We start from the raw sequence: 144,179 nt of genomic DNA, 5'->3' as shown, positions 1-144,179 counted from the left end.
CTGGCACAAGGACATAGAAGATACATCAATTTTTGGAAGAACCTTTCCTTCTTCCACTGTCCCCTGAGTCTGATCACCAAGGCAAGGGCATGACCATGTGGCACCAGGCTCAATGTCCCCAGCAGTGGCACTGTGTCCCCTTCCCCTTCCCCTCTGCGCTCCAGTAAGGCTGCAGGGTCCCTGGGTGGCCCTCCCCCTCACTATACCTCCAAAGCGCAGAGACCCACGAGATGTCTCAGCTCACAGAAGTGCCTCTAACCACTCGCCCAAGATTCTCTCCATCCCCAGGATACCCCGACTCGAGAAGAAAGAGCACCCTGAGCCAGACAGTGCCATCTGAGCCAGCTCCATTTCCTGCAGTTGTTATAGAGCCCTGCGTGTGGGAGGCGGCACTTATTTACTCAGAGGATGAGTGCTGGTGGCTTAGTCTCTAGGGCTGAGAGAATACTCAATCAGGCTCTGACATCTTATTCTCTCTGTGTTTCTACTCTATCAGGGTTCACAAGACATTGGTGAGCTTCGGAATTACTGGTGTGGTGAGAAGATAGACTCCCCCTAGAGTCCATGGGTCAGCAGGTCTGGAAGGAGGCCTGATGGGGTGCTCTACTCATTAGCTGCCAGGAGGTGAGGGGCTATAGGCCTCACACACTGAGCACAGAGAGACACACATTTGATGGCCTCTGCCCTTTCTTTATTCCCCTTGGGGTAGATGTTAGATGTAGTCTTTCCCAACCACATCACAGGAGAGTTTGGGCACCAACCAGGAAGAGAAGGACCTGGTGTTCAGGACATTTGTAAAGGGCTCCAGGGATCCTTTAGTTCCTCCCACTTTTGAGCACAGATCTGTTCATAGGTCCTGCTGGAGACTGGTAACTGTGCTAGGCACAGCATCACCCTCCTGCCCTGTGTTCTGGGAGCTGCCACCCAGCTTCAAGAGAACCCCAGACTGGTATCTCTGGACCTCAGTTTCCTCACTCTGAAATAATGAAATTGGGTTTGACCATCCCTGGTGTTTCTCCCAGCTCCTGAGTTACAGAAAATGACCCTCTGTCCATGTCTAGTATTCCATTACTACAAGGTTCCCCAAAACTTAGCGGCTAAAACAAACTTGTGTTATTATTATGGCTTTTGATTCCATGGGGCAGAAATTTAGACAGGCACATCTGAAATGCCTCATCTTGGCTCCATGTCTGAGGTCTTAACAGGAATAATGCAAACTAGAAATCTCTTTTTCTTGGTCTCTTCCCACAGTCCTTCCATGGGGTTGCTTGGGCTTCCTCACAGCATGGCAGTCTCCAGATCATCAAACCCATCTGTAGCTGCTTGAGGCTGAGAGCAGGTACTCCAAGAGGTCTGGGGAGAAACTGTGAGTCTTCTTAAGATTTAGGCTCAGAAGTCCCAGAACATTACCTTCCATCACATTTTATAGCCTAAGGAATTCAGGAAGTAGGTAACCGCGTTCCACTTCTCAATGGAGACGTAGCAGAGAACATAGGGTCATATTGAATCTATCAAAACCACCTCTGAGCCAACTTGCAGCCTGAGCAGATGGCTCCTTGTGTCCCGTGGGCACCTGTAGTTGGCTCTGCCTCATTGCTCAGGTGCTTTCTCTGGTACCTCCGGGCTTCCTCAGTGTATTTGCAGGGCCACCTGGACCTGCTAGGTATCTGTAACCTCAACTCATCGGTAATGGGGATGAGTAAATGACTCCAGAGTGGCTTCCTACGGCGAGATGGTTGGGAGGAAAGTTCTGATTCCTCTCTCAGAGGGTCCCAGGGACTGAGCCTGGTTTCCCAGCAGTGACTTCCTCATTGCACGGTCTGTGGATTCTTTTCCATCTCTGCCTCACCTTCCCTCTCACACTTGGGCTTCTCTAACCTTGCCCTGGTAGACTGTCTGCTCTTGAGCTCTTTCAGCACCCACTGTAAGAGGTGTCTAAGCTGAGACACTGGCTTGCCTGGGGCCCTGGAGAAGACATCAAGTTAGTGCTCAGTAAGTGGGCCCAATCATTCATTGCCATCTAGAAAACCTACACTGTAGTAAGTTTAGTTTCACAATCCACGTGTAGAAAACTCCATAGAAATGTAATGGCCTGATTCCTGATTAAGGTGCACTGGAACCTGTATAATTCTTAGCCTTCCAAGACCCGAGAGCTCTCTCTTTCCTTGCCCCTGCTGCCTTGAGTCACCTCCCAGGGCTCCTGTGGCCATGGATGATGTGGAGGCACATCTCGGGGAGACTCAGCAGACACACCTTTGAGATGAAGCCATGCAGGCCTCAGGGTCAGTACGAAGCCTTCCCCATCTGGCCTCATTGTCTTTCCACGTTCATTCTGTGGAAAGGTACATGGTGGTGCTTTTCATCATGCATCAGACTTAGCTTTTCTTCAGTGCTTACCAGACAGCAAAGTTCCAAATCCTCCAAGGAGATGAACACCTGGAATTCTTACAGCCTCCATCTTGGTGTTCAGTGGGGAGCAAGACAGGGAAAAGCCAAATAGATGGGTCACTTCTTTTCTCATAACCTTTGATCCCTGATGGCACAACCCATCCGCAAGCACATGCACAAGTAGACAAGCACGCACAGAACTCTGCCGTCTCTGTCTGGCGTGTAATGCCCTCCCCTGTGCATGCTGCACACCACGCCTCCAGGGGAAGCCCCGCCAGTCCTCCGTGGGGAGTCGATGACAGGGAGAAGTCCGTCTCTGAGGAAATGACTGTGGGTTACAGCGGTGACCTTGAGCAGCTGATGGGTTCAGCCCCTTTGGGTTAGAACTGCCTTCCCTGCAGCTTCCAGCCTCCACCCATGTTCTGGATGAAATGCCTTCACCTCCACAGCATCTTCTCTGACTTCGGCAGGAATTCAGTGCTCATCTTTGACCGTCTGAAGTCTGTCGTCCCACTGGACTGACGGTGTCTTGGGTGGGAAGCATGTCTAGCTGTCCTCCACCCCTCGCGGGGCCTCAGCCTTTCCAGAGGCAATGCTTTCCGAAAGGACGTGGCATTAGAGAACTAAAAGGGGATCAGAAAGAGCAATAGTCTGTGCAGTGTCTGAGATGCCAATGAGAGGGGCATCCCTGACAGCGGAGGTACCAAATGGCACGTGTCCTAAACGCCACTTATCACATTCCCTTCATTAGCCACACAGCAAAATCTCTGAACCAAAATTACCTACTAACTGAACAGTGACAATCTTGGTCGATAGAAAGTCTCCATCCACTGAAATGCAGCTGCTGTTCTCTGGGACACAGTTTTCTCAGTACCATAAGCTCGACATTGATATCAAATGTTCCTCACAGTCTCCTCTGCAGGCTTGTGCACTGAAAAAAATGTAAATATTCTGGGGTCCCCAAATCCTGATGATTGCTACTAAAGATATGGCACAGGGACCATTAATATCAGCCCTACTGAGCTTCCGTGATAACACTGGTAAAGCTACTGTTATTTTAGCAGCTCTGTACATGCTGAAGGGCGGCTTACCACCCCCTGATCTCTGCAGAGATGGGAGCTTGGGGAGGTTGAGTCCTGTGGGTGCCTCACTAGGTGCTTCCCACAGAGCAGCAGCATCTAGCTGCCCCTTCCTACAGCCCAAGGGCTTCCCATGTCATGCTGACCCTGAATTATTTATCCTGAATTATTTCAGATCATTCATTTACTTAAAAATTGCTTGTACATTGATCACCTGTCCTAAAACCGTCTGTTACATGGACTCATTTTAGACTTGGTATCAACAAAGCCACTTCTATCTCAGATCTCAGATCTCTGGCAGGTTAAATGAGATGAAGGATGTCCATCGGCATAGGTCTACATGTGAATTAGCAGGGCTGCTTTCTCACTGCCTTGTGATGGGGGCAACCTCTTGTTCTAGCCCCTAATGTTCACTGGCAGATCCTGTTCTTACCCATTATCAAAGATGTTTCTGAGAGTAATGATTCTTCCTTGACCTCATTGTTCTCCTTCATAAAACCCATGGCATAGGCTACTACTGCTGGGTATCAGAGAGGGATGCTCTTGCAAAAGGGAGAGACAGGTGTGGTCCCACGAGACTCAGAATGTGTACAGACTACCTCACATCCAATCAACAGTAATTTTGATCCTTTTTTTTGAAATCAGTGCATCTGCACCCTGAGTTGTTAGGTTCTGGCAAATGAGAATCCTATATGCTTTCTGTTCTCTCAGTGTGCAGAAGCTGGGAAGCTAAGAATGTTATTCCCCAAATTGCCTTGCAACTAGATTCTGCTCATCATTTAATTTCGGGTCTGTAAGGTGCATGTACTTATGGTTTGCAGGGCAGAGGCTAGTAGGGCCTGTGTTTTGCTGTGCTTACTCTTTCCACTAGGAAGCCTGGTGGGAGGCCCTGGTGTTCTGCAACAGCATTAGCTCTGTGGCAGTGGTTGCATGGGACCAAGAACTGGAGTTGGAGTAGCTATTTTTCGGCTGAGTAAGTAGCAGGTGGGCACTCACAGTGACGGGATCTCTGCTCTCCCTAGCTCTCAGTTGAGATTAGATATTCCTGAAGTACCCTATGCACATGGGACAAAATCTTCTGAGCATGAACAATGCACCCTGCAGAAAACTCTTGTCAGAGAGGTGCGTATCACATGAGCTGCCAAGTCTTTATGTACAACAGAACCCAATAAATGGGACGCTCCAGAGATAAATGTTAAGAACATTCTTAATGATGGGGAGTTTCTTCATTGGCCTAAAAGAAAAAAAAAATCTTGAGGAAAGTGAACATTAGTCAAAATCAGATTTGTTGTTCTACTCCTGAAATGCAGCCTTCCTGTTATGCTTTGCATCTGAAATGTCCTTAAAAGCTCTTGTTTTGAAAGCATGATCCCCGACATAGCAAGATTCAGAGGTGGGGGTCTTAGGCAATGATCAGGGCTCTGAACTCATCAGTGGATTCATCCACTGCTGAGATAATACATTGATAACTGAATGAACTTCTAGGTAGTAACTGTATGCAAATAGGGTGTGGCTAGAGGAAGTAGGGACTTACTAGAGGAAGTAGATATGCCCTTGGGAGTATATTCTGTCCCTGGTTTCTTTCTCTCTCTCTCTCTCTCTCTCTCTCTCTCTCTCTCCCCCTCCTTCCCAGCTGCCATGAGATGAACAGCTATGGTCAGCCATGCCCTTCTGCCATGATGGTTCTGCCTTGGAGCCCTCCAACCTTGGAATGAAACCATGAGCCAAAATAATTTTTTTCCTTCTCTTAGTTGTTCCCATCAGGAATTTTGGTCTCAGTGCTGCAAAGCTGACTGACACATTCCTTTCTCCTCTCCCCCACGTTAAATTATTTCCTTCCTGGAGACCAAAGGCAGCCCACAGACTTTTTTGCTTTATTGCCTTCTTTCCTTTTGTTAAAGGACCTACTTTGAGTGCTAAACGAGTTTCTCATTCAGCCACAACAATTGTCTATGTTCCCCAAACTTATGGCAATAAATGCTATTATTTTTACGTTTTAAAATGTGAAAAGCTAACATAAACTCCCTTTGCCCCAGACCAATTCCCCTATTGACCAAGGGGTATCCATCCAGGATTCATGTTTTTACATTTAAAAACTGTGTTTAATTGAGACATAATAATTATATACATTTGTGGAAAACATTGTGATTATTTCTATACATGTGTACAATGTGAAGTCATCAATCAAGGTAATTAGGATTTTTGTCATCCCAAACATTTATCATTTATTTCTTCATTCTGGGAACATTCAAATCCCCTCTTCAAGCCATTTTGAAATATCTAATACAATTATTATTAATTGTAGTTACTCTATTGTGCCATAGACCACTATAATGTATTCCTTTTATCCAACTGTATTTTGCCTCTGTTTAAACCCCCTTCTGCCTACTCTCCCTAAGCCTCCTATCTACTATTCTACACTCTACTTCTATGGGATCAGATAATTTTTAACTTCCACATATGAGTGAGAAGAACATGTGGTATTTGTCTTTCTGAGCTAGCTTATTTCACCCAACACAGTTTCCTGGGTTTATCCACAGTTCTGCAAATAACAGGATTTCACTCTTTTTCATGGATAAATAATATCCCATAGTGTATGCATCCCACATTCTACTTATCCAACCAACTGTTGCTGGACACGTAGGTTGATTTCATATCTTGTCTTTTCCAATAGTGCTGCATTCAACACAAACACTCAGGCATCTCCTTGACATACTGCTCAAGAAATATTTTTGCACATACAGTTACAAACATACTTTTTTTTTTTATCTTTGCACAAATGACATCTTAGAGAGCACACCACTCTGCAGCTTACCCTTAGCATTTTATGTGTTTGGACAGCCCTGCCTAGTAGGACATGTATGACAAGACCTGACAATAGCAAGCAGGTATTGAGCATTTCCTGTGGGTTGTGCGTTGAACTACAGCTTTCAAGTAGATCAATATATTTAATCTTCACAGTGGCACAGGGTGTAGGTGCTCTTAGAATTTGGAGAAGGGGGATCACATGAGCCTGTGTTGCGCTTCCCTTCACCCACCCAGTCCCTCGCCGGCTTCCCTCCCAGCAGCCAGACAGACTGGTTCAGGGACACTTCTGGTCATGTTGCTGGCCCCTTTAAGTACTTTGCAAGGTTTGGGGGACAAAGACAAATTCCTACCTCTGTGCCCAGGACCTGCCCTGCGTCTAACTTATGTCATCAAGTATAGACACAAAGCCCTTCAGTTTCTTGAACAGGGAAGCCCCACACCACCCTCAGTCCAGGAGCAAACTGCTCTCTGGGACGCTTTCACCTTCTGCCAAGTGACTCCTTCAGACGTCCTTGCAAATACCCCTGGATTTCAGGGGTACCGTCAATTCATCAGAAAGCCTTCACTGGTATATGCCAGGTATCCCCATTTTTTTGGTCATTTTGATAAAGGAAAAAAACATATTTGCAATTTGATCTTTCTTTCTTTAATTGTACCCAAGATCAGACCCATTCCTTGGTCATCTTTGCTCCATCACTGTGTGTTAGATTATTGTCTATTGGGAAACTCTCTTCATTTGTAGAAGCTCATTGCATATTAAAGAAATTATTGTCTTAAACATTCTGAATATCTTTTCTGTTTGGATAACAGGTGGTTATCTGTGTAGTTAAGAAGAGACTTCCCCCTCCAAAGTTGGGAGTAGAGCAGGAATCATCTCTGTACATGGGTACAATGTGCAATCATTAATCAATTTGTTTTTCTGCTCCTTAGGGATTTCTAGGCGAGTCCAAAGCAGACATGGCTACTTCATGCTTCCCTGGGGATTTGGAATGGCAGTCAGCCAAGGCCCCTGCCTGCCTCGATCCTGCTCCTTTCTGTACCACCTTTAGTCATGTACATTCCTTTAGTCATGTCTAACTCTGTCCCTTCATCAAATGGCCATAAAGGAAGATGCTCTTTCCAGAAAGGAGAGAGAGTGAGTATCTTAGGCTTTAAGTGCCACGCTGGACCATATAAAAAAAAATTTTTAAATGCTCCACAATTGTAGAACCCGTACTCCGCCCGTGGGACATGCTATAGGCCACCTGCCACACTGCCCACTCTGTGGTAGATCTGGTACCTATTTGATAAGTGCTTTCCCATTGTTTTCTTGTTCAGACTTTCCTTAATTCCATTTACAAGCACATATTTCTAGATTTTTATTAGTGCTCTGTTTCAGATTTAGGGAATATGGGAAGAATTGCCAATTTTGCAATAGTATGCCTTTCGTTGGAGAAAAATAGCTTTTTATATAATCAAATATTCTTTTCTGTCCACACTGGGGATTTAATGTTTTTTCTTATCGTATGTTCATATTTATTGTTAAATTTATTCCTAGGACTTTGCCTTTTTAGAGGTATCGTGATTTTTTTCTTTCATTTTATTTTAATTTACTTCATATTTGACCCTGGTTAATTCTTGATGGTGGGTTGTTATCAAAGAACAAGATCAACCCTTCACTTTCTCTGGCTTCGCATCTCATCATGTGACCTCTTCTCCTTATATAGTCTTCACCATCATGCCCTAGCCACGCTGTGACTCAGCCCCATGCTGTTTGAAGTTTCAGTCTTCAAAACTATGAGCTAAATAGAACTTTTTCCTTTATAACAGTCTCAGTCTGAGGTATTTTGTTATAGTAATAGAAAATGGAATAATACTTTAGGTTAGAAGGAAAGGGATTTCTCTGCACTTTCTTCAATATTGCCATCTTTCCTTAGATATCTGTTTTGGTGTGGAAATCAGGAAAAAAAAGTCAAATTTCCTTCTCTCTCTCTCTCTCTCACATAGTCCTGGGAGATGGCATCTCCAGGAACCCAGACAGGACCTGACAGTGGGAACCACGGGGCCTCATCCTGGGGAAGTCTGTGCTGTGGGGACTGCAAGGCAGTTTCCCTTCAGAGGTGGGAGTGGCTTGTGTCTTGAAATTCAATCAGGTTTCCTCCTGGGGTCCAGGTGAATCTGGGAACATAACCCACCTCCCTCATTCAACAAATTTATTTACTTTTATACTTAGTTAATTCATTCACCAACCATGCTCTCTTTAGGAAAGGTTTGCTCTGGAGCTTGCAGATACTAGATAATACCATGGAGTTCATACATGTTCAATAAGAGCAGTAATGTCGTGGTTTTATCAACCCAAAGCAAAAAATGCAAACCTCAAGGGCTTTGAATTGCCAGGTCCTGAAGGTCTCTGTGGTTTAGTCATTCAGGTTTGGTGTGGATAAGGAAATCTGGTCTCTGGTCAGAGGCTTTGGGCAGCATGTTCCTGTTCTCCCTCCAGTGGTTCCAAGTCTCTGAGGTTCCTGGCGTTACTTTGTTCCCAGGGCCGACTCCCACCTCCCTCAATCCAAGGGGACTTTTTAGAAGACAGAATGAAACCAACTCTGACTTTTTGTTCAAGGACAAGTTGGAGTGGTCTGGTGTGCCTTCCAGAATCTTCTCGATGGGAGAAACACCGTGGAAACCACGGCCAGGTGTTCCAGAAAACTGCTCTGTGTGACTGGGGTCACCCGCCCTCCTCTCTCCTTCTGCCCACCCTTCTCATCTAAGATCTTCCCACAAACCCAGGGTGGGGACGAGCCAGTGGCTCCCACGCACAGCCGGCTGTCCGTGTTTCAACGTCTTTGGGAACTCTGTCCACACCGCGCCCCCCAGAGAAAGGGAAAGAGCCATCACCCTGGGTCTAGAAATGGCTCGCCCCTGCCCCTCGGCTGCAGGGGGGACCCAGGCGAGCTGTACGCGGGGTGGGGCTGGGTTTGTCTTGTTTCTTTTCTTTTTTCTTTTTCTAGTGTAAAGTTTTACTGTCATTTTAAAATTTCATTAATTGACTAATAACGATTGTGTAGATCTGTGGGATACAGTGTGATGTTTTAATGTATGTACACATTGTGGTATGATTAAATCAAATTAATGAGCACGTCCATCACATGCTTATCATCTGTTTGTGGGGAGAATATTTAGTCAACTTAAAAAATAACGCTTTGAAACATACGACCATCAGTCACACCTCCATGCTGTGTAGGAGCTCACGGGAGCACTCTTGTCTGACGGAAACTGTCTATTCTTGAACAACATTTCCCCTTCCCCATCCTTCCCAAAGGTTCAGGCCACACCATCTGTTTTAACCCAGCAGCAACCTTTAAAGCACGGAAGCCTCTGACCAGCTGTGGGAATGAGCACAGAGAACCAGAGGTCGGCCATCAGCCGTGGGACCAAAACAAAATTGGGATCTATTCCCACCAGGATGAATGCAGTGAGTGGACCCGAGAGCACATGACTCACTGTTCCCTGACAAAATGTGCGAGTCCCTTGCATACGTTCTTTGAATGAAAGTTTCTAGATAGAAGAGTACAAACTGTAATTCCATTTACACAAAATAGAGAATGTAGCAGAACGTGTTGTATGCATTAGAAGTCTTATGTGCATTTGTGTTGATGTGTGTGGGCATGTGTGTATGTAGGTATATGGGTGCAAATGTGTCTGTTTGCATGTATGCTCATGCATGTGTATATGTATGAATATTGTTGTGTATAAGGTGTGTATGTATGCATATGTACATATGAGTGAATGCATATGTGTATATGTATATATATAGTGTATGTGCTGTGTACAATATGGATATGTTTCTGTATTTGTATGCTAGTATGTGTGTGCAAATATATGTGTATGTATGTGTGTCAGCTTTCCGTTACTATAACAAATACCTGAAATACCGGCTTATGAAGAGAAAAAGGTTGTTTTGGTTCACAGTTTTTGATGTTTTTGTCCCGATTGGCTGGGTCCCATTGCTTTTTGGGTCTAGCAAGGCTTCATGGAAGGAGAGCATGGTGGAGCAAAGCTGTTCACCTCCTAACTGGAATTGAAAGGGCAAGAGGAGGAGAGAAGGGATGGCCTCCCACTGTCTCCTTCAAGGCTCCTCCATGATTCCCTAAAACCTCCTGCTGGGTCCCGTCTCCTGACATTTCCACCATCTCCTAATAGTGCCCTTCTGGGGCACAAGCCTTTGATACATGAGTCTTTAAGGGACATTTTAGATCCAAACTGTAGTATATGTGTTCATGTGTATGTGTATGTGCATGTGTTGTGCTGTGTGTGTGTGTGTGTGTGGGTGTGTGTCTATATATCTTATGTTTTAAAATAACAGCACAAAAGCAACTGTGCTGTGGGGTGGGCCTCACGAAGGCAGAGGCCACCTGCAGACTCTCTGTCCTCCATCCTTGGCCTTCCTCTCTCTGCTCTCTGCTCTGGCCCGTGCTGCCTTCCCTGGGCCTGTAAGGACTGTGCAGTGATTGGAGGCAGGAGCCTTGGATGGAGGCCACCAGCAAGCATTAGAGGGGACCACCAAGCAGTTGCCAGCACGGGCCCTGGTCGTCAGGATGCAGCAGGAGGGAAAACAGGAGCCGCTTGGTGGTGGCGCCTGTCAAGACAAAGGTGCAGACTATCCCAGACAGTGAAGCATGTTCGCACTGGGCACCAGGGGTCCAGGCGCTCTTCCAGAGTGCACTCAAAAGGACAGAGGGGCCAGAGTGTGGTGGTGGACCAGGCAGGGCATCCCCTCCTCCCAGGCTGGAGGAGGGGTGGAGCCTCCCAGAGCCAGGCAGCAGCAGGTTACCATCTTGCTGAACGTGGTGAGTGCAGCATCTTAAAATCATTTTTATTTGTTTGATTCAGACAAAAACTGTCTTCCTCAAAAGAAGGAATTCAATTAGCCTGGCAAAAACACTGAAGCAGATAGTAATCTCCCCAGATAAAAGAGGACAAACCAATTCAAAACTCCTACTTCCTCCTTTCTTTGCTGAATCTCAAGCACACTTAAGGAAACACACACACACACACACACACACACACACACACACACACCTATTTTTAAAACAACAGGTATTTTCCCACTGGTGCGCTGACCTATTTCTGGATCAGAAACTGTCCTCCCTGTCACAAAGCCATCTGCCCACCTGATGTTTGCTCTGCCCGTGGTTGGGAAAGAGCAGTCTTGAGGTCTAACAGAAAATGTATTTTTCCTCTTTTTATGATGGGCAGAATGCCATGAATTTATAGCATCTACTTTTATATTATACACAGAGGCCAACAATGGATCTCAGCCCAGTCTTTTCTGGAAATGGCTCCTTTGAAATCAGTAGGTCCACTTAAATAAAATAAATGTAATCCTGCACTTGCTCATGACTTGCAACACGATTTTTGTGTGTATAAGTTTTCTTTTTTAAGACTATCTGGAAACTGTTAATGAGGGTTCTGTTCCTATTGATGAGTGGGATGGCAAGTGAGTCACCATGAGTCTTTCGGCCATGAAGGCCCCTCCATTTCTAGAACCATGCCAAAATAAATATTTAGGAGGAGAGATCTCACAGTATGAATTTTCATTTGACAATATTCACCAAAACTCAAAAGAATTGAAAACCACTGATCTATTTGGATCCCTTATTTTACAAATGAGAAAACTAGGGCAGAGAGAAACATGGCTGATCAGGGATTTCCAAATGAAAGATAACAGCAGATAGGCAAAAGCTGCCAACGTTTGAGCAAAATGAATGCTGTGGAACACGGCATTCAAATTCAGCAAACCTAATGCTTCTTGATCAAGGGAAGAGCTAATATGTGGATTATAGCTTCAGAGGTGATTATGAGAAACATAATCAAGAAAACTAACGACGACAAACTATGAAATAAAAAGAGGCTGTTTCAAAAAATAACTGTAGAACTTTTAAATTTAGAAGATAATTGTTAATAAAAGCTCAACCAATGAGCTCTCTAGCAAAATAGATACGATTGAAGAAAGAATCAGTGAACTGAAAAACCGAGAGGTTTTTGTAGAATGTTATTCCTAAGAATGAAGAAGTCAGTAAGGTAGAGAGGCAACATGTAAAAGGTAGAACCAGATGTTTTCCTATGTATCCTACTGATTTCTTGTCAAATGAAAATTTATTTGTAGGAACACAATATGTGCAAGTCAAAGTGGGCCGCTCAAATGGGAGTCGAGGTACCCTTCCACTCTAGACGTGCCAACTTGAACCCTGGGAGCTTCCTCCTGCCATGCAGTGGGCTCACCTGTGGTTGTGAGACTGGGTGACCAGGCTCCCCACAGTCCAAGCCTCAGAGCCTGGCCCACTGGGTAAGGAACCAGGAGGTGCCCACAGGTAAGCTCCTGTGTTATATTGTCCCTTGTGTGGATGTCCAAAACCAAAGAAAAATTTAATTATTGTGTCTGTGTGTCTGTGTATATGTCCACGAGCCTGTTTGTGTGTCTGTGTCTCTATGTAGGCGTGTGTCTGTGTGTCCATGTGTCTGTGTGTCTGCGTGTGTCTGGAGTGTTGTGTACCAGCCTGGCCTCTCCAGCCTCTTCGGTGCCGCAGTCTCTGGCTGGGCACAAATCACGAGCCTCCACACAGCTTGTAGATTCAAACAGCAATTCTTTATTCCTGATCTCACACCGGCAGTCTACAAACACGCTCTGGGGAAATCCACGTTCTCTGCCCAAATCCACACCTCCACTGGGCTTCTGTCTCCCAAATATATTGTCTGACCCTAAGCACTCAAGAGGAACTCAGGCAGCAGGATACGCCCTATTCTAAACGGGGAACACCCTAATCTCCTATTATGCTAAACCGGGAACACCCTAAACACGGATCCGCCCTGGTCCTTGAGCAAGGTCACCTTTCAGGAGTCCTTCCACTAGACAGCATGGGAGTAGCTGGCAAGGAGATTGTCATACCTGCTTGGCTGATGGCTCCCAGCACTTCGGCCTCCTGGACTTCCTGTGTGGCTGCAGAGCCCAGGCCCGGGGCAGTGCTGTCACAGGGACACTGTGTTCCAGCACGTCTTTGCACACTGCTGCCCACCAGCCTGCAGCGCAGGCCCAGCCAGGCTGTGTCTCAGAAAGTTCCAGGAAGCAGGCGGGGCTCCAGGGCCAGCTCTGCAGAGACACCTGGGAGGGTCACAAGGAGCCCTGTGTGCCCAGGTCCCAGCCACTGTCCCTTCCCTCTCCTTTGGTTTCTAGGCCACATGGAGATATGACGTGAGCTTGGGCTGCTTCACTAGCTCAGGCCCACACCACCACCACCAGAGAGGACCTCACAAGTCCCCCTCAGTGCCCAGCAGCTAAAGGGGCACAGCGCTCCTGACCTGACTCCACCAGTTCTTGTCCTGGTCACTTCATTTCCTGCAAATTGAATCTTCTTTCTCTCTCTAGAAACTTCATGAATTCCACTTTACCTTTGAAGTCTCAAATAAGTATCTCAAAATAATATTCTGCTATGAGTTTGATGGGCCTTTCAGACAAAACCCTTCTCTGTATTCACAAAACCTAGTGCAGAGTTAAAATGTAGGGCCCTGGTTCCAAAGGCAGGAAAAAAGTAAAATAATATGAAATTATATGAAAGATGAAGTTTTCCTTTCATCCACAGCCTCTTTACTGACTCGCTGTGCTGCTTTTCAGTTCTTTCGTGTGAGTCCAAGTAAAATTGAACTTTTAAGTGATGAGCATGAGTTGTACTGTATGTGCAGTGAGTTTCAACTACACAAGAGCATTTAGCTCACGTGAGGGATCGTGGAAGTTACATTTTGATTTTGTAGCTCATATGTGCACGTGTGTTTTGTCCTCACAAGAACAGTAGAAACGCTTTAGGGAACTAACTGGCCCATTTTTATTTCACTTGCTGATAAGTGAACATGCTCCCAGCACCCTCTGCCTTTGGCTGACTGATAAGCAAGAAGCATCAGAGGACTGGAAACCATGACTGCGCGATCCTTCCCTTTCCCTCTGAGTCCTCATCTTCACGGTGTGTGCTCAGCAAATGTGGGAAAGTGACTCAGATGACAAGGGAAATCCAGGCGCCGTAGCTGTCCTCTTTCTTAGAGAGCCACTGCCTTCTTTCTGCACTTGGAGTGAGTTCTGGTTCCACAGAAAGTTTCCTGGGCTGTCTGGGTCCCTCTTACACCTGGAGACGCCACATGCTGACCTAGTACTCACTGCGTGTCTCTGAAACCCATGCACCCGGCAGCCACACAGATGCTGTGCCCATGCTGTGCTGGCATTGGGAAGGTAAGTTGGGCAAATAGATATTGGGACACACAGACTGCATGCATTTTTCTCTGATCTTGCACACTGTCCGTGGCCCCATTAGACTTCAATTCCAAAACTAAAAAGGTTCTGATGGGTTTTCTTCTCTCCTTATTTGAATATTTCTCTCCTTTGTGTCTGTCTGCTCTCTCCTACCCCAGACATACACAAGCACACAGTATTCACCCATGGAGTGCTTTCTTTTTTGCTAAGCAGAAAAGACTAATTTGTGACAATGGTAGAGTCAGGGATGGTCATAGGGTGGTGCAGGCCACAGCCTGAGAGCCAGGACCACTGGATTTTGAGCCTAATATACGGCAGATTCATTCTTGCAGAGGAATCTATCGATGGTGAGTTGAAGCTGAAAGCCACTGAATTGGTTGCAAAGAATGAAACTCAAGGTGGAGCTTTCTCCTGGTCTCTTTCGTTGATGTAGCTTCTCCAGTAGTGAGCATGTGGTCGGTGTAGGTCCTCAGCCATGTGCAGGAGCCTCAGCAGGGCCTAGCCAGGGTGAGGCCAGCAAGCCTCCTGCCCCGAGCCTCCCATACATCTCCACCGTCTCACCCTGGTCTTGTACCTGCTGCAGGAGTCCACGTGGTACTCAGTCCAAGTGGTGCTCAGTACTCAGTCAGCTTTCCACTACTCTAACAAATACCTGAGATAATAAACTTATAAAGAGAATTTGGGCCAGCAGTTCTAGAGACTCCAGTCCATGATTAGGTGGACGCATTGCCTTTAGAACTCTGGTGGAGTTTCCAGATGGCAACTGCAGAGAGGGCACAGTGGAGCAAAACTGCTCACCAAGTGGCCAGGAAGCAAGAGAAAGAGGAAGAGACCAGGATTCCATTATCTCCTCTGAGGGGACACCCCCAGTGACCTAAGGGACCCACCTCTTAGAGTCCCCGTCAGAGTGGACATGAATTCACCACAACTTCCTCCGGGTGGAGGTGAGGGTTCTCCATCCACATGGGATCCCGAGACACTGCAGGGTAGGCGACGTGGGCTGGGCCATGTGACCACAGAGCCTGCTGAATCCCAGGCCAGGCCCAGGCCGGGTGATGACGACTGTGGATGACGCCAGGCGACTATGTCGTAGGCCCAGGGCAGTGTCTGCTGCAGAACCTAAGCCCTGCTGATGCTGGTGGGCCTGGAGGAGCCTTGACTGGGTGCTCAGCAAATACTTGGTGTCTCTGAATGAATGAACTTGGAGATTTACTGTGGGGGTTCTCCCAACCACATGAAGAACTATTGGACTTATTCCTTATCTCCTCAGTGTTACGGTTGGGATCTGGAATGTCCCCAAAGGCCCACGTGTGGAGGGCTTGGTCCTCGGGGTGGTGCTACAAGGAGGTGGTGGAACTTTAAATGGTGGAGGCCTAGTGAAGGTCCTTGGGGGTAGTGCCTTCAAAGGTCACCCAGCTTTCTCTCCCTCTCTTTACTTCCTGGACAAGAGGTGAAACCTTTGCGATACCACCCGCTCACCATGTGACATGCCAACACAGTCCCAAAGCAACAGAGCTAACACCCCTAAAACAGGGTGCCACAATAAACCTTTTGTCTTCGCAAGTTTATTGTCTCAGGTAACTGCTACAGCAATGAGAAGCTGACTAATACACCTTCTCTTCCTGCCCTTTTCCTGTCATCCCTTGATGATTCTGTGTTTCTGCTGTTTTCTCCTGACACAAGTCCCTTTCCATGACAAATACAAAATATGACCAGAACAAGTCAACTTTGTGAAACCATCGCTGAGGACTTGGGGTGTAACTCAGTAGAAAAGTGTGTGCTTAGCCCGTGCAAGGTCCTGGGTTTAATCTCTAGCACTGCAAAAAAAAAAAAAAAAAGTCATCAATGATGGCCACCACTGGCCCCCCTTCTCACATGGATACTGACCCTTCAAAAGTTTTGCTGTGCTAGAAAGGTCAGACTTCCTGAAGCAATTTGTCTTTCACTCCAAAGGGAGGCTGAGTGGACGCCCCCTCTATCTCACATCTCCCTGGGCTGCAAGGTGAGCCAATAGGAATCAATGAGCTGGGTTTGAGGTGCTCACTTCCAGCAGGGGACTTTTGAGGCCTTCCAGAAGGCCAGGACTCAGTGAGGAAGATGCCACAGCACAGCTGGGTACCTACCTGCATGGAAATGATATATGTGCATGATCATGGTGTGTAGAGCCACCAAAGACACAGAGTGGCTATGCCAGGGTCTTCCCACAGGTGAAGGGCTCAGCCCATCTGTCCACTAACTCCACCCCACACATCGTGGTCCTATGAAACTGATGTCCTCCTGAAGAACCCGCAACAGCCCAGACCCCAGGCACGGAGGATGGCCATGGGGAAGAAGCAGCTGGTGAGGTTGTTATTCACGAAGCCAAAGTGCAATAAAAACTGCTTAGAGAGTCAGTATTGTTATTATCATTGTCACCATCCTCTATGCAAAGAAGGAGGCCAAGGCTTAGAGAATGGAACAACTTGCTCAAGGTCACAAAAGTAATAAACAAAGCATCTTTAAAACCACCAGTTGAGGATTCTGGAACCCAAAATCATGGTCTACCTACCTTCCTGTTGGGTGTGAGGAGCCCCCTGGTGTAAAATAGAGAACAGGGCTGGGGGTGCAGCTTGGTGGTAGAGCACTTTCCTAACATATGTGAGTAGAAGAGAGAGAGAGAGAGAGAGAGAGAGAGAGAGAGAGAGAGAATGAAATTTGGGTATTTTCCTTTCCCCCAATCTCCTTTACCAAATGAGTCCCCTTCTCTTGCTCCAGGGTCTCCCGTGATGTCCGCAGCATGATGAAAAGAGTTCAAGATGAGATCATCAACTCCCCAACGCTGCTTCATCTGCAAAAGAAGACATTTTTGTTTCACTGAATTTGTTCAATTATCCAGTTGTTCTTGGGAAACTTGTGACTGTTCTAGAAGGATGTGTGTCGTCTCATCTACAGCAAATGCACAAAGCATCAGTCAGGGTTTTCAGAGAAACACAACTCATGGGATGTATAAAGAAAGACGCAGGAGAGGAGACACTACAGGAATCACTCATGTGACTATGGAGAAGTCCTGGAGTTGCCATCTGCTAACTGGGGACCCAGGGAGCCCAGTGGTATAATTCAGTCCTAGTCCAAAGACCTGAGAGCCACAGAGCCATTGGTGTAAGCTCCAATTTGAATCAAAGGCCCCAGTACCAGAAGCTCTGTAGTGTCTGAGGGAAGGGGAAGGAGATGTCCCAGCTCAGCTGTCCTCCACCTCTCTGTTCTACTCAGACCCTCAACAGATTGGATGGTCTGATCCAACAGACTGAAGGGTCAACAGACTGGACCTCCAAGGCATCAGTGAGAGTAGATCTCAGTCTACCAAATAAAATGCCAACCTCCAGGAACACCCTCCTCACAGACACCTGGAAATAATGTTCTCCTAGCTCTCTGGACACCTCCCTTGTCCAGTAGGGTTGACACATAAAAATGACCAGCACGAGTCCACCCTTTGTCAATCTGACACCTCTATCCCTCTCCTTAAATGACAACTGACCTCCAGGCCCACAATACCAAAGTCATCATTCAGCCTGACACCACACAATCCAAAACTTATTGATCTCTTTTGTCAAGAGATGGAGAGATCCTAGATGTCCACCCTTCCCCCCGATGTCCCATCACCTCAGATAGTGGCTGGAAAGGTGCCAGGACCTAATGCTGGTACACAGTCAAGGATTGTGTGTTACGTGAAAGGAAAAAAATTAAAAAGACAACAAAAATGTCTTCTTACTACAAGTTCTATACACATAAGTGTGGTATCTAAACAAAATAGGAAATGCTCATGACCCCTGCAGTCCCCAGTTCTGACACTGGTCTCTGGTCGTCGTGACATTCCTAACACATTCTTCCACTACCTGTGTTCCCTGTGTTCCCTGCAAGCACCTCAGCTGGTCCTGATTCTCTGTGTCTGGGGGGTGACCGGCACTTTCCTTCCTGGGAGTCTGGGCCATTCACTGTCATTGACCTTAACCCCAGGACATGGTGCTACTGAGAGATGCCTTAGGGAATCTCCAGACCTGCCCTTCCCTGCTTCTATCGTGGGTTCTAGGTTAATTTCTCACTGGTAGTTGGATCAACCCCAGCTTAGCCTGTGGACTCCCTGCTTAGCCTGTGGACTCAGAGGCATGAGGGATCCAAATGGCCTGTATCGCCCTAACTTCTAGCCTGCAGGCCATTGTTGTGTCTCCTGGTGGAAGCACCCTCCCTATGGAGCTAAGCCTTCAAGGCCAGCAGAGCACATGGTCATGAGGACAGGAGGAATTCTGCGAGCGCGTCACTAGGGCAGCTGTGTGGTGCAGCTCCCGTGCCCACCCCTGGACCCCTGGGCCAGTGAACCCGACAGTCAGAGAAACGGCCCCATGCATGGGCACTGATGCGGAGCATTGTCCAAGTTCAGTGGAGTCAGAGTGGAGTGTCCCCGGGCAAGCGTGGGAAACGGCCCAGCACAGCCCTGGTGGTTGCTTGAAACGCTGAAAGACACGCTCGGCCTCATAGTGCGGTGCCTAAGTAAACCCCTTCCCTCTGATTGCACTGTGCTGAGGCCTGACTGTCAGTTACCTGGGAGGAGGCAAGAGAATACATGTGTGAAAATAGATGCCCTTCACCTCCCTAGAAGTGCCTCTCTTCTTGCCATTTCTCAAGGGTTTTCTTGGATGTGTCCAGAATGTGGCTCCCCCTTGGCTTTGACTCACGTCTAGACGTCAGGAGAGGCATGAGCTGACCTGCCATGGCCTGGGGTAGCTCTGGGAGTTCCTGGTGGAGGTGAAGGGGAGTTCTGGGAAAGTGGTTACAGATCCATGCTCTCAACCCACACCTGGCTAGGGACTCCTTGGACTCTCATTCTGTGTGACTGAATCCTCCAGCTCATGTTGATTAAGTAATGCATGAGGTCACGACTTTGTTTTCACACTTTCCCTTAATCAAAGCCTGGAGTGTTCATGCTCCTGTGAAGAGGCTGAGCCTTCCCATGGTCTGAAGGCCAATCAGCCTGGATACCGTTTGCAGCTCAAACTTCCCTTCTGCCTCCCGTCTCTGGTGACCAGACCTCCAAATGAGCACATCTTAACGTCCAGCTAGCAGACACGCAGATGTGCCGAGTGCATCTTTAAAAGAGTGAATGCACCCATTTAAACCCCTTCACGGGCCAGTACTTTCTTATCCAAGATCAGAAACTGTTTCCCTGAATACAGCGATCATGTGCCAACCTCTTACTTTGCATATAACTCAACACTTCATTTCTCCACTTATTGGAATGTGATTTCTCAATAGTGCATGCAGTTGCTGTCTTTTACTGTTTTGTAAAAAAACAACAACAACAACAACAACAAAAAAAAAAAAACCCTGCAGGCGACCAGAGACCTCAGCTTCATTTCCTGCTCCTGCGCGGTGGGACCTGCTCTTGCCCGAGTGTCGGCTGCCACCTAGTGGGCACCTGAAGAGTAGCACCGACGAAGCCCATCTCCTTCCTGCCTTGGAGAAGGGTCTCCTGGTCAGACCCACCCACCTCTAGCTTGGGGACTTGGTGTCATGGTTTCATCTCCCTCCTCTCCTCCCACCTCCTGGTAATGTTTGCCCGCCACACACTTGGGTCATGGAGGCTTTTTATTTTCCACATGGAACCCCTGGGGACCTTGCCCATGGCCACCTTGGAGATCACACCGGAGGTGCACATGGCTCTGGACACATGATGGGGAGTGTGACATTTGTTTTTTTTTTTTTTATTCAATAAAATTTGCTTTGAATTTTAAAATTCTAGCTAAGGACTGAGAGGGAGAGGGAAGTCTAGAAATCACCCCTGCCAGGCGCTTCTGCAGGTCAGCGTCTCCCAGCCTCCCTCCACTGAGCCACGGGAGCAGAGGGAGGGGAGAGCAGGAGCTGTGGTGCTGGGCCAGCCACTCTGGAGGCAGGGGCCATGAGGTGGGAACAGCAGGGCAGGAGCCGCACCGTTCATCCCCAAGGTGGCCTCACAGAGCTGCCGTTCCCAGGACCCGGGTGCGGGGACAGCCTTCCCTGGCCACCCATGCCCCCACCCCCATTCATATAGCACAGAACTTTGAACCAGGAGCTGCACTGGGTGATGGGGCTCGACTGTGAGCAGAACCTGATTGATGTATGCTGCCTGCTACCCTGCCCACTCCCTGCCTGCTGCGGGCTTGGCTCAGTGGGGACAAGACTTGTGTTTTTGAATTAAGGAGTAGGAGGGGAGGGGCCAGGAGCCTTCACAGACTTGTTAGCATCCCAGGGACACTGAGCTGTAGCTATCAGTGTCAATTAGGGCTCATGCCCCCTGACCCCAGAGCAGTCGATTCCTACTGAGACACACACGTGGCACACACCACAGTAGGTGCTGCTGCATTAGGTTCACCTCCAAAGGGCTGGAGAGACTGGGCAGCAGACTCTGAGAGGAGTGTCTGGCAGGGATTCATTAGGGAGGGCCCCTGAATCCAACTCCGTCAGGACTGGATGGAAAAAGTTGAACGACAGCCTCAGGTAACCCCATGAGGGTTCTAGAATCAACACAGTCCAGAAGGACTGTCCTGGGTGAGTGACGTGTACCCACTTGGACACATCTGGACAACCCCAACTCCGTCAGGACTCCCAGCCTCCCCCAGGAAGCCTGACCTATGACGTGATGCTGCAAAGTGGGTGAACTTCTTGCTGGCTGAACTGGGGACCCTGGGAACCCGAATGCCCCTTCAGGATTGGGAGAACCTCAGGGACAGCTTGGGCTCCTCCCCAGCAGCTCTGTTGCGCCCTGACCGACTGACAACTGCAGGTGGGTTACAGTACAGCTGCAGATGTTCAGATGAGGGGCTCTCAGCTGCCCCTTCCCGGGACACATATCCACGTGTTCACATGACCACACAGTTCAACCACAGTCTGCAGAGACCACGGTGCCTCTGCTGCAGCCCATGGAGCCTGTCCCCAGCAGGTGATCCCTCTCATTTTGGGCACTTCTATCTCTTCTCGACACCACCTTTGTCCAATCACAGCTCCCTCCCCTTCCTCCTTTTCTCCATCACTCCTCCCCCCTCTTCCTCTCTCCATTCCTCCCTTTCTCGTTTTCTCCTCCTCCTTCTATACCCTTCCCCTGTACAACCCACTCTCTCTGACACCCAGTTTTTCTCCATCATACTGCTCATTGGCACAATGGATTCCCTGGGGAGCTACGACCATATAATCCTCAGGGTCTGGTGTTTGCACAGGCTCCTAGCATGAAGAGGACCTAATCAGACAGTCACATTTTTCGAATAAAGTTTCCAAAAGTAATAAATCCCACCTGCCATCTTTTCTCTCTCCAACTTCCCCATGTCTAGTATTGGAATTAGCCACAGGCACTTTTTAATTTTAGTTGTCAGTGCTGGGGCTGGAACGCAGGGCCTCATGCAGGCCAGGCCAGGGCTCTACCACTGAGCTACATCCCCAGCTCAGCCACAGGCACTTTTAAGAGAAAATGAAAGGTGAGTTGGAGAACACGCAGACTTGTGGCATGTATGTGTGCAGAAACAGTCGCTTCCGTGGGGAGCTAAGTCCCTGCCAACCATCCAGGGCAGCAAAGCCCACCACCCACTTTATTGACCGCCTGGCTTTGAGACATGAAGGTCACATGTGATGGGCACATGCCATGTTGGGCCTAGCCCTGGAAACATATGGGCGTTTTTTTGAGTGAGTTGCTTCAGGCTAAAACTACCCGAGTGTTGCTTTTTGTTGAACATTCAGGAAGCTGCCCAAGGGTGCCTCTGCTGCAGCCCATGGAGCATGTCCCCAGCAGGTGATTCCTCCCATTTTGGGGACTTCTGTCTCTTCTCCCCACCACTATGTCCAATCACAGCTCCCTCCCCTTCTGCCACTGTTACGGCATTTGAGCTGGAATCTCCTAGAATCTTTCCCATGCAAGGTCTGAACTCCGCTGTCCACCTGAGATTCTTCTGGAGCATCATCCCAGGCTGACCATGGCCTCCTGATGCCCTGCTCAGGCCCAGCCTGACACCCCGATCCCTGGGTGCTCGACTCTGCCAACAGAGGAGTGATGAATAAGGCCAGGGTCCCAGCTCTGTTCCCCAGTGTGCTGAGCCAATATGGTGGGTAATGGGCCTGACCGTTCCCCACTATGGATCGCCTATTCTCACATGGAATGGTGGAACTGCAGAGAGGTGATCAGATTTAACGGCAAAATCAACAGTGTTGGGCTTTTCTATCAGTGGAGACAAGTCCAGGCTACTCATCACTTAGCCAGTTTGGAATTCTGGGCACCTTCAAGGGCAACTCTGGTGAGCATTCAATGACCTGGCACTTGATTCACCAGGTTAATAGCACTTGGCCTCAGTCTAAGGCAGAAACCCCCATATCAGAACTCAGATCTGCCTCTGACCCTCAACTCCATGAACCAGGGGCCCCATGTGGCTCCAGGTCCTTGAAGTTCGGGCCCTGACAAATGATGGCCACGTGAGCCTGTCAATGCTGGCTTCTCAGGGACAAGGCCTGAGCACCAACATTCAGGGCTCTGACTTACTCTAATGGCTCACCAGGCCCGAGGACCAGTGGTGTTCTACAGAGAAATCTGGGTTGGCCTCTTTTTTCCCCTACTTGCTATTATTTTTTAAGCTGTGACTTTTCTTTTGCAAAACAAGGAGTTAATAATAACAGTTATCCCAGAAAGATGGTTGTTTCTAGATTTAAAACATAAGATACACCTGAATGGGCTTCATGAGCTGTAAAATATTGTGCAAATGTGAATGCTATTATGGCATGCTTAAAAACACCACGGAATGCTGAGCTGCTCTGAGTTGGCCACCTGCATGCCACCGTGCAGAGGGCTGCCTGGCATCCCCGGGAGCACGCCCAGCAGCTTGTGAAGCCAGAGGAGCCCCCCGCTTCTTAGACGTCCTTCTAGAACCTCTGGCTTTGTTCTGAAATTAAAAATTAGTTCCCTAAGCAGTGGGCTCACCGACTCCCATGGAATTCACTTTCTTTCTGGCACAGCCAACCTGATAAGGTCTCTGATTTAGCCAAGTGATTTGACAAGTGACGGTTTGGCCATTTCCTTACCTGTTGCCCACCTCCTGAGGCAGAGGCTTTTCCTCTGTCCCATGTCAGGGGCAGAAGAATTTCAACAGCTATTCAAGGCCGTGAGGTCTTTGTCATGCTGTATTCCAACCAGCTTCGTGGACCTCGTGGTTTATGGAAATTCATGTCACCTGATACGAGTTGGGCAGAAGAAACAGCACCAGACATCAGCTCTTTATTTATTTATTTTATGAATGAGGAAGAGTTGTTGATGAACAGCCTACATTTTTCACTCCTTGTTCCCCAGCTTGATGACAGGTGTGGAAAACTGAGTCATTGAAAGTCCTCCAAGACCGAGAAGCTGCAGAGGCTTGTGACTCATGGCTTTGGTGCAATCATGTTTAGCTAAAAAAAAAAAAAAAAAGTAGCTGCTGGAAATGTCCCCAGCCAATCATTGTGTGGGCTTCTTCACTTGCTTGTCTAATGACCCTTACAAGACAGTGACCAGTGGGGACAGGCCTGTGGTCAGTGCAGGAAGGATTGGATGGTTAGCTTGGGATGTGCTGGGCATCCTGGTAGATCCTTCTTGGATTTGGTAGTGGCAGCTTTGGAAAACTGTTCTCTCTTCCCATAGCTTAATTTTTCAAAATCGCAAAATAGTTAAGTGGCCTTTAAAGATCAGGTACCTTGGGGCCTCTTTCTGTGTCCAAATGTTACTGTTTCTTTATCTTTGAATGAATCATTGATTGTGAGTCCTAAGGGGAGGGAGGGAGGAGAGAGATAGAAAGAGAGAGAGAGAGATTGAGTGAGAGAGAGAGAGAGAGGGAGAGAGAGAGAGAGAGGGATATATGATGTGCAATAATTGGGATCAGAAGTGTCCCCCAAGGCCCATGGGTTGGAGGCTTGGTCCCCAGCCTGTGGTGCCATTGGGAGGTGGTGGCACCTTCAGGAGATGGGACCTAGTGGGAAGAAGTTAGGTAACTGGGGGCGTGACCTTGAAGGGGACGCTGGGCCCTCAGCCCCTGCCTCTCTCTCTCTTTGCATCCAGGTGTCTTGAGGTGAGGAATTTCCTCCGTCACATGCTCCCAGCATGATGCCTCCCTTACCCCAGCCCAAAGGCCACAAGGCCAAGCAAGCAACCATGGACTGAGACTTCTGAAGCTGTGAGCCAAATAAGCCTTTGCTCCTTCTAAGTGGGTTTTCTGAGGTGTTTAGTCAAGCAACAGAAAGCTGACACCTTGTGTCACCGCCCCCTGAGAACCGACAGGAAAGGACTGGATTTTCACTCACCTTGTCCTTACATTTCTACCTCCTAGTGCTCCGGAAGCACCCTGTCTATCATGCTGATGGGCATGCAGCACAAGAGTGGCTCAGTGGACAAAGGCTGGAAGATGGTGAGCTAGAAAACAGTTCATGGAATGGCCCTGGTCACAGTACTCACTCCTCAGAGCTTTCTGTAGGCCGGAGGGAGCGGCAATCCTTCACTGGGAATATTCTCTGTGGCATGTTCAAAGTCATTGAATCAAGGAAACACTTGCTGCATGGCCTACCTCTGCCCCCCAGATCCACAGTCCCTGGCAGACACTTTGTGATATGCTTTGTGGGTCTACCCTCCAGGCTGCAGAGTCAGGGCACAGAGGAGGAGTGACCAGGGAGGCCCTGGAGACAGAACCCAGACTCACAAACAAGGATTCAGTAAGATGTGCTGTCCCTGGAGCAGGGACGCATTTCCAGCCTGAGGCCAAAGCCAAGGCCCAGGCAAAGGAAGAACAAGGCTATGTTCACCCAGAAGGAAAAAAGGAGAATTCAAAACCCAAACTTGCTTTGGTGCTTTCAAATTGCTTCCTTCCGTCCCCAAATGAGAACGCACTTACCAACCTGTTCTGAAGGCCCCTCCAGTCTCCAGAAGGTGAGCATGAGTGTGGAGCCTCTGTGCTGGAGCTTAAGGGAGCCCTGAAGCCATCCTTCACTGTCAGGAGAAATGGCCACCTTGTGACAAGGGCCCCCCGCTCCCCTGGGGTCGAGGCTCAAAGCCCTAGGCCAGAGTCCACACAATTCCTGCCGGTAGGTAGCCAATGGCGTGGGCACACTCCATGGCAGCCACTGGATCTGAGGTCACTGGGCCGGCATCTGGTGTGCCAGAGTAGGCACCCCTCTCCTCAACTGTGGCGCTCAGAGGCTCAGTTTACATGACCTGCCCAGGCCAGCGATGGAGGTGCTCTGCCCACACATTCTGCATTCAAGAGCAGCCCTGGGGCCATTGCCACTCTGTGTCATGGTCCTGGGCCACCAACACCATCATTCCCTCCTAATCTCTCCCTGGACTGGACAGGAGCACAGGACCCCAGTGGGCCATGGAAGGAAGCTTGTGGCATGGGGTCCCACCAATACTTGACCCAGAAAAGCAGGGGAGTGTATCAACACAGATGCGGGTCTGTGTCCCTGGGCAGGATGGGTGCCCCACTGATTTTTTTTTTTTTTTTTAACACTTTCACATCATCATTTATTTTTATCTTTGATGTGGGAAGGTTTATTATAGACTATGATTTTTAAGTGGTTATTTGAAGCAAGGTTCAGTGTGTGATATGTGGATGTGTGCATGTTCCTGTGACATGCATGGATTGCATGGTTCACATATGTCTGTGCTGTGTATATGTGCACACACATGCATCATTCATTTGGAGTGTGATGCCTATGTTTATATGATACATGTGCCATATGTGCTGTGCATCTGCCTCCACATCTGCATATATGTGAGAGTCTGAGTATGTGCATGTGAATGTATGTGCACACATTTGCTTGTGCATGCTGCATACATTCATGTGTGTTTATGCAACACATGTGCATACTGTGTACATGTGTGCACATACATGGGCACACACATATACATGTGCATGTGTATGCAGGCTTTGTAAATGCAAGTGAATGCATGTATGGAAATGCAGTCTGTTTGTATACGTATGCATGTATGTATTTTGCGTGTGTGTGTGTGTGAGACAGCCTTTATAACAGGAGATCAGGACTCTTCTACCCAGTACTCTCAGGCTGTCTTCACAGAGAAGGATGAGGCTCATGCTCTACACTCCTGCTTTGGCCCCACTGGAGACCTCTGGTCCTCCTTGGCCTACTTTTTATTTGGTTTGGTGTGGGCTGTCAAGTCCCCACGGGGCAGATCCACAGTTCATGAGGAAAGGACAGACATACTCTGGTGGGACAGGGTCCTCCTGGGCAGGCCTCCTCCTGTGTGGCCCCTGTCCCCGGCTTACATGGCAGGGGACCCAACATTCTACAAAACATGCTGCACATCTGGCAATGCTGATTGATGCTATCTGGCAGGGTAGCCAATCACTTCCCAATAACTTCCATGAAAGTCATCACAAAGCAAATTTTAAATTTTTATTTAAAAAAAAATCAGTTACAAATATCCGGTGACAAAATGTAGCTCTTCTGAAAAAAAAAAAAATAATGCAAAATGCTGGTGGAGTGAACTCTTTGGGAGTTTGGGGGAACCGAATATCCAGCAGTCACCTCTGCAAATGAAAATCCAAGTGGATTTGCAGTCACTGGGGCCGAAGACCATGGGAAGTCACCATCCAGCAATTGGGTGATGAGAGTGAGCGGAGAACACGCTCAACTGAAACCACAGGCAGTGACCAAGCACTGGACAGAGGTTTGTTTCTGCCTTAGAGACGTTCGGTTGTGCTGGGGGTGAGGTATCTGTGGCACCCACAGTCAATGGGATGCAGCCAGGGTGGCCTGGGGAGTCAGGACCTACTAAGAAGGACCAGAAGGTGACAGGTACATGGAGTGAGCCCGGCTCCCTGGGAAATAGAGGGTTAGAACATTCAGAGGGGTAGCCCGCGAGTGGAAACGCAGCTCAGGACAGAAGTTCTAGAAGGACTTGGAGATCTTTCCCCCACTTTCCAAATTTAACTCTTTCACAGTCTAAATTCTTCCCCGAGGTTGCCTTTCTCTAACTGTGACTCCAGGGAAAGGAAAATTATTCCTGATGGTAGGACACATTTAACTTCACCGGCTGGCCACAGTGGACCTTGTGCTCACAGGACCATGTTCTCCCAGGGGAGAGGCACTGGATAGTCCCAGGACAGAGGAACACATGACCTTCTGCAGCGAGCAAGGCTCCCGCATCCCAATTCCCCAGGCACCTTCTAGACAAGTGTCAGCCCTGGACTCCTGGGAGGCGTGTGGCCAAAGGTGCCACAGATTCACACCAGAAAAAAGACAAGAAGCACAGCACCTGTTCGCTACACATGGGCATCCATGCTCCTAGGAGCAGGTGGCCTTTATTAAAGACACACTTAGGGTGAAGTGACTCAGAGCTCAACGGCAGAGCGTCCATCTCTGAAGTACCCATCACTTTACCAAATCCAGCACATCCAGCCCTCCCTGGCATGATCCAAATCTATCAATGGCTTCACCAACAGAGACCTTCCTCACTGATCTTTGTAATTTCAGAGACTGTAAATGTGCTCTGAGGATCTGCTCAGTGAGTTCAGCACATGGGGATCCTCTCTTCAATGAAATGAGTGAATGGTCGGGTAGCACAATTCCAAAAAGTGTGGCTGGTTCCTAAAAATTTCCTAACACAACAGCTCATGTCTTTTTTTTTTTTTGGATTAAGCAAAGGTATTGATGGCTACTTTCCTTCATACCTCAAGTTAGGAACACGGCTTCCTCTGCCTTCCATGGCTATGTGTATGCTTTAAAATGCCTTAGGTGTGAGATGTGTCCAAGATTATGCAAACCTACAGACATTGAAATACCGGATAAATAGCTTTTTAACTTTCAAGGGCCACAAGACTGGTATTAGTGGGTGATGATTTATGTAAGATCAAACATTATGTCCAGGATTCAAAGACTAACAGAATTCTCAGGTCTTGTATCTTTAACCTAAGGTCACACTTAGTCATAAATAAGGGCTATCTGTGGTGAGGATCGAAGTCTTTGGTTTTATGATGACTGACACCCTCTTTAGAAACTTCTCTTTCAATGGCTTTGGTGACCATGTTGCCCTCTGCTCTGGTGTGACTATGCCCCCGAAGTTCATGTACTGGAAATTTAATCCCCAAATTCACATGTTAATGGTGTTTGGAGGTGGGACCCTGAGAGGTGATTAGGAATGGGCCAAGAGGATGGGGATTGTATGGGATTTGTGGCTTCATAAGAGTGACTCCAACTGGCATGGCTCTCTTCACGTGATGCCTTTGCTGTGTTATGGTGCAGCAAGAAGCCTCCTGCCAGGTGCTAAAACCTTGATCACTGGGCTTCCCAGCCTCTAGAAGTGTGAGAGAGAAATTTTTCTTTATAAATTTCTCAGTCTCAGGTGTTCAGTTATAGCAACAGAAAATGGGTTTAAAAAAAAAAAAAAAGATGGAATTCTGGCTGCAGCCCTTCTGTAGAGGGTAAACTTCGTCTTGAAGCTTGGCCCATGCTCAGTAGATGGCAGCCTGATCACTCTGCTGCCCGCGATGGGACATGGGATGAGGGCAGCCTGACTCCGCTATGCAATTTCCACGCGGAACTTCATTCACTAGTCTCCATAAAAGCACAGAAGAACAATTTTTAAGACCACCTGCAGGGGAGAGGACTTCAGGGGATGTAACCTCAGCTGATGTACCCCCAAAGTCCTCATTTCTCATCTAGATGATGCTTCTGTCCCATAACAAAGAGCAAAAGCCACACTCAGGCTTATTATTGTTAATGATTGGTGTTGTTATTTCACTAATTGGCTACATGCGTAGAAACTGTTCTGGCTGAACTTTTTTTTAGGCTTCACAGCAAGCACTTTCTCATCTGGACAGCTTTTCTCTGGCCAAGGATCCGTCTTGGGCTGTCAGAGTCATGTTTTAGGGGAAGTCGGCTCCCTCTGCCGGTCCCTCCCCTTCCTTCATTTCTGAAGGCAGTGCTAGCTGGGTTGGAGCCATGGGGCCTGCCCCCAGGTCTCCAGGGCTTTCTGCAACCCAGGACCTGGAATGACCCAAAAGGAACCTGGAAACACCCCAGAACCAGTCTGCACAAAACCACACAAAGGACACAACCAGCCGGGCAGCCCCTCAAGCCAACATGTCCTCTGTCTTCTTGTGGGACCCCGTTGGCTTTGCGGTTGGTGAGTCCTAGGACAGGTTCTGCTTAAGAAGTCTCCAGCATGTTCCACGGGGGCGGCTCTCTCCACCAGCAGCTGGAGATGGAAAGGCTGGAAAGGGTTCCTATGAATCCAGGCTCCTGGACGGAGGGCAGCTGTGGGCAGGCTCGGGGCCCTTAGTTGACCACGTCATAGTAGTAATTGCGCAGCCGCAGCTCCACTGCTACAAACCCGGGCCTCTTCTCCACCCTGGGAGAGGGAGAGACGGGTGTGGGTCATGGGCCTGTGACAAGCACTTTCCAAGCTGCGGCCTTCGCAGGCCCAGATTTCAAGCAGCTGCGCCCCCTGGTGGTCCCCTACGGTCTTTGCGCCCATCACTGGGCGATCACAAGCCCCTGAGAAACAGATCCCATCGGATCCCACTCCAAATCTGTGGAACCCAAATCTACATTTTTACAAGATCTCCAGGGGATTCATGTCCACCTTGAAGTTAGGGAAAAATTTTTACTAGAACTCAGAATCTTTTATACCCTAAGTTCTTGGAATCTCCTGGTGATGCCAGCATCTGAAGATGCCTCACAGGTGAATGTGGTGCAGACAGGTAGCTCTGAAAAACAGGGACATAGCTGCAACTCTCCTCCCCACACTCCTGCTGGTGGCTCTGAGTCTTCTGATAGGGGCTGTTATATGAGTTCTTATTGAAACTTCCCCCATTTATTTGGTGCCCAGGATTGAACCCAGGGGTGCTTAACCTCTGAATCACATCCCCAGCCTCCCTCCTACCCTTTCAAAGGCAGATCTCGCTAAGTTGTTTAGTTAGATCCTTGTTAAGTTGCTGAGGCTGGCTTTGAACTTGCCCTCTCCTGCCTCAGCCTCCTAGCTGCTGGGATGATAGGAGTGCATTACCAGGACCAGCAAAATTTCCCTCTTTTCACGGCTGAGACAAAGACCCAAGCATTCTCTATTGCAAATCTTAACAGGGCAAGGCCTTTCTTAGAGCCAGTGAGGTGCTGAAGTCAGCAAACTACAGGTTAAGGTTTTTTGCAATCCTGATCTCTAAAAAGACATTTACAGCTACCTCTGCTTTCCGTAACAGGAGCAGAGGTCATGGAACCCTTAGGAGTACAGTCCTACCACATGAATTGGTTCCAGGACCCCCAAGGACACCAAAGTCCAAGGATGCTTGAATCCCTTCTACAAAATAGTACGGTATTTGCATATAACCTAGGCATGTCCTCCTGTATGTTTTAAATTGCCTCTAAATTACTTACAATATCTAATATGAAGTAAATTGTATTTACTATGGGAATAGTCGGACTGTATTGTTTAAGGAATAACAATAAGATAAAGAAGTCTGTACATGTTCAGTGCAGACATGATATTTTCCATATATAGAAATCTGATCTGCCGTTGGCTGTACCTGTGAATGGGACACCCCTGACATTGAGGGATGACTGTGTTTCCTACAACCTTGAGACTATCCTTGCTTAGAAGTTATCTTTCTCATTTTGCAACACTTTTCACTATAATGCAAGTGGTTAGAGTTGCCCAGCAGGGGAACTAGAACCTGAGGTTAAGCGGTATACAACTGTCCTCATTTAACCATTTTGACCCGAGACAGCTGCAGTTCCACCTAGTTCAGTCTAGACACACGGGAATAACCAAAGAACATGCCCAAGAACCAAGAATCTCTATTATAAGAGCGGTTTCTGCAAAACCAAGATGGGCAGTTTTGTCAAATGCCATCAAAATAAATGGTACTGCCAATATCTTTGGAATAGCAAACATTTCAACAGCAGTTCCTGAGAAGCTAATAGCCCTTCCAATCATGGCCTTTGGGCCCACAGACTGCTGTTAGAGAGCATGCCCCGTGGCTCCCGGGTGCCATTCAAGCTTTTTGAATGCACCTGGATTCTGCTCAGGGGCTGTGTGGGAGGTAATCAGGGAAGGAAAATGCATTGCACCCAGAATGAGGGATGCCCTTTTGACCCTGCCTGTGCTAGGTGGCCTGTGGGTGTTATGTGATGACCCTGAGCCATGCTCTCTGGCCCCTGACATTGAACCCATCTGTGATCAGGAGAATCTCCTAATACACTGTGGAACCAGGGGTGCTCTCAGATGGGGCAGCCAACATTGCAGAAGCCAGGATCCCTCACCCCACCTAGTGGTCCCTAAGATCACTCCTCCTGGGGACACTGTAGACATCTGTATGTGTAAACACATTCTATGTCATTAGCACAAAGACAAAAGTCACCCAGCAATGCCTTCCTAGAACATGTCCATGTCGCTAAGGGACATCTGACTGTATCTCAAAGAGGACAGTTCCTGGCCCTCCCCTGTTGTTGTTTAGGAAAGGGCATATCTTGATGCATGACAAGGTAGAATTCGTGCTTCCTGTTCATGCCAAGTGATGGCATCATCCTCCATAGCTCTTGGATAAGTTGCCAGCAGTATTGAGTACTCACTCGTATGTCCAGCACAGGTTCATCAGATCGTACATCTCTCTGGGACACCCCTGAGGGCACCCCATCCGCTCTCCTTTCTCCAACATGGCGGTAACTTCACTTCCTTTCATCCCCTAAGACACGCAAAATACACAGGAGCTTTTGAAACACATGTTAACCAACAAACTCAAATAACCACCTCACTGCCCAAGACACAAAAGAGTATGGGCTGTGTGGTGTCAGTTATATAAGTCACAAGCCAGGAGCACAATGATGTTAGAAGTTAGGTCCGGTACACAGATTGGAGGAAGAGCTATATGTGGGGGGCAGAGAATGGGGTGTTATGGTTTAGACACAATGTATCCCCCAAAAGCTCATGTGTGAGACAATACAAGAACTGTCAGAGGTGCAATGATTAGGTTATGAGAGTCCTAACCTACTCAATGGATTAATACACCAAGGGATTGCTTAGGGTAACTGTAGGCAGGAAGGGTGTACCTAGGGGATAGGTCACTGGGGGTGTGCCTTTGAGGTTTATATTTTGTCCCTGGTGAGCAGAACTCTCTCTTTCTCTTTGCTCCCTGATTACCACGTTCTGAGCTGCTTTCTTTCGTCATTCCCTTCCGCCATGATGTTCTGCATCACCTTGGGCTCAGAGCTATGGAGTCAGCCATCTATGGACTGAAACCTCAGAAATGGTGAGCCCCAAATAAAATTTCCCTCCTCTATGTTGTTCTTGTCAGGTACTTTAATCACAGCGACAAAAACAAAACAAGAACCACAAAAAAGCTGATTAGAACATGAGGATATTCTGGATTTCTGCTCTGTTTCCGCCTCTGGGGGCTGATTTCATGGTGTGCTTCATTTGTGAAAACTCACTGAGCTGAATTTGAGGATCTGTATACTTTTTGGTGTTACACTTTGATTAAAAAATCTGAGACGTGTAAATGAACTGTAAATGTGTTACTGTCAATAGTCATTGTTTATATTTTAGCTCTAGTGAAACATGGTCTGGATATTTTATGCATATCTATATGTGTGACACACCATGAAGAAAATACACCGTTCCTTTCAGTCCGTGTAAACTGAGGTCATGTTAATAACCACTGTCAAAAGGTGAGAAGAGACTCAGGGTGCCCAGATTTCATGATTGTCAGGTTCTCGGGCAGATAATCTGGTGCTTATCTGTCCTACAGGCCACATAGTTTAGGAAGGAAGTGTGTAGACATAGAAGACTCACACGATAGGGCTTCTGCCCATAGGAGAAGGCTTCCCACATCAGCACGCCGAAGCTCCACACATCGCTTTTGCTGGAGAACTTGTAGTAGTTGATGCATTCGGGGGCATACCACTTCACGGGCCACTTCCCGTGGGTCTGGGCCTGAACGCAAAGCAGATGGAGAGAAAAGCCATGTGAACCATGGTTTTATCCCCATTTTTTATGTGGTGCTGAGGATCGAACCCAGGGCCTCACATGTGCTAGGCAAGTGCTCTACCAATGAGCTACACCCCAGCCCCCTAGAATCAGAGTTTGATAAGAAAATTTTGGCATGGTTACTAGGGAATTTTCTTCTTAAAATCCTACCGTAATAAAATAAAGAGGAGGTTAATTTACCTCTGGACTTTTGACAACCTGCTGTTGTGAACATCAGGGACTCATTCCTACCTTGTAGTAGTTTTCATCTGCTTGCAGTGCTTTGGAAAGCCCAAAGTCGCTGATCTTGGCATAATGTTGAGTGACCAGCAATACGTTTCTTGCAGCCAGATCTCTGTGCACAAAATTGCACTCCTCCAAATATTTCATTCCCATGGAAACCTGATGAACCAGCTCTATGATGTTCTTATCCTTGACGTGCCTGAAGACCACAAGGCTGCCGTTAGGGACCGTGGACGGTGATCCTCAGTCCGCCTGCACACTGAAGATGAGACCCTTCATCCCTAATCTTACAGAGGCAGCAGGGGCAACCTCGTTAACATAACGCACTTCCAGATGGAACTCCATTTTCCTGGTGTTCAACAGGTTTGATTTTCACAGCATGTTTTGAATTGAAAGGAAGGTACCTTAAAGGTGTGGTCATGTTCTGCCCAGCGAGGGCAGACTTCTTGTCCAAATCATCTGAGGGGCTGATTCTATTGCTGAACCGGAAGTGTGGGTAGAGAATGAGTAAAGGAGGACAAAAATGGGTGGATTACAGCTTATTTCTAAGTAACAAGAACTAAAAAGAACTGGACCCATAGACTCTGCCTCCTCTCTCGAGGTTTCTGAGCATCGACTACCGTGGGAAGGTGCAAAGGGTGAGGTTTCCCATAGAACTCAGGCTGTTCTGGGGTCAGCCGGGGCCCTGTCCCTCAAAGCACAGCATCTTGGCCTCGGGGCACACTGCCATACCTGTTCTGCTGCAGATACTTGTTGAGCGGACCAAGCTCTGCCATCTCCATGACCAGCATCCAGGACTCGGCCTCACAGATGCCGATCATGCGCACGATGTAGGGGTTGTCGAGCTGCTGCATGACGTTCGCTTCTGCTAATAGTTCATTCTTCAGGGCGGGGTCGTTGGCCTCGTTTTTCAGGATCTTCACAGCCACTGTTTTCACCACTCTGAAAAACAGGGCATAGCCTGTAGGGAACTTTCCAGAATGGCTCCTGTCTACAAAACTATCTTCCATGAAGAATGATTCCTTTGCAGAAGTGATGTTATGCAAATACCTACAACAGCCAGGCGTGGTGGCTCATGCCTGTCATCCCAGTGGCTTGGGAGGCTGAGGCAGGAGGACTGCAAGTTCAAAGCCAGCCTCAGCAACTTAGTGAGGCCCTCAGCAACTTAGCAAGACCCTGTCTCAGAATAAAATATTAAAAAAGGTCTGGGGATGTAGCCCAGTGGTTGAGAGCCCCTGAGTTCAAACTTTGGTACAAAAAACAAAACCAAAAAATCTGTAACAGAGCGCATCTTATAAAGCCATGTGAGGAATGCCTAGTCTTCTAACCATGCTCTTTCATTTTACAGATGAACAGAGTAACACCACATTACTTACAAATAATGGTAGGGGACCATGCTAAAGAATGCCCCAAATCAAGCAAAACCCTAAATGGTAAAATATTTAAAGAGCATCTACATAAAACCAACCATGACATACATGGATTTCTGTAACATCTTGTGATTTACCAATCGAGATTTATGTGATTATAAGATTCCTTTAATAGCAATGGAAAATGAATTTCTCAGTGCAGAATTATGAAGCATACATTGTTAAAGCTCACAGTTAGAAAAAAAAACACTTCTTTTTCCATCTGAAATTTGTTAATTTTAAGCAAGCTTCAACTTAGTTTGCAAAAATTAAGATTTTTTTATATTCCAACAAAAAGCATCACTTAGATCATGTTGAACTCTTGAAAATATTCCAATATAGTGAGGCCTCAATAAAATAATAGAACTTAATTGTACATGATTTGAAAAACTGCACCTCTCTGTGATACAATTCCCAGGAGCATGGGAAGTATCTTGTTGAGCTCCCAAACTAAAGAATACAAAGAGAAATATCCAATAAAATAGATCAAGTAAAAGAATAGGAGACTCGTTCTGACACACTAGAGGGAAAAGCACGCATAATGTCGGTGAATGTCAGTAGTTGACCATGGCAGTTGCTTTCACACAGACGGGTTCAGAACATTACCAGCACCTCAGAAACCTTCCTGGATCCTCCTGAGGACATGGAGTTACCTCTTTTTGCCTTCTCTAGACAGCTGATTATTTTGCTTTTCACATTTGGGTCTACCACCCATTGGGAACTGGTTTTGTGTATGGTATGAGGCAGGGGTCAAAATTAAGAAGTACAAAATCTCTCGACTCTTGCAAATGTTTAAGGAAGAAACAACAAACTCTTCCAGAAAAATATTAGATGAAGGAAACTCCCCAACTCATTTTGAGGCCAGCATTACTCTGATGCCAAAAATCAGATAATCACGAGAAAAGAAAACAAATTGACTGAGCTCCTTCATGAACACAGATGTAAAAATTCTAAGAGAAAAATCAATACATTAAGTTCAGTAACTTATGAAAATATATAATGAACAAATAACGAACAAGGAGAGTTTATTCCAGGAATGCAAGGTGGTTTAACCTTTGAAAGCCAGTCAGTGTAATCCACCATATAAACACAATAAAGGAGACAAACCACATGGTGATCTCAGTGGAGGGACAGTGTTCAGTAAAATTCGGCATACATTCATTCTTAGAGAAAACTCTGAGAAGTGCAGGAATAAGAGAACACTTCTTTATTCTGATAGAGAGCAGCTAAAACCTATAGCTGACATCACTCCTAATGGTAAAATATAGGAAGCTTTCTCTGTTCGATCAGTGGCGAGGCTACTGCCCGCTTTTATCAAGCATTGCTTCACAGTTCCTGATTAATACATAAGACACACACAAACATAAGGATTGGACAGGAGGAAACAAAACTGTGATTATTCATTATTCATGGAAGGATGGCTGTGCTTACTGACTAGAAGACTCAGTATGGTGAAGATGTTATTTGCCCCAAATTAACCTAGAGAGCCTCTTCCCTCCCCACACCCTCTAGTGGAAATTATGTACCTATGTCTATGTTAATACTTAATTAAGCAAGGAATTTAAATATGACCAACTATAACAATTTGAAAAAATGTGTGCCTAAATACATGAGAATTAATATTCAGTTTAAAAAAAGATCGTGATTACATACATATATAAAAATAAGCATCGTGGACAATGTGTGTATATATATACATACATATATATACCCCATACACATATGCTATGCATATGTACACACATATGGTAAATGCACATGAATATACATACACATATGGAGGGTCAGCCTCAGAAGCAAGGGTTTCTGTGTATGCTTTTTCCTATATGTTTTTCTTTTTTCATTTACATTGCTGGGGATAAACCCAGGGCCTCTCATATGCTAGGCAAGTTTCAGCCCTAGTCCTCATCTATATTTTTGATCTTTGAATCATGCAAATTACCTACTCAAGAAAACATCACTTTTACAAAAATTTCTTCCATCGCAAATAGAATGAAACAATGAACCCTATCAAACCTGTATTAGTGTTTTTACCTATCTGAAAAGAGGGTTTGTCTCAAAGGACTTTAGAAATCAGTATTTTTACGGGACATTCTCTGTGGGATTCCTTCTAAAGATCAAGTAAGATGCAAAGTCATTTTAGTAATGTAGGAATTTTAACTGATTTATGGTACATTGTGATTTTCAATTATACCAGAAGAAAAAAATATACAAATTATCCTAATGGTATTTGGAATTAAGAATTTTCTAGGTAAGAAAATTGAGACACATTATAAAATCCCCCCAAATAAGTGAGAACGCCATACTGTTGTTTTATTTAAATAAGATAATTCACGTGTGTATACAGGTGCATATTAAACTTCAAAACAATACACATACTAAGTGGAGTAAAGAGTGGTGGTGTTTGGGCATGAATATGCTGTTCTCACGCATTTGCTTATTTCCGTTCCCCAATTTCTATAAGGTACATGTACTAAAACTAAAATAGTTCCTACACCCATAGTCAGTACACATATGGATGCTCTCATTATAAGAATACCGGAAATAAACAGACTTTATGCTGTACAGAGAACTCAGCCATGTTAGGCCAAATTTTAAGTTCAGGACTAAATGAAGATCATAGATGCATTCTTAGAAGTTTCTAGAACGTTTGCTCATGGGGGGAGGACGATAGCAAAGGGAGCACCGCTACTCACTTCTTCATTTGGTAGTAGCCCTTTTTCACGGTCCCGAAGTTGCCCGAGCCCAGCTCCTTGTCCTCCAGAGTGAGCAGGTTCCGGTCCAGGTAGACCTCCTTGGGCCTGATCTCCTCGGGGTCCGCGTAGGGACTCTCGTACACCTCTGTGTCCATGGGCATGGCTTCTCTCTGGGGACCTGCAGCACAGTCCAGAAACACAGCCCTGAGGTGGGATTCCCTGTGAGGGTCACCCCCTTGGTCACCGTGGGAACGCAGGGTGTGGCAGAGAACTGAAGGCCGGGCCGGGAGGCCTCAGGAAAGGGTCCTCGACCCCAGATGGAACAGTGGGCTGTGGTGGCTTTAAATCAGGTGGTGATGGGACATCCTTCCTGCTGAGAGGTGCAGCCTAGGTCACCTCTCCTCGGTGGCCTTTACAACTGCGTCAACAGTAGAGCGCATGGGAAGTGATGCGCGTGACTTCCAAGGACATGCGACTTCTGCCTCATCTGTTGGAAACCTCATTCCTGAAGTCCTGCGGTGACACGGAAGGTGTTCTGAGGCCACCGTGCTGTGAGAAATTCCACAGCAGCCCAGTCACAGGGACCAAACAAAGAGGACCTGTGAGTCAGGGGAGACAGAGACAGGCTGCCCTGGCCTTGCCCTGGACCACCCGCAGGGTCCAGCCTGAGTCTACCCCATTGGGCAGATCCAAAGCCCGACCTACAGAAGTTAATTAAATGAGATATAACTGGTTCTCATTATTTTAAAACACTGTCTTAAGGTGTTTTTATAGCATTAAACAGACTCCAAGTTCATTAACAAAAAAAGAAACTTGGAGATAGATGCCTAGAGGACCCAGGAAACCAGCCAAAGCCCACTTCTGAGACCACGTCATGACGGGTGTATCTCCAGGAACTGGGTCTCTTCACGGCCTCCCTGAGCTGGTTTCCCTCCACACACCTGGAATAGGGCAACCCACACGTCTCTTCCATTCCCACACCTCTGACTGTGCCTTCTTCAAAACTAACAGTGGACACACAGGGCTTTCCAAGAACATGACCCTCTCAGAACTGCAAGTAGAGCAGATGCAAAATTTCAAAGGGAGACATTGTGAAGAAGACTCATGGATGTTGCCCACACAGCCAGCTTATGGAGAGGGTCTTGATTGTAGCAGACTATTTCAACAGGACCGTCCTGCTCACGGACACATGACATCGCTGCTACCACTGGACAATCGTCTCACAACTACAGACCATGCGGCGAACTCTGGAGCCAATTCTACACACACAGGTGCCCATACACTTTGCTCTTTGAATGTCCAGGGAATAAAAGTGTGTTTCTCACCTCTCTCTGCAGCCCAGTGTCCTCGTTCTGGCTCATAAGGGTTGAAGGACGCAGTGCTCTCTGGCCGGGTCCTGTGGGATGGGGAGGCCTGAAGCACACAGATGACCCCATGTCAGTTTTTTTACTGGCACACACTCAGGTAGGTCTGAGTATTTTTTATTTTACAATAATCACAGTTGAACTTATGCAGGGAAGACAAAGGAAAGAATTCAGAAGAATGAAAAGGAAAATAAAAAGGGTTATCTCATTCTTCCAGCGACTGTTTGGTTCGTGGAAGGACTAAATGCAGCTCATGCTGAGGTCCGGCTGGGGTCTCAGAGGGTGTGGGGAGAAAATCCCCTCTGTTCAGCTAGAATTCCCTCCCCACTTCTGTGGCTTTTCACATCAGTTTCCCACCTACCAAAAATGCTGAGGATTTTCATGCTCCACTTGGATTCATTTTCCTGCTCTAACTCTGTCACTCTGATCTTATTTTACATGGAAATTATTTAAAAAGGAAAATTCAATACCCACCAGCTGCTACCATCTACTTCCTAAGTCCAAAGCGGGCATGCACATTTTACTTCCACCTGCTTCTGTGGCTGCGGGGGACATCTAGCACCATCTGAGTTGATGCTGGCAGATAGCCCTAGCCAGGAAGCTACAGGTCCCAAAGTCTGGCTGCCACCAACCAGGGCCATCGCAAAGCTATGGGTCCTGTGAGACGAGGAATGTTTTTTGATTACCTGAAGGTAACAGAAGCCCATCTGAAGCAGAGCTTTGCCGGTCATCACAAACTTGAATAATATGCATTTGATTAACATCAGTTTGCATCATGAAATAAATGGGGGGGGGAAATCTACTCCTTATATTCCTAAGGACTCTCCTTCTTGGACACATTTATCCTGAATTTCCTGACCCATCTTCACCTTTAAGATAAATCAAGGTGATTGGGCTGGGGATGTGGCTCAAGCGGTAGAGTCCCTGCCTGGCATGCGTGGGGCACTGGGTTCGATCCTCAGCACCACATACAAATAAAATAAAGATGTTGTGTCCACTGGAAACTAAAAAATTAATATTAAAAAATTCTCTCTCTCTCTCTCAAAAAAAAAATTAAAAATCAAGGTGATTGCTACTAAATTTAGTTCACAGAAAATCCACAATCCAATCCCTCCCTACTACCCATTGGTATGAACTGAGTAGCAACTTTATTTATCCCAAACACTGGCCAGGAAGAAATGAGATAACACGAGATTTGGGGGAAATTTAAAGAAACAGAGAGACACTTAAGCTTAACATTACACCGTCACTTATCTTACAGGACACACTAAATCCTCATCCGCCTTATTGGTTATAGGCTCAGAAACCAACGTGTAACAATGCGGTCATAATGTGCCACAGGGCCACCCGGCTGTGCATCTCTGTGCATCCTGATGTCCTCCTCTCCTGTTGAGGGCATGGCCTCCCGCAGTGGTGAGGCTAAAGGACACGAGGTCTTATCTGTCAGAGGGACAGCATCAGATCTATGTTCTCATGCCTCATCTCAGCATTCTTATTGAACTGTTTAAAAGAACCATCACAGATCGAAAATGACAAAAGTTCCCGGAGGTATACTATTCATTGCCCGCATGAGTCTCTGCCATATGCATGATGGGTGCTCAATAAAAATGTATTAAACAAGCACGTGAATGGATGGATGGGTGGGCGGGCGGATGAAAGAAAATCACTCCTTGTAAGTGGGAGGTGCCAAGTGTAACCTAATATTGATGCTAAAACGAGTTTTCTCTCCAGACTTTAATAGAGGGGAGTAGGTACAGATAATTCCAAATGACAATCTGCCTCTTTTAAACATTGTATATGATTTCACTTCCAATTTGTAATACAGTTACCCTGTTTTCCATCCTTCCTGCTGAGTTCCCTCCCTCAAACAAACTCTAAGCTGGAATACTTTTTTAAAAGTTGTTTTTTAGGTTAACATTTACTATAATTTCGAATACTTTGATCTTCCCTATAGGAAAATTCTAGATGCCAAGGCAAAACTCGAACAGACACAGAGTTAAAGGATGCCCCAGGATAGGCCACCAGGGAGGAAGGGACCCTGAATCCTTGCCTTAAGAACTACTGTCTTCTGCTCTCTTAGGACATTATCCTGAGGCTTCAGCCTCCACCCCAACAGAATGTTCTCCAAGCAAGGGGACCTCAAAAAGACTTGTTACAACTAAATCACAGTGCAAATGCCTAACATAGAAATCCCGCGGAAACAATCTTAAAACAGAGGTGAAGTTGTTTAAAAAGAAATACTGGAATGAATACAGTGTATAAAGACTAAGTAGGAATGGACCCAGGGAATCTTAACTCCTGGACGTGAGTAACTCAGACTCAGATTGGCCGTGTGTTACGTACTCCTTGTCTTTTGGGGCTTATTATGGACAAGGAAATAGATTGGGGCTCTCCTCTGGAAATTTGGGCTCCATATTTTCATCAAAGGTGACTCAGGGCTTCAATCTATGCTGCCCAACACAGAGCACCCTGTGATAAGGAAGCCTCAGGGTTCAGCCACAGAGAGCCCCGAGTCCCTCCATTAACCACGTCAACTCTTCCCTATCTGGATGCCTTCATCCTCAGCAGCCCCTGCTTTCTGGAGCCTGATTGGATTGGAACAAAAGATGGCACTGCACTTGGCAGAACGTTCTGTGGCAGAAATGGGGGTTTTCCACTGAGTCAGGTAAGAAAGCAATGTCCATTTTATGATGAAGATGATACAAATCCGAGTTTCACCTTTCCCTAAGGGGTCAATAGGCCATTTGGTAGAAACCCAACAACAGCTTAAACCTCGGAAGTAAAAACTCAGCTGACGAGAACAATTTGAGGCCTCTGTACGGAATAAACACAAAGGCATAGTGATGAATTAGGAAGGGATTCATTATCGCGTAACATTTAATGAAATGTTAATTTTAGTGAAAAAACATGGCTGGTGAGCACTACTATTCCTCGCCACTTCCTTCTGCTTTTTATTTGGGGAGATCTACTCTGCCCTGATCAATACTATCATCTTTTCTGCATAGAGAACAACAAGGCCTAAAGGAAATGCAGACAGTTCCTTTTTACCCAGTTTTGCCAACACTCAAAACAGAGAACACAGCTGCTGGGCGCCACTAGGTGGCACCGGCTACCTGAGCTTCTGACTTTCCAGGAACTGGAAACTTAAATCTCATCGATTCAGGTGATGATAGCCTATTCCATAGAAATAATTTAAAAGTCACGTTTGATTATAAATTATGGTCCCTGATATTATATTGTTTAGGTTTAATTGAAAATAGAAAATGTTTTCGACAATTTTTTTTTATTAAAGTGCTTGGAATTTGGAAGTAAACCAGAGTAGGGGAAAAAAGAATGCTCTTATGGCACAGATAGATGGGCTAATTCCGCGTTTCCTGGTTTCCCAGTACCGCAAGTGTCCTGCGTTTATTATCTAGATCCTGATTTTTACTGTCAGGTTCTTGAAAGGTGTTTTCGAGTTGGCAGCTGTAGTCATACAGGTGATAACATAATCGTGATTGCAGCCAGTCAATTTCAGAGCTACTGGCTGCAGTAGACCATGCGTGGCTAGCAGCAGTCTCCAGTGGAATGACCACAGTCATTCCAGGCTGTGGGTCAGTATTAGGGTTGTTTTAGATGCACAAAAGCACATGTGATCTGCACAAGGCATCTTCTCTTACGTGACAGCAAAGGTGTAAAATCTGTCCCTTTAAAACTATTGGATACCCTTTCTCGGTGACGTTGCCTGCTGGCTTGGCACTGCCAAGTCAAAAGATGTGCCTGGAGAATTTCTGTCGTCCTGTTCTCTCTGTGGGGCCCTAGGAAATGAGTATTTAGAGAAATGTTTTTAAATATCTCAATTACCCATGTATGTGTTGAGTAAAACAGGAAAAAAAGTGGGTTTTAATGAGAAATTTGGGGACACATCTCAGTCTAATCATCTTAGGAAATGCTTCTTTGAAATGCGAAGCTGAAAAGCCACCTTCGGGTCTTTAAGGCCGATGGTCAAATTCTGCTCATTTTTCTTAATAGGATACATTTTTATCAATGTTTTTATTAGTGCATTATAATTATGCATAATATTGGGGTTAGAGGATGGATACAGTTTTGTGCTTATGTTAAAAAAGACAAACAGAATTCCAGGACTAATGACAAGAGGGATTTGATTCTATGTAAGGACTACCAGGACTTATATTCTTTAGTTAAATTCAGTTATATAAATATAAACACATGGGCCGGGGTTATGGCTCAGAGGTAGAGCGCTCACCTAGCAGGCTTGAGGTACTGGGTTTGATCCTCAGCACCACATAAAGTAAAATAAAGACATTGTGTCCACCTATAACTAAAAAATAAATTAAAAATAAATAAATACAAATGTGATACTATTTTTTAAAGAAAAGTTTAAAATGCATCTGACTCTTGTTTTTATTATGAAAATTTCGAATTCTCTAATCATTTGAAGATCAAAGCATACTTTTCATTAGCTGTATAGATGCTAGAGTTACTTTAAGTTCCAACACATACTTTTTATCTGAATTGTTAAAAACAATTGTTAATGTTAAGCAAATTAACAAGTTAAAAGTTGTTTACTCCTGAGTATAACAGATGGGCTATTTGACATAATTGTCACAATTCTTTAATCATGAACGGTTCAACAATGGAAAGTTCCTCATCCATTTTTGAAAACATAAGTATGAATTCTTCGAGATTATTCCTGCTGAATCATTTAAATATTTAATCCCTATTTTAAATAATATAATCCTGCCCCCTTGCCAATTATCTACTGATATTTTTGGCATCTATGAAAACTTGAAGCATTACCAGCATCTTCTGTATTCTTCCAGAATATTTCACACTGTCAATACTATCCATCTGTCTATCTATCTATTTATCTACGACTTTGCTTTTTAACAGTTAACATTGTATTTTGGAAATAATTCTAGATTTCAGCTTCTCTCACAGTAGCAATTTTACATAACTGATAACATTTATATCCCATTGAAAGACATTTAAATTATTACAGGAATTTGACAATTTTCAGCATTAGAATGAGCACTTTCATATATATACATCTGTGATACGATTGTTTTATGTACTTCTAATTTCCATAGATGTCACAAAATTGCCTTTCTTGTAGATGGTATCATTTCATGTTTCTCTAATAAAGTGTAGTGTAATTCACCACACCCTTGAGACACAGCATACTAAGCTTTTAGATTTGGACCAGTCTCAGTTTCATACAGGCAAGAGTTTTCTATAGGATCACGAGGTTCCATCCTACTCGTGATCCTCCCTGCCTCCTGGACATTGGACTTGCTTAGCCTGCTCCCATAACCGTATAACCATAGTTTTAACTGTATGCCATAGTTTTAACTTGCATTTCTCTTACTATAAACTTGAGCAACAGTTAATATATTAAAAACTATATATGTTTACTCTCAATTACTGACTGAAATACCCTGCCCATTATCCTCTTAGATAGTTGAATACTTCCCTTATTGATTTATAGAATCTCTTTATATACTAAGGAAATAAATATTCTATACATGTCATTGTTACTATTTATAATACTTATTCCCAGTTTTTAAATTTCTCTTTTGGCAAAGTTATGGCTCTTATTGTGTATATATTGGTTTATTTTTATGAGGTCATATTTACAGATTCTTAAACTTTCTTTAGACATTCTCTGTAGTCTAAAAAGGTATACTAAATCTTATTTTCTAGGTATTTTCTTAGCTATTGTGAGGGACCTTAGCTGGCTTAAGCCTACTTAGAAAATGACAGAGGTTTGTCTTCTCACAAGACTGTTTTATTGGTTTTTCATGGTGATGGGTTTTTGAAATGACAACTTGGTTTCCCTGAGCTATAGTCATTGAATCAAACAATAGTCTCAGCACTGTAGTGAAAGAGTTCTGCAGATTTAATCACCACACCTAATCGGTTGATTTATGTTAAGAAGATTATCCTGGGTGAGCCTGACATAATCAGTTGAGGGTCCCTAGGAAGAGAATTTAGGTTTCCCAAGAAAGAGAAAGGGTAGCCTAGAGAGACTGACTGATTTTGCCAGGAGAAAACAGCTTTGGATATGCCTCTGAGGTTCTAACCTGCTTCTGACCTTCCTTTCCTAATAACCTGCCCCATGGACATTGAACTTGCTTAGCCTGCCCCCATGATTTTTTAAGGTACACCCATGTAATACATCTGTGTGTACACTGATATATTATCAGTGTGTATGGATATGCATATTACTACACATTACTCTACGTGTGGAGCCATGTACGCAATACACATGTGTGTTATTTATAACACATATACATGTGCATACATGTATAAATCTATGTAGTCAGTGTGTGTACATATCATATATGCATACTGTAGGTGTATGTGTGCACATATATGCGTGTGAGAATATGTGCATATATGTATGTCATATGTGTGCTCTCTGTGTGTACATATATCTCCTATGGGTCATGCTTCCTTGGTTGAACCCTGAGCCATCTCATCTGCTTGTAAGCCACAGAATTGAGTGAACGCAGGACGCTGTGGTCAAGGTTCATGGTGAAAGTGTCCCTTTCTGGGATTGTGCACCAGCTGGGACTGTGAGGTAGCACGTAGGATAAGTGGAATGATGAATGAAAAGGGGCAGGGCTTGGAGACGTGGACCATGCCCCTTCCCCTGGCCATCTGGCAAACCTGTGTCGGGGAGGTGGCCAAGGACGTGAGGGGACCTGGGCCTGGAGCTGGGGGAAGGCAGCTGTCCTGGGCAGGGCCTGCCCTGGGCTCCATGAAGCCCTGGACACGTGATGTCCCACTGACGACCACTGCGCCTTGTGAGTGTGGCTGCCAACAGGATGGCGGTCACGGACTTCAACTGGATGCAACATCATGACTTTGAAAAGGAGACTCATGCCTGGAAAGCACCCTGCCTCAGGCAGATCTTGAAGCTCCTAAGCGTAGGAGGCACCTTGTTGCCTGTTTCCCACTAGATACGACTCCTGCTGGACGGTAGCCATCTTGGCCACCCAGCAGGGTCTCTCCACACCAGGGGACAGGGGCGGAGCTGTGCAGGGTTCTGCCGGCCCACACCAAGGCAGACCTATTATTCCCCCCAGAGGTGTGAGGGGCCGTTCCCCTCAAATACGTCTCTGTTCTGTGGTCAACAAGATCAAGGCCATCTGAGTGTGGCTGTCAACTTGGAAAATTACTATTGAATAGGATTTCAGTGTGCTGATGCTTTGTATTTGTGTTGATTTTAATAAGTAGCTTGATCAACCTATTCCATGAGTTTAATATTCGATTATATGCCAAAATGTTTGGGATAGTGCTGATGAATATAAAAATGGCAAGAATTAACTTTACCCCCACTGAAGACCAAAGTCGATAGGAAGAAAGAGCAGTCCATGCCATGCACACACACACACACACACACACACACACACACACACATATTTGCCCTGTGAATTGTGCATATGTGTTAATCCAGAGTTCATGTTCAATTGTGCATATGTGTTAATCCAGAGTTCATGCACATATGTATGATTCGTTATAAATAAAATCATTAAAAATGATTTCCCTCCTCAAAAATCCAGTCACACAGCCAAACACACAAATCAATTCGATGTCAACTGCCCCAAAAAGAAAAATAGTTTTTCTAGCCCTCCTATTCCATCTCTTTTCTGTTATATTTAAAGTTCTGTATTGGAACTGTGATAACATAGAAAGAACTGAGTGAATACTAGATAATGAGTTAATATGCACCACAATTCTAATTCATTAACTAAGGTTCACGTCTAATGAATTAGGATAATGGACTCTAATTCTGCGCTGGAATCTCATAGCAGCCATGAAGTGGATGGGGGCACCCTCTGCATACAACCTGTGGTCTTTATATGCAGTGCACCTACCAAACCTGTTCCCAACAGATGCAACTGACAGTCAATCACATAACACCACCCCCACCCCCCCGGCATAATTCTGGGAAGTCAAAAGTTGGCTGTCTTTGAAAAGCTCTTCTGATAGGAATATTAGCTACCACTGATCACTCTCACTGCAATGACTTTGAAGATGCACTCGAGCAGCGTCAGCAGGCGGACATGGATGGACTTTATAACGAAACAACTGAGGACCCACATGGAAAGCACGGTGCACATAGGGTGTGGGTGTCGCGAGCTGCAGGTGCAAACGAGGGCTGCACACGGCAAAGCACCGAAGCACAGCGACACGGGGCAGTGGACAGGGAGGGCGGGCTGAGCGCCGGGTGAGCCAGGCCAGTCCTACCGCGGCTCAGGGACAGCAAGCAGGGGGCGGGGGGTCACGGTTTAGCACCTTTCTGCCGTCCCGCTTTGGTAAGTAGTATGATTTGATTCTTGAGATTATTCCACCCGCTGACCAACTCTAGAAACCATAATGGCAAAGAGAGCAGGAAATTTAGTGTCAGAAAACAAATTCAGGACCCATACCTGGCATCCTACCTGAACTGCTTCTGTGATGGAGCTCGGCTGAGTCCCTCCCTACCCTGCGGGTGAGGTTGACTCTTGGCCACTTGAAATGCTTCCTGTAGAGGTTACTACTTGGGCAGAAGGAGCTAGAAAAATATTAGGGAAATCTTTTCCACCCCTGAGCAGCCTCACTGGTTTCAACAAAGACTCAGGTCCCAAGTGGCAATTGCCCCTGGCAGAACATACATATAGATGTCGCTTTCTATGGATCTGGCTATTGGGGGTGAGTGGTGGGGTATCAGGTACAAAGTGAGGTACAGAAGGCCCACTTGCCTGGTGGCATTAGAGGGCACGGAAAGTCCACACTGATGTCCCTCAAAAGAATGAGAAAATCAATTCCTGCCTTGGATATAAGTCAGCTCCTAGCAGTCTAGAAGGAGAAGAAAGGCAGGGTTTCCCTTCAGAGGCATCAGGCACACACTGGGCAAACTGATGGAGAGGAACAGTAGCCTCGTTCTCACGCCCTATGGACCTGAGCCAGGACATGAGCTCTGCGCAAGACTCACAGTCTCCCTCCTTCTCCAGGAACTTCTTTTTAAATCTCACCAATCATCCACCTCCCAGTTCTCCTTCCTCTAAGCTTTTGTTGAACCAGTTTACTCGAAAGATCTAATTCCCTGATAACAATTTATCACTTGGGAGACATCTTATCTACCTGCCAAGTCACCCTGCTCAACATGTGGCCCTGTGGATTACACATATGGCCCTGTGAATTGTGCATATGTGTTAATCCAGAGTTCAAGGCTGAACTTGGATGAAATGTTCCCATTTCTCAAATCTGACAGAGGGCCTATTTCTGATTTGACATGGGGTTTCTTCCTTATTTTAGATACTTTTAGAAAATAGGGAGAATTTAGCTGGGTGTGTGCTATATGCCTACAATCCCAGCAGCTTAGGAGGCTGAGGCAGGAGAATCACGAGTTCAAAACCAGCCTCAGGAATTTAGTGGGGCCCTAAGCAACTTAGCAAGACCCTGTTCCAAAATACAAAATAATTTTGAAAAGGGTTAGGATTATGGTTCAGTGGCTAAGTGTCCTGGGTTCCATCCCTAGTACCAAAAATAAATGAATAATAAATAAATAGGGAGAATTTAACCCCAAACAATAACTTAGGAAAACTTGTCTAGCCTAGCACTGATAATAGGTTGGTTGCACCCAATACTCACTAGAAATCCCAGTTCATCAAGGGGTATGTTGTGAAGTACAATCAAAACAATGAACACTACTCTTATTAGCTAAACTCTGCTTTGCATTTGTGCTAATAAACATTTGCTTCACTGCCAGAGGTATGTCTAGTGACACTTACCACAGGATGAGCAATTGGTCCTTGTTGATGAGCTGCAAAAGTAACATCTCCTGGTTAGAAAGAGTATGGAAGGTTTCCTCTGTATACATACCTGCCCAACCCCCGCCGTTATCCCCTCCTCCACTCCACACCAATCAATGTGTCTGTACCACGCTGATTCTTGAGAAGACTACAGATCTCTGCACCCATTTCTTTTTATTCTCCTTCACTAGCTTTCACATTTATGCAACTAAAATGAATGAATTTTTTAAGTTAAAGGGATTGGCTGTCTTTTAAATCCATGGTTTTTAAAATGGGAGCATTCTGACAGCACATCTAATCACTCAGTAAGAACAAGGCCTCATCCAATAGGAGCCTGGAATAAACCAAATCTGAAACATGGTTGATTATGACCAATATCTGAAAGTCAGATATCCCTGGGTCTGGGGAACTCACCCATCTGTGCGCCAATTTTTTGACATGGAACTGTAAGAACTCTTAACAAACCATCTGGCTTGTAAGAATAATGTTCCACCAACTGAAAGAGAACAAAGGGAGAAAGTGTGGTAAATACCAGGGCAAGGAATGGAAAAATAGGGACAGAGAAACACTGACCACCTGACAGACTTAAAAGAACTCAGAAGACACTTAAATCTCTACAGGGGTCTAGGGAGGTGGGCACCCAACCAGGGATGTCCTCAGACCTTCTGTGTAAATGGCCAGATAGTGATATTTCAGGCTTTGGGGGACCCCTTACCATCAGTATCACCAAGTTCTTTATTTATAAAATAATCCTTTAAAAACAAACAAAAAAAAAATATGTCTTCAGGGCCTACACAGAAACAGGCCATGGAACAGATTTGGCCTAGAGGTTTGCGACGCCTGAGCTAAAGTAAATAAGGTGAAAATAGAGCAGGGTCGTAATTACTGACTCTCAGACAAATAATCCTGGGGTCTTGTGGTTGGAGTAGGGCACACAGGTACTTTCCAATGCTGTCAAGGAAAATCAAAGTAATCATGGTCATAAAAAATGGAAGATATAACTGGCTAGAAAATACACATTGAGAAGTATTCAGTGCGGGCAGAACGTTCTGATACACCCAATGAAAACAGCAAAGTGTCTTAGAAAGGAATATTCCAACAATTACCAATGTTGAGCTGCATCCCACAGCTCCTAGAACACTAGAGTGAGGCACAACCTTTGAAACTGTGAGTGAAAAACCACACAAGTAAAACTGTCATTGAGAAGTTGAATAAATGGCTATATATAAGTGACAGGCCTGGGATCTGAGTATTAGACTAGCAGAAAAGACTCCTGATGCCTTTATTTATTTATATTTAGTTGTGTTTTTCTTTTTGCAATCCTGGAGATGGTACTGGGCCTCCTGCACGCTAGGGAAGTGTTCTAGACCTGAGCCACAGCCTCAGCCCCTCCAGGTGCCTTTAAATGATTCTTGCAGGAGGCAAAAGACCATGATGGAAGTTAATATCAGAAGGCAGCATTCTGTATCAACCTCCCTAATGTGCTGGGAGCTCCGGGTACAGGTAAGATTATTAGTCTTTCAAATCAATACCGTTAAAATGAAGCACAGCCTGGGATCCCCAGGGAGACACATGCTGATGAGCCCCATTACCAAAAGCCAATGTCCACGTTGTGAGTGACTAATTATAATAACTACTACTCAAAAAAGGAGTATCTTTCTTTCTGCTTATAGCATTAAGAATGAAATCACATCCGGGGAGTAACTCCAAAGGAAATGAGGATCTGTGGTCTCGGTTTTTAAAAACGGCAGGGTTTGGGGTTGAGTGCTTTCCTGGATACTGGTCGACTACACGTGGGTTCCTGGCTGGGCCTGGGTGAGGACTTTTGAACTCGCCACAAGGATGTCCCTCACCCACAAAAGTTCAAGGTGGTTTTTCTGTGGGCAGAGACGGCTGGCTGTCTCTGTCTGTCACTACGGATGGCAGATGCCCTGTGAACATGGTGCACAAAGGACATCACTGTCAGGTCCTCCCTGTCAGTGAAAGTAGGTGTGATCTAAAGTGAGAACAACGTGTGGCTCCCTGCAGATGTGTGAAAAGCAGGGCTGAACACTTTCAGGGGTTCCCAAATGCGCAGGTATCTCCCCATCGTGAGTAGAGCAGGGCCAAGGGGAAACCATTTCTAGACCAGGGCTGCAACATTCCTAGACAAGCGGCATCCTGGAGCCCAGGAATGCAGACTTAACTTCACCAGGTGTCTTAGCTGCACAAGAGAGAGAGATTCTATCTGCAGTGCAGATGGCACCTGAATTCGATATCTACTCCTGCATCTCACAGCTCCTAGAACAATCTGAGTCCTGGCCCCTTAGCCTGGCTCCCTGCTCATCTGCGTCTTTATTTTGTGTCTATTTGTCTGAAAGATTATTCTGGGTTCTAGTTAGAATATCTTAGAAGGAAGCATATTCTAATTCCCCAAAGCCAGGCTTCCTGTTCAACTCAGAGCCCAGGCCTGAATGCACATCTGCTTATGGGCACTGAGAGCTATATGTCCCTGGGCAAGGGACAGAACCTTCTGGACCTTTGTTTACCAGGCACAACGGTCCTTATGCCATTGCTTCTCAAACATGCAAGTCCCCTGGAGGTCAGGGAGCAGGCTCTGATTGAGGAGGTGGGCAGAGACCCCTGTGTGCATTCCTAACATACCCAGGGGCTCTGCTGGTCTGGGGGCCATACTGTGGGTGGACAGCAGCCTGTCCCCTCTTATTCTTTAGAGCCCCAAGGGCCCTGTGCTCCAGCCATGAGGAGGGAGAGGACGATGTGTACCTGCCAGAGTGTGTCGAACTTCTTTCCATCGGGGATGGAGAGCTTCCCTGTCTTGTCCTTGTCGATGCGATAGTGCAGCACCTTCCCTTCGTGCAGCAGGCACAGGGCGTAGGAGCCATTATTGTCTCGGGCCCTGATCCTGGAAGAGAAGACACTGGGTCATCCCCACTCCAGCCAGTCCTGAGACAGGAGCCCAGGAGGCAGAGCCCGGGCCAGCAGATGCTCTCACGGAAATTTCAGCTGGGTGACACAGCCTGTGGGCTGTCCCAAGCCTCAAGGGCCCAGGAAGCCTCAACTTCTAGCTCAGGGTTGCTCTGCAAGAAGAGGCTGGTGGGTTCAGGATCAGGGCTCAGGTCTAGCAGGGCCCCAGCAGCCCTGGAGGGTAAGCCTAAGGCTCAGAGGACAGCCACACGGCTCAGGGTGACTAGCACATGGGACCTTGCAGGGTTCTGAGGGTCTGTGGAGCTGGGCGGGCTCATCTCCTTTTGGACCAGGGTCTTGGTTTGGATCAACCATAGATGGCAAGACCCACAGCCTTGCCCGGGGTGCAGGTGGGAGTGGTCTGGTGGGGGGGCTGCAGGGTGGGCACTCTAACCAGGAATTTTCTGGGGCACAAATGTAGAGATGTGAAGCTTCCAACCCTCGGGGCCTTCTTTACTCCTTCCCATCTTCCTGGTGCAGGGGCAGGGCTGGGATTCAGAATGTTCAAACAGCTGAGTCAGGTGAGTCCTTCAGAGAAGAACGTGCCATCCACTGGGGAGTGAGCGGCCGCACCACCAGGGCCGCCACCTGTGGTGCTGATGGTCCCTGAGAATCCATTGTCATCATGGGTCACCTTCAGTGCCCCCTGGTGCCCCAGGGGACTGAGACTTGGGATCTGATGACAGACAGATGAGGACACCCTCTCATGCACCACGAGAGCCTTCTGAGCTTCTCAGGTTCCACCAGAGGCAGCCCTGCTGTCCCTGCTGTCCCTGTTCAGGTCCAGATCATGAGGTCTGATCAGCCTGCGTCCCAAAGTCCCCAGGAAGCTTCTCCAGCCCCGGCTTTTGCTCAGATGAGGAAGCAGAGGTCCGAAAGCATGAAGCAACATGCCCAAGGGGACATGCTCAGGGACGAGCTCGGCTGTGGCCCAGCTGCCAGGGAGAACGTCTGCGAACGGGGGAATTTCTGTGCCTCTTCTGGGTTGCAAGAGGCCACGGCCAAGGTCACAAAGAGTGAGATAAGCTCTGGAACGGGCCGTGCCACACTTCCCGTTCTCCACCACAGACTCTCATCTCCAAAACCAAGCCCAGGACTTGAAAACCGGACCCCGGCGTTGGGGGCTGGAACTTTAAAAATGAATCTCTTCTCAAGTGGTGCTTAGCCAGGCACGGCGGCCGGCTGCGTTCCTCTATGCCCCGCTGCTCAGGGCAGCAGGCCAGGGGGAAGATGCACACCCAAACCCTCCCTGGCTCTGGCTGGTGGCTCTGCTGAAACCTCCCCCTCTGTGAAAACCAACAGAAACACCAGCATCTCAAGAGGTGAATTCCTGTTTCACGGTCATGGGTCAGTTAAAGCCACAGTGGGCTACTGGTAAACGAACCCCCCCCAAAAAAAAGCACACAGTGGAACATAGTTTTAGATGGATGGAAAACTGAGTCTACTCTATGGGGAAGCTAGTATATCATGTGGGGTGACTTATGCTTGCTTTGTTTATCTTATAAACATCAGTGGCTCACAGAATTGTGTGGATGTATAAATAATATAAATACCAAATCATTAAGCATTCTGCAGATACTTATAAAAGTTGGTCTTGGGAGAAGGACGACCAGAGGTCACATCAAAATTCTTCTTGATTTAGCTGGGTGTGGTGGAGCCCTCCTGCAATCCCAGCGGCTCAGGAGGCTGAGGCCGGGAGGTGGCTTGAGCCCAGGAGTTCAAGGCCAGCCTGTGCAACATAGTGAGACCCTGCTTGTTTAAACAACAAACCCCAAAATAGACACAGGAGATCACAGACTGCCCAGGGTGAGCATGCCATCAACCTCATGAGAAATCTGGTAGATGCAAATTAAGGCCACCACGGAAATACCACTAGACTGTTCCTCCTGGCAAAACCCCCAAAGACCGATAACTTCTGATGTTGTTAAAAATGGAGGGCAGCAGGAGCCCTCACATTCTGCTGGTGGAGCATGCACTGGGTCAACCACTTTGGAAAACTCTTTGGGCTGTCCTGCAATTCACACCTTCACGGATCAACAATTCTATCTCCAGGTATTAAAAAAACAAGTGTATGGTGCACCTGAGAAAGTGTTCTGGATCAGGCTCAGTGGCCCACACCTGGAATCCTAGCAATTTGGGAGGCTGAGGCAGGAGAATCACAAGTTCATGTCAGCCTCAGCAATTCTCAAAATAAAAAGTTGAAAGGGCTGGAGATGTGGCTCGGTGATAAAGCACCCCTGGGTTCAGTCCCCAGTACTGCAAAAAAAAAAAAAAAAGAAGAAGTTGGGCTGGAACGTTGATAACAGCTTTGTCTGGGCTCATCGACACCTGTATGCAATCTGGATGTTCACTGACCATAAAGTAAACAAATTGTATAAGCAATCTATTCATACAATATACTAAAGCAATAAAATGACAAGTGGCAGCTCTATGAAGCATCAGTAAGTCTCACAGACAGAAAACTTACTCCAAGAACATGAAGTCCTCTCAAAGCAAACTGATTTATACAGAAATGGACGCCTGGGCAGTAAAAATAAAAACAAAGACAAAAACAACCAAAATGTCCAGTAAGTGGTCCCTTCCAAGAGGGTTGTGTGGAGGGAGAGGATCCATCTTCTGGAACTCGGGCTGGATTTTATTTCTTGACCTGGGTGGTGTTGACTTGATACCTACTCACTAAGCTGCCCCTCTGTAGAGTCTGACACTCTCAGGTGTTTTATATCTCACTATAAAACCGGCGTAAAAAGAGCACTGGATCAAAGAGGAAACGGAGACCACTTCTGGCTCTTGAACACGTGTTTTCTGCAAGACCCCCACTTTCTCAAGCTCCCCAAGGGAACGGTCCTGCAGATTCCTACTCTCTACCTGGCAGCCCTTGCATGTTCCCCGAGACAGGTAGCTGGCAGGTGTGGCAGCTGCTGTGGACACACAGCCTGAGCAGTGCCCCGGGCAGCTGGCAGGAAGTGAGCACCGAGAAGGGAACCCACAAGCCCAGCATCTGGAGCTGGTGGAGACCAGAAGGCTTCGGCGACATTAACGGGCCAGCAGCCGTGAGCTAGCTGCTGGCTGCAGGCAGGTCCTGGGCTGGACTACACTGAATTTAAAATATGAGACAAATGGCTTTGGAAGCTGCCTCCCGGCTCCTCTTCTGGGCCACCTCCTGTTCCTGAGCAAACCCTCTTGGCAGGTGGTGTGGGCAGCAGCGGGATTACTGAAAGAGCCAGCACATCCTTGTCTTCCTATCAGGTTCAACAGGCCTCGGGCTGTTCGCCAAAACCTGGGACTGTTTATTTGGAAACTTTTTCCCCAAGATTCCCTTAGAAGAAGGAAGCTAACCGGTCTGTAGTTTGCCCTTAGACAGCTTGGGGGTTTCGGGGCTTGATCTCAAGGTTATGCTGAGAAGTTACGCTTACAGACCCTAGGCTGGTCCTCATCCTCCTGTGGTGTGGCTCCCCTCCTAGGGGGACAGGCCCAGGCCTGGGCTGGGAGGCCTCGAACCTGTGCCATGCAGAGGCGAGACGGGAGACTACTGTTCCCAGGCTGGGCACAGCCTGGAAGTGCTGACCCTCTTCTTCACCCTCTTGTGCCCTCCTGGGTGAAAGAAAGGCATGGCAGTGACGCTGGGCACGGAGGGCCAGCTGAGGACCTGGGCAGGGTGGGACGCCCACTCCAGGCAGCCTCTCTGAGGCTTCTAGGATAATGACAGAAGTGAGCAGCCCGGCACACCCCCGCCCACTCAATGTCCTCTTCTCCCTTGACATTTCCGCCCCTCTCAGGGCAGAGTAGAGCAGCACTGGGCAAGACACCATTCCAGAGGGGAAGAAGGGCACCTGGCATCGGCTGTGTAGGCAGGAGGGACATTCACTGTGGCTGCGAGGCGGAGGGTGGCCAGTTCTCACTCAGAGGCATTGACCTGAAAGTGGCTTTTCCAGAAAGCAGGGCTCGGGGGAGAGGGAGGAGGGAATGTGGGAGGCCATGACACCCTGAAGAGTGTCATGCCACTCAAAAGAGATGACAAGGCTCTTGATCCCCCAAAAGGCACAATAAATAAATATAAACAAAATAAAAAGGCATCTGGTAGGAACTTTGGCTTTGTGCCATCGCAGTGTTTAGGCACAGCATGCCCAGGCCATACAACACTGAAAATAAGATCAGTCCAGAACGCAATCCACGTCGGGGACCGTGCCAAGTTGCTTTTAGCACTTCTGCCTTTTAAAACATTTTATCACAAGCACCTCTCTGTTCGAGTTTATGAGGGTGGAGAAAGTTCATGCCTCCTCTCTTTCAGCGTCATTGAAACTTGGATCAGCACCATTGAGCTGATGCCGGCATCGCCCTCAACTGCCTTTGAACATTAATTTACCTTCAGACAGACTGGGATGCTCTTCTGCTGACCTATGACTGCAAAGCCACACACATCATGTAAAGTGGCCCACTTTGATCAATCATGGCCACAGATGAGAGCTCTGACGGAACTTAGTTTTTATTATGGCATCGGAGGCTCACAACAGTCAAACAGTCCCATTCATCATGAACAAGGAGAAGGTTTCTGTAAAATGCCTAGCTCACTTTCAAAAAATAGAACTAAAATTGAGTTGAAATGTGAGAAGGGAAAAAGAGAGTATCAAATAAGAGCAAAACAGTGGGTTTGGTTAAAGGGCAAACACTAATACTGCTGTTGTAGTGGGCAGGGGGTGACCTCTTAATCCAGCAACCAGGCAGGCACTGGATGTGAGAGTCCACATAAACAGGGCAAAACCTCTTCAACTCTGGAGGAAAGCAATCCCAATATAGGACGCCCAGGATTCCCACGGATGAATAGCAATCAAATTATGAGCGCAAAAATGATCATCCAAAACACAAGGGAAGACAAGTTATGAGAAAAGGACCATAGACTAAAAAGAGAGAGGAAGAGACAGAGACTGATCTCCCGACCCTGTTACTTTCAGCATTTGAAAAAATCAGATATGGAATACAAAGTATGTATGAAATGCTTAGAGAAATAAAAGGTGGGATAACAGAAATTACTAAACAGCGTGATTCTCTCAAAAATTCCCAGAAATATTTGAAAAACTACAACTGCTAGAAATTTTAAAAAAACATAATTGATAAGGAAAAACCAATGAGTGAGTTTAACAGCAGATTAAAAAGAGACCAAGCAAAAATTAGTGAATTGGAAAACAAATTCAGTTTTATTTCAGTATTATTACCCAGTGGAGCATATAGAGAAAAGTGATGAATAAGGAAGAATTATGAAGGATAAATTTAGAAGGTCTAACATATGTTTAATAGGAGCCTATGAAGCAAGAAATGGTAAGCATGAAAGAAGGCAATTTATATGGGAATAAAATAGCTAAGAGTTCTTTAGAACTGATGAGAGAAAAGATTTACAGCTGTAGAAAGGACAGATACATGAGAACCACTGGCTCAGCTTTATATCTATTAATTTGTTCATCTGCATAATGATTCAAGTTAAAACCTGACAGTAGCCATCCCTTATCTGAAGGCAGTGTTGACTAAAACCTCCAATAGGTATCTGACCTTGTGGATGGTACTGAGCTCTAGGTATACCAAGCATCACATTAAGTACTTCACTATATGTACTTAGCACTTTACAGGTTATCTTTGGCGTATTCACATTGCCAGCTTCACTACTCTTACTCTTGGGCCATTATTAAATAAAATGAGGATTAACTGAATACAAGCATTGCTATATCACAACAGTTGATCTGATAATTGAGATGGCTGCTAAGTGAATAACAGGTGGGTAGTGTATACAGTGTGGATACACAGGACAAAAGAATGACTCAGATCTCAGGAGGGACAGGATAGGACCACACATGATTCCAATAAAGGACACAGAACACCATGTAATTTAAAACTTCTGAATTGTTGATTCAAGGTATCAGGCTCCTAGGTGTCAGGCTTGCCTGACTCATAACCTGTGTTTTACACTGTCTCACTCAAGTTTCTACAAGTTACAAACAGTTTTAAGTTTAACTCTGTCTCACCAGTCAAATATGGCAGCTTTTGGGGTGTGATACAGGAATATTCTCACCTATAAATATGGGCAAAGTCTCTCCAGTGAATTATGGAAACCTCACACACTCACTGTGGTTATTTGTGCTTAATTCAGCCTTTACAGCTAACTCACATCTCAAATAGGCTTAAACGAGGTCCCCAGACCAGCAGAATCAGCAACATGGGCAAACTTGCTAGAAATGCAAACCATTAATCTTAACTAAATCTTACCCTAATCTTAACCTTAGTGAATTAACAATGCAGGGGGTGGGGACCCAGCAGTCACAGCTCCTAGTGTACACACACACACACACACACACACACACACACAGATCTGAAAGCTGCTGCTCAGTATACCATCTCCTCTGGCCCTTGTGTATGCTCTGTGAAGCCCAACTTAAGGTACAGCATCCATCTTTATCCTTAACCCTAATTTAGATTTGTTCCTTGGGCATAGGGAATAATACAAAAGTGTATATTCTCACAAGCTGAGGAACTGGCTGCAGAGTGAATAGTTTTTTTATGGCTTCCTTATATCAGGTGGCAATTTCACTGAAGAGCGTCGGTGATGCTATTTCTGAAACACAGTATCTGCCTGTCTTCCGGGCCACGTGGTTGGGCAGGGGGCAGGGATGGTACAGGGATCAGTGACAGGGGTTAAATTCTGAAGTTCTGATATTCAGGGTGATGATGTCACTTCTGGTGTCCCCCAAGCCAGGTCTTCCCAGGCCTGCTCCTGAGTAAGAACTGCATGGCTCTGATTTGCACACCCCAGATTATGTGTGGACACAGCCCTTTCCTTAGGCAGCCCCAAATCACAATGTACAAAGATTTGTTCAGCCCTCTGGACCATCTGTTCCTGTTGATCATATCCTGCAGGGCCTCCCGCGGAGCCGCAAACCTGAGAGGCATGAATGAGTTAGTGAGTGTGTGTGCATGTGTGTGTATACAGGAGGAGTCTAAGGGCTTGGTGTGGAAGGGAAGAAAGAGAAGGGGAAAATAACCGAGTGCATCATACTCTCCCTGGAAAATGACTGATAGAAAAAGGATGGCTCAGGGATCAAGTGTTCGTTCCTTCATGAAAGGGGTTGGGGTGGAAGGGCAGGAGGGCAGGAGGGCCTGTGAATTCCACATACAGAAGACGTAGGAAAAGGCCACACAGGTGCTTTGACCCTCTGAAGGGCCAGCTGCACTCCTCCTTGTTCTCTGCTCCGAGGGCCTTCTGAACAACGTTCCCTATCCACAAAGAGCAAGGGCTTCTTGGGGTGATTTTAACTGTACACCCAAGACCTGTCATGGGAGAGCAGCACTTATAAGGTGTCCCACCCGATCACGCAGAGCGACCAAGGCCAGAGCAAAAGGCCTTGAATGCTTTCCTGACCCCCAAGCCCAGCCCACAGGCCACAGCTTCCTGAGAACTGCCCCACGTGGGAGCCTCAGATCCCGGGTTTTCAGAATTGCCTGGCATCTTGGTGTAGAAGTGAGGTGTCCACCAAAGCTCATGGGTGTGACCATGCAAGATATTTCAGAGGTGAACTGACCAGGTTAGGACAGCCTTAGCCTAGTCAGTGCCTTAATCTGCTGGAATGGACCAACGGGGTGGGAACTGTGGGTGTGCAGGGTGTGGCTGGGGGAGGTGGGTCGGGGGGCGGGTCGCTGTAGTTGACATTTTGTCTCTGGTCTGCAGTCTCATCTCTTCTCTCTCCTTGCTTCTTGACAACCAGATCCTGACCTGCTTTCTTCCACCACACTCCTCCTCCATGATGTTCTGCCTCACCTTGGATCCACAGCCGGGAAGTGGTCCATCCCTGGACGGAGACCTCGAAGCCCTGAGCCTCAGATTAACCTTTCCTCCTCTAAGATTGTTCTTGTCAGCCCTTTGGGTCACTGCAGTGAAACAGTGGACTTCTTCCCTCCTGGTTTCCCACCCTTCCCTCCCTTGGCCCGACTGCTCAGCTAGTTCATGAGCGGGGCTCCCTCCTGACCTGGGCAGGCTGCGGTGGCCGGCTCAGACCCTGGGCTGCAGGGTCTCCAGCTCTGTGTGTGCTCGGAGTGCCCCTGTCTGTGTCAGTCCGCTTTGCATCTCTGTGACTGAAACACCTAACAGGATCGACTCAGAGCACGGAAGTTGATTTTGGCTCACGGTTTCCATCTCTGCCAATTCCATTTCTTTGGGTCTGAGATTAGGCAGAGCGTCCTGGCCAGAGGGCCCAGTGGGGAGAGCTCTCAGACCATGGTGGGGTCAGGAACAGAGAGGGAGAGCGGAGGGGGATCCAAACCATGACACCTTCCCCCACCCATACTCAGGCCAGCTGAGGGCCCCCTGAGAGATTTTAGTTCTATCCCAGAAAGATTACTCTTTGGCCAACTTCCGTTCTCAGAGTTAACAAGGACCCTAAAAATATACAAATCGTGACTAATAATGAGTTGTGAACTTACAGAAAGGACTGATATCTATTTCTAGATAGAGAGAGCAATATTACTCAGTTTTTGTGAATGGCGAGGCAGTCAAAATACCATCTGATACAGACCTTGTAGAAAAAAAGGGGATTTTAGAGATGTATCAGGCAGCTCATTGAAAAAATACATTATTTTTCTAAATTTGTTTGCTAAAAGTATTTACCAGTTTTAAAAAAAGACAGTAATTGATTATGGTTATTTTGCTCTTAATTTTATATTTTTTTAAAGAGGGTCTCCAAATTTTGCAGGCTCTGGACTCCACCAGTCCTGGATTCTTCCCTGGGGGAGGGACACATAATTTTAGGGAAATAAACTTTTTGTTTCCTTTTTCTAACAGATTCACTTTGTAGCCACACCTGAGCTGTGACTGACTTCTCAAAATAGCTGGAGGAGATCAGAGAGAGCCAAGAATCGTGTTTCATCCCTTCCCCACACAGACTCACAGGGACCTGTCCCCATGTGGAACAACGGAAGTGCTACAGCATTTCAGGTCATAAGGAGCAAACACGAGCTGGGGAGATGGGACAGACCCACAAAACTTCACTAATTCAGGTGGTGGACAGACACTGAGTACCCCGCACAGGTCAGTCACAGGCCTGCACAGGACAATGTCACAGGTGGCTTAGGGGGAGTCACAGGCAGAGACAAAGTGACAGGGGCATGCTGGGAGTTCACAGCGCGCAATTCCAGGGAAATAAGGCCAGTGGGTATCCCAGGGCCTCTCCTCTGTCCCTTAAGACCACTCCACCCTTAACCTCCTGAGGTAAGATACAGTAAGAAGCATTGATAAAAGTAGCCTCTAGGTAGCTAGTAGCTATGGCAAGAGCGGGGAGGACTGAGGCAGTGAGGGATGGCTCTGTGTCTTTCTGTGTCCCACTGAGAGAGGGTGACCCAGTGTCACCTCTAAAGAGGGCTGCAAGGTCACAGGTTTCCCCCAAACAGGGGTCCTGCTATGTTGAACCATAAAGTAACCCAAAACTTCTAGAATGACTCTCACAGCTTCACCTGTGACTGCTCGGGTGATTCTCTAAATGGGACTTCCAGCAGGTCACTCAGCAGCACCCCACAGGGAGTCCTTGGGATTTAGCTCCCTCTGTTCATTCGTGAGTCAAAGGCAGGCTGTTTGGTAGGCTTCCACACATGCCCAGCATCTTCGCACTGTAAGGTCCCTGCTTAGTATCTGGACAGCCACCTTCAGGGACAGCCACCATTTTAAGAAAAATCTTGCTTTCCTGCCCGAGGGTGTTTCTGAGAGAGACTCAGCACTCCCTTACCCCAACCCCACCCTTAACAGCTTGCCTTAGGACCTGCCTGGCTCTGGTCCCTGAGTCTGCCCCATAAAAGTCCCAAGCCCCAAGCCAGTTCTGCCTCTCTCTGTCTATAGAGAGATGGCCTTTGTCACCTCTGACAAATAAAGTGTCCTGTGAGTCTCTGCCTGGTCTCTGTCTCTCATTTCTCACTTTCCCATCTCTCTTCCTCACTTTTCTTCAGGAATCACAAAACTTAGATTCTGTTTCTAGATCAGGGAGCCCTGAGGTTCACCAGAGGGAGGGCTGGGGAGACTTAGCTGGGGTCACCCAGGGCTAGGAAGGGACCTGTGTGGGAAACCTGGGTGGGCACCTCAACCCGGAACAGGGAAGTCAGTCGGGGAGACGGGTGGACAGGCATCAGAAATATCAGGACAAAAGAACTTACTTAGCAGTTTTTGTTCTCTGTGTATTTGTTCTTTGAGGTTTGGCTCATTTCCCCCTTTTTTTGGGGAGGGGAGGAGGGGGGTACTGGGGATTGAACCCAGAGGCACTTAACCACTAGCCCTCCGTGTATTTTATTTTGAGACAGGGTCTTCCTAAATTGCCGAGGCTGGTTTTAAACTTGTGATCCTCCTGCCTCAGCCTCTTGAGCTGCTGGGATGACAGTTGGGCACCACAGTGTCCAGGTCATTTCCTTAGTTTGGGTTCAGAGCCTTCTCCAGACTTCCATTAAACCCTGGCGAGACCACACTGTGGCTGCAGTCACCTGGACCCCATAAGGATTCCAAAATCAGCAGCTGCGCAAGTTATGTTAAAGGGAACAGAACCTACACACATCCTACTGTATACTTTCATCATCTCTACTTTTAATACCCAACGTAAATGCTATGTAAAAATTGTCAGTCTATATTATTTAGGAAAGAATGACAAGAAAGATAAACAGTCTTTGTATGCTCAGTACAGGTACCATTTTAAAAATATTTCGGATAGAATCATCAGCGCTATTCACCTAACCTCACTTGGCTGTTTTCACTGCTAGGACCTCTGTTAACTGTACTTTGATCCTATTGCTCAGTCCAGGTCTTTCTAATCCAATAAAGCTTGGATCTTCCAGATTACAACAATTCCATGTTAAGAGATGGCAACACAAGATTATCAACCCATCGCTGCAACTGAGACCAGAGTCTACCTCCTTAGAACAGTCAGGATGGGACTTCTGATCCCTGGCTAGGCAGGGCCATCACCCCTTGCTAGCCTGAAGCAGCCATAAAAGATGGATCTTCACCCCTCACTAACTGGTAAGATCAAGGGATCAGAGTCTCAGGGAGGAAATGAGAGGGGATTTAGAATAAGGAGAGAGAACTATGGAATCTTACAGGAAACATCCTCAAGCCATCGAGATGCAGACTCACGTCACGAGATGCAGAAAACACACTGGCTCTTGGCTTGCGATCTTGAAAAATGAGGGAAATGCACAGGCGCACAGGAAATCTGGCGTGAAATTCTGCAGCCCCACCCTGGATCCACCTCCCATCCAGCCCCTGATGTAGCCCTTCTATAAATATTGAACCCCCCCCCCCCAATCCAAGGCAGGGCTTCTCACTTTCGAGACAGCCTACATTCTCCTTTGAATGTGCATCTACCTTCCTAATAAACCTCTATCTGTGCCTTAAAACAAAAAATTCAGATCCACGAATGTGGAACCCACATAAATGAAAAGCTGGCTATATTTAGTTATCCGTCTCCGCTGCAAAGCAGCACCTCATAGGTGATGTCTAGGCATCAGCAGCTGCTGGATCACCTTTGCTTCATTGAAGGATGGATTGCTACTTGGAGGGAGTCACTAGATCTTAACAAAAGCAAGTTTCAGAAACCCCAAATTCGCTACAGGGTCCTGTCTCCAAGTACACTCAAGGGCAGTCCTTGCCCTCAAATTCTGCCTTCTGTCTTGTTGCCACATTGCCCTGAGAACAAGGACAGAAATGAGATGTGACCCCTAACCACAAACTCACACGGAGAAGGGTATGGGCCCTGCGCACCTTATACAGAGCCATCATCCTGAGCACCACGCGAAGGGACAGGGACTCAAAGGGAATGTGAAGCTTGTCCTATCACCAGGGAGCTGGAAGCCCAGACACAGAACATGGGCACCAGGGACATTCTGCACTGTGCCCTGGGGACGCTGCAGCAGAGCTTGGCACATGCCACCCTGTCTTCCCACAAGCATTAAACACAGTTCCTGTGCTCAGGCATGAGAAGGCAAAGACCCCAAGGTCACAGTAAAAAATAAACTCTGCCCCACTGTTCCAGCATGCATGAATGTGCACGGCCTGGCTCTGAAGGGTGGGCCCCCTTCTTCTCCAGAGCCTGTTGGGGATATGAGAGGCAGAAAGACCACCCTGTACACCTGGTGCATCTGGCCCTAACTGTCCCAAAGGTGGCCCCACCAACTCACCAGGAGCAGAGCCTACCAGTGCCTGAGGTCTTCCAGGTTATCCCTCCTCCTCCACCCCTACCCTCCTCCCTCTGCACCACCCACGCTGGCCTCCCGTGGGGGCCCAGCCCTCAAGCACACCCCTGCCTCGAGGCACTCACAAGAGCTCAGGTAGGATGGGTCCTTATGGCCACAGGTCTCTCCTTTGCAGTGAGGCTCTCCCTTACCACCTGGCATAAAACAGGACCCTAGTTATGTGCCCCCAACAGACTATCAGTTCTCCATATTCACAGGTTCCACATCCAATACTTGTTCAACCACCTGGAAAACTGAATTATTTCAAAAACAAAAAAAATCAGTCTGTGCTGAGCATGCACAGACTCTGTTCTTGTCATTATTTCCTAAATAACATAGAATAACAACTCTTTCCACAAGATTCACATCACATTAGGTATTACAAGCTATGTAAAGAGGATTTAGAGCATCTGGGAAGATGGGCACAGGTTATGTGCAGATAGTGCACCATTTTATACAAGAGACTCATGCACTGGTGGATTTTGGTATCTGAAAGGGATCCTGGAAGAAATCCCCCCGCGGATGTGGAGTGATGGCCGTAGTGAGCACTCCTAACTGTTCAGTGTCTCTCACTAAGACGCTGGCTCCACAAAGGCAGATACTTGCAGGGCTGAGTTCTCCCACGGCAGAACCCCTCAGGGCACCCAGGATTTGGTGCTTTACAGAACTACAGACTCCAGTAATGTTGGTTCTTGGGTAGATGAGCAGATAAAGTAACAGGAGAGGAGACACAAGCCACATTCTTTGGGAAAATCTAAAGAAAGGCTTGTGGAGGACTAGGAGAAAGAAACCAACAGCTTGGTGACCCCCCTTTTCTAAGTGAGGATGCCCAGCCGTGACTGGAATCCAGCTGTGACTTCAAAAACCCTGGGCCATGGCTATTTGTTGGAAGGAAAGAACATCTTAGGACAGGTCAGATCTGAATCACTCACCACCAGGCTTGGGATCTCCTGCAACGGTGGTGCATCCCCACAGGGGCAGGAAGGACAGACGCCCGTCATAGACTGAAGACAGGAATATTCATGGCAGATGTGCAGCCTCAAGATCTGCTGCTGGCTCATAAGACCCACTGGAGTCTGTTAGCTCTACTTCCCACCAAATAAACACCAGCGGACACTTGTCAAGGTGAAGGAATCCGGACCAGCGTGGGGGCTACCTGAACCTAGGAGGATCATCACATTTGTGGACGTAGACCCTGCTCCATGCCAGACACAAGGAGGATCTGGGCCAAAATCAGGATGCTAGAAACTTCACAGTCTACAAAATTACACGAGCCCATTTCAGACATGCAAGTACCGTACACCACTGCCCCGCAGAAATGTGCTTGGTCTCCACCAAGCACCCCACTTAGGCATTGTATTGCAGGAGGACTCATTGTCGAAATAAGATCTTCAAGTAGTAAAGGTTTCTAGGATGCCTCTTTATATTTTATCTGTAACGAATAACCATGAATGTTCCTAGTGAAGAGAATTTCCTGGTGCTAATGTTGGAGAAGGAACACTATGGACCCAGAGTCCATGCCCTGCTGTGAGCTTGGCATGTGTTTTCATTGCATCTGCAAGGCCACAGTAGGCAACCTCACCACTGACCCCAGACCCAGACAAGCTGAGCCTCAGGAAGGTCATCCCGCAGTCCGAGGTCCTACAATCGGCATTAGAACCTTGATTGTGAAGTGGGGACGCTCCAGCTCCACCGTGGGCTCCTGCCTCTCACTAGTGACCTCCCTGACACAAGGCCTGAACTGAAGGATGCTGATGGTGGGCAACCCAGCATGTTTGGCAGCGCCAGGAAGGAGTGGGGGGCTGGGGTGTGGGCAACAAGCAAGGTAGCATCCAAGAGATTGGAGATTACAGTGTAAGGCAGAGCAAAGACCAGTCCATAGCCGGCTGCCGTGGCATACACCTGTAATCCTAATGACTCGGGAGGCTGAGGCAGGAGGGTAGGAGGATGGCAAGTTCAAAGCCAGCCTCAGCAATTTAGCAAGGCCCTAAACAACTCAGAAAGATTCTGTCTCAAAATAAAATGTGAAAAAGGGTTGGGGACATGGCTCAATGGTCAAGAGCCTCTGGTTCAATCCCTGGTATCCCTCCCGCACCAAAAAAACAAACAACAAAAAAAAGAACCCAGTTATAGAGTTGACTGGGGGGACTTTGAAAATGTGGACGTTGGAGAAGGAACTAAAAGTTAGTGGAGAGAGAAAAAGCCTTCCCCATGGGCCCCTGCAACTCGTGAGTTCCAATATCGGCTGATGCAGATGCACCGTAGTTTTGAGACTCTCCTGGATTAACTGTGAGCCCCAGGACCATGAGGGGGCATGGGATGTCAGTCTGTGCAGCGGACAGACAAGGATGCACACTGGGTCTCCTGTCCTCTGCATGAAGTTCATGCATGGCCTTGAAGAAAGAAGGTGAGAACAGGACTTGGGCCCAAGTAGGGCGCAAACACTTTTTTCAGCAACAGGTAACTTTGAGAAGTAAAATCTGCTCCATGGTTATTTCCCAAGGAGTCTAAGAACAGGTCCTTTTAGCAAAGAGCCAGAAGGCCTTGTCTCTGGGTCATGTCCCTCGAGCACTCAATACAAGAAGTATGCAGTCCCGTGACATGTGTGTTGGAAATCATTGCTGAGGAAATGGAGAAAGTCCAAACTTTGAGAAAATGAGCTTCTAGGTGTCTACACGGAGGGCAGACACCGTTTCTTCTGCACACCGTCAGTGCCAGCGGCTGGGGCTGCGTCACCCTGAAAGTCACAATCTGACATCATGCATCTCAACCTGGGCTACAAAGATCATTTTAAAAAATCAGAACTATGAGAAAAATTCTTTAAATAGGTGGACACTTAGAAAATACACTTCTATTTCTAGAAAAAGTTGACAGTCTGCCCGGTATTCATCAACGTGCCTGACCACTAGATCACCTCACTGTTTCCCGTTCCGTTTCTGAGGCAAGCATGGGGCCCTCTGTGGTCCCCTGGAAGCATCTCTGTTGGGAACACTGAGTTGTGACAAATGCACAGGAGCCTTCTCTCTGCCAGCAACCATCTGCCTTTCATCTTGCCAGAGCACCTTGGGAGACAGGCGCTTTCACCCCAAAACAGCTCTCAACCTTTCTGGACCATGACTCCACCCAGCTGGCCCACTCCTCCGAGGCCCTTCTCAAATTCAGGTTTACACTGACCCAATAAAGACAAGGAGCCACAGAACCCAGGATTCGTACCTTCCGATGTCTGAGATCATAAAGCTGAAGTCCACAAACCCATTCTGATTAAGTAGCTGTAGTCACTGTTTATTTATAGTGACTACTCCCAGGAATTTTTTGAAAACAAAAAAGAAAAATCTACCCTGTTAGCACTTAGTTCCAAGAAAAAAACAGAAGTCCAGTCTGAGGTTGGGGGTGGGAGCATCTGAAGCAACAAATTTCTGTTTGCCTTTCTGTTCGATGATTACAGACATTGTCTGTGCTCCCCATATTTGCCATGAAAAGTGGAATTCAGGCCGATCCTCTCTGAGCTGAAGATCTGAGATGTTCCAAAATCTGAAACTTGGGAGCTCGAACATGTTACCAGAAGTGGAAAATTTCACACCTGGTCTTATGTAATGGGTCAAAATGGGTGCACCGAAAATACCACCTGAGATTCTCTTACACAACCTTACACAATGTGTATGTCCCAAGATATTTCCAAAATTAGAAAAAAATATATCAGAAATCCAAGGCACTTCTGGCCCCAACCATTTTGGATAAGGAATATTCCACTGTCTGTGGCCGAACGTCATTTTCTTTAAACATGGAGTCTCTCTATACCCAAGAAGAGTGTGCACTTCAGGGACACACTAGGCAAAACACACTGGATCACGGTTAATAGTTCAAATAGGAAGTATCCTTAGGACAGGACAGCACATGCGTCATCAGATGAGTCTACTCACGGGGAAGCCGAGTTCCCCTTAATTGTCCAAGCAAGCCCAGAGGCAGAAGGTGAGGGAAAGACATGATACTCACAGAAATTTCCCATTCGTCTTCGATCCTATCAGGACAATCTGCTCAGACTCATCCCGAGAGATGTGCCCATGGAACCAGGGCATTTTTTCATGGGCTGTGGTGGCGATCAGCTTCTCCAGCTGCGGCTTCTGACTGATGATGGCCTGTTCCAGAGCCTGGCCCTGTGTGACCAGGGAGAGACAATGAGCAAGACCAGGTAGAAATGGAAAAAAAACCAACCCACAAAAGCCCCTGTCTGATGTTTGGTGAGCTCGCTCTCATGTGGCCAGGGAGGATCGGATTTCATCCATCCATTCATTTATTCATTCAGAAAAAACAAACTGTAGGATCTTAATGGTGACTAAATACCTTTAAGTGTATGAATAAGAAAAATGTTTTGGAATGAAGAGTTTGGCCTTTTCGAAACCAGACAAGACGTTGAATACCACCTGGGATAAACACTGAGGCCCAGAAAACCAAATCATCCAGTAGGTAGACAGTTCTGATAGAACCTGGTTATTCCAAGAAGGTCTTAGGTCAAGAAGCCCTAAGAGGTGAACAAGGAAGGCACCTGAGGTGTCCTGTCCCCTTTACCTCGTTACACTGAGCACCTCACTGACCCTGTTCCTGTAGGAAGCGTCGTCACAGAAAGCACAGGTGAAAAATCTTGCCTCTGTGGGCAAAGCGCGATGGAAATCAAAGATGAAAAACTGGGCCGAGCGCTGAGTGAATCAACTACCTTGTCTTTCTTAGTGGGAAAGAAACCGATCTTTTCAAGGGTTACTAACGAAGAAGCCAGTGTTTGAATTTGCATTAATCAAGAAAAACCCAAGAAGTAAAAATAAAAATAAAACCACCCCAAATGTGTAGCTGAGAAGAGCAAGGAGGGTAGGTAAGAATGTGGACACCTTTGCCAACTTTCCAGAGGCACACTTTTGTGCATGTGTCCAAATTAAACACAAGCATCCTGTGCCGTGGCAAACCTGGCCCATTAGGCTTTATACCAGAGATATTGCAATCCAGCTTAGTACTGGCATAGAGTGATATCATCAGCAGCAGTATTTATAACTGATAAAAGGGTTCATCAGTGGATACTGGTTAAATAAATTATCGTGCCCAGTGGGCAATGCCAGGCGGCCAAAGAAAGGGTGGTGCACCTATGTGTGTGTGAGACAGAACATTCCGTGAGAGATATGAAGAAGTTGTAAATTCAAGGGCCAATCGTTATGCATGGCATGACCCTGTTAGGTAAATATCAATGTCTCTTTGAAAAGTCCCACCATGAAGTTGGTGGCAACATCTCCTGTAGTGCAGAAAGCCACATCCCTGGCATGAAGTTTCCCTGCCTCAGCGGTGGGTATAAAGGAGGGATGGTAGTCTTCCTAGAGCCAGCCGCTTTTTGGCTAAATTTAATGGTTAAGGAGCTGGGTGCTCGTTTGGGCATACTAGGTTTGCATGTCATGGGGACATCTGTGTGGGATCCCAGGTTCCCATGAACACAGGGTGCAGGTCCAACTGAGACCCACCTGCAGGTTCCATGTCTGCTTTACATATTCCCTGATGAGGTTTTCCTTCAGGTCCTCGAAGGGCCCTGTCTTGGGCTGCACCCCGGGGGGTCGGTTGAAGGGTTTTTTGAGAAGGCAGACGAGGCCATCGGATTCCTGGGAGTGGTACTGGCAGAGGTCCGCAGGGCTGCTGTGGGTCCTGCCCCCCGAGATGGCATAGGTGCCATTGATCTCCCTCTCGATGGTGTAGTGGTGTGCCTTCCTGCCGTGAGCCACCGACAGGGCAAAGCCACCCAGGTAATTGCGACTCTGACGCAGCAGGTAGAGCCCATCTGTCATGCCCCCCTGGACCAGGTAATCTTCGGCCTCCTCCCGAGTGATGTTGCCAAAAAAGAAGGGTAGGTGGTTGGCGCTCTCTGTTGGGCTGTTGGCCATGCCTGCGCCGTCTCCTCAGGAAGTGACAGGGCACCGGCAGGGAAACACCTGGGGACAAGACGAAAGATGAGAAGACTGCAGTGAGCAACGCAAGCTGCAAGAAATGTGGGCTGAATCCCTCTGAACCCTTGCCAGGTGGAGACAGATCCTCCCAGCTCAGAATGTCCTTTGGACTTCCCATCTTGCACTGTCATTTCTGCTCACACAACTTACGGTTTCCCAACCCGCCCTCTGCATCATTAACCCCAATCACAGCCTTTGGCCAAAGTGACCAAATTCACTTTTTTTTTTTTGGTGGGGGACAAAAAATTTTAAGAAGAAACCTACTAAAAAGAGAAGTACACAGAAGCGTTATTGCAAAACAGGCTCAGGCACTCCCCGTGTGGGTGGACAGCAGCACCCAGGAGCAGAGACCAACACAAGCTTAAAGCCAGGGTTGCTTTGGAGATGGCGACGATTTTTGAGAAAACTTGCCCCTCGCGGGGCGCGTTGCAGTGGAGGTGCTGTTGAACCCCTTTCCTCTCTATCTGAACTACAGAGACACCTCCAGGTAGCCACTGGGGGAGTTGAAATCCAGAGAGCAGCCGTGGGGGCCTCCTCCGTGACCAGGGAACATTGTCCCCTCCTGTCACCACAGGTCTCCCCACCCGTGGTCTGGGGTGGAGACCAGACAGCAGCTGCCTGAGGCACCCAAGCCACATCCTCCTGCAGTTTGCTTGAGCGTGGGGACAGTACGCCCCATCCCACCCCACTCCACTCCACTGCCTCCTTTTGTCACATGGCTTCCCAGGTGACCAGGGCTCCTCGATGCATGGGTGATAGATAGCGCAGACTCACAGCTACAAGGACATCTGAGCAGGAAGATACTGCCCGCCAGGTGCCAGCGCACACTGCAGAGGAGAAATGGAGCTGCAGACAAAGGTGAATGATTGATTGATTGATACCAGGGATTGAATCCAAGGGTGCTCAACCACTGAGCCACATCCCCAACACTTCACTTCGATATAAATTGGAACTACATTTTCTTTTAAAGTTCACTGGTTTATTAGTAATAGCTACATCTCTGCAGGTGATTCGGCCTGAATCTCATGTTCAAGTGCATCAACAGAAGACAGAGCAGGTTGTAACAAGGTCCTGGGGTCCTCTAGAGGCCCTCTGAGGTACAAGTCATTTATAGCTCATTTTGGTTTTGTTTGTTTCATTTCTAATAATAAACGTGGTACATGTATAAAATGTGCACTGATCAAATCCAGGTAATCGGCATATCCATGTCAGTTATCATATGTTAGTGGTGAAAACTTTCAAAACCCCCCTATTTTAAAATGTGCAACGTACTGTTGACAGTCACTGTGTTTATAAGCTTTAATAAACCTGGAGGAGGAAAGGTTTATTTCGGCTTCTTGTTTGGAGGTGTCAGTCCATGGTCACCTGACCCTGTCACTATGGGCCTACAAAGAGGCGGCACATCGTGGTGGAGAAAAGGTTGCCGCCCCATGGTGGCCAGGAAGGAGAGCGAGAGAGAGGGGACGAGAGAGACCCCCACTTCCTCCAACTAAGTTCCGCTTCCTGAAGTTTCCGTCACCGCCCAATAGTGGCACCAGATGAGATCGAAGTCTTCAACACATGAGCCTTTGAGGGACATTCCAGATGGGAACGACAGCAGTCCTCCTCCTGTGCAGTAGAACCTTCTAACCGTAACCCTGTCCCCGGGGACCCCTCCCCTGCCCCCACCCTCCCAGACTCTGGGAACCTCCACCCCCTGCTGCATTCCCACCCCCTTCCTGAGCAGAAGGCCACCTCAGGTTTCCTGGGGAGAAAAAGAGCCCCCTGTGCTCAATGCCGGCACCACCCTGGCCTAGAGGCCCTCTTCCTTCTGATCATGGGATTTCTGGTACTGGAGGTGACCAGGTGCTGATCTGAAGGAAGAGTGACCCTGTACTGTGCGGTGGGGTGCTGGACCAGGAGAGCTGGTTCACTATAGGAACTGCTGATGGCATCCCTGGATGATTAAACTAAGGCACAAACAGAATCAGCGACAGAACAGCAATGGCGGCATTGCTTCTGCCTTCTCAGGGCTGGCCCTCCACTCGGTCCTGGTCTCCACCCTCTGCTTTCCCGAGCCTCAAGACGGTCAGCCACCGTCCACCCCACCTCAGAGCCAGACTGCTGTTCTCAGCTCTGTTTCCACCTCACTCTCACCCACTATGGCAGGTTCAAGGAGCTCCACCTTTTCACCTGGGTCCTGGCCACAGCTGTGGCCTCTCCACCACCAGAGACGGGGGAGCCAGCCACACACCTGCCATGAGCCTTCTTCCTGCGTCCCATGAACTCTACCATGGTCCCCGTCACTGCTGCTCACACACTCTGCTCACCGCCTCCCCGACCCCTTCTCCTCGGATTGCAGGGAAAGTCCAGAGTTCAAGTTCACTTCTCCTGGGGTCATTTTCTCAGTGCTACTTAGAGCGCACTCTGTATTTTTTGTTAATTCAACATTGCCAGTTATTTTTCTCCATGTGTATAACCAGTTTTTTTTTTTTTTTTAACAGCAGAAAACTGAGAAACAAAAAAGACCTTTAGTTGCAACTGGACAAAAGGGTGACATCAAATGACCCCCAGCAAGGCCCTCCAATACCTGGGCCCCTCAGCCTACCAGACCGGACGCCTCAGCACACACCTGTGCAGGTAGCTCTTCAGTAGAAATGGTTTTCAGGTGCCAGATGAGCCCCTTAAAAACAGAATTCCTTGCTGTACTGGGGTCTTTTCATGATGCAGGTTAAATGTGCCCTTGGGAGTAGAAAAACGATTTTTAACGTGGAATAACTTTTCATGCTTCCCTGGGTCACATCTCTCCCTTCTCTACTTAACTTTTCCCTATAGCAAATCTCCGTAAGGGGACAGCCCTGTAACACATCCTCATTTATGGTCACATTTGAGTATATCTCCTTCCCCTCCAACAGAGGGCCAGCTCTAGGAGGTCAGAATAGGGAAGCCTCCGTCCACTGCCAGGTCTCCACGGTCCTCACAGCTCCTAGTACGTGGTGGGTGGTCAGGAAATACTGGTGGATTCATGGATATTCCTCTCTCCCCACTGGGCTCCTGACCTGCATGTCGGCTTCCCTATCATGGCTTGGATGTCTAATAGGCAATTCGACCTTTCGAGACCCAAGAAGGGGCTTTCAATGCCTCATGCCAATCCCCTTGTCAACATATGGCTCCCTCAGTCTCCTCACTTAGGGAATGACACCAACCACACCTGGTTGCTCAGGGTGAGACCTAGAGACTGGCAGACGTCTTCCCCTTCCTTCATTCTGCACATCTCAGGTCAGAAAGGAACCTGCTCCTACCAGAAGCATCGGGCAGCGCTGGAGCAGGCTCCCCTCCCAAACAGGCAGCAGCTCACGTGGGCACTGAGGTCCACCCATCGGCCAAGAAGCCGAGGATCTGAGGCGAGATGAGCTGGTCTCCTGGACTCTCTCAGCAGTTTTCCTTGAGAATACATCCCCAAGGCTTCTGCCTCCCACCATCTCCCCGGCTGCCCTAGAAGCAGCAGCCGCCATCTTTCAGGTGAAGGCATCTGCTCTGGTCCTTGCCTTTGGCCCTGTGCTCCTGGCTGTCTGTTCCCCACTCACAGGCAAGGTGACCTCTCTCCTCTCAGGCCACATTCCAAACTCTCTTCTCCTACAAGGTTCTCCTTGCCTTGGCCTGGGACCTCCAGGCTCAGCTTGCCCCCCCGTCCAGCCACATAGCCTCTTTGCCTGTCTCCATGGGTCAGGTCTGTCCGTGTCCAGCCTTGGACCTTTATCCTGGCTGCCTTTCTCCTTCTCTGACCTGAGGTCTCAGTTCGACATCATCCCCTTAAGGAGGGTGGTCCAGATGGTCCTGATGGTGCAGAGTCAGGAGTCTGCTCCCCACTCACATTTAACTTGACCACAGAACCTACTCCCTTCATAACATCCCTGTAAGCCTTCTCTCATCCTAAAATGTGAGCATCAAAGATCTGAAAACGTTGGCTGACTTTCTCATGCTTCAGGGTCTGCAAGCTTTCCACAAAATGACTCTTCAACAGAAACACGATGCTCCTTCCTCTTCAGAATCTCTACAGTGAATGCATGTTGCTCTTCTAATAACCGTCTAGATGTCCAGTCGCTGCGCGTCCAGAGACCCTTGGCGATCAGCAGGTCCAAACTCACGGAGGTATCTGTCCCGCAGCCCCTTGGTTGGGACTCGGTTCTTGTGTGAGTTCATAGCTTCTTGGGGGGAAGGGACTGGCTCTTACTGACGAGGATATGCCTGGTGGTTCTGGCAGGAAAGGCTTCCTCATCTGATTCCCTGACTCTTCTCCAGCCCCAATCTTCCATGTGACCCCAGGACACAAAGCACACACGCAGTTCTTTCCCCGGGTCTGCCCACCCCAGCGGCTACTCCAAATCAACACATTCTCCTTCACCTGACATCTCACAAACTCCCATGTCCGTCGGCACCCTGACTTTGCCTACATGATGTCCTATTGCTAAAACCTTTCTCAGAAGTGCTGCCGGGCTGGGTGCAATGGCGCACCCCTGTCATCCCAGCCACTCAAGAGGCTGAGGCGGGAGGATCTCAAGTTTGAGGCCAACCCCAGCAATTTAGCAAGACCCTGTCTGAAAATAAAATAAAAAGGGACTGCGGGGGTCCTGGGGTTGTGGCTCAGTGGTAAAGTGCTGGCCTAGCACGCGTGAGGTGCTGGGTTCAATCCCCAGCACCACCTAAAAAACAAAAAACTAAATAAACAAGGTATTGTGTCCATCTATAACTAAAAATATTGTTTAAAAAGAGGGATTGGGAATATAGTTGAGTGGTAAAGTGCCTCTGGGTTCAATCCCAGTACCAAAAAAAAAAAGTGCCAAAGAAGTGCCATTGACTTTGACATTAACTGCCATCATCTCCCGGGTCTGTGCCCGGTGGTCTATCAGCACAGCTGTGGATGGCCCCAGCTGCCCAGAAGTTACACTGGGCTTCTGGAGGTTGAAGGTTCCCTTTCACATGTGGTCACAACACGTCCCCCACCCTTTGTTTACCTAGTAAGGCAGCTGCACTCACCCCACCACTCCCTCTCTTGGTTCCGTCTATTTTCATGTAGCATCCTTCGTTGCGATTAGCGCAAGTCGCTCGACCCAATTGCTCTCGACACTGGGGCTGGGCCGCTCTCGGCTCTGAGTGTGTCAGGGGACTGTTATTTACCGGAGTTTACAAGTTATTTAGGAATGTCCCTGGCCTCTACCCACCAGATGCCAATAGATCCCATTCCCCAGTCATGACAACAAAAATCATCTCCAGACATCGCCGAATCTTCTTTGGGGACAAAGATACCCACACCTGGAAATCACTGCGTTAGCTGTTGTGGCCTGACCACAGATCTCAAGTGTGCCTTCTAGGTTTTAGCTCTTTCACCAACAAATTAGATGGAGAAGCGACCCTAATCTACTTTGTTAGCATCATCACTCCTGGGCAGAGGCTGGGGAGGGCTGGAAAGACGTGGAGTCCATGGGAGTGGTGCCTGCTGGTCCAGGTGAAGGCAAGGTCATGGGCACAGAGCAGAGGCTGGGACATGGAGAGGCTGGTGTCCCATCCCGGCTCCATGTGACCTGGGCACATCTTCACCTGTGAAAGGGGATGGCCATATACCAAAGCCACCATAATAAATGGCAGCAATGAGCTGGTGGGACTGCAAATTGGTGCAACCATGGCGATTCCTCAAAAAATTAAAAATGGAACCACCATTTGACCCAGCTACCCCACTTTTAACTCCTTTGGTGTACACACACACACACACACACACACACACACACACCAAAGGAGTTAAAGTCAGTACACTACAGTGACGCAGCCACATCAATGTGTATAGCAGCACAAGTCACAAGAGCTAAGTTATGGAACCAACCTAGGTGCCCTTTCAACAGATGAATGGGCAAGGAAAATGTGTCATGTATACATAGTGGAATATTACTCAGCCATAAATAAGAATGACTTCATGACATTCGCTGGTAAATGGATGGATCCAGAGTGAAATAAGCCAACCCCCCAAAAAAACAAAAGTCAAAGGTTCTCTCTGATATGTGGATGCTAACACACAATAAAGAAAGGGGGAGAATAGAAGTTCAGTGGATTAGACAGGGGGAATGAAAGGAAGGAAGGGGATAGGAAGAGGAAAGACAGTGGAATGAACTGGACATAACATTCCTTTGTTCATATATGAATTCACCACAGTGAAGTTCTGCATCATGTACATCCACAAGACTAGAATCGTAATTAGAATAGGATATACCCCATGTTTGTATAAATATGTCCAAGTAGACTCTACTATAATTATAACTAAAAAGAACAAATGAAAAATAAATAAATGTCAGCAATGAATGGGGAACACGGAGGTTGCCCAGGACCATGGGAACCTCATGAGTGGAAGTGTGGAATAGAGAAGGATCAGGTCATGATGGGATGCAGAAGAGAGGGAATAGAAAACCCCACACTTGGAGGGAGGGAGTGTGTGTGTGTGTGTGTGTGTGTGTGTGTGTGCGTGCGCGTGCGCTTGTCCAAGACAGAGAGACAAGACACACCCACATGGCCATGGCGGACAGCTCATTAGAGGCCTGGAATCAACCAGAGACAGTGCTTCCTTCCCACAAAAAACTCCCCTGGTGCCAGTCGGGTGCCAATCAGGCTTCATTCCACACATGACACACCGTGAGGGGTTAAATCTAGAAAGGAATCCTATTTGTTTTCCAAGGGTTGGCTCTGTCTGCCCTGGCCCTGAGCAGCCCACCAGCAGCCCACCCTGAACCTGTGGAAATGAATCCTTGTGAATGGCGAGGCGTCCCTCTATATCTAACAGGCACCTGCATGTCTCCCGCATTTTATTTCAACCCCGCTGTACGGTTTCGTGATCGACTGACACCACTGGATCTCCTCACTGGACATTAGTAGTCCATTTCTCCAGTCCCAGAAATAAGTTGACTGTTTGACCTTTGAACTTAAAAATATATTTAGATTGAGACATATCTCTTGGGCAGCTCTAGCTCCATCTATCTTACAGATGAAGAGCAGTAGCCTCACACCTGCCGTCATGAGCACAACATTTCTCATGGCCTCTGAGCTGCTGTTTTTAAGGGCACTGTAAGTGGATTAGGCACAGATCCTAAAGGCAGGTGCAAAGTCACCCAGATGCATAACTCCAGTGGGAGGGATCCCGTCTCCCGCAGAGGAGTACCAGCATGAATGCTACACAGTGAACAGCACAGAGCTCCTCAGGCCCAACCCACTCCCTGGCCCACTTCACGTCATGACTTTTCATTTATTTTCTTGTCTGTGTTCTCCAATGTCACAAGAATTGACATTCCATTAGAGTAAATGTGTTTACCATTCTGTTTCCTGCTCCCCAGAATAGAGGCTACCTTCACCATGGGTCTCTACCCTGCAGTTTGTTGGAGAGTTCAAGTGTCTCTTTGGGAGGCAGCTTCCAAGTTGGCACCCAGTGGGCCTCACCTGGTGTTCACACCCTCACACATCCATTGGCTGACCTCAGAATGATGTGTGGAATGTCTGAGGCTGATCCATGAAAAGCCTCTGTAGTTTCCCCTCCGTCTAGCATGATAAAATAGGGCTATTCAAGTGGATTGCTCACCCTTGGGGGAGACAGAGGCCATGTTGTAAGGATGCTCAAGCAGCTCTCTGGGGAGGCCCGTGTGGAAAGAAACTAAGGCCTCAGCCACAGTCGGCATGGGCTTGCCGGCCACGGGAGCCATCTTGGAGGAGGGTCCTCCAGCCCCATCAGACCTTAAATGAGATTGCAGCCCAGGTCACCGCAGCCCTGTGGAGACCCTGAGTCAGCCCAGCTGTCTCAAACACCTGATCGCAGTGTGATGGGAGAAAACAGAGGTTGAGTATGCCTTACCCAAATGATTGGGAATGGAATTGTTTCCGATTTTGGATTTTTAAAAAATTAGAATATTTTTATGTACCTAACCAAGAAGAAATTTGGGGGATGAGACCCAAGGATAAACACAAAAATTAACTTGTGCTTTATATACACCTTATACATATAACCTGAAGGTAATTTAACAGAATGATTTGAATTGTATTATGCATAATACAGAGTTTCACAGTATGGAATTTTCTAGTTGTGGTGTCATGTCGGTATTCAATTTTTCAGATTTTGGAGCATTTTGAATTTTGGATTTTTGAATGAGGTGCTCTCAACCTATAAATGATGGCTGTAGTTTTAATCAACTTAGTTTAGGGCGATTTGCTAGGTAGCAACAGACACCTAATACAGTAAGTGCAATGGGGTTGGGTGACAGAAGCAACCAGTGCTTGATTGGTATACGAAGGAGTTATTGATAAACGAGACCTAAAACCAGGGGGACTGAGGAGAAAGCCGGATAAGCCTTTCTGGTATTGAAGAGGTGGGGAGGGTGGTCGGAGGTCAGGAAGAGGAGAGCTGAGCTGCAGGAGCCCAGTGTGTGGATACGGCCAGCCGCACGCTCTCTTCTTCTTTTCCAGGTCTCAGACCACGGGGTAGAACTGGCTCCCCAGATCCTGCAAGGGTCACAGTCTTGAACCCAGCACTTACAGATAATGGCAACCAGGAGAAAGACGATTCTCAAAGTTCAGATCGATTCACTGTCACTACATCGTAACTTATAAACCCTCAGAGTATCATTTCTTTCTCTATTTTCTCCTCTCTCCATTTCTTCCGTATTGATAATCTGGGTTCTATTCTCTTTTCATTTCATGCACGAGACAAAACACAGCGGTTTCTTGTTTTGCAGGGTGGTTATGTTCTATAGCATGAACAGCACATTTGCAAATTCTGAACACTGCTCCTAAGGAAAATGTGAAGTTAAATTCTTGGGATCCTCCGGCTACATAGTTATTTTCTTTTGGTACCAGGGATTGAACCTAGGGGCGCTTATTACTGAGCTATATCCCCAGCCTCTTTAATATCTATTTAGAGACAGGGTCTCTCTGAGTTGCTCAGGGCCTCACTAAGTTGCTGAAGCTGGCTTGGAACTTGCGATCCTTCTGCTTCGGACTCCTGAGCTGCTTGGATCACTGTGCCACAGCGCCCGGCTGGCTGGTTACCTTTTTATCAGTTGATCAATATGTGACCTTTTATCAACTGTGTGTTTCTATTTGTAAAAAATGACTTCCTATGTATTGCTGATACATTAACAGGGGACTCGTGGCACCAATACTGAGACTCGTGTATAAAGCTGACCTTTTCCTTCTGTAAAGCACATCTCAGACCCAAAGCAGCACTTCAGCACTGTGCTCGGGACCATTCTCCATGGTGAAGCCACCAACAGAAAGCACAAGATCGCCCCCTCCAAAGTGCCCATAAAAAGACCAGGCAAAGGGACACCTGTCCACACCAGGATGGCTGAGGCAGGAAGGCAGAGTGTCCCTTATGCAACCTGAGCATGTGTGTCAGGAGACTTTTTATCACCTTGCACATTTACACAAACAGTGGTAAAAGTACTGTATTGATTTGGGGGTTTCAAGTACATATTAATGAACAGATCAATTTGTAAATCTGAAAGTCGTAAGTAGTGAGCATTGACTCTGAGTGGTTTCTGCACTTTCCCTGAATCTCATTCACAAAAACATACCATTGTGCTTCAACGTTTTGGGAAAACCACTCACCTATGACGATGTTCTTAAACACATTATTCTTGTTCTCTGAATCTGTCTAATTTCCAGCATTTTCTAGCTTGACTTGGAAACAGCAGAGGAGACCTTTGTGGCCTTTTCTGAATGCCCTGTGTGTCCTCGTTGTCTAAGGGCCTCAGACCTGTGGTTGGGGCTTCTGCTTTTCTTGAGACCACCGAAGCATGGCTCCTGCAGGTGCTGGCTTCCCCATCCCCAGCCCTTTAACTTCTTGTAGCAAACATTCCCAACAGCACTTTGCCATGGAAAGCGGCTCATTCTCCCAACTCTAGGCCACAAGAGTACCTCATATCATATGGACGGTGGCAGAAGTAAAGGGCAAACAGCAGGGAAGATGGTTAACATCTGATGAATCCATGCCAGCACGTACTAAGAGACGTGTGCCATCCTGTCAGGTGACAATTTTACCTCCAAGAATTTATGGAAACAATCTGATGTGGACAAAGATCTATTTATACAAGGGTTCATCCCTCTTGCACTGAATATTAGAAATACCCTCTCTGTTAAAAAATAAGGAATTAGTAAAAGCTAGTTATGGCACAGGTATCTAAGAGGATACTATCAAACTATCCAAAGCCATGTTTTCAAAGATCCTTAGTGTCATAAGCAAACGCTTTGCTACACTGCTGAACCACAAACATCATGAATAATATGCAAGATAAAAAAAAAATCCATACCATTTAAGGAAACAAAATCAGGAAGATGCAAATCTAGGTTTATCGTACTCGAAACCACACAGCCACTCAGATGCAAAGTAGCCCTGTTCAGATGCGTCTGGGAATTTTCTTCATGGTTTGAAGCTGAGAAAATTGTCAAGATTTGGGTAAAAGGAAAAACTTCCTCTGTGGGTTACATTAATTTTCATAAGAAAGAGGAATGAGCTCAAGCTAAGAGACAGAATCAGTCTTGCAGGGCTGGTTAGGGATTGGCTGGTTAGCTATAGAGAAATGACCAAGCAAAGAGAGATGCTACAGGAATCATCCCCCACAGCACCTGCTTCCACAGACCACCACCCTCGACTAGTCTGCCCTGGGTGGGTGTTCACAGCCTTCTATAGCAGGGTCTCACCATGCAGATGCAAGCATGTTGTTACAAACCAGGGTTTGCAACATGGAAGGAATGGAAATCAGAACACATTCAACCTGCATTAGCCCCTGGTCTATCTGGTGGGTGTCTCATTGTGGATGTGTGGGATTGCCCTCTGGGAGACCACCATGCAGAGCCTGTCCCCAGCCTCCCTGTGCTCTCCCAAGAGGCAATCATGCTTCTCGTTCATTCTGCAGAGTGCACCCCTGTTTCTGCACCCACAGGCAAGCACAGGGGACTCTTTAGAATACAGAGACCCCCATTTCAAGAAACAAAAAGTAAGCTAGGCGCGGCCAGCCTGGCTTTCACTGTCATTTGGAAATACAGGAGTTGATGCCCTAGAAGAAAACACCACCCAAAGCTTCAAAACCAAATTCGTTTGCTGCACCTTCAGAACTTGGAAGCCCTGAAAATGCATACGGGAAGGGCTGACCTGCCTCAGCAAACCTACAGACCTCCTCAGACTCCACAGTGGAGGCTCCGTGAGCTGGATGACATGCCTCCGTGTCCACACCAGTGTGAACTTTCAGCATAGTTGGCTACAAATAAGCAACCAGCCCAATCCTTATTGGGATTATTGGGATCCTTATTGGGATCCTTATTACCCTGGGCAGAGAAGTGAACAGGGGAGGACAATGAAAGTCATCCACGGCAGGTCTATGCCTGAAGTAGGGACCCAGCTAGACACCTCACCTGGGTGTGAAGTCTCCCCGCAGAGCCCACTTCACACCAGTGGGCTCAGGGGATGGGGAGCCGCACAGCGGTGAGTCATTAAAAAGAGCTGGGCTTTGTGAATGACTCAGTAGAAACTGGGTCAAGGCCAAGGTCATACCTTAGCAAAGTCTGTCTCCTGCTCTCTGGAACAGAGGAGGACAGGGCCGGGCTTCAGCCAGTGGCCTGGGGCGTGTGTGGATCCTAAGCAAGAACATCTCTCCAGTGAACTCAACCATTTATTGTACCCCGGGAGCCACCTCATTGCCACCGTCCTCTGGGAAAGATACCAACACTCGGCAAAGCAGTGAGTGAAAGACTTCCTGCAGAACATGCCTGCTAGATCTTGTTGGTCTTGTCTTGCCTGGGCAAAGCACCCAGGGAAGATAAATACGGCAGTAAAGGTACAGAGCTCTCCTTGATCCTACTCCAAGCCCCAACACCCTTGCTTCTCAGAACGGAGGAGGCGGCCGGGAAGCTGCGGTCGGCAGAGACACAGTCAGTAGACACAACATTTGTCTGATCCTCAGGTGCTGGGCAGAAGTCTCCAGCTTCCAGACTCTATTTTTACTTTTGCATTCCTTCCAAGTCATTAGCACAAGCTGTACGGGGACCCTGTGGCTGCCACAAGAACCAAACTCCCTGATTTAAACAAAAGGGACACCCTGGCCGTGTACTAAGAAATCTCCAGGGTTTTACCGAGCACATATAAACTCATTTTTCCCCCCAAAGATTAAATATAATCATGGGAGATTCGTGATTGTAAAATATTCCAGAAGCCTCTGAGAGTTGCTTAGATTGTAGAACTGTCTCTGTCATAAACCCGGCATGTAAATGTATCCAATGCTTAAAGGAAGGGGCAAAGGTCATACACAGACGGGGAGGGTGGTTTAACCCCCTGCAGGGACGTTTCACCCTGGGGAGAACACACGGGCACAGATGTGACCTACCATGGCCCCTCCTGGGCACTGCCGCAGGAGCCCTGAGACCCGGGGGTCTCCTCCTGATTGGATTCCTGCCAGTCCCACCTACCTTCCTTCCCTGGGTCGACACAGGAAGCCGGAGGATCCCAGGCTGGAGACCAGACTCATGGAACTCAGGGAGGCCGAAGTGCAGGAGACCGGAGAGAGGGCTAAAGACAGGCTCGGCAAGCTGGAGGGCTTCCCGCTGCCGGGAGGCGTGTGTGTGACAGGCCAGCGCCTTTCCTCAAGTGTCGGCCTGAAAAACACACCAGAAAGCAGAAGTGTGAGGCCCAGGTTGTGGGGCCTCTTTGAATTTCACCTTCAGAACCAAGTGCTGCCGGGAGGCCTGGACCCCACCCAACAAAGGCCGGCCGAAGAGGGGGTCAAGGGACAAGCGTGGGCCTCTTCCCGCCAGGCAGGAACCACGTTTCCCGGGGGATTCCTGACAAAATGGGCTTTGTCTTAGGGTGCATCCACAGTTTCTTCTCTAACTTTTCTTTTCTTTTTCTTTTTTGTGTAACCTGAGCTAAAGGTTGAATCATCTGGTTGATGATTTTAAGGAACCAACATGGATTTTATTGGGTTTCCCCTACTGTTTTCCTGTTTTCAATTCCAATGATTTCTGTCTTCATTTTAATTTGTTTCTTTTTTTGTTGGATGAAGCCTAATCTGCTCCCCCCGCCCCGTAGTTTCCTAAAGTGGAACTGTAGGCTATTAACTTTACATATTTCCTTTATCTAACGTAGGGCCATGGTTTGGAGATGCTTTGAGTGTGTCCCCAAAGGCCCACGTGCTACTGGAACTGGTCCCAGTGTGGTGTATTGAGGTTGTGGACCTTTAAGAGGCGGGGCTAGTATGTGGTAATCTGTTCCCAGGCACCACCCTTGGAAAAGATTGATGTCATCTCAAGGAGTGAGCAAGGTCTCAAGGAACTGGATGAGCGACTCTGAGAATGGGGTGTTATAAAAGTGAGGCCGCCCATGTCTTTGGTCTCTTCCACAGGCACTCACAATGCGGTCACCTTCTGATGCCCTCTGCCATGCTATGATGCAACATGGGCCCTCGCCAGACATAGCTGCCTGAACTTGGACTTTTCAGCCCCCAACACAGTGAGCCAAAACAAACCTCTTTCCTTTATAAAGCACCTACTCTCACGTATTCTGTTCTAGCAACACAAGACTGATTAAGACACATATGCACTTACTGGTATAACTTTTTTTCCACAGCATGTGTATGTTGCATCCCCCCACATTTTTATGTTATATTTTAATTTTTGTGCATTTCAAAAGATTTTTAAGAGTTCTTTGGCGGCTTCTTTGATCTGAAGGTTATATAGAAGTCTATTGCTTAATTTCCAAATATCTGGAGGAATTTTCAGCTATTATTTCAGCTATTATTATTATTATTTTTGGTTATTGACATCTAGTTTAATTTTGTTATATTGTAAGAACATATTCGTTATGACTTTTATTCATTTAAGTTTGGTAACATGTTTTCCAAGAATGTAGTCTGTCTTGCTACATGCTCCATATGAGCCTGAGAAAAATGTGGATTCTTCTGCTGTTGGATCGAGCCTTTTATGAATGTCAAGCTGCTTGACAGTGCTGCTCAGACCTCTCTGCTTTACTCATTGTCTATTAATTATTGACAGAGGGAGGCTGAATGCCAACCATAATGGTGGATTGTTCTACTTCTCCTTACAGATTTATTAGGGTTTGTCTTGGGAATTTTTTTTTTTTTTTTTTTTTTTTTTTTTTTTTTTTTACTGAGGATTGAACCCAGGGGCACTCGAATACTGAGCCCCATCCCCTATTTTGTATTTTATTTAGAGACAGGGCCTCACTGAGTTGCTTAGCATCTCATTTTGCTGAGGCTGCCTTTGAACTCATGATCCTCCTGCCTCAGGCTCCCAAACCTCAGGGATCACAGGTGTGTGCCTGTGTGCGCGGCTTCTCTTGTGGATTTTGATGCACTGTTGTTTCATGCATACACATGCAGGCTTGTAATGTCTTCTCGGACGTTTGATCCCTTTATCATTATGTAACAATTTTCTGGAAGCCCAGACCCCTATTGACTACGAGAATCTTTATTTTTTTATACTGAGGATTGAATCCAGGGCCACTTACCTCCTGAGCCACATCTGCAGCCCTCTTTAAATGTTTTATTTTGAGACAGGGTTTTGCTAAGTTGGTTAGGGCCTTGCTAAGTTGGTGAGGCTGGCTTTGAACTCACAATGATCCTCCTGCCTCAACCTCCCAAGCTGGCTGGGATCAGAGGTGTGCAGCACGGCACTATGCCTGGCAGAATCTTAGTCTTTAAAGACAGGATGAGGAATTCACCTAGGGACTCCCAGGTAGAGAGTAGGACTCTGTTTTTTTCCTGGAGAATAACCTTTGTCGCAGACATGGCTCTGGTGCACTTCACAATTATAAATTGCCTCCTACCTGGCCAGAGCTGTTAGGGGCTCTTCCTCAGAGTTTCATCATGAGGTTCGTATTAACCATGCCTTTTTATTGTCTGTATTTTATGATGTTTTGATATCAGGGCCCTTGTTAATGCTGGAGACACTGTTCCTCCCAGGGCTGGCCAATAAAGATCATATGAGATAATAAAATCCTTCCCATGTGCAAACCAACCAACCCAAAGTCCACCCTTCAATCACCTTTATCAAGTTCTCACAAACCAAGCAGTTATTCCTCTGCCTTAATTCCTCGAAGGCTAGGTACTTAGGCAACTGGGGGCAGCCCCTTACCGGCAAGCCTGCAGAAATCATTAATGAACCAAGCCCACGCCTGCTTGTCCTGCCTGGCCCAGACTTTCCTGCAGAAACCATAGAAAAGACTCTTGGTGTTGCCATGCCTTCCCTGCCCTTCCCCTGTCTCCTGAGCTGCTCTGGTGCTACCCTGCGTGGTCCTGCATGAGGCACTGTGTCCTACCCCTGGAACCCGGGTCAGCATCCTCCTTCATGACAGGCAGTTCTGTCTGCATGTCTGACCATACCTAACCAGGGGCCTTCTACAGTGAAACCCTGGAGGAAAGATCCAAGAAAAGGGGCATTCTGATACTGCTTCCCATAGCAGTTTTTCTCTCTCTCAAGCTACTCCAGCAGCCCCTAGCAAGTCACCCCACATCACCTCTCGAGAACTACTATCAGTGTCGGACTAAAACAGCTTCCGCAGATGATATAGAGATAATAAAATACTTCCCATATGCGAACCGACCACTCCAAATTGGTTGGTTTTGGCATTTCTGAATGTGCCCATCTCTCCAAATGCCCCGGGTCCGTCTACCTAGATTACCTGATTGGATAAGAAAAGTCACTGATACTCAGTTTGTCCAGCCACTCCTTGTTATAAGGATAGAAGGGACAAATTCCAAGCTCTTTACATGTCAGAGCTGAGGAAGGTGACTTGTGTCTCTCTTCATTAACCCTTTACCTGATATCTCTCTCATGGCTATCCTACAACGGATGGCCCATAAGCAGTATCCAAAAGAATGAACACATGGATGGGTTCAATCCTCAGTATTAAAAAATAAATAAATAAAGATTCTCATAGTCAATAAGGGTCTGGGCTTCCAGAAAATTGTTACATAATGATAAAGGGATCAAATGTGATTAATCTATCATAGATGGCTAAAAGATTAATGATTTATAAATGAGAAATGGATAAATGATTACCGGATCCATAAACATTTGCTGGGTAAATGTGTGAATGATACGTGATTGTAGTTTTATCCAGACAGGACTCCAGCTACCCACCTTATATCCATGGAGGCCAGAGGAGCTGCAGGTCCTAGCCCAATCCACTCCACCTAACTCTGAATCTCTAGCAGAGGCCCCATGAACCCCAGGACTGTGTGTGCTCATCATTTGACACTCAGGGCAGACTCCGAAATGATAACTACCTCAAAATATTAGGCCCCTATTTTGTCATGCAGATATGGAAGCAGAAGGAAAATAATGTTTTACACATTCCCACCAAATGGAACATAGTTAGCAAGTCTTTTTCTGATTTATTTGAATATAACCCAATTATATTTTTCTACCAGGATCATTAATAGACCACTAATTTGTCCAAAATGATGGAGACTGCGAACCTTATTATCTAGATTCCTTTCTTATGTACAACCTTGAAGAAAATTTCAGGTCTAAATCGAGGCAATGAAAATGACTTCAAAATCAAGGCTTTGTGCTCTGAAAGCAAAGCTTGCTTTTCTCTTTCACCTTGATAACAAGGTCAAGCTGCATTTTGGGTACTTGGTCTGGGACAGGTCCATCTGGACAGCAGTGGGAAGCCTGAGGACATGTGGAGTAAGAGAAAATGTTTGGGCAGTGGTTACAAGTCCAGCTCCAGGATGACAGGTTCCAGAACTTTCTCTGCTACTTTTCGCCCTAAAGCTAAGCCTCTGTTTCACCATCTGCAAAATGAGGACAGATCAACTCTCCTCAAGAAGTTGGCGTGGGGACCATTTGAGCACTCCCCAGGTGTTGCCTGGTGAATGCTGCACCTGCCTCAGGATGTCCTCAGGATGGCTGGATGATGGCTCAGGGCATGCCCCCGTACTGCAACGACCTTGCACGCTCACAGGTCCTTATTCCCCAACGCTCTGCCTCGGCTGCTGCACGCAGGTTCAGGAACCCGACACAACGTTCACTGTGTGGGGACCGTGTCATCGCCATCCAGCGTGACCTGCCCGCAGCCATCTTGAACTGTAGCCACCGTGTTTGCTCCTGAGCATCCCTGGTGTTCCCCCACATAGTGTCCCAGCACACCATTAGTCAACGAAACCACTGGGGTGGTGTGTGGCCCTTTAGGATTGGCGACTTGGTAGTGGGAATGTGTCTGACTCTGAAAAGAGGAACGTTCTGGCTTGATCGAAGTCACTTTTGTCCTAATCTATATATAGGTCTCTCCTTTGATCCACAGTCCATGGATCCTCTTAGTTTTGCTACCACTCAGAACCACGTTTCTGTCAGTCAGTCTGTCCTCCAATAAACTGCAGTCTGTGCTCTGTCTCTGTCTTCAGTCCCATGGCACTTTGGGTCCAGTTCTAACAAACTGGGACTGGGCTGTCCCAGGACATCTAGATTATTATAATATATATTTTTTCTTTTTAATGGGGGTGGGGCACGCCAGGGATTGAACTCAGGGGCACTCAACCACTGAGCCACATCCCCAGCCCTATTTTGAATTTTATTTAGAGACAGGGTCTCACTGAGTTGCCTAGTGCCTCACTTTTGCTGAGACTGGATTTGAATTTGCGATCCTCTTGCCTCAACCTCCGGAGCTACTGGGATTATAGGCTTGCGTTACCACACCCAGCTAAAACGTCTTCTTAAAAGAAAGGTATATTGAAGTGTTTGGGGGTTGAAATTCTAGGATAGCTGTAGTTTGTTTAGCAACCCTTGAGAAAATGTAAGCAAAAGAGTCGATAAGTTAATATGGCACACGATTCCTTCAACAAAGTCATGAGTGTGTGATTATTATACCATGCTCTCTATGCATCTAGGTTAGAAAATATTCATCATCAAAACTTTAAGTTTTTTCAAATAACCCAATCAGTAAATGGGCCAAAGAACCAAATAACCCAATCAATAAAGGGGCCAAGGAATTGAACAGATACTTCTTAGAAGATGATAGACAATCAATCAAAAAATATACGAAAAAAAAGTTCTCTAGCAATTAGAGAAATGCAAATCAAAACTACTCTAAGATTGCATTTCACTCCAGCAGAATGGTAGCTATCAAGAATACAAACAACAATAAGTGTTGGCAAGGATGTGGGGGAAAAGGTACACTCATATATTGCTGGTGGGACTTCAAATTAGTGCAGCCAGTACGGAAAGCAGTGTGGAGATTCCTTGGAAAACTTGGAATGGAACCACCATTTGACCCAGCTATCCCTCTCCTCAGTCTATACCCATAGGACATAAAAACAGCATCCTACAGGGACACAGCTACATCAATGTTTATAGCAGCACAATTCACAATAGCTAAACTGTGGAAGCAACCTAGATGCCATTGAGTAGATGGATGGATAAAGAAACTGTGGCATATATTCACAATGGGATATTCCTCAGCATAAAAGAGAATAAAATCATGATACTTGCAGGTCAATAGATGGAATTGGAGAATATAACGCTAAGTGAAGCAAGCTAATTCCAAAAAACCAAATGCTGAATGTTTTCTCTGATATGAGGATGCTGATCCATAAGGGGATGTGGTGGGGGAGCACAGGAGGAAGGAGGAACTTTAGATAGGGCAAAGTGGAGGGAAGGGAAGGGAGACGGCCGCAGTGTAGGAAATACAGTGGAATGAGGCGGACATCATTACCCCAAGTACAAGTGTGAAGACACGGATGGTGTGACTCTACTTTGGGTACAACCAGAGACATGAGAAATTGTGCTCTGTATGTGTGCTATGAATTGAAATGCATTCTGCTGTCATATATAACAAATTAGAATAAATAAATACGTTTTTTAAAATTAAGATTTTTTTCTACACAAAAAATGTAAAAACAAAACCTAAAACCCACCCCACATATTACGAGCCCGAAAGCGAAGACTGAGGTATCTCTCCACCATTCTGAATGCACAAAAGCCCCAGACTGACCCACACAGGCACATCACCTGCAAGGCAGCTGGGAGACAGTGAGCACCTTATTGATCGTATTGAAAGAAATGGGAGTGGCCAGGTACAGCAGGGCACACCTGTCATCCCAGCAGCACAGGAGGTTGAGACATGAGGATCACGAGTTCAAAGCCAGCCTCAGCAACAGTGAGGTGCTAAGCAACTCAGTGAGACCCCATCTCTAAATAAAATACAAAATAGGGCTGGGGATGTGACTCCGTGGTCTAGTGCCCCTGAGTTCAACCCATAAAACAGAGATGGGAGTGACCATAACACTTAGACACCTTTTCTAACACACAGAGTGACGGAGAGGAACAAAGGATGGTGTCTAAGAAACTTTGCACAAGCATCCCTGTTGTCATGATGTTTTCTGAAATATTTTGTAAGCAAAAATCTCCAACTGCTAAATGACCAACACTTTCCCTCCAAGGAACATAGTTCTTTGTAAGATGACTGCTGAGTCTCAGCGTCTACCACCATCAAGAGAACAGGCTCTGGCCTCGGGGAAACATGCCCATCTCCTGAAGCTCTGCTCACAGTGTCTTTCAGAGAGGTGAGTGGGTGCAGGGGTGACCCTCAACTGGGCCTCAAAGGACGCCCACTGAAAGAACACCCGAGGTTCATCATGGGGTTCTGCCTGGCGGCCCCTGGATGACCCTATGTCCAGTAGGACCCATGATGGTCCTGCAAGCCTCCAGGGCCTCTGGTGAGTGTGTTGTACAACAGGGTGGCTGACCCCCAGCTGGGTAGCTAGCAGTAAACCCACCGTGGCGTCAGTCTCTAAGTTACGGGAGATGTTACTGCACACATATTGACCGTAGTGTGTTTTCTTTCTTAAGTGAAACATGTGTGTGATAATCAGAAGATTGTGTGTGCGTGGTGGAGGTCCTGGGGGTAGAACCCAGGGCCTCACACATGCTGGACAAATGGTCTACCACCGAGCTACAACCAACCTCAGAAGATTTATTTAAGAAGTCACTGGGTTTCCGGCTGGATAGAAACAGTAAGATCCAACCCATGAGACCACATTGAATCCTGCAGCCTACAGTCTGTCTACCTCTGGACTCATTCACTATGTCCTCCTGGTACCCAACAGTGCTAAGCATGACAAAAATCTGCTGATGTCCCTAACCAACGTAAAACTCAAGGCGAGGAGACTTTATGATAAAGTGGTACATTTGTTTCGGAAACATGTTTCTGATAAAATAACCTGACTCTATTTACCTTGGTTTTAAGTTTTATTTCCCTTCTTTGTACAAGAGAGAAACAGAATTCAGTTGATTCTCATTGTCTGAGCTCAATATGTTCCATAAAGTCAATCCAAACACTGAATCGCGGCTGGGAGTTCCGCTGACGACACCTTCATCAGCTGTCTCACGCAGACCTTATTTAACATGTTTCTGTTGATCCACTAGACATGGAACTCATGACCAACAGCACTGTGACTTGTGCCCAGAGCTTCCCTAACAGAGGTGTCTCCTCCCCAGGGCACAACACAGACTTCTTGTGCTTAGGAACTAGACCACTCTTCTGCATCACACGTTGGGACCTTAATAACCAGCAAAATGGCCCCAGAAAAGCATCAAGCAATGCAAAACCATGTCGCTGAAAAGACTATGAAGAGGACCCTTGTTTATAGAAGGAGCTGGAAGACCCTGTTGGAACGTGGCCTTGTTCACCCTCAAGCACGGGAGCGTGCACGTTGGTGACTCGTTATTTTTCCCACTGTGCACATCCACAAAAGCACCGTGAGTACGTTTTGGGGGGTGATCATAAATTGTAGTGAGTAGGAGAATTCACAAATACAGAACCCTGAAAAATGGGGATCAACTGGGTATCGTTTTATGCAAGCATGCCAACGGTGACTCAAGATCCCACGTGGAGAAATTTCTAGAATATCCCCAAGGGGCCTTGAAGGTCACAGCAGACTCTGCAGGGAAGTACAGAATTGTGTAAAAATCAGAACAAGGATGGATCGATTTCCGATGCCCTGATATTTGGAACATTGTTATCTGAGCTCATCTCAGCTCCTGAGAATCACATCTCCCTGTATCTGGCTGGCTGTCTAACAAAACATCTGCCACCTTCAAATCTTGGGTTTATACATGAAGATACCCCAAATCAGTCCCTGCCATGAGGAAAATCTGCTTATTCATTGTTATAGCTGTTGGTATCTGCTGCACACAAGTCCCACAGTTGACACAGTGTGACTCAGGCCGTGCAGACCAAGCAACATGGCAGAGTGAAGTACAGTCTTTGCAACTAAAGGCCCTGGAGCTGCTAAGGTGCTCACTGGCACTGAGGCAAATCACTCTCCATCTTGTCATCCACCCAAAGGATGTAGCTTCAGCTTTATTTGGAAAGCTCTGCTTTTAGGAAAAAAATAAATAAATAAAGGCCTTGGTTAATTTTGAGTGGCAATGCATTTTTCCATGATTTTAACATGTAAGAAAATATGGTTGCTATGACGAATAAATAAGGCCATACATGACCAAGCCTGGTGCTGGGCTCCTATTTTGCATAACCTGGCCAAACGCCACTCAAGTGCAAAACTGTGAGTCAAGGTAAATCTTTCATCTTTATAAGTTAATGGCCCAAGGTATTTTGTTACAGTAAGGAAAATCTGACAAATGCAATAGCCCAGCACCTAACCCTACTCTTGACCTATGGTGGGTGCCCTGGAAATCAGTGTGTTGAATGGATCAAAGAATGGGCCCACCCACAAAGTGACTCTGGCTGGTCATAAAGGTTCAAGAGGCTGGTCGAAGCCAAGAGTGCTGTATGAACTGCTTTGATCATTCTGAAGTTATTTTCTATTTATTTGTTATTCTTACCCATTCCTATAGAAACTTCATTATTGTAGGACAATGCCAACATTTGGATGACTCTATAAGACAAACATCAAAGTAATATACAACACGGGAGCTAGCCTTTCTGAAATGCCCTACAACAAGAAGAACCAGAAAGAGAGATAGAGTACCCTAAACAACGTGACAACGTGAAACAAATTTTTGGTTTGTTTTCCGTTGCTAAAACAGAAAACCTGAGTCTAGTTATTTTATAAACAAAAGAAGTTTGTCTAGACTCTCAGTCCTGGTCCAAAGCCAAGGGGCTGGTGATGGCCTTCATGTTGACAGAGCCCCAAGGCCATGCAGGGCATCCCATGATGTGAGACAGGGAGCATGAGGGAGATGAAGCCAAACTGGTTTTTATGGAAGGTAAACCATGAATCCATCATTCCACTCATCCATAGTGACAAAAATGACTTGATCCATTCTAGAAGGCAAAACCCGAATCCCTCCTAAAGGTCCAACCTGGAACCATCACTTATTCCATAATGGGGGTAGATGTCAACACGGAGGGCAGACATGCTCAGGCACAGCAGGTGACTGGAGTCACAGGCAGCCAAGGCTCTCCCTAGGAGCACAGAGACTTGCAGACAGGGCCCAGCTGCTGCAGACCCAGGGAAGTCCCGCAGAACCCAGGAGTCCACACAGCAGTGGCAAAGCCTGCCACGACTTGGAAGTGGACAGGCAAGGAGATTCTGAATGGCTGGCGGCCTCCCTGGGAAAAACACATGTTAAACCAACCCATCCTCCCCCACAACACACACACACACACACACACACACACACACACACACACAGCACTATTCAGCATAAAGAGAATATTCTGTTAGGCGGGAACATATCCTGGGTCCCTCCATCCTCCATGGTTGATTACAACCAGAGATCTACATTATTACTCTAGAAGAATAAAAGGAGAGAAACAGCAGGAGAAACAAAGGGCAGAAGGGACACTTACCTGGATATTGTCCCAAAGGGCAGGTGAAGCCATGACCCCAACCTTCAGATGTGGAACCACAGAACTTAAGAGAATCATCCCCTGCCACAACAGTAGCTCAGAGCAGGAGAACACAAGTTGGAGGAAGAAAGTGGGAGGCAAGAAGAGGCACTGAAGGTAGCGGGCGGAGACCAGGGTGGGGGAAAGCAGAAGATAAATGGGGACTATTGGCCGGGCACAGTGGGGCACGCCTGAAATCCTGGTGACTTGGGAGGCTGAGGAGGGAGGATCGTGAGTCCAAAGCCAGCCTCAGCAAAGTAGTGAGGCCCCAGGCAACTCAGTGAGACCCTGTCTCTAAATAAAATATACAAAGGGCTGGGGATGGGGCTCAGGGGTTAAGAGCCCCTGAGTTCGATCCCTAATACCAAAGGGCAGGGGAGAAATGGAGGCTATTATTTCAAACAGCAAGAAGAGAAGAGACGATGACAGTGCAGACATTGGCAGGATGAAAGACCAAGGGGATCTGACATGTGCCACACTAGTGTCCCTGAAGTAGAGAATTTAAACAAAGGAAAGGAACAAATGTTTAAAATCAGAGTTAAATGAATTTCCAGAAATAAGTCCTTGTCTCCAGGGGTTAAAAGAGCATCTTCAAGGAAAAGTAGATCATTTGATCTTAACTGAAAACAAATTACCAAGCCCCCTTCTGAGCAGGATTTGAAATGCATGTACTAAAGACAGATGGGACCCCTATGTTCACAGTAGCCAAGAAAAGGAATCAACCTCAGTTTCCAGCCACAGGGGAATGGATAAGGAAAATGTAACCTGCACACACAGGGAGTATTACTCAGCCATAAAAAGGTGGGAATCCTGTCCTCTGTGACAACTTGGGTAGACCTAGAGGACATTGTGTGAAGTAAGAGAAGCTGAGCATAGAAAGACAAACACCCCATTTTCACGTATTTGTGGAATCTAAAACAATCAAACTCACAAAAGCAGAGAATAAAACAGTGGTAAACTAGGGGCTGACTGAAGGTGAGGTGAGGAGACCTTGGCCAAAGAGCTCAGAGCTTCCGATAGAGAGGGGGGATATGTGAGCCGTACTTAAGGCGATGGCTACATTAATCAGCTCAATTCCATCCTTCCACGCTGCATCTATGTGTCATAACATCATGGTGTACCACAATCATGCACACATTTAATTTGTCAAAAATTTTTTTAAAAAATTATTGGAAAAAAAAAAAATACCGGGCCTCTCTGTGGTGACCCCTCAAGCCAGAAGACGGAAAGCCATGTTCACATGGTCTTGCAGGGTGGCCAACCTGTCCAACCCTGGGACAGGTGGTGCAGCTGGGCTTAGGGACTGCAACCCGTAACTTCAGGACTTGGAAGATAAAGTCTGGGTGTCTCTATTGGGAATCAGAAGGTCAGAGAAGGGCTCCCTTCCAAACATCGGCTTCAAAGTTGCTCCACTGCTAACAACGCAGATGTCCTGGCCACCACAGCCCACTGGGCCAGCATCCGAGGGCCACCCTGCTGCCCCAGTGTTGCCCGTAAACACTCACTGGTGTGAGCTGCTGCTTTGCCTGGGTAGCTCAGGCCACACGGACACTGAACAAAGCCACTGTGCGGCAGGTCTCTGTCACCCAGCGCCCCAGCCCAGGCAGACCCTCTGTAGCTCTTAGGGGGCCCAGAAACCCCCCCCTTTTGTTAACAGCTCTCTGCATGAGCCCCGCAGGCACTGGGGACAGAGGTCACTGGTTGGGGAATTACTATCTCAATAGGGAAGCTCTGGGGTCAAACTGATCCAGAACAGCTGGGGAAAAGAGGGCAGAGACGTGGTCCCAGGACTGAAAAGCAGCCACGTGAAACACACCCTCAGGAAGAAGGCCTTCAAGGGGTGAAGGACTGAGGAACCCTCCGTTTTCTTGACTGCAGTCATCCCGTGAAGACCCCCGATGGCATCCCTCACCCAGTGGAGGGCTGGGCTTGGGGTCCTTGTGCCACGGGTCACCATACTTCCTGGTGCCGGGCTGAATCATGCCAGGAAGTTCTAGAAGTCACAGGCCCTTCAGAGCCTCTCTCTTGTGGTATTTTTATCTCTGCTCAAATTAAACTGCACAGGAATTTCAGAGACAGGCAAACGACCCATCTCTCTCCCGGAGGCAGGGACAGAGGCTGAGAGAGTCCCCAGCCCCTGGGTCCCACCCACCTCTGCCCAGCCCAGGAGCCTCAGGATGCTCCTGCCTCGCAGCCCAGGGCAAGGCCTCTGATCACACTCAGGATGCCTAAACCCCCCGTGCAGCACAGTCCCAGAAAGAAAAGAAAAGAAAATCTTCATTTACTATGATTTGGATTCTTCTGGAACCACTAGTACGTTCTAGGCGAGGGCCCAGCCACCTGTCCCTCGGTATCTGCAGGGGATCCACTTCCAGACATCCCCACCTCAGGGACATCCAGATGCACAGCAGGTCAGGTCCCTGGCATAAGTGGCAGGGTTTTTGCCTTCAACCTGTGCAATCCTCCCAGGCACTTTGATTCATCTCCAGATGACCTCTAGCACCAACTACAATGACCGCCACGCTGTGTGGTTTAGGGAATGGTCACAGGAGAGGGCGTTAGCTAAATCCTGCCGCGTTGCCGAAGCTGTGGATGCAAGGGGCCGGCCCTCTGCTGAGCCACTTCATCCAAGGATTCGTTAATTGGACTTCTCCAAGGCTGAGTCCTCATGGGCGTGAGACTGTTGCGAGGCGACCAGTGGGAACTGGCCCAGTCCCCGCTGCTCACTGGGAGCGTGCCACAGACTCTGCGCCCCTGGGTGTGCCCCTCTTTCCAAACCCCTTGTGCACAGGTACACACTCGTGAGTTGGGAAGGCTGCTGTGTGGAGTGGACCGCTTCAGCCCTGGGCATGATCGACCAGGAAAGGCGGGAGGCAGGTCAAGGACACCCCAAGTCCCCCCTGGCATCCAGCAGACCTTGCTGCCGTCACAGGAATGCTTGTCACCTGTGTCTGACACAGAGCCACAAGTCACGTGTGACCGCAGGCCCTGCACATGTGGGTGGTATGACTGGAGAACTTGATTTTCATATTTATTTAATTTTAAGTCATTGAAATATAAATGGCTCCGCTGAATCTCCGGGGTGGGGAGGTGGGAGAGAGGCCTTCTGCACACACCTGAGCACCATGCAGTTCCCTCCTGAGACCAGGGCAGTGGGGACTGCAGGCCACGAGGGTATCCCATAAACATACCCCAGGAACATAGTCTGGGTGGCCCAGACACCTCCCCTTCTAGAAACTTCTCCCACTTGGGCCAAATTTGGAAGCTCTGCTGTTTTATTTTATTTTTTTTTAATTAAAAGGATGGTTACATTTGTCTCCAAATATCTAGTTTATTATATCCAAAGCTTGTCTAAAACTATTAGAAAGGAACTTTGAGAGGAGCCAGAACATGCAAAGAAGGTGTCCTTCTAGACGTACAAATCGACAAGAATGTCCGTGGCATGGTCCGTTTTAGGACTTCAAAGTAAAAGTAATGGTATGGCCCCTGCAGGGGTTGGGGGGTGTCCCTGTCCAAGGACTAGGGATGGCAGAGGGGGAACATACACTCTCTCTCTCTTCCTTGTTCAACCCGACTTATTAAGTCCCCAACACATGATCAGCTTGCAGAAAGCTTGCTTCAAAGTCAGGAGACCCTGTTGGGCAACAGCCATTCTGTTGCTGTGACCCTCCCATAACGTGTCTTAGATCCATGTGACTCATACACAACCCCTTTCTTCAAACCCCAGGTAACCAGTGGCTGTCTGTCCCTGGTTTTCTGCCCTTGACCATGAACGTTTTGCAGAGGCCTATTCTTCACAAGCTTTTGGTCTCTGTGCTGTGCATGGAGCTCCTCGGAGCCTGACGATCCCAGGGGCAGGTATTCTTAGCCTCCTTTGGCAGGTGAGGCAGCAAGAGCTTAAGCAACTTCAAGCCAAGTCTGGGCCCCACGTCCAGGGACCTGGTCTGCTTTCGCCAACTACACTCCCTCAGAGAGGACTCTCGGAACTGTGCTCTCGGAACCGCACATTTACGGGTCAAAGCCATAGTCCTAGGGATTTCCTTACAACGGGCATGAGCTCTGGGACTGTCCTGGGTGAGTGTGCCACAGTGTGGATGGAGGCGGTCATGGCTGGGAGGTGACAGCACAGTTCAGAGGGGCCACACAAGAGCAGCCTTCAGGTTACACCTACGGCAGCCTGCAAGGCCCAGATGCCAAGCCACAGCCACCAAGAGACCAAACATGGCCCAGATTCTCAACCAGCAGTGAGGCTGTTTGTTTCCCTCTCGTGGGGAAAAACCAAACCAGTTCACGTTAGCAGGCGCAGGACACACGGTCTGACAGCGACTAAGTGCAGCGGGTCACGTAAATCCCGCGGACGGAGGCAATTCCGATCATCCTGTGCAGACAATGGCATGGAGGTGGGTGCACACACTCCTTCTCTGGGAGTCGTCTGATGTGCATCCCCTCCTCCTCCAAAGGACACTGATAACGCTCCAACGCCTTCCTCTCCGAATTCCGCAGACTGACAGACTTTTTACTAACACAGTTCCCATGCGGTGAGATCTCCACAGCAGTGCACGAGCTCTCTCTTTCTCTGTATCTCTGTCTCTCTCACACACATGCATTAAATAGGGAGAGACGACTTCATTCTGTCCCACGATCAGAGGCACACGCCATCGCCATGTGCACGGCATCCCAGTTGATTCCCGTCTGGTGGGAACCTCCTCAGCCTTCAAAGACGGGCTTGTGGGCCATGAAACCCTGCTAACTAGTTCTCTCACGGGACGGGCTGCGAGGCTGTACCCCGGCCACCCCAGCATTCTTGGTGGAGGCCTCTGCACCAGGACTGAGTCAAGCTCCTAAGGTCACGGTGCGCACACATGTTGGAGAACCAGGGCTGCCACCTGAGCTCACTCCTCCCCACAAGGCAGAGTCGCCCCAACAGCCACGATGGGAGTTTCCAAATAAGTTTTCTTTCTTCTCTCTCACATTATTCATCCCCCACTCCCAAGCAAACCCTATTTTATTTTATTTTTTTCTAACTTGAAAAAGACACACACTCACATTCTTTGCAAATACACAGAGTGAAAATGCATATTCCACTTTTTTTCTCCAGACCAAGTCTACTCTCAGATGAACGCTGCTCTGTCTTAGGTACTCATGTTTCCAGATTGTTCTACGTATTCACACACACACACACACACACACACACACACACACTCCCATATTTGCATAGTTGGGTATACACTGTTATGTAGTAAATGAAAATCCAATGTCAATTGTATCATTATGTGCCTGCATGAGTTTTGAAAAATATAGAGTGACATGTGGCAACCTGCTTTGTCACTAATATAGTTTTGATATCATTATAATTTGGTGTCAAGAAACAAATTAATATCTATATTTGTAAAAAGACTGCAGAGGATCAAAATGCATGGACAGGCTATAATTTATTTAACAGCTCCCCTCCTGATAGCTATTCTTTTTCCTGTTTTTTTTTTTTTTTTGCTATTACAAAAGTAAATGTTGCAATGCATTACTGTATGCATACATAAAAATTTCCCCACTTTTGTTAATATGTATGTGCAATAAGTTCCTAAAGGTGAAATTGTTGAGTCAAAGTACTTGCGTGTTTCATCCAAAGCTGTTACCAAATGGCCCTGCCGATTCTCCCTTATGTTCTTTGTCCTATTGATTCAAAAGAACTTATTACATATTAAAGCTATTGGAGCTCTATCATAAGCACTGAGAATAAATGTATCTCACAGGGGTTTTTTTACTGATTTTCTTTTTTCATTTGCATAAGGGTTTTCTTTTAGGAAGTCTTTATCTATTGTGAATTCCTATGTTTATCATATGAAGAATGGCCTCTTTATGCCACAATATTATTAAACTGTTCACCTAAGCTTTAGTAGTTTCATGATTTCATTTAGATAAGCTTATTTTTAAAATTTTATTTTGTTGGTTCTTTAGTTATATATGACAATAGAATCCATTTTGATAGAATCATGTAAGCATAGATACCCCTTATTCTAACTAGGACCCCATTCTTGTGGGTGGGCATGATGGTGGGGTTCACGTAGGTATTTTCATATGTGTTCGTAGGAAAGTTAGGTTAGATGTTTTTCTACTGTCTTTCCTATTCCTATCTCCTCTCCCTTCTTTTCCTTCCCTTTTGTCTAATCTATGGAACTTCTCTTCTCCCCGCCCCCTTTTATTGTGGGTTAGCTTTCAAATATCAGTGAAAACATTTGACCTTTGTTTTGGGGGGACTGGCTTATTTCTCTTAGCACGATAGTCTCCTGATCCATCCATTTACTGGAAAATGTCATAAAGTCATTCTTCTTTATGGCTGAGTAATATTCCACTGTGTATATAGACCACAATTTCTTTATCTAATCATCTGTTCATGGACGTCTAGATTGGTTCCATAAAATTCAGTTTAGAATGTATTGTAGTCTCAAGAGCAAAGTTTTATTTTACAAATGATTAGCCAGCTTTCCTTGTATCATTTATTCATAACCCTGACCTCCCTCCCTGACAGATGTGGAATGATTCCCTGCTCTGTACTGATTTCTGCATGCAATTTGAGCCTGTTGCTCTTCTCTCCATGACAGTTTTGACTTCTGCTCTTGTGCTTTCCCGTCTACCATTCGTCATCCTTCTGCTCCTGTCTTATTTTCTTTTTTAAAAAAGCTTTTGCCAATCTACACACAGGAAGCACTGTGTACTGAGTACTTCAGCTTGCTGAATCGTGTTTGGTTTTGACATGTACCGTGTTCTGTAACCATCTGTGTATCAAGCCTATTCAAGTGGCTAGAGAGACACTACTCCGGGGCCCTTGATGGCACCACAGGAGAGACACTAAGAGAACAGGCCAGACTGATGGATTGAACTGGGTCCACCCCCATGTTCCTTAAATTCAAATGTTGAAGTCCTAACCCCAGAACTTCATATTGGATTTTTACTTGGAGATGGGGCCTCCATAGAGGTGATTAAATTAGAACAAGGTCCCAAGGAAGAGCCCAAATCCAACATGAATAGGGTCCTTATGCAAAAGGTAAACTTGGCCAGAGAGAGACACACCTGGGAGAAACTGGCCTGTGAAGATGAAAACAGCCATCTATAAGCCAGGCAAGAGAGACCGGGAACAGATCCTTCCTCATACCTCTCAGAAGGAAGCGCCCTGCCAACACCTTGGTCTTGAGCTTCTTGACCTCCAGAACACGGAGACCAGCACAGGCGGCTGCATGATCTGGCCAGCAGGGGGTGCTTTGTTACAGCAGCCCCGAGCAGACTGATACGCCATTCCTCTATGAATGGTACTGACCATCTCCAGAGTTTACTTAAAAGAATTGAACTAGAAAGAATTTTTTTCATGTATGCTTTTGCAGAAAATGGTGTTCCTTCAGGGAGACTGTCCTCCCCAAATACCCACCTTCTGCTTCCCTTCTAGAAGGTGTCCTCCCCCAGAACCAAGACGTCCTTTCCTGCCTGGTCATCAAACACCCACCTGCATCACAAAAGTCTCCATAACTAAATGGAAATGAGTCTGATTTCTGTTTTCCTCCCATTTTATTCCAATGCTGCAGAAGACCTAGTTCTTCTCCTTCCCAGCCCAAAAGGTAGTGATGAAGTCAGGCAGCACCCATTCTGCCCCGTAGAGGGACAGCCACAGACACTGCATTAGTCAGCTGTGCATCACTGTACCAGAATACCTGACACAGCCTACTGAGGGATTAAAAAAAAGGTCAACTTGGCTCAGTTTTGGAGATTCAAGGTCATGGTGCCTGAATCAGCTTGGTTCTGGAGAGGATCAATGGCCAGAGTTCACTGGAGAAAGCAGTCCCATCCCGAGCCAGGAAGCAGAGAGAGGGAGGATCCAGGGTCACCCCCTTTGTAACAACCCCTTTGTGAGAACTCACGTGAAAACCGTCATAAGTAAGAATAGGGTCCCAGTGACCCCAGCACCTCCTACCAGTTTCCATTTCTTAAAGATTCCATAGCACCTCCCCAAACCACCATGCTCAGACTGGAACCTATAATCCCAGGGACCTTGGGGGGCACCCAAGCCATATCCAAACCACGGCGGACACGAAGGTGTGCTGGAAAGTGACCGAGCTGGTGACTGCACAGTGCACCTTTCCAAGAGCTTCCCACAGGACTCCAGTTCACTCTGATGGGGGTTTGCAAGTGAACTCAGTCTCTGTGGAAGGGAGACAGCTATGCAAATGTCTCCGATGTGCTCACATTCACCAGTCACGGGGCCAGAGGTTTTGATCAATTTCTTATGAAATTTGCTTAATTGCTCAACACAAAGCTAGAGGGATCCTGGCGAGTTTTCGGTCACCAGTGGGTGAAGAGTGAGGCCAACAGATCTTACGCCAAGCTCAGATCATCCCTCTGCCCTTTCAAGATCCCTTTAGTTAGCCGGGCGCAGTGGTTAGAATCCCAACAGCGTGGGAGGCCGAGGCGGGAGGATCGTGAGTTCAAAGCCAGCCTCAGCAAAAGGCTGGTGCTCAGCAAAAAGCGAGGTGCTCAACATCTCAGTGAGACCCTGTCTCTAAGAACTCGCTTAGTGAGTCTCATGGCCTCTGAGCAGGTCAAATGGGATGGTCCCTATGACCCCTGTCACCTCCCACAGCCTCTGCATCTTCAGTTGAGCGTCTAGGAATTTCGGACTTGCACTGTCCTGATTAGCAACATGGCCGTCACGTGGGGCTTTCTTCTTAGACTTCCTGAGTGAGCTACAGGATCAGAGGGGGCCAGGTGAAGGCCACAGAAGCCATCAGCGTTCTGGGGAACCCAACACCAAGGCCTGGAATGCACCCTCCCCTGCTCTAGCAAGTCTCTTCTCTTTCCTGCTCTCTGGGCCTGCCCTCCCAACAGCCATGGCCATCAGCTGACCAGAGTCACCAAGAAAAGGAAGTGGTGGACTTCCGCCTCAAGCCCAGGCAGCCGCTGTAAATGCAGAGAGGAAAGAAATGACACTCGGAGCCCTTAGCAGAAAATACAGCCAGCAGTGTGCTGGGGCGCTAAGGACGCAGGCCGTCAGTGGGGGACACACATGAAGAAGACGGGCCGCTGCTCAGGGAGACCTCTACCCCAAGAGCAGGGAGGCGGCAGGGGGGCCCTGGAAGAGACAGAGGCCTGGGGGCACAGAGCAGGGGAGCAGAAGGCCTGGAGGGAGAAGCGCCCTCAGGCAGCCAGGCCGTCCCCAGCTCCCCGGCTCCTAAACAGGACACAGGTTCCTCCAGAGGGAAGGATGTCAAGTTCAGGTGGCTTAGACAGGAAGGGCCTGGGCTACAGGCTCACGCTGCGCCGTGTGTGTCCATGTTTTATCCTGTTTCTGTCTCATGGGGGACAGGATGCAAGATGGTAATATCACAGATGCAGCCTCAAAATACCCAGGGCACCTTGAAAAACAGAAAGCCCAGTGTGCAACCTGGAAATGCCAAACAGGTCAGGTCAGGAAAGCTGGGGCCACCAGGGAGAGACACCCAACGGGCAGACAGATGGACGGGAAGATGGAGCTCATGGGCAGAAGACAACGTCTGCACCGCAACGCGTGACCCAAACCACGTGCATGTCCCGTGTCATTTAATAAAAACAAAGTCTTAACTGCGTTCCCTGGAAAGCAGCCGCCTACTTGCTAAAGTAAAAACCTCCAACAGTGGCCTGAACGAAGGACAGGAAGGACAGCTCTCTTAGGATAAAGATGACCCAGATAGGGCCTGCGGGCAGCAAAGGAGAAGAAAAGAAAGAAAAGAAAACGTGCATGACTTAAAACATCAAAAATTAGGACAGAGAATCGAAATGCCTCTCAATAAGCCACATGTTTTTAACTTGGTGGAATGAATTAAAATGATCCCAGGCATGGAGCTGTCAGAGAGCAATGAAGGTATGAACACACCTAACATGGGAGCTGTGGCAGATCAACACGTGCATCCACATAGACACACGGACACACAGGACAACGCTTGGGAGGATAAGGACCAAACGGCTTTCCCACCGTGGGACTGGAGGGCAGAGGTCAGGGTGGCCCCTGTTGTTGTTTGCATTTGAATTCTTCCCTTTCCACATGTACCAATGTGTAGTAGAGAACTTTCCAGAAAGAGAAATGCAGAGAGTTCTCTCCTCTTGGAGATCAAAGAAACTCACTTTCAAAGTTGTAGCCTTTCCTCTGAAGCCTCTCTGGGAGTAGTTATCAGCCTCCATCCAAGACTGCAGGGGCAGATCCCCAAATTCCCTACCTCCTCCAGGAGGACTGCAACAGGTCGGTCAGTCCTGACCACAGCCAGGGACCAGGCACTGCCTCTGGTGCCAGAACAAACCCCCACTGTGGGATCCTACTATTCAAGAGTAGCTTAAAAGTCTAGAATGGGGGATCTGAACACACTGAGACACTGGCTCCCAGCTCTCAACCACTGTCTATGAAAGTCTTCGATAAGCGTGAGTTTGAGACATGATGTCAATCAATGATCTCAAGCATTCTTAGCACTTAAGGTAAAAATGGCCTCAGCATTCTTCCTCTGCCCAAGCAGATCCAAGAGACTTGTGAAGGAGCCGCAAGAGGTCACTCTGTGTTTCCAGAAGTGGCTGCAGAAGCCCCAGGCCCCCAAGATGCCCTCGGGCAGGTGCACTGCTTGGTCTCAGGACAAGTCCTCCTGGAGGATCCTATGCACACCACCTGCATGAAGGCCCTGAAAGCTCACCACATGGCTCCCTGCTTGCTCCACTCCACTCCACCCAGCGTTGCTCACACGTGAGCAGAGACAGCTCACACTGCACAGCATCCACACTAGAAAGCAGGGAAATCCAGGCAAAGCCTAATTCTCTGGCTAAAGGCTCATGGTCTCTCCAGAAAAAATACATATTCTCCTCATTCATATAATAAAACATTGGGGCAGGAAAAAATACAGTGGTGAGAAGGATACTCATTTAAAATATAGATGTTTCACTGCTCCGTGAGAAGTAAAAAAAAAAATCTTTCATAAATCATAATTCAAAATATCTCCTGACAGCAGAAATCACAAAAACTCCATGCAATGAAAAATAAATAGGTGGGCCAACAAATGCAGAAACACAAAGTTGAGGGAAATGTGTTCAACAATTATGGGAATGGATTTATAAGAGGTAAAATGTAAATGAAGTTTTTAAGATGCATATGAATACTCCAAAAGGCAAAACAAAGAGTGCAATGAACAACTGGCAGAAAATACATGCAGTCAACAAACTCCCCAAGGTATTCTTCAGTTGTGAGTAATATACAGCAAAACGAGAGCCATTTTCAGAATAGAGCAGAAGAATTTCCCCGAAAAAGAGAAAGAAAATAAAACTGAAAGATTACTTGGTTTATCTGATTATGGAAACTTCTGTCAAGAGGGATATCCACTTTTATTCTCAGAGAATTGAGAAGAAAATTATCATAGGAACAGTGCAAACTAAGAAAACCCCCAAACAGAACAAAGTTTTGCTGCAGAAAAAAACAAAATGGGTATAAGAAAGAAAATGTAATTATACTGTATGCTGTATCCATCTGTTTATTGTTGCTATGACAAAATACTTGAATCTGGGTATTTGATTAAAAAAAAAAAGAAACTTGCTTAGCTTATACTCTGAGGCTGAAAATACAAGATAAGGTGGCTCCATCTGTTTGGCTTCTGGTAAGGGCCCTGGTGACTACATCACAACATGGCGGATAGTATCTTGGAGGGAACCCGTGGAAGAAGAAGGGATCACACGATAAGACAGAAAGTCAGAAAACTTCAGGGACCAGACTTGCTTTTTTCAACAACCCACTTTCTTGGGAACTAATGGGGGTTCCATAAGAGCTACATTAATCCCTTCTGAGGGTAGTGACCCCAAATACCTAACACCTACTACTAACTATTCCCCCACCTCTCAACACTGCCACACTGGGGGAAGCCTCTAGCACATGAAGTTTTGTGGGACACACTCAAGCCATATCCTAAGCACAATGTACACCTGGTTGTTGAAGCTGCAGAAGCTGCTACCCCTCATGACTATAGCAGGGAACCCAGTGTGGGAAGACAGTGGCTTCTGGCCTGGCGTGCTGAGTGGACGATGCCATCATCTGTGTGCAGACTGTACTAATAGAGTCATGATAAAGCAAACACCCAAAAGCTTTTAAACCTCAGATAATAGAATACTTATCCTGGGATGATATGGGAAGAGGGTAGAAGGTGACAGGTGATCTCGGTCCACCTCAATTCTCAGACTAAGAAGCCAGCACATTGTTGGCACTTGATACATTAAAAAAGTAACAATAACAAATACACTGAGTTTAAGGAAATAAGGAGAATTCTAGAAGAAATAGTTCAAAAAATTGAGAAGCTTGTTTTTGGGGAGCTGAGCTCATGGATAGAAAAAATAAAAGAGGAAGTTATTATAAATTTAAATTAAATAAAAAAGGTAAATTAGCCCAGGGCACATCCAACATGTCCATGCCAACTCAATGGGAACTGATAGATGCCATAAAGTATCATATTGATGGAGATAGAATGAGGATTTATCAGTGAAGTCAAACAGATGGAGGGAGGCAAGAGGCAGTCACATGCACATTCAATGATTTCATAGTTAGGCAGAGCACAAATAAGTCAATCTCTCCTTAAACTGCCGATTTCTGTACACTCTGCCTGGGTCCTCTTGGTCCCCATTTGCAGTACCTAGGGTTAGGGCCTCAGTCACCTGGATCCAGTCTGACCCCCTCCTGCAGACCTGCTTCTGGCCTGCTTGGTCTTCACAGGGGTCCCAGCGTCTCTGGGCACACCAGGCTGGAAGGCCCCCTGTGTCCCCACACCTGTGTTCCCTGCCCAGCCTCAGGATTCAGGACCAGCATCGGGGGAAGCACCTCCTTGTTTCCCCAGAGAATATCCATCAGAAAAGCTCAAGCACCTACCCGGTGAGGTGAGGAATAGTGCCATCACCAAGATCCCTGATTGTCTCCACTTGTCCCTCCACCATCGGCTTTGGCCAACCTCCAGAAATAAAGACGTGATTTCCAAGAAATAAAAGAAGAACGAGAGCACCACTTTTGATTTGTTAAACTAACTGTAATATAACTGAAATATTCTCTCTCTGGGTAGTTTTGGACTTTGGATAAATTTGATTGGATTTAACATTCCAACTCAAGGACCTTTCAAGAGATACAGGGTAAAAGTTACTAACTTGATTCTTAAAATTAAAAAAAAAAAAAAAAAGAAAAGAAAAGGAAAGAAAAAAATCAAATGGATACAAACTAACTTTTGTCAAAGTTATAAGCAAATAGAAAAATATCCTGATAACAAAATATCAAAATTATGCACTTTCCTAAAATCCAATTAGCCTAATTATTATTTTAATCTTTCCCAAATCTTTCAGTAGTAAAATTCCCATCTCCTGGTGTTCAAATCCAACCTGTTCAAATCCAAAGATTAAGGTGGGAAGACATAATTTGGGCAATTTGATGATAATCTCATTAGGACTCTGCCTTTTTATTTCAACTGCTTAAGAAAGAAAAAAAAAAAAGGCTAAGTGTGTAGATATTAAAAAAAAAAAATTCCCAAAGGCCTAAATTCCTAATTTTTTTTTTCTTCACCCGGTTACAACTAACTCAATACAGAAAAGCAGAAAAGTGTTAAAACATGGAAAATGGGGATAGGGAAGTGGGTTGGGAGGGAGCAGTTGAAGAAAGGTGAGAAAGCAGAAATGATTGGATACAGACTGCCCTGCCATTCCTCAGGTAGAGATAGCAGGGGTAGATAGAGCCATCTGCAGGGTGACAGGAAACCGTGCTTCTTCCAAGGACGCACTGCAGCTGTACAGGGTCCTGATAACCCATTCTCTGAGTAACTCTCATCCGCTTGCTCTCAAATCCTAAGACCTTCACAAACCCTGCTGTTGGAAACCAAATCGCTAAAGGATGAAAACACCCACTGTACGGAAGGATCCATATTCTGACTGATTTGACTGGAACTTCAATGCTAGCTGCTATTTCAGACTCCGTGAACAAGATGGGAACTGCCCGCCCAGTTACTGGAAAGAGTGAGTTACTGGACAATGTCAAGGTCCTTGGCTTTCAAAACAGACAGTGGTTCAAAGAAGTTGAATACAGACTCAGTTCTGAAAAGGAAGGCTTTTGGTTTTCTGTTTTTTTTTTTTTTTTTTTTTGCTAAGTTTTGGGGAACTTCAATAGTGACAACACCTGCCCCAAACTGACACACAGCTATTTATAGTCTTTATTTATTCCACTTAGACCATGTATATACTGTTAACCAGGAAACTGCTCAAGGGTTCATGTGAGGGACGGCAGGGCGCTATTGGAGTGTGTCGGAGCTGTATGGAACCCAGGTGTTGGCATGCACATATATCCACCTTTCTAAATTCTGAAATTGAGACTCTAAATTTAAAATTCCAAATTCTGCAAAAGGCTGAATTCTGAAGCATATCTTGGCACAAAGGGTTTGGAGGACTATGAACAAATAACATGGTGCATGAGTGAAGTTCTACAAGAGGCCTTTGGTTTAAAAAATAGAGTGATTGGACCTGCATTCAGAATATTAAACACCAGCCCAAGGAAGACCAATGAGAATCATCTCAGAAATGCAGATACAGTAATAAAATAATCGGCCTACCAATATTCTCCCTCAGGAAAGGTAAAGATCTAAAGTATAATCCCCATTTTTATCCTAACTTAAAACATTAAAGAATATTCTAATTATGAAGACTTTTTTAAAATAAAACCCAATGTCTATAAGCATTTCAAATATGGAGGATAACACAATTTGTTTTACTGCAAAATTTCCCTAAATACACTAAAACAAAAGTATGGTTTAGATAGAACAAAATAATGATAAATAACTTGAATTGGTAAGGTTTGTCACTTCAAACCTTTTTCTTTTAGTTCAAATATAAATATACTCATCCCCTATTTTGACTTCCTTTGCAGGAAAGAGAGACACCATCCAGGTATTTAGTGTTTAATTAAACAGTTGCCTGTGTAAAGGCAATGAATTCGTTCTTTTTTTTTTTTTTTAAATAAAGCTTTATTTATTCATGTGCAGTGCTGAGGATCATACCCAGTGCCTCACACAAGCTAGGCAATCGCTCCACCACTGAGCCAAACCCTAGCCCATGAATTTATTCTTAACTAAAACAAAGAAATCAGATGACAGAACCAATCCCATTTACTCCAGGAATTCTCAGACATTACATGATCAATGTTTTTTTTTTTTTTCAAATGAGTTCTCAGACATGGCACATTTCCAAATCTTTTTATTACATCCTGGAATTCTTTGAAGGTTGAAAAAGAAGAGAAAAAGAAAAAAAAAATAAAATTCTTCCTGTGGATCGTTCGACTTGAGTTCCACCCGATCTTTCATCAGTCGGATAGAACTCAGAAAATAATCTGCAATAGCTTCTCACTTTTGTAAAAGAAACTTGCAAACTCTAATCTTTCTAATGACTGTCTTCCCAGTTTCTCGAACAGCAGCAGCGACTGCATCCGCACGGTCCGTGGGTGAGTGACTTGGAAGCCATGTTGCCCCTTCCTCAACATTTAACTCAAGTTTACATTTTCCCACTGGAACCTTTTCTGACCCTGGGCGGCTCACGGGCTGAGTCCGCCTGGACCCGCGACCCCGACCCGGTGGGCAGGGCTCTGGGGGTCTCTGTTCCCCAGGCCAAGGGCCTGCCCGGCCTCGGAAGCCCCGCGCACCTCCACGTCCGTCAGTGGACTCGGACAGACATCTCAGTATTCTGACCCTTCCTCGGGGGCTCGCTCAGCGGCCCAGGGGAGGCTCATCTCAGGGACCGAGCTCCTGGGGCTGCGCCCGGCCGCCTCCGCTTCCCAGGACCCGCGCCCCGCGCCCCGCCGGACCCCAGCCCCGTCCGGGGGCGCAGCTGGAGGACCCGCCTCCTCTCACTCCAGGGCCGGGACACCGTGTCCCCATTCAACGGCCCGGAGCCCGCGGTCACCTGCGCCCGAGGCCAAGGCCAACACCCCGCTCTGCCCCCGCACCTCCCCGGCCACACCTACCTGGCCCAGGTGTGGCGCCGGCGGCCGCGAGCGCGTCGGGGGCGCGGGGCTGGAGCGGGCGCGTCCTCGGGGACAGCAGGGGCGCCGCCGGCCGCCCGCTCCTCCTGCTCTTGGGCAGCAGTGTCGCCTCAGCCACGGGCTCGCGGCGCTTCCTCATTTCGGGCGACTTCCTTAACGCGCCGGGGCCGGCGGCCGCACTTCCTCCAGGCCGCCGCCCAGGCTCTCCCGGGCCCGCCGGGCTGACCGCACCTGTGCCCCCAGCGCGAGGCCGGTGGCCCTCAGGCTGCAGGGGGGGAAGCCTGGACGGGGCGCTCCACCTGCCCTTCCCTCCTCCCAGCCCCACAAGCCAACCACGGAGCCGTCCCAGGTAAAGAGAATGGGACAGCTAACAACATGAACCACAGCTGGGCCCTGAGCTGCCCACGTCCTCCCCACCACCTGGCTGACATCTGTGACTGCCGAGGCCCTGAAGGCACCCAGGGTCCCTTTTTCTTTTCTTTTCTCTTCTTTTCTTTTCTTTTCCTCCTCCTCCTCCTCCTCTCTTTAATTTTTTTTCTTCTAATTTTAACCATGCCTTCTTCACTTGGAAAGAGGATCTTTCTTGTTCATTGTCTGGTGTGTCTGCAGTCCACCCGCCAAGGCACCTGCCCACGCTGGTACACAGACCCACAGAGCTCAAAGAGCTCCCTTTGTGGGGACATCTAGTGGGTGGGTCCCCTGCCCAAAGGGCTCTTTTTCTGAGGGCTTTAATGATCTCAAAGTTCTTTCCATTGAATCCACTTCCTTCCATCCACAACTAGTCCTGGGGTCCATATCTAATCACATTAAGGGTAATTCTTTTTTAAGGTCCTTAAAATGTTAAAACCTGTCTTCCCTTCCCACCCATCCTTTTTATTGTTAAACTGTGACTCTTCTAACCTAAATGCATGATAAAGCCCAGAGGGTGGTGAAGGAGGGAATGTCCCCCACCTGTGCCCCCAACAAGAACTGTCACAAGAACCTTCCAGAACCACCATCTTGCACAAAGACCACCTCAACCTCATACCTTAAGGCTCTGTTTGAGGGTATTTGTCCAGCAGCTAGCTGCCTGTTCAATATTGGGTAGATGCCACTCTTGTTAGTGATCCTTACAGCCAGGATCAAAATAATTTATAAAATCCTCCTCATTTCATGGGTAAGGAAAATGTGATAGGTATACACAATGGGGTTTAATTCAGTCTTAAAGAAGAATGAAATTATGTCCTTTGCAGAAAAATGAATGGAACTATTGAATGAAATACGCCAGACCCAGAAAGTCAAGAGTTGAATGAGTGTCCTTTCTCATATATGGACGCTAGAAAAAAATATTTTTGAAAAGGGATCCCATGGAAACACATGGGAGACCTGTAGAATTGAGGAAGGGGCTCTGGGGGGAAGGGACAGAGAGGGCTGGGACTGGAAAGTGAAATCGATCAAGTCATTATGTGCATGAATATCACAATGAACCCCACATTTCATGCATAATCCTAACCTAAATGCATAATCCAAATGTACCAATAAAAACAATTCTCTTCATCTTGCCTTTGAATCTCCACCCTTTTTCTAAACCTCCTTGAATATGCTTATAGCTTCCCATGGCTCATGTATTCCCATTGCAAAATCTGCTACTCCCAAATAACTGTGCTGTTTTTGGAGAATTTCTGTGCATTATGTGGGTTTTGACAGGACATTAAATGTCCCCATGAAACAGTGTCCAGATCTTCTTGATAACACTTGTTTGCCAATTCCTGTTTTAAAAAACCTCTACCCTGAGCCCAAACACAGTGATCCAAATAAAATACACAGTATGTCAGATTATAATCACTGTGGAGAGAAATAAAGGGATGTGGAGTGTCAATCTTCAGTTGGGGACCTTAGTCTTTGCCACTTCAAATCTTGTTGGAATGGCTCTTCCATTCATTTTTTTAAACCTACATGGAGGATTTTATTATGTCTGTATCTGTAAATCATTAGACTGAATGTTGCTTCCACAAGCCAGCAAAAATCTCAGTTGTTCCCTAAATGGAGGTTGTAGAGAGTTCCCAGGAGGTTGTCAGAGCTGGTGGTGCTGCTGGACGCCGGCTCTAGAGTCCTGCCTTGGACCTGTGTGTGAAGAGCTAGCCCAGGTTTTGCTTTAGATCGCCGGCTTCTTTAGGGCTTCACCTGATGGAGGTGAGGCGAAGTTCTAGACCCATCTGCAAGCACCCCTCCAGCACTGCTGTAGTCTTTCCCCACGTCGAGACATCCCTGTGTTAATTACTATGCTTGCAGTGGCTCTAGAAAAAAAAATATTAAAGTCATCTCCCAAATAGCTAGAGAACAATCTTCCTTCACATCAGTCCGTTTCTTCCACCCTTTCTTCTCCCCTTTGTAGATTTTGCTTTCCAATCTCTCACTGTAATACACCTAAGTTATTTCCAGACTCAGGTCGCCAACACAACCACTTTTTAAAATCTCCTGTCCCTTTGCCTGCAGATCATTATGTTTTACATTTCTTTAAAAATAGTATATATGGTACATTTGTTTTCTGTTTCTGCTGGTTTAATCCCAACACATGAGGTCTCTCCTCATCTGTCTGTATTGACTCATTGCTTCTACTGGTTCTGGGTACCCAGAATTTTCCTTGGGTACTTGGTGATAGCTGACTGGGAGCCACTTGTTGTCTTGAAAAAGTATTTGTGGGGATTCGTTGATGCCTAAGAAGAAAGTATTTTCTTTGAAAGAGAATTTGCCTTTGCTTCTGTTAGAAGCACAGGGCACAACTATCTTTGGACATTTTAAGGTAAATACTCAGTTTAAGTGTTTTGGACCACACAAGTAATATGACTTTGAGCTATAAGTTGGAGTACAATTTTTATCAATTCATGGTTACAGTTTCTTAAGAATTTTTTTTTTCTGTTTTCTGCATCCTCTTACCTTTCTTTTGCAATGGATTCTGAGTGTCCCATATTCCTCTCACACACAGTAGTTTTTTTAGAAAAATGGAACTAGATCTTTTTAAGACCATCCATATCCAAAATGTTTCCACCCTCATGTTTGATAGATGTTTTGGGTTGTATAGTATTCTAATCTTTAAATTATTTTTCTTCACAACTTTATTACCTTCTTGCTTCAAGTGTTATTGATAGATCCAAACCATTCTGATTCTTTATTTTTAATTGTTACTTCTTATCTTCCCTTTGTAGATTGTAGCATCTGCTATATGTCCCCAGTGTTTTAAAGCTGATAATATATGATGATAATGTGAGTTTTCCTGGGGTCAATTTATTCTTTATCACAAATACAGTGCAAACATACTTTTAAAATACGATTCAGTTTTATTATAAGTCTAGAAAAGATTTTATTTATGGAAAAATTTATTCAATTATTTTGTCAATGATCTTTTACCCTCATTTTTCTTTCTTTTTTATCTTTTTGGAAGTGTTATATTTTCATGCTGGACTCTTTGTGATACATTCTTATGTGCTTATACTGTTATTTTTGTAGTATAGCATCTTAAAAATGGGATGTCTGGGCCAAATATTATTACATTTTTAAAAAAATTATTAATTTTCAACATATTACAACAATTTGCTCTTTCCCTTGTGGAGAATCTCATTTCTTCATGCTTTCCAAGGACTATCATTTTTGTGGTATGAAGGATGCCTGATGATATCTCTGGCATCTATTTGCATTGTCCTATTCTCTAGGGAGACTGAGTTTTTGGACATTTGCATTACTCTTATACTGTTCCTGCTTAATGTCCTGTGTCCATTTTTCTACTAGGTGGTTAATTGATTTCTGATTCATTTATAAGAACTGCCCCTCCCCTGCCCCCCAGGGATTGGACCCAGGGGCACTTAACCACTGAGCTACATGCCCAGCCCTTATTTATTTATTTATTTATTTTTATTTTAAGACAGGGCCTCACTAAATTGCTAAGGCTGGCTTAGAACTTGCAATCCTCCTGCCTCTGCCTCCTGAGATGCTGGGATTACAGGCCTGCAACACGATGCCTGGTTTATAGGAAATTTTCTCTCTCTCTTTCTTTTTTTTTTTTAGGACATTTTTTAAATGTAAAAAATATTAACAGTGTTCTATAATACTTGTAAATATGGCCCTCATTTTCACTTTTCTCTTTTACTTTGTTTTATGACTTACCTAATCTGTGATTTTCTGAAATTAAATGCATTTGATTTTAAAATCCATCTATTTTGTGTGTGTGTGTGTGTACTGGGGATTGAACCCAGGAGCATTGAACATTCATCCACTGAGCCACATCCCCACTTCTTGTTATATTTTATTTAGAGACAGGTTCTTGCTAGGTTGCTTACAGCCTTCATAAATTGCTCAGGCTGGCTTTGAACTCTCGATCCTCCTATCTCAGCCTCCCAAGCCACTGGCATTACAGGCTGCACCACTGTGCCCATCAAAAATCCATCTATTTTCTAAACTCCTTTTTAATAATGTCCACTTAAAAATTGCTAAGATCTTAAGTGTCCTCACCACACACACACACACACTCACACACACACACACACACACACACACGAACCCTTTGAGCTGACAGATGCTAATTAGCTTCATTGTGATAATCATTTCATAATATATACATATATCCAACATCTCATTGTACACAGTAAATGCAATTTTTATATATCAATTATACTTTAATGAATCTGGAATTTTTTTATTGCATTCTATTCTCTCTCTTTTTAAAAATCTCTTATTTATCTATTTATTGAATCTAGAAATTTTTAAGAAATAAAATATGGCACCAAACCTTACCAATTTCCTACACTTTCTTCTAATATTTCTAATTTTTAACTTTTAATATTCTTGCTTCCCTCTGAGATCTGTATAACTTTGTATATATCGTGTTATGTAAAATTCACCTGGTTTTTTCCCAAATGAACAATGATACCAGTTTTAATAAGCAATCCTTTTTCCACTGAAATGAAATGTCAACTTTCTCATTGAATAATCATAGCAGTCATCAAACATTGTTCCTCTTTCTGGACTCTAATCTTGTTCCATTGACCAGTTTGCCTTTCTTTGAATCAAAACCCATCGTTTTTAAAAACCGGCAAGAGAATGAGAAGCCAGGTCACAAACTGGGAGAAATTATTTGTAGAAGACACATCTGGTAGATTATTAGTCAGAATCTACAAAAGAATTTTTAAAACTCAACCATAAACAAATCATCCGATTAAGAATGGGCCCAAGATCTTACCAGACACCTTGCCAGAGAGAGACGTACAGATGGCAAAGCAGCTCAGGAGACAATACTCCACCGCATTTTTCACTGGGAGATGCAAATTACAATGACAGTGAGATCCCACTACACACCTATTAGATTGGCCAAAATCCAGAACACTGACAATGCCAAATGCTGCGAGGATCAAGCCTCTCTTACCCTGCTGCGGGGAGTGCAAGATGCAGCGGTCACCTAGGAACCCAACCCTCCTAAGGAGCGATCCACCAACCAGGCTCCTTGGTGTCTACCTAAGGGCCTGTGTGTGTTTCCATGGGCACAGGGTGCAGCTCAGTGGTAGAGTGCTTGCCCGGCATGCTCAAGGCCCTGGGTTTGATCCCCAAGACTGCAAGTAACAAGGCAACTAAAGGAGAAGCCTGCACACAGATGTTACCAGGACCTCAGTTTGGCTGTGAAGCCAAAGCTTCCATTAAAAAAAAAAATGAAATGAAATAAAGTCTTTAATTTTTAAAAAATTGACTTTATTTTCTTCACAGTGGCAGATAATAATCATAGGATACTCTTGACATGAAGAACAATACAAAGAAAATAGAGAATCCCATCAGGAGCCTCAGGTGACCATGACAGAATTCTCTCTTTCCATATGCACACAGGCCATGGAGGGGATGAGCATGGCTTCCTCTCAAAGAGAATGCCTTTATCATACACTTACGTCCATTTTAAATCGGACGATTCTACTTAAATTTAATAGAATAAAAATCCTTGTGTGAGAAGTGAAGAGTTACTGACTCTATGGAAATAACTTTACCACAAATGGGTGTCATTTCTGGAATGACGTCACTGAATAAGGCAAGAGACACGTGAGAATAAGCAGTTTCAGTCATTTTTTAAACAGTGAGGTTTAGTTTTGGACAGTGTTGGTTAACCCTGCTGTCATGAGCTAATTCCCTCACACTGTGTTTCCCTCATCCTCCAAGTTTAGTTACTCATAGAAGTTTGAAGTTGTCAAGTGTTTTAAATTTGACTTCATTTTTTTTTAAAGAGAGAGTGAGAGAGGGAGAGAGAGAGAGAGAATTTTAATATTTATTTTTTAGTTATCAACGGACACAACATCTTCGTTTGTATGTGGTGCTGAGGATCAAACCCGGGACACACGCATGCCAGGCGAGCGCGCTACCGCTTGAGCCACAACCCCAGCCCTTGACTTCATTTTTTGTAAGCATCACCCCTTGGTTGTTTATCCTTACCTCTTCATTTGAAAGGATTCCACATCACACCCATGGTTTCTTAACCAGAATTCCTAACTTCTCTATTGGTTTCAACAAGTGATGGCACATATTGAATCTATCAATTCTCCCAAGACTGAGGGTATGAGTCTGTTACCATTACTACATGGGAATAACATCAAGAGTGGCCACATTGTTCCTTGGTCCTCTATCCTCTTGCCTAAGATTAGGTAGATTTAACTCCCTTATCTTTTGGCAGGAAAAGTTGCTTTGGGAAAAATCTGAGAGTAGCCAGTCCCCTGCTCTAATTTTGGATGACTTGCTGTCTTAGTCTGTTTTCTGTTGCTATAACAAAGTGCCCAAGGTTAGGAAGTTTATAAAGAAAGGAAATTTATTTAGCTCACAGTTTTGTAGACAGGAAGTTCAAGATTGGGTGGCTCCATTGCTTTGGTTCATGCTGAACAACATCACAATGGTGGGAACATGTACATAGGAAATCACATGGTGAGGCAGGAGGCCACAGAGAGATTTGGACCAGGCTTGCTCTTGTTATAACATCCTGCTATCACAGAAACGAACCGGGTTCCAAAGGAACTACATTAATCCCTTCCTAAGGCTGAGCCCCCCATGATGTAGCCACCTTGCACTGGGCCCCATCAAACTCCTCAAGGTCCCACCACCTCAGTGCCACCACCCTGGGGACCAAGCTGTCGGCAATGAAACTGTGGAGGACAAACCAATCCAAACTGCAGCTCTTTCTCTTCCTCCTGGATTCCTAGAGGATACCTTTTATTATTCTGCATATAAGAGACTTGACAAGGACATGTATGACCATGGATCGACCTGTATCTTCTGTTTTTTTAACCCAATGTGCTCTTTATTGGCTCAGGACCTTCGTTGTGTGTTATTTTGAATACCTTTCCATTTGCTGGGTCCTCATCTTCAAGGATGTGGATTAACCTTTTGTCATCCATATCTGTTATTTTCCCTCGGATTCTGTCATCTCTTTTTACTTCTGCGTTTATAGTGACTTTCTTTCCTTTTTTAATCAGTAGTTGCCTGTTCAACAGGGTCTGTTTCATGGCTTGCTCTTTCTAACTTACCTGGAGATGGGTTTATTGGTCCTCAAGTTATTTACTTACCTCTGACTTCTCTCCATCTCTCCCACTAGTTATCATTTTCTTTGATTTATTCAGTTGATCTCTGAGGCTTTTAAAAATTGAATTTATATTCTTACTGAATCATTTTAATTATGTGCACTTAAAATTCCTTTCAGACTGGGTTTGTGTTTTGCTTGCAAATTCGGGTCCAGTTCACATACACGGCTCGCTCCCTGGGTGGTGTCTCCTGTGCACTCGGCAGACCTAGACTCCCCTTTGCTCTGCTCTGTTTGGCTCTGTTCTGTTGGATCTTGTTCCCTTCTCCTTGTCTGTGTTGCCGTTGAGGGTTCACATCTCGTAGAGGGTTCACACCTCATTTTCTACAGACTTTGAGCAGGAGAAGGGAGGGATTGACCACTTGGGGCTCTCTGCTCCCTCAGGAGCCTGGGCACAACATCCAGGATGCTCTCCTCCTCTGGGGAGAGGTTGAGGGCACTCCACGGAGGTGGGGGTGCTGAGCTCCTCACTCCCCCCATCGACAGTGGGTTCTTGGAGTCTTCTCACTCTGGCGAGGCACGTCCTGACGTCTGGCTGGTCTCTCTGCACCCTCATCTCCATACCACCCACCTCCACCACCCCCCGGTCTAAAGCCGGGAAAGCTAAGGACGTGGTGACCCCAAGGGGAGGCCCTGGAGGTGGAGGTGGCATCTCTGTGGCACTCTCACACTTCCGTTTCTCCTGTGAGCCAGCACTCCAGGAAGGGCCCCTCATGAGGTGCTTCTCCTTTTCTCCTCTGGTTGCCCTTGGAGACCATGTTTGCTTTCTTCCTCTTCCCTTTTATCTGGGTTGGGGGCCTGAGGAAAGGGAGGTTCTCTCCCTCCTAGATGGCGGGACCTTCTGTGAGGGCTTCACCACTTCTATCCAAAATTCAGTGCCACACGCTTTCGCTGTAGAATTGACCTTGTACCTTTTAATATTAGAATGCAAGACTTGATTTCTCACCTCTTTCACCCCTCTTTGGATGATTTGGATTGCAAGGAAAAGAATACCCAACTTCAAAACTAGTGAAATAACAGAATTTTATTGGCACACACAGGAGAAACCAGCATGGTCAGGACTCCATCCTCTGTACTTTCATACAAATCAAATGGGATGCAATTCATCGCAGGTGTGACTTGTCCTAGGAAGGTAAGTTAATTATGATCGACGACCCCTGGACAGATCCGTCCATCCTTGTGAGTCTCACCTCCTGGTCCTACCCACCCAGTTGCCACTAGGCCACGAATGTAGCAAGAGGAACAATCTGCTCCGGTTGGTGTCCCCAGCCAATCTCCATTGAGCAGACTTAAAAGTGGTTTGTCACCTGCTAAGCACAGGAGGGATGGACTTCCTTCTGTCCCCCCCCCCCCTTTTTGCTGGTGAGATTCTGAGCCAAAACAAAAGCAAAGGAAAGTTCCTTAGGGAACAAGGATCATGTATGAACTATGACCATGTTGCTGAAAGCTTGGTCCTTGTCCCTAATGCCAATCCAATAATAAGTACATAGTTTTGAGAAAAAGGAAAAAGAAGTCTCACTGCTTTGCCAGCAAAGGAGGAACACAAGGGACTTCTGTCCCAAAGGCTGTGATTCTGCCCATCAGCAGGAACAGGGGGCTTTAAGGAGGTGATTCAAAGCACGTTCCAAGAGTTCTGCAGTGCAGTTGGCATTCACTTGTTAATTTCGAATCCAAGTCTGGATGACTTCCTTCCTACGGTGAGTGTGCACTCAGAGACAGATAACTCTGCCCAGGATGGGAAGAAAGGTGATCCTGTTCCCTCTGGGATTAGGGACCTGGAAGGATTAGGGAGGAGCAGGGAGAGAGGAAGAGAAAGAAACATGCCCATTAAAAAAAATAAGCCACAGTAGCAGAGCAGCAAGGCTATACTCAGACATAAAGTGGACACAGTTACCACCACGTGTGTGTAGACCCAGCCATGAGTACCCTGAGGGAGGTCAGAGAGCAGGGAGAATATTCCAGTCTCTGTCCCTGTCCTTGTGTGTGCCTCAGAGCAAGTCAAGTCTCCTCTGTACACTTCTGATTTCTTGTTTCTAATGAAATTTAAGTCAGCAAACAATTATTGAGGATCTTATATTGGTCATGCACCAATCCTAACCACTAGAGATGAAAAGGGGTGGGGAAAGAAGTTAAAAAATAACTTCTCTCCCTCACCTCTTCCATAGGTAACTATCATTTGCTGGACTGGTTACTCTTTGTAAATAAATAATTACTGAATTGGGAGATAGTTTTGCTTTTTTGGGTGGGGCAGGTACCAGGTATTGAACTCAGGGACACTAGGCCACTGAGCCACATCCCCAGCCCTATTCTGTATTTTATTTAGAGACAGGGTCTCACTGAGTTGCTTAGCACCTCACTTTTGCTGAGGCTGGCTTTGAACTCGTGATCTTCCTGCCTCAGTCCCCCCAGCTGCTGGGATTACCACCATGCCCGGCTGCTCTTATTTTTACCTTAATGAAAATCATCTCAGTCCCTAGCTTTTCTCATACCAAGATACCATTCTTTTTACATGCAATTTAATTTTTGACAGTTTTTTTTTGAAGGTACAATTCATGTTCTATACCACTTACTCATTTAAAAGGTACAACTGAACAATTTTCAATATATGCCCAAGGTTGTACATCATCACCCAAATCAATATTAGCATCTTCTTCAACAACAAACGAAGCCCTGTCCCCATTATGAGTAGCTTTCCATTCTTCCCACCAACACAACCCCTCCCCTCTCCCCTACCTGTGGTCCTAGGATAAATATCAATCTGCTCCCATCTCTGTAGATGTAACTATTCTGGACACTTCATATAAATTTAGTCATATAATCATATAACATGAGCTCTTCATGGCTGTCTTCATTTACTGTACATAATGTTTTCTTTCACGCTATAGTATGCATCACGATTTCATTCCTTTCCACTGTCAAGTGATCTTGCATGGTATGCATATGCCACATTTCATTGGCACACTCACCACTTCCTGCTCTTTGACTATCGCCGTGAACACAAGCAAGCTTTTGTGCTGATGTACGTTTTTCTTTTCTTTTCTTTTCTTTTTTTTCTTTCTTTCTTTCTTTCTTTCTCTCTCTTTCTTTCCTTCCTTCCTTCCTTCCTTCCCTCCCTCCCTCCCTCCCTCCCTTCCTTCCTTCCTTTCCTTCCTTCCTTCTTTCTTTCTTTCTTCTTCTTCTTTTTTTTTTTTTCTTGTACTTGATAACTGGAGATAGAATTGCTGGGCCATAGGGTAACTCCATGTTTGTCATTTTGAGGAACTAACAGGCAATTTGCTAAAGGGACTTTACTATCTGAAATTTTTACCAAAAAAAGGAGGAAAGTTCCAATTGTTCCCACATCTTTGGTGACTCTTGCTGTTGGCCATTTGATATCGGCCATGGTGGCAGGTGTGAGGTGGTATTTCATACTCAGGCTCTCTGGGGACAAGCCAGATCCTGGGCAGCCAGCAGCGGGGAGGGTGGGGCCCCTCCTGCTCCCTGTTGTCATTGGTTCCCAGCGTTGCCGATGTTTTACCCCAGACAGGGTGAGAGATAAAGAGATCTCCTTTCCTCTCCTTCCCCAGCTTCCCGAGTAGCTGGGACTCCAGACCTGTGCCGCTGCACCCCGCCCATCTGGGATTTTATTGAGTCAGAGGAGTGTGACTGGTATTCAGTCTCTTTCCCTCCAGGATCAGTCAGCTTATTCAAGAATCCACCTTCTCACTGGATGGTAATCAACTTTATCAGATACTGATTTGCCTAAATGCTTGTGTTTATTTCCAGTTTTTCTACTCTGTCTCACTGATTCACTGATCTATTTGATGGACTGGGGTGTTTATGCCTTAATGGCTATAGCTTTATAATTCTGCTTCTTTTCTTTTTTTGGGGGGGGGGGCTTGAAAAGGTCTGAGGGCAATAGTCTCTCCCATCTCTAGGATTTTCCCTTTCCGCATCAGGACCTGGAGGAGATACGTGTAGGTGGAGCCTCCCTAAGCTGGAAACCCCAGATCTGAAATGTTCCTAAATCTGAAATTTTTGAGCACATGATGTCAAAAATATAAAATTCCCACATCTGACTTCACGTTATGTCCAAATGCAGGTGCCGTGGAAATGTTATATAAAACTACCTGCAGGTTGGGTGCATAAGGTGTAGATGAGAGGAGAATGGGAGAGAGCACCTTCCTGTGGCAGCCAGCACTGGCAGATGCACTGTCCAGTCGGGGCTCACAGCTCTGCCGAGCCCACCGCCGGAGTGTGAAGCGACTCCACTGTAGAAGAGTTTCAGGGAGGCGATTAAAGCATCAGGGTGCGCTCAGTTGCACATGCCTGGAAGTCAAAGTCAGGAGCCACATTCCTTAAAACCTGCCCAAAACAAAGCAAAAGAACAACAACCCCCCCATCCCCCTAAACCAGCTAAGCTCCTGGAAATTGCGGCAGTTGTAATACAGGGCACCCTTGACTTCCTCATGCCTACTGAGTCTTCAGATGGAGCGCATGCTTTTGCATTTGAAATCATTTCCCTTTCTACAACAGGGGGACCTTGGGGACCTGGGTTTAAGGAAATCGTGTGCTTTGATATTCCCAGGGAACTGACCTTTATTGATAGCCTTGGGAAGGGACAGCTGCATTCGCTCATGCTCCATTTGGCCTTTCTGCCTCATGGTCAGAAAGTCCTGGAAATGTCAGGTGGGGGATGGTGCGTGCTTCTCCTTGGAGACTGGGATCTCAGTGCGCTTGCTGCCAACATGGGTGACTCTTGGAAGCTCAGCTCTGCTCCATGGAGGCAGACCAACTTGGTCCAGTGTATGAGAACTGGCTCCATGCACCATGAGACCCAAGAAAGGGGGAGACAGATCCAGAATTACACAGAGCTCGATTTCTTGGAGACTTACCAACAGAAGCATGGTCCTGGACATCAGCAAGACCAAGTGGATCCCTACAATCGGAGTCAGCAAAAAGGGCATGTGTGAAGTGGTCAGGACGAATATGACCTCATCCAAGCTGGAATGTACCTGGTGTGAATTCAACCCTTAAGACCCATTACCCCCCTCCCCACCCCCATCAGATGTGGAACACCTACAAAACTTAATTTGAGCAACACACAAATCACTTGTGGTGACTTTGAAATAATACTTGAATGTTTGCAGAATTGAAGACTTGGGATTTACTGAGTTATGCACAAAGACTCAGGCAGACTCCTGGCACCAGATGTGGACATAAGACTCTACACCCCTCTAATGGTTTTATTTCCTCAAAGTATGCTGGGAAGAAATGCAGGGAACTCCGCCTCCCCAGGACTCCCCAGGGGCAGGCATGGTGGTTCCAACTCAAGATGGCTGCAGTCATGTCCTACCAAACCCATTCCAAGTGTATCCAGAGATGTTGCTCCTAAGGACCTGCATTAAGGATCAGCATAGTCCTAGGATCCCTCTTCCATTTTTGGAGAACTTTGATTACCCTAAAGTTCTTTCTCATATTGAGAAATTCAAATTCATGAAAATTTTCACTTCCTGTGCCATCTCTCCTGTGGTGTTAAGGTTGCCTTCTGGAGCTAGGATGGAACCCTCTATTGTCACAAGAGTCTAGGCATTTGGTCAGCAGAGTAGCAGAGTGGCCCAGTGCACTGACCTTGGAAGAAGACTGGGTCGACTTCCTGCTCTTATGACCCACTAGCTGTGTGACTTTGTGCAAGTCTTTGGACATCTCTGGGCCTCAGATTCCTGAAGTGTGATGGAAACTCCCTCTTGACTCTGACATGGCCCATGACTACTTTAACCGGAAGAGCGTGACAGAGAAATGCCATTTCTGTTCCAAGTTTTGCCTTTCAAAAGGCTGGCTGCCTATGTCTTGGGCTCTTGGAGCACCAGACTCCATAAGAACCCCACAGACTCTGTTAGGAAAGACCACAGAGTGGGGAGAGGTGGGAGATGTCAGGCTGAGCTATTTTCCCCCCATCCTCACAAGACCAGGTGTGTGCGTGATGCAGAGGGAGCAGAAGGCCAGAGTGAGCCTGATTAGTGCCACACCAGAAGACCCCACCAGCTGAGCCCTGCCTGAACTTTTGAGCCACCAAGTCATGAGATATTTAAAAATAGTTTGTTTCAAGGCGATGGTGTTTGGGGGGTAATGTGTTACATAATTGTGCTGCAATGGATAAGCAGGACAAACAGTGACATCCAGGTGTCCCTAAGGCCAGCTGCATCATGATTTATCAGACTCAAAATGAAAATGTGGGTCCTTGTTCAAAGAGCAACAGAAAATGGTTATTCAAGGTATTAAAATATAAAGTTGTCTTCCACTTCTGTCACCTCTCAATTTGTCGTCATGTTTTTATTTGCTATTTGATGTCATTCTAAGTAAAGAAACATTTAAAGAATAAATGATTAGCCTGGATTTTACCATTCATCTCTATACAGAATTGGCTACATGGGTTTTAAATTTTACAAGAGCACCTGACTGTGTACAGAACCACTGATCACACAGCTGGTATTTTGCAGCTTATATGTGCAGTGTACTTTATTTCGGGGTACTGGGGATTGCGCTCAGGGGCACTCGACCACTGAGCCACATCCCCCAGCCCTGTTTTGTATTTATTTAGAGACAGAGTCTCACTGAGTTGCTTAGCACCTGGCTTTTGCTGAGGTTGACTTTGAACTTGTGATCCTCCTGACTCGATATCCCGAGCTGCTGGGATTACAGGCCTGCGCCACTGTGCCTGTCCACTGTGTAGGTGTATTTTGTTCTCAGCAGAACAGTGGAAATGCTGCAGGAAAATAATTCAGCCACTTTGGTTTTGCTTGCTGATAAACGCACGCTCTCTTGGACCCTCCCTCTGCCTTTGGCTGATGAGTGAGAAGCTCCGGAGGGGAGCTGTGCCTTTTTGGTCCTTCTCTTTCTAGGTCCTCATTTCAGAATGTGTGGTTGGCTGTTGCAGGGAAGTAGCTTGGGTGAGAAGGGGTATGACAGGGCACCCTGGATGTCTTCTTAGAAGGCCGCTGACCTCCTTGTGTGTTTGGAGGAACCCTGGTTTCGCAGACTGTGTGTGTCCCTTTGGGCTGCGCACACTCCTCTGGTTCAGTGGTACACACCACGTGTTCTCTTTGTGCTATGTGCTTTGAGTATTGCTCAGCTGCGCACACAGTAGGTCCACACATCTTCTGTGATCATGGACAGTGTGGGTAGAAGAGGCGACAGCAGGCAGGTGCCCTGCAGGTCCCTCTCCTGCTCATGCAAGTGCTCCATCTTCCCACTGGATTTTTTTTACCTACCACAGGTTCAAAGATCAATTTATGAAGATTTTCAAAGGCAAAGAGCAGAGCATGAACCTAGCCACACTCACTGGCCCTGGTGGCTGTGTATGCAGTAGTCCACAGAGTTCTGGAAGTTATCCTGAATGCATTATGAGTCTGTGATTGGTGGAGTGATCGGACATGTTTCTCGCATCTGGCCAATCAGGACACGCCATGCCTTGTGCCCAGTGACTGAACAAAGGATGGGCATGTGCCTCAGACCAGGCCAATCATGGCAATCCATGCCCGTCTTCTCAGTGACTAAAAAAAAGCTAGGCATGTGACTCTATTGGGCTCTCCTGGATGCTTCCTTGAGATTTGTCAGCAGAATCCTGGAAGGGGTGGGGGGGGAGTCTCTCTTCCTGTTGGGATCATGTGCTGGCTGAGTACAGCCCTGGGGTTTGCTAAACCATATTTCCTGGCCCATGGAGAAGCCTGTGGAAGCAGGAGGTGGTGAAGCTGGCAAATCAGGGGAAGCAGAGAAGGTGTGTAGCTGGGAGATAAAGAAAGAAAGAAAGAAAACCTTTCACATATGGTTGAACCTGTGGGCTCCTTGTCAAAACTCCATCTCTACCTTAGAGATCCCAACAGTTACCTACTGTTGCGAGGGGGCAAAATTGCAAAGTATGCAGTCGAGGGGAGAAATAAAGAATGTCCATGTGTTTCTGCCCCTTTCAATGCTTTATTCACTCAAATTACTCAATACGATTTCACTCTATAGGTTTTTAATCAAGAAAACGACAATCCTTAATGCTAGGCACTGCAATAGACATAATCAATTCATAGCAAACAATTCTAGGTTAATCCTAAGAACCGCAAACACACTCAATCACGACAGCTTATGACAGACATTCCCTCTGCAGGCTGAGTTCAAAAGTCTCAAGCCTGAGGCTTTATGTCCAGCAGATGCACTCACTCAGACCACGGTGATCGGGTCGGGAACCAAGGCAGGCTTCTCCTGGCGTGGAGTGGGTGACTGGTTGAGGAGGGGGCCACAGGGAGAAGTTGTGGCACTCACCAAGGTCCCGACGAGGCTGTAGAGTTTGAGAGTGTGAAGATCTTGCAGAGGATCAGGAATGATGACAAGTGATGGGATGTCAGGGCCTCATCAGGCTCTCCAGCTCAAGTGCATCCTTGTTTCGGCTGCTGAATCCCCGTTCATCAGCTCTATTATTTATACTAAATTTGGGGGCTTTTGACTCCCCCCCCCCCCCCCCCGCTTCAATCCTTATCAGCTACCACCAGATTTCTCCATGACATCATTTACCCTGGGGTCAGAAATGTCTGGTCTGGTGGTCTGCACCCTGATCTTCTTGTCTTTCCCTCTTATCAGGCGAGGACAGCCTGCCAGGGGCTTCCCTCTGTTTATCAGGGTGAGGGGAAGTAACTTGTCTGAGGCCACACTGGAGGGATTTGTGGGTGTGCCTGGTGAGACTGCAGGTTTCAAACTGGAGTTTTTAAAATGGAGTTGCTTAGGCTCAGGCCTAAGGCCATCCTTACAGGTCCCCGGGTTCTCTGTCTTCCATTTGTCCTTGGCTATTTTGAGCTCCATTTCCATATCTAGCCATGGAAAGTATCCTGAAAAATCATGCTACCAGGTTTTGTGGCTGTGAAATTGTGAGAAACATCTCAAGTTGATCCCTGACAACAGTGAATATTAGTTTACATTTTCTACATCCCAGTTCCTCTTTTTTTTTCAGTGCATATAACAACTTCTATTTTTTTTTTTTTTTTTTCACTTAGGAAAGTGTACTTCCCTCTTTCTATCTCCGTTAAGTAGACCTTTGGTTACAAGAGATACTAAATAGATACTTATGAAATCTCTGGGTGGTTTGCCGAATTCTTTACATGCATTATCTAGCTAACTTCTTTAACAGAGGCTGCAAAGGGAGAATAGTTATTGTCTCTATTTCAGAAATGGACAGACTTCCTCTTCTGAGGAAGGGGAAGTTATTTGACAAAGACCACACAGATAGGAACCTACAGAACCGAGATTTGCACGTAGATCTTATGTTTCCAGAGCCTCCGATGTTCCAGAGACCTCAGAGTGTATAAGATTAACCCAGCCAAGAATTTTCAGGAGTTAGCATAAATATTTCCGGAATTTTGCAGTTTAGAACACAGACTAACATCTTTATGCTAGTGCTACAAATGATAAAGATGTCATTGTAATCTCAGTAAAATGCAAAAAAAAAAAAAAAAAAAAAAAAGAAAGAAAAGAAAAGAAATACCACCTATGGTGGTGCCTTAGTTCCTCCTTAGCCAACCAGGGCATCCTGTGCCTTGTGCCCAGTGACTGAGCAAATGATGGGCATGTGACTCCACGCTGTTGCCACTCACAAAGCAGGTCTGTCGTTGAAGGGCCTCAACCACCTGGGGAAATAAATCCTGGTGCCTGTGGAGGTGATGTCAGAGGAGCTGTGGGAAGAGAGATTCTGCTTCTTCTTGTGGAAATCAGAGAAACAAACAGCCACATTAGAATGACAGTCGCGTTTGTATTTCACATTTCATAGCTTTTTTTTTCTCTCCCACAGAACTGTTGGAAATATGCCTGGGAGTTAGATTTTCATATATGCTTGTCAAACTCTTGAAGTGTTGTTTGAAAGTATGTTATTTCTTTATGAAATGTAGTAATCTGGGCCTTGGAAAAGGTCCTAGGTATTGTTCACAAAGGATGTTATTAACGTATCTAGTTGGTAAGACTGATGGTTACTGACGATTCTCTGGTACAAGTGAAATTGAAATAATGTTCCCAATCTTACAATCTCCTATCTACTTTCCTATGTAATTCTTGAACAATCTTTATTTTTCAAAAAAAAAAAAAAAAAAAACGTGACAAGTCAGATACTTCTTAGCTGATAAGTTTTTCCATCTCCCCAGTTAAGGTCAACAGCAAGATCAGGAGCTGATCTTTAATATGCACTTGATACATTGCTTTATCTCCAAAACATGGTATGATTCACTCTAGAGTGAATTTCTGTGGTTTTTAAAAGTGGAATCCCATGTAGAGAAACAGAAATCTATTTCTAGAAATATATCGAGTTCCTACAAGATCTCGGCTTTCCTCTGGAGAGCACACGCATTTTGTGAAGCTGATGAGAAATCACCCTTACAGCACTTTGCCGCGGGATCCTCGTTGACAGGTGTTATACAGGCAATGCTTACTGGACACATGCTGATCTAAGCCCTCTGGGTACAGGTCAGGGAGGTCCCTGTCCTCCAGAACTGACAGTCCAGGGGCAGATGGGCCACCCACAAGTGTCTGCTGGGTACGCAGCGTGATCGCAGGGGCAGTGGATGCTATGCAGAATCACAGAGGGTGAGAAGGAAGAGATGAAGTGCTCGCGAGTGTCTCAGAAGCCAAGACATCTGTGTATCATGTGATGACTTTGATTTTGTCATTAAGGCAAGAAGAAGTCACAGGCAGAGGGACTTCATCTGATTATGTTTATGAAAAACTTGTTGAACAAATCCCAGCAGCTTAGCAGGCTGAGGCAGGAGGATGGTGAGTTCAAAGCTGCTTCGGCAACTTAACTTAGGGGGGGCCTTGTCTCTAAATAAAATATGCAAAAGGGCTGTGGATGCAGCTCAGTGGGTAAGTGCCCCTGGGTTCGATCCCCTGTACAAAATAAATGTGTGTGTGTGTGTGTGTGTGTATTTGTGAATATACAGAAAATAAACTATAGAATTACAAAAGTTAATGTCACCGGGTCAAACTTCATCTATTTATAAAACCCAGACATCACTCATATACAATAAATACACACACCTCTTGGGCGTGTTGATTAGCTTTTGACAAACCTTTGTGGATCTGCATACTTGAGTAACTACCTGTACCGTCAAAGCCCAAAGAAAGTGGTTTATTAGCAAGCACCCAGTTTCCCAGAGTCGACTGAAAGTTTAATTTCTATCATCTGAGGTTAGTTTTCTCTGCTTTTGAATTTTATTTAAAAGAAATCATACACTATGCTTTTAGGTATCTGGCTTCATTTTGCTCAACATCCTTTTTAAGATTCATCCATGTTGTTCACTCACTTCTTGCTTTTGGGAACCCAGGGGTACTTAATCACTGAGCTGCATTCCCAAACCTTTTCTTTCTTTCTTTATTTTTTTTATTTTGAGACAGGGTCTCACTAAGTGGCTTAGGGCCTTGCTAAGTTGCTGAGGCACAGATTGGCTTTGAACTAGCGATCCTCCTGCCTCAGCCTCCTGAGTCACTGGGACTATAGCTGAGTCACTATGCGCAGCTTGTTTATTTTTTTATTGGATCATATAATTGTGATCTATATTAAGAAATGTATATGTACTTGGCCTTCATCCCTGTGTCCTGGTGTACAGCTCCTAAAACGCTTGAAATCTTTGAAGTGATAGTGAGTTTTTCAGGCTGAAGGGGTGACTACAGGATGGAAGCTCTGGACAGCCTCAGGCTGGTGCCAGGGAACCAACTGTGTGATTAGAGGTTGGGACTTTATGCCCCATGGGATGTTTGGGGAGGGAGAAGGGTTGACATTTGAGTTGATCACCAATGTAATGAGGTCTCCATAAAAGTAATAAAGTGACAAAGTTGCCGTAAACTCACCAAAGAATGGAATTTTTTCTGAGGTGTGGACATTTCTTTTTAATATTCATTTTTATGTTGCAGTTGGACACAATGCCTTTATTTTATTTATTTGTTTCTATGTGGTGCTGAGGATGGAACCCAGGGTCTCGCCCATGCTAGGTGAGCACTCTACGGCGGAGCCAGTCTCAGACTCAAAAAGGATGGGATCTGGAGGGTTTCTGGATTGGTGCACATGGGAGATGCTTGGAGCATGGCGTCCCCCCCCCCAGAAGTGCATGGAAGTCCCCTACCCCTTCCCATATCTTTGTCCAATCTTTCTCTTCCATCTCTCTGTTCATCTGTATCCTTTACAACATCTTTTACAATAAATGTTTATTATTATGTATAAATGTCCCTGAGTTCTATGAAATGACCTGGCCAGGTCTCTGACCCGAGGAAGAGGGTGTGAGAACCTCAGTTTATAGCTAGTGAGTCAGAAGCACAGGTCACCACCTGGAGCTTGTGACTGGCATGGGAAGTTGGGGGCAGAGGTAAGAACTTTTGAGTTGGAGCCCTCAACCTGTGGGATTTGATGCAAACTCTGCATAGATATGGCCAGAACTGAATTGAATTTTTGGATGTCCAGCAGGTATTGCAGTATTGCTTAGCACGTGCAGAGATGGGGAAAGCCATATATTTTGGGGATCAGAAGTGCTCTGTGTTGAATGCTGAGAACAGTAGAAGAAAATAAGTCCCCTTATTTTTCCTACTGTAATTATATATGTATACTCACTGAGGTCTGGGTTGCTTAGATGACACGTTGTGTTTGACATACTTTCATGTGATTATTAATGCTATTATTTTTCTTAGGAAGTCCTTGTGCAAAAATTTTGCCCGTTTTAAACATTAGATTGTGTTTTTATTATTAATTTTTTAGAACTTTTAAAAATGTCTTTGGATCCAAGTCCTTTGTCAGATGTATGTGTGAAAAATAGGTCCTTACAGTCTTGCCTGCTTTTTGATTTGTGTGTGTGTGTGTGGTGCTGGGGATCGCCCCCAGCACCTTGTGCATGTGAGGCAAGCACTTTACCAACTGTGCTATGTCCCCAGCCCCCGTTTTTGTTTTTTTCTTTTGTTGTTGTCATATTTGGGTGAACAGAAGTTGCTCATTTTGGTAAATAAAATTGATGAATTTTCTTATTTTAAGATGAGTGCTATTTTTGACCGGTCTAAGACTACTCTGCCTACTATGTGATATATTCTCTTATTTTTCTCTAGTAACTCTATGGTTCTTATGTTTAATAGAGTTTGAACCCATCTTGATTTAATACTTGCATATAGTGTAAGTCAACGCCCTGTCCTCTTGCCATGATGCGCTGCCTCTGCACAGGCCCAGATATCCATTTTTTTTTTCAGCAATTTCGTTCTTTTCTTTTTTCTTTCTGGCACTGGAGATTGAACCCAGGAGTGCTTTGCCACTGAGTTACACACCCAGCCCTTTTTATTTTCCACTTTGCTGTGTTGCTGAGGCTGACCCTGGACTTGAGGTCAGAGCTGGAATTATAGGCCTAAGCCATCGCATCCTGCCCCAGACTCATGTGTTAAAGGACTTTCCTTTTCCATTTAAATTGCTTTTGTGCTCTTTTAAAAAGTCACTTAACTTTCCAACTATATGCATTTTGGACTTCCCATCTAATTTTGTTATCCTTACACTAATACCAAAGGCTCTCTCTCTTTTTTTTAATATTTATTTTTTAGTTGTAGGTGGACATAATACCTTTACTTTACTTTCATGTGATGCTGAGGATCAAACCCAGTGTCTCACGCATCCTAGACGAGCTGATCGCTCTACCTCTGAGCCACAACCCTAGCCCCATACCATAGTCCTTTGAGTACTGTCCTGCAATAAGACTTGAAATCACTTATTATATTTACTCCTTTTTGTTTTCCATTTTTAAGCCTGGACTCTACTAGGTCCTTGTCATTTCCATATAAATAAGAGCATCAGCTTGTTAATTCCTATCAACATCCTCCTTGGGTTTTGATTAGCATTTGCTAGAGTTTGGATCTAGAGTGTCCCCCAAAGGCCTAGGTGTCCAAGGCTTGGTCACCAGCTAATGGCTCTACTGGGAGATGGGGCAACCTTTAGGAGGTGGGGCCTAGTGACAGGAAGTTGGATCCTTTCTCCCTGTCTGCCTCCCAGCCACCATGAGGTGAGCAGCTGTTTGCCCTGTCCTCCTGCCATGATGTGCTGCCACCGCCCAGGCCCAAAGCAACAAGGCTAAGTGATTATGGACTGAACCTCTGCAACTAGGAGCTAAAATAAGTCATTTCCTCCTTAAAACATTACCTGGGTTGTTTTTTATTTCCCCCTAGATATTTGAGGCAGTGATGGAAAACTGACTCATGCAGTATTGGTTGAATCTACAGGTAAATGTGGGGAGAAGTGACACCTTCATCCTGAATCTTCCAATCCATGAATTTATGTCCTTTCTAATTTCTCTTATCAATATTTTGCAGTTTTTTAATGTATTGGTCTGAAAATCCTCACTTATTTCTAAGTATTTCATATTATTCTAAAATGGCATAGGTGTCTATCCCTCTTATATCCCAATTTTTTGTTGACATAATAAGCACACAATTAAAATTTGCAGATTTAGTTGGGGTCCCAATACTTTGGCAAATGCACTTTTGTTTTATGGTAGTTTCTTTAAAGATTCCTTAGGATTTTTTTTTCCACATAACCAATCGCATCATTTTCAAATATAAGCAATTTTCTTCTTCTTTTCCTATCTTTATGTTTTTTTTTTTTTTTCTTGTCTCATAGCCATGCTCAAAGTCGTCCAGCACAACCATGAGTGGAAGTCGCCTTCCCAGTCTTAGGGAAAAGCTTTCCATACGCCACCAGAAGCCTGGCTGCAGGTTTTCCAGAGGTGTTCTCTACTGGATTTATGATCTATCTTGTTTTCCTGTTGTTAAGTGCAGCTTCTCCAACAGGCCTTGAGGTCTATTTTTAGTTAAAGGAATTCAAAGTACCAATAAATTCACAAGCAATATTTTACAAGAGCGTGACTGACGTATGTTCTGTTCTCTAGGTACTAGCTCCTTTAATCCTGAAATAGGGTTGTTGTGTAGTGCAGGAAACCGAGGTACAGGCTGGGGGAGAACTTTCCCAAGGTCTCATGTCCAGGAAGCAGGAGGGCCACAGTGTCTGGCTCCTCAGGTCACAGGTTGGGCTGCCTCTTACCCTCAGGCATGGGGTTGCCACCTCTGTGAATCCATTCTGCCCTCCCTTTGCCATCTGAAAGTGACAGATGGGCAGGTGATCCTTCTCAGTAGCGCGATGCCTTCTGGGAGTGGGGAGGAGACAGCAGCTGCGTGGTCAGCAGGACCGTCTTTCTGCAGCCCGGTCACACCTCCTTTCTGCACTGCTGAAGTGCAAGTTGGCCCAGAATACGGGATCCCAGTTGTGACTCCTCTTGGATTCTCTCAGAATATTTAAGAAAACATATGAAGGAAAATACTGATTTTTATCCCACACAACAAGTTTTAATCTCACTTTTATTTATTATTTCTATAAAATAAATATTTTGCTTCATGTAGAGATGAGAAAATGATTGTCTTCATGACCCAAAGCTTATCTTTGAGATTTTTTTTTTGTATCTAAATAACCCTATTTTCTCCTTATCATCTCAAAAGTGTACATTCTTTCCTCTTCTCCAATATGATACTACATAGTTTTTACATGGAAAATATATTAACATGCATATTTTTATATACATCAACATAGGAATTTACACATAAATGCGATCCATATGTGTTTTGGATAAGTGTGAAATCGTAATGGCTATCATAGACTTTGTGTCCATTCTACATGAGCAACAAGGGGATTTACATTTACCATCTCTAATTTTTTTTTTTGGTGTGGGGTTACTGGGCATTGAACTCAGGAACACTCAACCACTGAGCCACATCCCCAGCCCTATTTTGTATTTTATTTAGAGACACGGTCTCACTGAGTTGCTCAGCACCTCGCTTTTGCTGAGGCTGGCTTTGAACTCATGATCCTCCTGTCTCAGCCTCCCCCACCTCTGGGATTACAAGCCTATGCCACCATGACTCGATTACTATCTCTAATTCTTTTAACAACTGGAAAAGTTGCTTATCACTCTCAAGATTCAATGAGAATGTGAACGTAAGGAAAATGAATCATTCCACTGCAGGAATGCAGGCAGAGAGGGCCCAGGCTTGGGTTATTTCTAGAATTCTTAAATTTAATAGTGATAACAATTTGGGTTTGTCTTTCTGGTGCTATGTGGTCATGCCCACAGGATCAACGTGTACAGTGGGTTCCACTGGAAGCACAACCATCGGGTTGAGATCATGCATGACGCCCCTTCTAGCACATATGGTATTTCGGTGACATAAAGTTTTCAGTCGATGTGAGTCGGCCACTCGCTCAAACTTGTTGACTTGAGGGGCTGCTGGTTCTGAAGGCTTTTATGAAAATGTCCTCATATGGTTTCGGTCACAGACCTGGGAGTGACAAACCACATGAAAGGGGAACCAGTCCACCCAGCAGGTGCTTGCTGTGTGAGGCCGTCAGCCACCCTGTTGCCAAGGCTCCCTTCTTCTTCACCATGAACACTGGGCAGGTTTGCTGGGCCTGTGGCTGGACTCCTCACTATTGGAGGATGAATAACCAGGGAGATGCATGAATGAACTTCCCTGTGGTTCAGTGAGTTTAGTCACTGGATGGCCTCTGCCTGGGACCTCCCGGCTCCACTTTCTCTCCCTTTGAAGACTGTGATAGCTCCACATGACCTTCCTGGAACAGCCCCACAATAGCCTTCTGGGGTCCTTTGTAATGGGAGTGACTAGGGACAGGAGATAAGGGAGATCGCTGGAGCCGGGACACCTGAGGGAGGTAGAGATGGTGGTCTAGGGTTGGTCCCTTCCTGTCTTTCAGTAGACATGTGGTCTTGGGTCCCTTGGTCAGGGCCTGCCAAGTTTCTGTTTTGGCATCTATTAGAAGGAAGTTAGAGTAATATTGATAACCAGCATGTTTTGGAACACCAAGTGTCCAACCTTCTGCTAACAACTTCTAGAGGCATGTTCTTGTTTCATCGAATTTTCTTAAGACTTAACCCATTTCAAAGACGAGAAAACTGAAGCTAGAGGAATTGCACAACTAACTTACCCAAGCTGCACCGCTAGGACTGGCAGAGCTGGGGACCCAAGGTGAGCCTCCCTCCAAACCCAGGCCACCTGTATGGATCCCTGCCATCCGTGCAGCTCCAAATGCACCTCTGACCTCCTCATTTTGCCTCTGTAGAGCAAAAGATTTTGCAACTCTAACAGCCCTGCTTTACTTTCCATACAAATATCTTGTGTAATTTTCATACGCTTTATTGAAAATGAGTAATTCTTCCCCAAAGGCTTTCCCAGCCTAACCCTACCTCTGGCATCCAGCAGAGGGCAGCCTGGTCTCACTCAGGGGCATTCTCTGGGTGGGGAACTGAAAATCCAAGGCTGCTAGCTAGCGAAAACCAGTCCGGGCCGGAAAGGCACTCATCTTGCTGGAGAGGACTTGGAAAAACACAGAGTCAGATGAAATTCCATTTCAGGAGGGCTCGTTTGGACATTGTTCCCTGAAAGGCATTAGCACCTTTTTTTTTTTTTTTTTAATGTAACATTCTTGTTTAATTTCATGCACAGAGAGAAGTGATAAGGGTTCTGTGTTTTTCTCCCTTCTATTTATAGCAGTTATTAACATGCCTGTAATAGAAGCTATTTCACCCTCCCTGGAACAGATGCTAAATGACAGAGCGCAGTGACATCCTGTTGCCAAGAATTAGATATGGTCCAGTGTCCCGGAAATTACTCATTTAAAGAATTGCTGCATGTCACAGGTTGTTTTTAAAAACATTTTAATCCTTCTTCTTTTGTGTCCACAAGCTGCTTGGATTCAGATCAGAATGGCAGATTAAAACAAGAGTAGGGGCTCCGTAGGTGACAAAGCTGGCATGAAAGTGACATCTATATTCAGCTCAGTGGGCACACACCTCACCTGGTTCTCTGAAGCCCTTGCTTTCATTGCCACTACAATGCTTCAATCAGCCCTCCGCATGTTATGGTGAATAAATTATTGTCAAAACCTTCTGAGCATTCAATACACCAGAACATTTACAAATAAGAGCGATTCACGAAAGACAAAGAATAAAAATGTTCTTGTGGGTTGGATGCTTTTTAACAGCTCTATCTGTACAAATGCTTTAAATCCATACAACAACCCCATCGAGCACGTTTCATTATCATCCCCTGGTACAGATGGGAAAACTGGCCCAGAGATTGCCAAGGACTTGCTGAAGGTCACAGAGCTCATGAGTGACAGAGGGGGAACTCAGTACCCGAGTCTTGATTTCAGAGCGAGGGCTCCTTCTTCTGCCTCTCTCCTGCCTCTCAATGTCGAGAGAGGCAAATCTTGTGAGGTTCAGGACATCCAGGCGATCTCAGAATGGACCCTCTGCAGACCTGTAAGAGAGCTCAAAAATATCCTAGCCCAGATATGCTTTCCTAGAGTACTTCCAGCTGGTTATGGAGCAGTTGCACATGCAGACCCAGGATTAATTCTGAAAGGCGTTCCTTTTGTTACCACATTAGTGGGTGCAGACCGAGGCCAGTCAATTTGACTTCCCCAGTCCTGCCTAGGAGGGATCGTCCTGCAGGAAGAAGAGATTTGGGATCAGACACTGACCCAGGCGGAGATGACCAGGGTGGCTGTTACTTGGAGACTTCACTGGTATCCCATGACAACCCTTGCTCAATCTTCCTTCCATACCTGCACCACCTCCATTTCCTCTAGAAGCCCCAGTCTCTCCCTTGGCTCAGTTCTATGCAAGGGTCGGCTGGCTCATCCTTTTTGTAAGTCTCATACTGAATGTGCATCTTCTGTATCTATGCATATCCATAAATTAGTATCCCTTTTAATATGAATCTCGTCCCTTCATTTCATAGGTCATGCATGTACAATCTGCCACAATAAAACGTTTTTACTTTGTATAATTAAAATGCACTAATTAAGAAATATAAATAAACAACAGAGGATAAAGAGTATCAAATATCCCTACATCTGGCTCTATCCATGGTGGTTCCAGAATCTTGTTTCTTAATGTAAATGAAGCGAGGGCTGATGGTGATTCACCCATGAGCCTCCTGGCCTGTGAGCTCTACCCAACTGCAACTTTCTCTTGGCCTAAGGGCATTCTTCTCCTAAATCTCAGAAGGCCTATCCTTATCTAGGTTAATCTCAGTGCTACGGAATTAATCCCCTGAGACCCCTGGACCAGGGATTGCCAAACTGGTATATGAATGAATGCCCAGCTCCCTCACCCTAGGAGGGATTATGTGTTCTGCATTCTTGTGGGGTTGAACTCCAGTGGTCCACAGAGGGGCCCCTTCCCTTCCTGGTCTCAGGTATTTCCTACTGAGGTGTCCTGTACCTTCTGGATAGACTCTCCCCACTTGGATCTCCTGTCTGAGTCTGCTTTGTGGGGAAGAGGAAGAGGAGGGATGCAGACGTCCCCACTGAGCAGTGACTGAGAACTTTCTGAAGACACCCACCGGTTTCTTGGGAAGTCTAAGTTCACACTCTGGAATGAGAGCTGATGTCAGTTAAATGAAGATGCTGTGGTGGGGACTCTCCTGGAACAAAGAAAAGGCAACGTGTCACACTTCATGTGCATGCCAACTCTGCTGCCGATCTGCTGTGACATGGTCACCACTCAGTTATGCATGACGCTGTTGCAACCTTGTTGTAATTCTATAGCATCAGAATACCCACTCAAAATGTGTATTTCCTTATACCGGAGGCAAAGAGCTTGCAGGAGGTATACAAGGCTGCATGCCTCCCTGCGTTCGGGGCTTGGCCTGTGGATGTAATTCAGCTGAGACCATGCTGACAAGAAATAAACACTGCTTCCTGTTGAGTACCCGGGGCCTTATCTCTTGGAGCATGAATCCCACGACAATACCAACCCAAACACCAAGCTGAAGAGGGTCAACATGGCCTTCCCACTCCTCCTCACCGGGTGCTTCCCCAGCCTTAGCGGTTAGGGGCAGGGGTGTGGGTGACTGCAATAGGGACCCTCTGGCTCATGACCTAAGTGCTCTGTGATCATGCATCTGGCCTGTGGCTCCCCTTTACAGCCCCTGCTTCTGGACCTTGGAGGCACCTTCATTTATGATCCTGGAAAGCTCTTTGCAGCTGATTGGCCCTGCTCTGCTGCTCTGCTGCTCTGCTGCTCTGCACCTTCTCTCCTTTGTGGCTCACACTCCTATTTCAAGACCAGTTTTCACTTGGATCTGAGCTACAAAACAATGCTTTTCTTGATATGTATCATATATGTAGATACATAATGTAAGCATTATATATATATAAGGCATTCTATGTTGCACGGCACAGGCTATTATTTATAGTAATAGTTAATTCATGGATTGTGGGTCCTGGTCTTCTAGTTATATCCATTGGCTGTTTATCATATGCCAGGCATTATTATAAGTGTTTTGTTTATGCAAATTAATTTGATCATCAGAATGACTTCAGGAAACACTCTTGTTCTCTTTGCTTTAAAATTAAAGAAACAGAGGGAAAAAAGAATTCAAACTGCCTGGCCTCAAGTGTAAATGGTTCTATCTTGTGTCCCCTCCAAGGTTTGGAATTGCTTTTCCACCCTACCTGGGACTTCATGATGCCCCAGGACAGGGACATAACATAGGGCAGAGCCGGTTCGTGAGTTCCTCTTTTCTTATTCACGCTTGACCCCATTTCAAAGTAACATCCACCTGGTAATGTAAATACCCACTTCTTTCCCCAGTAAAACATCTGTGCCTCTTATTTTTTAAAAATCAAGTCAAATGGAAAAACTCTGAAAAGTTTGGTCCCGGGGCTGGTTTCTCAGAGGTTGCTACAGTGTGAGGCCCCATGGAGACAGTGGGAACCTGTTCAAGAGCCTGATACGCTGTCTACTGTGGTCTGCAAGGGCTTGTACCCTTGCTCTTCCAGAGAGCATGCAGGCTGCACAGAGGCACCTGCAGAACTCGGGCTCAACCCAAATGGCCAAGTGCATGTGCTTAATCTCCTCCCCCCAAGTTCCCCACTAAAAAGGACTTGGGGGGGGGGGCATCCTGGCAAGGGCCCCTGGAAGTCATCATCAGCCAAACTGAGCTGTGTCCGTTTCTGGAAGATGCAACCTTGCTCTGCAAAAACAAAGTAAAGGACATCTGCAAATAGCAGGGACTCTAAAAGATGATTTTGAATGTTTTACTCTAGAAAAACAGAAGTGCAAACAAACAAGAAAAGAAGAGGGGGTGAGGGCCCAGGTAACACACAGAAGAGTATTTAAAAAACATTGCCAAGTGGTTCTTTCCACAGCTCTGTCTACGCTTTCTTCCAGTTTCTTTTTTCCTTTAGACCTTGTGCGTCGACTTCACTTTTTAAATTTTGGTCTCTGGAGCATATTTCTTTCCAAACCAAATACTTTTACTCTCATTGATTGATTTGTGCCCTTTTTTTTTTTTTTTTTTGTTTAAAATGAAAAATTCTTTTGACAGCAAAACACTAAGAGTATCACAGAAAGTAACAACGAATATATGGAGCATATATTTTTCATTTAAAAATTTTAACCTGTATACAGAAAAGTAGATTAATGACCCAAACCTTCCTTTAGAACATCCAGGAGTCAAATATTATATATGATACATGACAATACAACATGCACATTGACTATGAGAAGCACTCTTATTTGTCATTCTGTTTATTGAATATTGTTGAAGTTAAATAATTTTCCTTTTTTTTTTTTGGTACTGGGGATTGAACTCAGAGGCACTCAACTACTGAGCCACACCCCCAGCCCTATTTTGTATTTTACTTAGAAACAGGGTCTCGCTGAGTTGCTTAGTACCTCCTCACAGTTGCTGAGGCTGGCTTTGAACTCGCCATCCTCCTGTCTCAGCCTTCCAAACCGCTGGGATTACAGGCGTGAGCCACCACGCCCGGCTTAATTTTCCTATTATTAAGTAAAAACTAAGTTTAAATAATTGAAAAATTTCTTCTTGCACCTCAATTGATTATCCTACATGGAATCTCTTGAGTACCTGGTCTCCAAATAAAAAATGTAAAAACTGACTACTTATCCCTCATACATGCTTTCCTCTTATTTATATTTTGCATATACATAAAACATAAATCAAAATAAAGATAAAATAACTTAAAATACAAATTATAACATTTTTTTCCAGGTTAATAACTTGGCTTGAACACAGCACAGCTAATATGGCCCTTCTTTGGGGTCTGATTTTGTTGAATTAAAACGTTTTTGGGCATTTTTGAAATGAGTATGCTTATTTATTTATTTAGTACTAGGAACTGAACCCAGGGGTGCTGAACACTTAAGCCATACCTCCAGACCCTTTTTATTTTTTGAGACAGGCTCTAAATTGTTTAGAGTCTAAGTTGTGGAGGCTGGCTTTGAATTTGTAATCCTCCTGCCTCAGCCTCCCAAATTGCTGGGATTACAGGCGTGGGTCAGTCCACCTGCCCCACATTGTTAATGACAATGTTTTACTTCACTTTTTTTTCGTTTGCCTCTATTTACCTTGTTCTTGCCTCCTTCCAATTATCCATGTGAGTTGTTCTGGTTTCTCCACTGGAATTCTCCATCTAACTTTGAGCAATATCACAAGACTCCTGGTCAGACTTCTGACCTCCAGAACGCTAAGATAACAAAATTTGTATTGTTTTAAACCTCTAAGTTTGCAATATTTGTTACAACGGCAGCAAGAAACTAACATATACCACAATTGCATTCTATCTATAAGTTTACTGCTGTTTTGCTTAGGGCAGTTCATGTGTATTTTTTCACTAAATTATCTGGACCACAGATAATGGTGTAAAACATGGTTCCTATTTTATAACTGAAAAAAACTGAAAGCCAAGGTTTGAGCACCTCCATGAGTGTCAGACGAGCCATGCCGGGGTGTGGGAGGTACCCCTAACCCTGATGCTGTGCATTCTCCTATGGCTTCCCCCTGGGGTGTGTGAAAGCCAGCCACAGGGCTTACCGTCTGAAAGAAGACAGTTGAAGTTGGGAGAAAAGACAAGAAGATCAAAATATCCAAGCTTTCCAAGAAAAGGATATTGTTTTTCAGGTCTTCATGATCTGCTTGTGCCTTTCTGATGACCCCAGCTGTGGATTCTCTGTACTTTCCTTGTAAAAACTACAAGTGCCTGTGGAATTCTGAGCACATGGCACACCCTGGCTTCTTCCCATGGAGCTCAACTGATGATGGCGTACATGCGACCCTCCCTCCTACCAGTATTTACTCACAGGCCAGAAAAGTGCGGGCCATGAGGTCTGCTGTTTCTGTACATTGACTATTTTTGGGGGGAAGGAGAGGAAAGCTAGATCTTTTCCTAAAGAATGAGCCCAGCCTCTGCCTGCATTGTGTCTGAATTTCTCCCACCATCTTAGGCTCTGCTCAGTCTGGGTGGCCAGACAGTGATAGGGCAGGGTTTGAGGCAGGACCCTTTGTAGCCTGACTGGACAAGAGACTTCTCAGGGGTGGGTCTCCTCTGGTGAGGAGTCTGCAAACTGACAGCAAGGTGGAAGGTGGCTTCGAGTTTCTGCTCACTTTCTATGCCTCATCTTCTCTATCTTTCCCTCTTTAGTTTTTTCTCCTTTGCTCTTAAAACAGGAACTTAGAGAAGCTATCTTTGCTAAAATCACTGACTCTTTACTTGGACCTGTAGATACCCAGTGGGCAACTAAAACCAGAATAAAGTTTGACATCTCTGCCAGTATTTTATTTCATTTTTTTTATATCAAGTATCACAATGTTTATTGATAGACACAAATATATAAAATCAGGGCATGAACATGACTTGATAAGTTAAGTAGACTTAATTTCAATACTATAATAAGAGGGACCAATTCAAATTCTAACCATTTGTTTCACACCCACAAAAACCACTTCAAGGGCATTAACAATCTCTCAAAACTGATCAGTTTTGTACAAGTAAATCATGTTTCTTCTAAAAAGACTTGTGCACTTGCCCAGGGTCAAGGATATTAAAATCTAGCACATAAAGCCCATTACTAGAGGTAGAAATACAGGCAATATACTATTACGGTCACAACCATCCATTACAGTTAAGAATTTTTCTGTAACAACCAAATGGATAATCAAATATTGCAACAACTCAAGTATTACTGAGCAAAGTGCATTTCTACAGTATTCAGTGTTGCTATTCCGTTTTCTAACTTAAAACAGCCTATGATAACTGGCAGCAAAGAAGGTTCTGCCATTATTCTGTACATGTCTCCTTCATTACCTCAAACTAGGTCATCTTCTCAGTTCTACACATAAACATGTTAATCATTTAGGGCTCGTTCTTATAAAAATGGCCAACTAGGGTCATTAGCTCTGAATTTACCTAACCCAGCTCCTCCCCCTTCAAGACTGAGGCACGATTTGCAGGAACATCACCTGTCAGGGCTTACTGCATGCTGTTTAAGACCCTGGAATGGTGCCTACAAGTCTCCAGTTCATTGCCCTTTGTTCTCCCAGAATAGTGGAGTCTTACAGGCACATCACCCACGATGAGGCTGCACCCCTAAGCAGTCATCTTAAGGGAACTAAATTGCCCCCTTTTAGGATCACAGGTGTGATAGATGCCCATCCTGAGCAGCAAGTGGAGAGTGTCCCCTCAAGTGACAAGGATTTCCTTCCAGACACCTCTCAGAGGCAGAAGTGAGATGATGACTAACTGCTCCCAGCTGCCCAAGTCTGCTTACTTATGCATGCCTCTTGCCCCCTGCCCCAAGTATTTCTATATTTAAATGTCAAGCTCCTGTTGTCACTGTTGGATGCCCAGTCGAAGTCTAGGTCCTTGGTGTGCTGGACAAAGACTTGAGCAAGACACACAGAAGTAATAGATAAAGTACAGATTCATCGAAGGTGGAGATAGAACTCCATCAGGTAGAGTGGAGTGGGCCAAACCAGAGAGAGACTCCAGGCCTTAACATCCGGAATGAGCGTTTTACATCCGGATTCTCTTCCCTATATGGACCAGATGGAGGACCTTGACCCATTTGCTCCCATTGGTTACTTTATGATACCTGATTAGAATATTTTCCAATCCCCCTCCCCTGCCACCATTGGTTAATTTAGCAAATCTTTGTTTCTTTGTTTGTTTTCCTGGTGCTCAGGATTAAACCTTGTGCATGTGAGGCAAGCACTCTACCCCTGAGCTCTACCCCCAGTCACCACTGGTTACATTAGAAAACCCAATTAGAATACTGCCCACTTTATCCCTATTGGTCATTTTAAAATATGAACCTGTGGCAGGAGTTGTCATGGTGATAAGTCCTCAGTGGCAGGAATTGTCGTGGTAATGGGATTTATTGTAAAAAGGGACAGGACTCCTCTCCTTGTCCTCCAGTGGCTTCATTCTGATACCCTGTCTCTGCCATCTGTCCCTGGACTCCTACCTAACACTGTTAACACCCTGAAGACACAGCTGAGACCTTTGATCTCACTTTGCCTTCTCATTATGGCTGTGTTTGTTGGATATGGAAAATGACAAACTCCGAAATCACGTGGCCCACGGAGAGGGAATGAGGGAGAAGGCGACACATTAATCCTTTCACGACACGTTCTTTCCCAGTGACCAGACAGGCCCTGGGGAGTAGATATCCATCAAGTCTGCAATGATAGTTTCTGGGAAGAGGCCAAAGCATTGATCCCACCCTAAACACACCCTCCATCTGGCCCAGTAAAGACGGCCCAAATTGACATGCTCATTAATTGAGTCACCTCCCAGTGTAACCTGTATGAGCCTAAACTCCCCCTTTGGCCAGTGGCTCATGCTCCACCAGGAAAGTGGGTCCATCAGAGGTGTCCCTCGGTTCCTGAATAAAGCAGGGTCGATCCATGAAGTCTGCGTCTGGCCTGATCCTTTTGTGGTAACAATGTTGATTTCAGTTCTTTTCCTGATTCTCACCATTTTCTTTTCTGTTTGGATTCTGGGGAGAGTGGCAGGACCTGATTTGTAGGAACCCACAGACTCAAGCCTCCAGGCCAGAACTCTGGGAACACTCTGACTCAGTCTTTATCTTTTCTCTTTCTTATTCCTTTCTGAAATTATTTCCTCCAAAGAGTTCTTGAAATTTCACCTCCTTTATCTCCCTCCTTCAGGTTTTTATACTTCAAACTCATTCCCTCCAACAGCTGGGTAGAACATGCACTTGTAAATATGAACTTTGGTCTAAAGCTGCCTCTGCACAATATTTTAAGTTTGGACTCAGGGTTTCTCTGTAGAAAGTGAGCTGCAACCTAACTTGGCATGTACACAAACTCTAACCTAATCTTGTAACAAGCAGCTGGGTCTCAGCCAATCAAAGTTGCCCCTTGTTCAAAACATGTCCTAAGACAGAGGTGAGCTGTAACATGTCTGGCTGTCTCTGTCTCACTTCCGTTTTCCGTAGGTCACTTCCTTTGCTCTGGCTACAAGCATAACCAGCCCACACGGTAGGGTGACGCATTCTGAAACATTTGGAGAATTCAAGTCTATTGAGACATGCCAAACTAGATTATTGTAATTTTTCTTTTAACTTAAAGAAGCACTGCAAATTTCCAGATTTTACATCTGATCACCTTTCACTTAAGCTCGTTAACAGCAGCTCATAATTATTCCAGTAAATTAAAACAAAACAAAACAACCCAGGACCTTTGTGTAGTTGCCTGTGGCCACTAAATTTTTTTCCCAGTATCTCTCACTAACTCAAAATAGGGACTCATTATTATCAATTGTGTGTGTGTGCTACTATTTTTTATTTATATATTATATTGCTGCATTATAATCATACATAAAAATAGAATTTGTCATTATATTCAAAACTTTTGGGGAATAGTTTCCTAATATTTTTTGGCAAAACGTATTTTTTAGAAGAGGCAATTTCTGTCTTCCCTGAAGTCTAACTAGCTCCCTTATTAACCGATATAAAATGACCCTTTCAGATGGAAAATACTGCTATATTCACAACTCCATTTATATTTGCAGAACAATTCTATATTATTATGGTAATAACAAGGCTGCCATCTCTTTGCTATGCAAATGTTATATATTGTAGCTTGAGTAAATACTTCCTCTCAGCCTCCTGGATTGATTTAAATAACAAAGATGTGGAATGCAAAGAGCGGGCTGCTTTGGTTGAAGACATTTTTACAATCAAATGATCTCTCTCCTAAGTGGTTCAGCAGCTGTCAGAGTGGGAAGAAGTCCAACCAAAGCATGGGATCCCTTGAAACAAAATTCAATTTTGGTGTTTGACAGGAGGCTGACATTTGTGAACTTGAAAATTTAATTCCAAAGTAAGTGAGATCCTTCTTTCTTTCTTTCTTTTCTCATGCCTTAATAAAAAGGAGTCTACATCCATCCTCAGCCTCAGTGTGTTTGTGTGCACACATATGAAAACCAAAAAAACTATGCTTATTGGTAAAAATGGTCACTTTACTTGCAAATTTAGACAAAATGGCCCCTTTTCTCCCTTTTGTCTAAGTGATTTCCCAGCTGCTTCTCTGTGTAGGCAG

General features: G+C 46.1%; 1 protein-coding gene across 2 annotated transcripts; it reads right to left on the bottom strand.

Moving 5' to 3' along the window:
* Positions 1 to 27,008: 27,008 nt before the first annotated feature.
* Syk (spleen associated tyrosine kinase) lies at positions 27,009 to 109,213 on the bottom strand. 2 transcript variants are annotated; one of them, XM_076836599.2, is made up of 15 exons: positions 109,124 to 109,213; positions 82,698 to 82,883; positions 69,753 to 70,214; positions 68,248 to 68,408; positions 51,814 to 51,952; positions 49,465 to 49,546; positions 49,030 to 49,061; positions 47,552 to 47,620; positions 39,209 to 39,296; positions 37,884 to 38,061; positions 34,511 to 34,720; positions 33,788 to 33,977; positions 33,362 to 33,502; positions 32,143 to 32,255; positions 27,009 to 29,926 (listed from the first exon to the last, which is right to left on the bottom strand). In XM_076836599.2, exons 3-15 carry the CDS (start codon positions 70,164 to 70,166, stop codon positions 29,854 to 29,856), a joined length of 1,890 nt encoding a protein of 629 aa, XP_076692714.1. In that variant the 5' UTR covers positions 70,167 to 70,214; positions 82,698 to 82,883; positions 109,124 to 109,213; the 3' UTR covers positions 27,009 to 29,853. The 2 variants fall into 2 exon arrangements, with proteins under 2 accessions (XP_076692714.1, XP_076692716.1); XM_076836601.2 differs by lacking the exons at positions 82,698 to 82,883; positions 109,124 to 109,213 and adding an exon at positions 72,841 to 72,871.
* Positions 109,214 to 144,179: the final 34,966 nt, after the last annotated feature.

Source organism: Callospermophilus lateralis, chromosome 17 (assembly GCF_048772815.1).
Source record: "Callospermophilus lateralis isolate mCalLat2 chromosome 17, mCalLat2.hap1, whole genome shotgun sequence".
Taxonomy (NCBI): Eukaryota; Metazoa; Chordata; class Mammalia; order Rodentia; family Sciuridae; genus Callospermophilus; species Callospermophilus lateralis.
This window is presented reverse-complemented; position numbering and strand designations above follow the sequence as displayed.

Excerpts from the sequence above, each read along its gene's own strand:
- Syk (XM_076836599.2), bottom strand. The coding sequence starts at position 70,166 with ATGGCCAACAGCCCAACAGAGAGCGCCAACCACCTACCCTTCTTTTTT. Across the intron at positions 49,547-51,813 it reads AGTTCGACACACTCTGGCAG|TTGGTGGAACATTATTCTTA; the intron begins GTACACATCGTC and ends GTTCTCTTTCAG. Across the intron at positions 39,297-47,551 it reads CAAAGCGGGACGGCAGAAAG|GCCTCCCCATCCCACAGGAC; the intron begins GTGCTAAACCGT and ends TGTGTGCTTCAG.